The 144,179-nt window shown below is 49.0% G+C and overlaps 1 protein-coding gene across 1 annotated transcript; it reads right to left on the bottom strand.

The window, feature by feature from the left end:
* Window positions 1–50,552: 50,552 nt before the first annotated feature.
* LOC138492069 (uncharacterized) lies at window positions 50,553–129,778 on the bottom strand. Its single transcript, XM_069619031.1, has 11 exons — window positions 129,617–129,778; window positions 117,931–118,076; window positions 99,688–100,185; window positions 98,557–98,725; window positions 84,987–85,135; window positions 83,082–83,321; window positions 78,280–78,466; window positions 72,078–72,235; window positions 64,889–64,969; window positions 57,680–57,799; window positions 50,553–50,746 (listed from the first exon to the last, which is right to left on the bottom strand). The coding sequence occupies exons 1-11, from the start codon at window positions 129,660–129,662 to the stop codon at window positions 50,711–50,713; spliced, it is 1,830 nt and encodes a 609-aa protein (XP_069475132.1). The 5' UTR covers window positions 129,663–129,778; the 3' UTR covers window positions 50,553–50,710.
* Between the last annotated feature and the right edge of the window lie 14,401 nt (window positions 129,779–144,179).

The following is a 144,179-nucleotide window of genomic DNA, read 5'->3' as shown; positions in this document are numbered from 1 at the left end:
AGGACCCGGTAACCAATCAGTTGCATCCCGTGGCATTTTGGTCCCGCAAATTCTCGCCTCCTGAAATCAATTACACGATTACTGAGAAGGAACTTCTGGCTATCAAGTCTACCTTTAAGGCTTGGCGGCATTATCTGCTGGGGGCCCGACACACCGTTACTGTGATTACGGATCACCGAAACCTGCAATATTTGAAAACCGCAAAAGCCCAATCCTCTAGACAACTCCGTTGGGCATTATTCTTTGCCGAGTTTGACTTCATTATTACCTATCGACCTGGTACAAAGAACGGTAAAGCTGATGCCCTTTCTCGGATGGGAGTGGAAGAACACTTGATCAACCCTAAACCTGTACCAATCATTCCCGAACAAAGAATTCTGGGTGTAATCGCCACAGAATCCATAGAGGAAGTTAAGGATAAAGCCAGGCAACTTGTAACTCCAGCAGACATACAGAATTGGCATCTGCAGGGAAAGGACTTTGCAGTAAAGGACAACTTATTGTATTTCCAAGAACGATTATACCTACCCAGCACAGATTTACAGAAAAAAGTAATCTCTTGTTATCACGATTCTTTAATGGAAGGACTTCCCGGTATGGCCAAGACCTCAGAAAAGATCAAGCGCTACTTCTGGTGGCCGTCTTGGAAAAAAGATATCATTGACTTTATAATGTCCTGTGGAGTATGCGCCCAAAACAAGAGTCAAAAGGAAAGACCAGCAGGCCTCTTAAGCCCTATTGACATCCCACCTCGCCCTTGGCATACGCTTTCTATGGACTTCATCACCGATCTACCTCCATGCTCCGGATACAATACGATTCTAGTAATCGTGGACTTATTCTCCAAGATGGCGCATTTCATTCCGCTCAAAGGCTTGCCAACAGCAGCAACGCTGGCCCGAGAATTTCTCGAAAACATCGTCCGACTGCACGGTTTTCCTTCGGTTCTAATTTCGGATCGAGGTAGTCAATTTATTTCTCATTTTTGGCGAAGTTGCTGTCGGTCGGCTCAAATTGATGTGAGACTATCGACCAGTCACCACCCTCAGACCGACGGACAAACCGAGAGGACCAATCAAACTCTGGAACAGTATTTACGCTGCATGCTGCAACAAACTGAAAAAACTTGGAAAGACATCCTTTGGATAGCCGAATATGCCTACAATAACTCTGTCCATTTGGGAACTGGGAAAACCCCGTTTTTTCTTTTGTACGGCAGTCACCCTCGAACCTCGGAGTTGGATCCCCTCCAAGATCTTGAAACACCAGCAGTTGACTACCTACATTCTACAATCACCCAAGCCTTTAAGGAAGCTGTTTCTCACCTTCAAAGGGCTAAAGAACAATACAAGAAAGGAGCAGATCAACATCGGAAGGAAGCCCCTCAATATCAAGTAGGGGATCAAGTCTGGTTATCCACCAAATATATACCTCTAAAAGGGCCACACACATTCAACCCAAGATACCTTGGTCCCTATTCCATCACTACCATAGTAAACCCAGTAGCGGTCAAGTTGGACTTGCCCCCGCACATGAAGATACATCCGGTCTTCCACGTCTCTCTATTAAAACCCGTGCAACCTCAAACCCGACTAACTAAATCTCCAAAACCTATCCTAGTTGATGGAGAACTCGAGTTTGAAGTCAAAAGCATTCTGGACTCCAAGATCTCCAAATCTAAACTATTTTACCTAATTGACTGGAAAGGCTACGGCCCCCAAGAGAGATCCTGGGAACCTGCTGAATATGTCCACGCTCCTCGCCTAATCAAAAGATTTCACCGAACATTTCCTGACAAACCAAAACCCCCGGAGAAGCCCGGTTGGGGAGGGGCCTTGAGGGGGGGTACTGTCATGATCTCTGCTTCCAAAAGGTCAGGGTTTTCCCAGCTCCTTGGAAGCAGATCCATAACCCAGGTTCCGAGTGCCAACCAGTCCCAATTGGGACCTTTTGGACCCAGTCCTAGCGCCAGTGGCACCAGGCTCATAAATATGCCCAGTCCCAGCGCTGGAAGCGCCGGGCTCATAATGCTTGGGTGGACTTACCTGCAGCAGACCATGCTGCTTACTTGCCTGCCAGTTGAACCTCTGATCCTCTTCTGTTTGGAACTACTTTTCCTGTTGGGTGGGGCAGGAGCCACTCCCTAGATTCAGAACACTGGAACTCTTCTGGAAAGCAGGAACTCTTTTCTTACCTAGGCGTGGCTGTGGAAGGAGACACCTAAGCACTACAGGAGGCTATTTAAACCACACCCGATGGATGAATCTTGCTTTGCGTTATTCTGCATCCTCTGCAGCAGAACGCTCATCGTGTCTTCTGCATCTGATCCTGGGCCTAAGGAAAAAGGCTTACCATCCTGAATCCAGTCTTCAGCAACACCTATAAAGACAAGAAAGAACAGGTTAGCATTACGGTCTTCAGTGACAGCTCTTCACTTACCTGGTCCATCGGCTGTCACCAACGCCTCGCGCTGCATTCCGGCATCTGAAAGACAAAGGCTTACCTACTCTTCGTGCGCTCCGGAGGTCTTCACACTGCATTCCGGCATCTGAAAGACAAAAGCTTACCAACCCTTTGCACGCTCCGGAGGCCTTCGGCGCTGCATCCCGCATCTGAAAGACAAAACAAGGTGCGTTTAAAGACATTGGGGAACTTTAATACTCACGTGCCATTACTCCTTTCCACATCTAACCCAGTGGGTATTCCGGCACCCTGCAGCCGCTCCGAACTTATACCTGCAAAATAAAAAGACAGTTAGAGCGCATCATGAAGCAGGCAACAAGCGCTTACTTACGTGCTTCCAGGCGCTTCTATTCATCACACGGGCTCCATCTTCAACTCACTTCAGCCCGTCGTCCGCCATCGCCGGAACCCTGCAAAACAAGAAACATCATTACTAAAGACTTTAAAGACATTAGAATTACTTGAAACTTACCGTTCGTGCAGTGAACAACGGACCGCAGTCCTCTGAAGTCAAGAGGCCTGCTCCCCTTATCCAGTGAAGAAACTGGTTACAGCACCCTGCCCCGAGGCAGATGGAGAGCACGGCGTTCACTTACCTAAGGTGAGAGCGTTAACCTTGGGGTTCTACAGAAGAAGAGAAAGGGAAGAAGAGAGAGACATTCAATAGCCCAGTTCCTTAATCCCATATTTTCTATCTGCAGACATCTTACCCTTCGTGTCAGATATACCGTGCACAGAGGTCCAGCCCAAAGAGCCAGCCGTGTGTTACACATCACCTGTGAAGATACGGTATACGCCCAGTCAAGACCGGCGCCTCTACGGGAATCAGGTGAGCGTTACATCAACCTGAATAGATGGACATTGCTGTGTTTTACTGGAACAAAACTGTATGATGTTTAAAGATGAAAGTAGCACCAGTGCAAGGTCGTTTTAAACACAGGACATGTTCTTGTGCAGTTTTCAGTTTTTGAGATGACAGCACAGCAGCACTGAGCCATTCTGCCTTTGAATTCTTCTCTTTGGATTCACATGAAGAAAATAAATGCAGCCATTCTCGGGGTGTCTATGTTCCATCAGGCCCCATATTTGCTCAGCAGACTCAGCGCAACCATTATTTCTGTAACTGCTAAAATGCAGTTTTGTGATGCTGGGGATTTCTGTTGGGCTGGTAAATGTACCCCACAGAATCCCCCCCTGCTTTCCCAAGGTTTCTTGTTGAGTGAGAGTAGGGCAAAGTGGGGTTCATCTGGTGGAGTTATTCTTTCATCAGGGAGCGGTACGCCAAGATCTCCTTCCATCTTTTGGTTGGAGAGTATGGAGTGACACCCCCTTTCCTTCCTTCCCTTTCCAGGTCCCCAGGGATGTCCTCTTCAGTCTATGAGGGAATGGAGTTAATAATCTAATAGGAGATAGATAAAAACATGTCTTAGAATCTTTCACTGACAGTCTTCCCGGCATTTGAACAATATCATCAAACAAATTACTTAACAAGGCAGAGGCATGCTTGGACTTTTACACCATGGTTTCATTATACATTTTTGCAATATCATTAAAGTAAAGTACTCCATTTTAGATAGATATACCTATGGACCTACCTATTCCCTTCTGCTTTTTCTTTTTCTTTCCTGTCATTCTCCAGATGTCTCCTTTATTTGAAGTTCCTGTGGCTCATCAGTCAGCTGCAAAGTGTGTCTGGGGTGATAACTTTTTAACTGATTGATGTGGACCCATTTCTTTTCTGACAGCTGTCCTTCGGGGATGCGGAGTCTGTATGCAAAATTTTTGTCTACAATTTCAAAGGGACCGCGCCAGGAGCAGAGACATTTTCTCTCCTTAGTCTGGTTCCTTTGAAAATTGTACAAGTAGACCCTGTCTCCTACTTGGTATTCTTTTTTGGTTGTTTTTAAGTCATAGTGAGTTTTCATCCCCTCTGCCGATTTCTTCAGATTCCACTGAGTGTGCGAAAAAGCATGCTGAAGGTGTTTTCTTAGATTCTCAACATATTCATGTGTTGTGGAGGCATTTATCAGTGTCTGCTCTTGTGTACTATAGAACAGATTCTGAGGTAGCACCATTTTCTGTCCAGTCATTAGCTCAAATGGAGACATTTTGGTTGCAGAAGATGGTGTAGATCTGATGGCCATCAGGACAAGTGGTAATTGGATGTCTCAACTAGGCCCAGAATCTGCCACAAACCTTTTGAATGCTCGCAATAGTTTTATTGTACCTCTCAACTCCCTTACTAGAGGCTTGCCGGTATGCTATATGAAGTTTCCTTTTCACCCCAAGTATCTCCCACATCTTTGTCATCACTTTGCTGGTGAAGTGACTTCCTCGGTCTGACTCAATCCTTTGGGGAAGGCCAAAAGGTGAGAAGATGTGGTTGATCATCAGGGCAGCTGCTGTTTCTGCCTTGCAATTTGGAGCCAGGAGACATTCCACCAATTTGATAAACAAACATGTTACTGTTAACATGTACGTGTTCCCCCTAGAGGAGCGAATCACGGACCTGATGAAATCTACTTGTAAATCTGACCAATGCAGTGTCATCACCCTCTTCTGGAGGGGAGCTCAGTGTGTGAGTGAACTTGGCTGAAATTGTGCACACACAAATCACCCCTTCAAATATTGGTCGAGGTCCTGCCCCATGTGTGGCCAATATGCAACCTCCCACAAGATTTCTAGAGTAGTATAAAACCCCTGATGACCGGCTGTGGACAGGCTTTGGAATGAGGTAGGGACCACCCACTGGTCACATCCAGAGATGGATCTCCTTATCAACAAACTGTCTGGGATTCAGAACATTTTGGGGCACTTCATCAACACCCTGACGTCCTCTTTCCGAGGAAAGTTCACAGGGTCCCCAATGTGTTGGTAACATTTCCCATTAATCAGATCCCCTTTTTGTGCCTTGATTAAATCCGCATCTGGGGTCTCTTTACTCCATTGCACAGTTGAGAGTTCATTGTGAGCATTTGTCTGGGGCCTGGTGACAGCAGTGACCTGGATTTCCCCCAGCAGGGACTCGATCTCATGGAGATCCCCCTGGATGGCTCCAGTTTTAGACAACTGGTCAGCCAGGTCATTTCCAGTTTTGTCTGGCCCCTTTATTCTGGAATGACCCTTGATCTTTTTTTCAATAGATGATCATCCCATTAGAGGTGACAAGATCATCAATATTTTGTATGAGCTTGCCATGTTAAGTGATTTGTTATTTGCACACAGCATGACTCTGGTTCTCCAATTGATCAGGTGCTCCACGAACCCGTTCTCGACATAATCTGAATCAGTGATTATGACCAGTTCATGAAGTCGGTGTTGCACGGCAGTGACGGTGGCCTAGTGAACTGCTTCAACTCCTCCACCTGACACCTGCGGGGACCGATTTTGTACCCAGCGCAGGCTCCAGGGCTTCATTCACCCAGGCATTCCCAACAGGCTACCAGATCTTTTTCCCCCGTTGTTGTCAACATGGTAGGAGCACCCATCCACAAGAACAGTGGGCATCCCCTCAAACTTGTCTTCTTCATAGACTGTGTGTGGGGAATTCCAGTACGCCTCCATGTTGTCTTGGGTTTTGAGACTTTCGTCCTCGAGACAGTTTTCTCTGGCACAATCATGCAGTTCAGCCAGACCTTGCGCGAGGGGTCTCTTCTTGTTTTGGACATATCTAACCTCCACAGGAAAGCCTTGCATGAACAGAATGCAGGAGGTAATTCTGGAATTATTTACATTTCCTGCCGGATTCTGTCACTTTGCGGGTGTTGCAAAGGCTGGTGTGGAGTCTTCACTATGATGTGTTCCCACTGGATGAATGGGCAATAATTGTTTTATGTCCACACCATTTCCAGGAGTTCCTTCTCACAATCGTTGAATTTTTCCTCCACAGAGGATAAAGTCTTGCTTGCATAGGAGATGACTTTATTGACTTTGTCATGCTTTTGGTATAATACTGCTGTCGAGCATGTATTCGAGAACCCCGTCTCCAAGAAGAACTCCTTGTTTTTGACAGGGTAAGCTTGATAAGGCACTTATGAAAGACTTCTTTTGAGTTGTTGCACTGCCTCAGCTTGTTCTGGACCCCACTCCCACTTGACCCCCCCCAACAGATGGACCAGGCGTCTTGTGACCTCTGTGTAATCCTCAATGAACTTCCTACTGTAATTAGTCAGTCCAAGAAGGGTTCTTAGCTCACGCAGAGTGGTGGGGTCTTTCAGTTTTAGTAGTGCGTCCACTTTCTTCGCCTGGGGACAAAGACCCTCATGAGTTATTTCATGTCCCAAGAAGTTGACACGGGTCCTACACCACTGTGCCTTCTGGAATGACAGTTTTGCTCCGGCAGCCCTCAACTGGGTAAGAACATAGCAGATTTCCACTTTGTGTTCCTCCACAGTTGAGCTTTTAATCAAGACATTATCCACATAGGCCAGGTTACCCCTTTCACCCAAGTCGGGCATGGTCTTGTGTAGGACGATGTTGAATTTATTGCCAGAATTTATGTATCTGAAGGGAGTCCGGGTCCATGTGTACTGCTGCCCTCTGAAGGTAAAGACCAGCTTGTACTGGTCCTCCCTACTGACGGGCACAGTCCAGTGTCCATTGGTCAGGTCAATGGCGGTGTGCACCTTTGACCGCTGGATCTGGGCCAGCCCCTGGTCAATGTAGGGAAGAGGCCATCGGGACATGTGGACCCATTTGTTCAGCACCCTGAGGTCTGTGCAAAGTCTCCATTGGCCATTTGGTTTTATAATCCCCAGCACCGGATTATTAAAGGTACTTTGGACTGGATGAATTATCCCACGGGACGCTAGGTTTTTTATAATTTCAGTCAGGGACTCCATAGACACGAGAGGCAAACAATATTGCTTCACAAATACCGGAGTCATTCCAGGGTTTGTGGTAATTGAGGTAGTATGTATCTTGGTGCGACCACAGTCGTATGACTCCACAGCAAAGATATCTTGAAAATCTAAAAACACCTGTTTCAACTTTTGCTTTTGTTCCTCAGTCGCACAGGCATCAGCGAGGTTGACCCACTCTTCCACCATTTGTCTGAAGCCTGGAAAGACTTTGGGTTTTGTGATCTCAGCGGCATCCTCCAGCTGTGTGGCGAGGTCTCTGGTGAGGGTGTTGACCTGGACAGAGGGTTTCAGGTAGGAGAAGCAGTCATTGTGGACCTGGAAAATCACCTGATCCTTCCTGATGTCTCAGGTCACCTCTCCCCCCCCCGTAAGGGCAGGAAGAGTACACCAGGAAATGTCCCCCTTGCCGAAGATCCTTTCTGGCGGGATGCCATCGTCATTGTCATAGCAGTCATTGGTGATTGGTCCTATAAATTCATTTCTTAAGTCCATGGAAAAATGTTGGTCATCAACCACCATTCCAATCATGTTGCCTACGCCCAGAGTGATACTCCTAGGGTTGCTGTTATCCACCACTATTGGAATGGTGTTGTTTTCTACATTAACTAATGGTGTTGGGTTTAACCCCAACCCTTGCTGTTGAAGATGGGCATTGAGGTGTACATGTGCGTCTGGATTTTGAAATTTTTAAGTTAAGTGGGAATTGTCGGGTCCGCTGTGGGATGGTAACCTCCTTTCCAATTTGAAGTTGAACCGCATACAACAGAAATTGAGCTGACCGAAATGCCTTTTCACAATCATCAAAGCCCGTGGGATTGCCCCCCAATGGGACCAGGCCTTGTAATTTATAAGGTCCAAATTAATTGCAAACCGATTGAGAATGTCACTGCCTAAATAGAATACAGCAGGGACATCTCGCATGACCCAACAATTGTGCTCTATGCTTTTGTCACCTATGGACATTTTGAGCATACACCTGCTAGGCAGGAGGTGTTTGGAATTGGGAGGTTCCAGGCCCATTTCCCACTTATCAATCAATTTAAATATGGGAATGGTTGGACCTTTTGGGAGTTTCCTGAACACGGCTTCGCTGATGAAGCTCTTTCCATTATTCAGGCACATTCTGGCAAGAACAGGTTTCCTCCCCTCATTTAACTGAGTAGGGGGAAACAGCTGTTCTCTTATTTTCTGAATCTCAGCCAAACTTTGAGCTGGTTTTTCATCACTTTTGACTACAGAATTTTAATTGTCAGATTGGGGATTGGTATAAAATTTCAAGGCGTTTCCTTCCAGTGTGGAATGCCACTTGAAACTGGAAGGAAGGTTGATTTTCAAGAATGGAGAGGAGTTCCCATCACCAGTTTGTTGTCCTACAGCAATGACTGTAATGTCAAGTATTTGATTATTTTGGAAATGAAACTCAATTTGATCAGATTTTGTTCAACCATGTGGCATGTGCCATTTAAACTGACATCGTTGACACTTTGTTTTAATTTTATTGGCTGGTTAGTCTGGGTCGGGAGGACCTTATTTACACAGTCTATCAGGGGAGACAAACTCCGTAGGAGGTAATTACCCAATAGACATGGGGTCCTCTCTGGAGACATGACTATAACTGGGTGTTTCACCTTATGTCGCCCAATTTTAATTTCCAGATCCACAGTCCTGTGAATTTAGCTGCTCAAAGATCCTTTTAGAAAGAAGAGTGGCTTGGGATCCGGTGTCCACCAGTGCTAAAAATGCACATTGCCCTTGCACTCAGACAGGGGCGTAGAATCTACCTTCCTTCTCCTCCACTAGGCAAAGGTAATGGACATTTTTGACAAGCTGGGCGGTTAATTTCTTTATTTTGGACTCTGACACTGTGGGTGGGATTTTTGATAGTTTTCTGTGTCGGAGTTTGGGAATCCGAAAACAAAATTTGGCATTCTGATGTTTGGGGAGTTTCAGGCTCCCCTTTCTCTCTTGATTCTGTGCTGTCCCCGCCTTCTTGGAGACAGTCACCAGAATTGGTTTGTGAAGTTTGGGAATCCTCTTTTTCCTCTGATCCTGGGCTGTCCCACACTTCTTGGAGGCAGTCACCAGAATGGGTTTTTGAGGAGGATCCCTCATTTTCTTATTCTGGGCGCCCCCACCCCATTCTTGGAGGCAGTTTCGTGGGCAAGAGATTTTAGTTCTGGTTCCGGGGTGGCTAGGGGTAAGTCACAGGGGATGAAGGAAGCTTCCTCTAGGGCTTTGTACCCCCCTTCCTCCCGTGCCTCCTCCTCAGGAACCAGCGGGTTGTCGGGTTTCTCTCCCCCTCATTGTTCCAGGGTGCCAGAACCTTGGTATGAGGGGTTCTGAGCCGCCATGTTCATCTGAGGGTACTGCTGAGCCCTCAAAATGTGACTAAGATCCTGAGTTAGGTTCTGGACCTGGCGCTCCAGTTAGGACACCTGCTCCTGCAGGTACGGGGTTTTTGATCAAATCTAGGTTGTTCTTGGGAAGGGTAACTATCCCTTCTCCCGGAGTAACCTGGGTACTGGCGATTCCCTTGGTAACCCTCTGCCCTTGGCCTGCCCTCTCCCGGATTGGGTGGTCTGGACTCCTTAAAGCAGGGAGAGAAAGGAAAGTTGTTCTGTATGTTGGGATTTGGAAGATACCAGGGGAAGAAACTTATCCCAGGATTTGGAGGATTACTGCTCTCCTGAGGACAGTTAGGAAGGAGGTTTCCTGGGAAGTACTCACCTGATTGGATCCTCCCGTTGGGCCGGGGGAGTCCACATGTACCCCTAGATAGGTCTATTGCACTTATACCTGGGACTGATATAATTAGCAGAGTTAGAGTTAACATTGGTGGGGTTTCCTACCTAACTACCACCTGCTGCTGATTGATCAGTAGGTCTTCTTTGCCTCTTATTTGGCTGGTTATGGGAAGGTGTGTTTTTGGGCCTCCCCCATTTCTAGGTCCAAAATGGGAGCAACGTTTACCTCTGCCACCTTAGCAGCAGCGGGGGTGTTGGTTGGTTTGGGGTTTTTGGTTTGGTTTTTGCTTTCTACAGGTTTTTGGACCTCTTAGATCCGGGTAGCCTGCTCTATCACCCAGTCCAGGATTCTGTTGTCATGAAAATCTCTTACCAGCTATGTCATAATATATTTTGGGAGTGAATGAAAATAGGTGGTTATAAATGTCCTACTATTCGTGCACACCAGCCTAGGGGTTTGCGCAAATGCCAGTTTTAGCTCCTGCACAAATTCTCTTGGGGCCTGATCCTCTCCACACTGCAGATTGTAGGCCGCCATGCGGGCCTCCTGGGGGTTTCTGTGTGTGGAAAAGTACTTCAAGATGGCCACCTTATAGGTGGACCACCTTGAATGGTTCTGATCTTCCAGCCAGCAATGAAGCTGGAGTACTCTGCAGAGAACGTCCATTTGGCAAATTCTATGCAGTTCTGGCTATTTTTAATGTAAAAAGAGTTCATCATCTGTTCCTATAGCTCCAGAAGCTCCCAGTCAGAATATTTTTCATGTTTGTGATATAAGTTCATTCCATTTCTAATGGCTTGAATCTTTTTAATGGGGTCTTTCACCAGAGCTCTCTTTTGTTTATTAGCCTTCTTTTGCCGCTTCAAATTTGCCCTCAGACTCAGAGCTGCTGCTGTTTGAGGTCCCCTCATTATCTTCTAGGTGCTCCCTGATTCTTTGAGCTTGTGAGTTGCTCTCAGAATGGTGGGGCCTAGTTCCTTCTCTCCTGTTGTACTTTGGGCTCTCTGTGTCACTCCCCTTGGACTCCATCTTTCGCACAGGAGAGTGGTCTTCTGACTCCTCTCTGCTTCCAGGTTTGGTGGAGAACCCCCCCCCCCACTGCCCTGATTGGCTAGAGGTTTTCAGAATACTCTTTTGGGTCCTCAATTCCTGTTTTTTTTCCCCTGCAAAGCGAACCAAATGGTCCCTTTGTAGGTGATGTTTCTTCAAGTCTAGCTCTGAGTTTCTCCTCATAGGAGTCTTCCTGATCATCTATATCGGCCATAATATTTTAGAATCTGTACAGGGACGCCCGTCCATCAATCTCTGATAGGCGGTGGCCTGCCTGTTCAATCATGCTGGACCTATTGGAGTCTGGCTGACTCATGATTCCCGGTTCTTGTGAACCAGTGGACATGAAGTCAGCAGTGCCTTGCACACACAAAGTGGTAGATGGGTTTGAGGCCCTTGGTACAGAGGGCATCGCACTGTGATCAGGGGTGGCCCTGTCCCTCTCTACTTGTTCGGGGTCCCTCCACTTTTGAGTCAGTCTAGCATACTCTTTTTCTAACAGCTCAGGTTACTCCCTCTCAGCCCCTATCTCCTGATGGTAGGCAGAGGCCTGACCCTTTTGCTCTGCTACCAGGGGTTGACCAACCTCTATTACCTTTTCTTGAGCTTCCACCTACTCTGGAGTCCTCTGTTCTCATCACAGAGGGCATCACTTTTTTTTGTGGTACCTGTATTCCCTGGGAACCCTGAGACAATTTTTGTAGCAGGAGATACATCTCCTGACTCTGCACATTTATGGCTCGGGTGGCCTCTTCTAGAGCACCTTCTACTTGTCTTGTGTGCCCCAATAATTTTTCATATTCTACTTTTAGTTTGTTCAGTTCCTGGAGGTCTAACTCTCTTTTCTGTAGGTCTGTTTTTAATGTGCACACTTCTTGGTATAGGGCATCTTTTTCCTGATACAGGGTGCCAACCTGTTCAGTCTGGTCATCCCTCTGTTGCTTTATGGCACCTAATTTCTGTCGATCCTGATCAAATTCTGTTTGGAAATGAAGTTCCTTAATAATTTATTTATTACTCTCCTCTTCCAATTTCTCAATCTGTTTTTGTAATGTGGTTATTTGTTCTGAGCAAGCTCTGTTATATGTTATTTGTTGATTCAATTTCCATTGACTCTCATCCAGAGGGTCAACCTTTTCCTGACACACCTCTTTTAATGTATCTAATTGGGCCTCTTGCTCGGAATTATTTTGTTGTTGTACAGCCAACTCTTCTTTGAGCTGCTTGATGTGTTTTTCAGATTCTACCTCAGAATTTTGGCTCTTTTGCAATTTCTCTTCTACTAGTTTTAATTCACTCTGGATTTGTCTTTAGAGCTCAAACTGGTTTTGTGCAAAGATTGCACCTTCCAGGTACTTTTCTTCTATGACTATCAGGTGGAAATATATATATATATATATATATATATATATATATATATATATATATATATATATATACGCAGTAAGTTGGACTAATTTAAGCTGCTCCTCTTTGATACTCTGAGTCATATAAAACTCAGTCAGGCCCCTGTCCCGCCACACATCCATGTTTATGGAGGTGGCCTGTTGCATCATGTCTACTAGCCAGGCATCCTGATCTTGCTCTGCCGATTCCCCTCTAATGAATTGTTTGGACAGAAGGTACTGCCTTGCTATGTTTATCTCCACTGTGGTCATTATGCAGAGTGTTCTTCCTTTATTAAATTATTTATCTAAGGGCAAATCTGTATTCTGCTTTTGTCTAGTTCAGGGTTAATTTTACTTTATTTTTACACAGAGGCCTGATACTTAGGGTCTACGTTTTGGGATGGTACTTTTACTGTGTAACACAGTTTTCTAACCATGTATCACTACCTTTCCTGGGTTAGCCTGCTGTGTTAAGCTGTCACAGGTGGAAACACTTATCTCAATTCCGGCAACAAGCCCCAATTGTGTAACTGATTTAAAGACATGGCACACTCCAGACCAGGACTCTTTCCACTGGTAAGGGATGTGGCGCACAATAAAAAAGCTTTTAAATGTATTAATTTCGGATTCTGCTTTGAGAAGGCAGCCAACCCTTCTCACACCCCCCTTGACAAACACCCGGTGTCACAATGGACCATGAACCAGGCCGGTGTGTAATAATGAAATATTTATTTATTTTTAAAATTCAAGTGCAAAACCAAACAAATCAATTTTAGGGCAGCAATCACCAGTGTGGTGATAATTACACAGCAAAATGATATGATACACTTAATTTAACTTTCTGACATCAGATACATCAATGCAAATATGAATGGAAGCAAGATCACTTTTTGGTCATACTTTTAGATAACACAACTGTTATGCATTCCCCTTGCAAAACACCCCCAAACCATTGTTAACCAAGTTTTGTGTGGGTGGAAAGGAGTAGCAAGGAGTCAGATATAAGAGGGAGAAATCGGATTTTAAATTCGATCTACCACCCCAGAATGGGAGGCCAAAACGAAATTAAACGAGCAAAATGGTACTCGAAATTCACTGGATAGTTAGAGGTCAGTTTACATGTGTGGTAGAATGGATCAGGAATTTGTGTAGCTGGGCTAAAGAGGCAAGAAAGCTTACAAGCTACAAGGCAAGGTATTAAACAACATGAATACAGTTGAGAAAATCGACTTTGGGTAGGAAAGCAGAGCAACAAAAATCACACATGCAGAATTGCAATTTCTTATTTTTCACAGGTTTAAAACAAGCAAACAGCTTAGGAAATGAGCTAAACAGTAAACATCGGAAAGTGGTTTTTCTGATAAGGTACAAAGGCACATAACAGGTATGAGACTGAAGTGAAAGGATGACTTTTTATGTTGTGACAGTATGGGATTCTTTATAGTTAAGGAAAATCGGATTTTATAGGCAAAACAATCACACGGGCAAAAACGGTTTTGTTAGCAAAATGGGTTGTTCTACTGTAACTGTATTTTAGTGGCTAAATTATTAAAGAAAGACACTGCACGCAAGGAGGTTAATTGGCGATGTTAACCTATTCGCGCCACATTCATCCTTATCGGAAATTAATCAATTTATTTAAAAATGGTACTACAGGGAGACCACCAGGGGGCGCAGACGAAATGGTAGCCTAAACCATCGTCTCCCTCTCCGGGAAGGAAATGGGCCCGAAAATATGCTGAAAGATTGCCCCCCCCCGTCCAAATAAACCTGCATGGGTTTCGGGCGTCTACCGGCACATATGAAGAAGAAACTTTCAGTGTAAAACGCAGCCTGAAAGCAACGAAATCTCTGTCTCAACTCTGCTCCCCCCTGCCTAGCTGCGCCACGATGAGGAGGAAAATGGCAGCTGTGGGGGGAGCAAGGAAAGTTTGACACCAAGGCAAGTCGGAGCCCAGTTATGCTGAGGGTCACGGCGGAGCCCCTGCGGAGACAGCGACTGCAGCGGCCCCTCACTGCACACCGGTGATGATCAGCAGTGAATTTGGAACCTTGAAGCCTGTTGCCGGTCGCGGTTGAGTGCCCGCCCCCTCGCCAGCCTTGGCCTGCGGGTGTTGAGAGACGCGGGCTCCCGTACAGAAGGTAAGCGGGAGTAAACACAGCGACATCCCGCCCTGCGTGCTGGGGTGCTCCGCGGATGACACAAAGCGCACCATCCGAGTTCCTCTTCCCGAAGCAGCAGTGTAGGATGCCCCTCCGCAGCCCTAACGGACCCTGTAACGGATGATCTTGACCGGCGCGGGAGCCTGGCAGCACTGCCCATTGAGGCCCCTGGACGAGTAAGGGCTCCCTGAGAAGCCCAAACTTCATAGCAGGCTGCAGCGCCACTACAGTGAGGGACGCACGCGGTCTTACTAGGAATCAGCTCAGGAGGCGCTACGGAAGCGGCAGCTCGGGAGTCCCGCTCGCACCACTAAAAGTCAAAAACGCAGGCCAGGCTCTTTTCATAGACCCGCTGGCCCGCGGCTTTTGAATCATTCAAGTGGGTGGCACCCAAAGACCTGCAGAGTAGACACAGAGGGATCCAGACCATGCCAACCTCCCATAATTTGTGAAAACGCCCACAGAAGTTCCTCTACAGGGCAAAACAACCCGGAAAAGGACCCTCAATAAGTCATCTCAAAGCAAGCTCCATGTCCACTGCCTGGAAGCTCCCATAGCCCCCTCTACACCAGCAAAGGAGTCCTTGATGAGCCTGATCCATCCTGCGCATGGGGCACCCTCCATACAGAGCTGACAGACCTACACAGAGCCCGCTCAAAACGACCCCAGTGACAGCAAGACAAGTAGGAGGCCAAAAACGCAGTAGATCCCCTCTGCTGCAAAATTGTTTAGAGAGTTGAGCTTCAGCGTCGTTCAACTGAGAAACGTACAGTGCAGTGTGGTCGTGCCCCTTCTCACTGAGGAGCAGGCTGACCAAGAGCATATTTGGGGGAGAATTCTCTCGTACCGTGCACCCCTAGCCCCTATCACAGGAGCATCTCACCGTGAAATCAGCAAGACGAAAGCCTGGATCCGCGCATGCTCACCAAACTGCGCAAATTCTCACAGACAGAGAGTGCCATGGATTCAGACGAAGTACAGAGTTCTTCGGAGGTCCCAGGAAAGGACCTTGACAGCATGACGAATTCAGACATAAGACTCCTACTAGGCGAAATCAGATCTATCATATCCAGCCTCACCGAAACCGTCTCTGACTTGCAAACGAAGATGGCCAAAGTGGGAGATCGCCTGGAGGCAGTTGAAAGTAATCAACAGTCAAGTGACATCGCCACAATGCAATACAAAGCCAGGCTCACGGACCTGGAGCAAAAAGAGAGGGACATTGAAGCAAAGCTGGACGACCTAGAAAACTGGGAACGGCGCTCCAACATCCGTATTATTGGTCTGGAGGAGGAACAGGGAGAAACTGCGGGGAGCCTAGAAAGCAAGGTCAAAGATCTGATCCTGACACTCTACGACAAAGCTGCTCCCCCAAAACCTGAGTTCGACAGAGTGCATAGAGCGGGCGGTCCCTCGACGGGACCCCGATCAGTGCTAGTGAAATGTCACTATTATGCGCAGAGGCAAGAGGTCCTACAAAGGGCGAGAGAAAAGGATGTCATAGACTTCAGGGGCTCGAAAATTAAACTATACCAAGACATGTCCGTACTAAGCCTGGCTAAAAGGAGGGAATGCCGCCCCTTTACAGCATGGTTTCAGGAGAAGGGAGTCTGGTACCGCTGGGGCCATCCTTTTTCCCTGTCATTTGAGTACGACGGCGAGGAATACAGAATCACTACGAATGAAGAGGCAGATTGAGCTCTCCGACATCTCCAGGGTCCCGCCGTAGGCTTGGACTCAGACACTCGCAGACAATCCTCGGGACCAAGAGGTCATCAGGAACATAAACCTCCAAGAAGAGGCCGTGCGCAGCAGAAATGGAAGTACAAGCACCTAAACACTCCCTAATGCAAGATACTTCAAATCATCCTTCTTTGAAACGATCTGGCGGCACTCCTGCAAGCTTTCCGACTTCGCTCCAGGTGCACCAATGTAAACGGAAGCGAGTTGAGATAAGTCTGATGCCAAACCGAGATGTATGCCGATACCGAACACTATGTCTTACGCAGGTAACTCTTTCTTAGCATGAATATGGACTGATTTAACAACCGCCCGGAGAGGAGTCTCACTAGTGTGGCCCTTCTATGTTTAGGGCGTCTCACTTCACCTGGAGGAGAATGCGCCTAAATGCATCTCAGGGGATGGGGACGGTGGGGGGGGGTGTATGCTCAGCTTAGCAATATGAAGGAACCTAATGACTGCGCCTGGCATCAGAGATGCAAAGCCCCAGAGGGGCAGGTACTACGCTTACCGGACATTGGGACACAGAGTTTTCGGTGCACCGCAACGGGTGGAGGGGATTTAATAATGATTCACGTGTGCAAGTATGGTTGGGTCTGAAAGTATAGTTTTCAGATCCATGAATGTAAAGGGCCTTAACTCGCTGCAGAAAAGATCCATGTTAGCGCGTCAGTTTGCGCAGTCCAAATTGGACATACTGTTTGTGCAAGAGACCAAATACACCCAAGGAGGGAGCGAAAGACTATCGGGAGAGGGATTGGCGAGACAGTGTGGGCCTCTGGCCCCCAAAAGAGGGGAGGAGTGGGAATTTTGCTCAGCAAGTCCCTGGGGCTCAAGATTGTACAAATACACAGAGATGCCCAGGATAGATATGTAATGCTCAAGGGACGGTTAAGGACACGCACTGTCACACTCTGCTCTGCATATACACCCAACCAGGGCCAGTCTGACTTTTTGTAGCCACTCTTTGACCTTCTGGGGGGATGGAGGGAGGGTACGCTGGTGTGTGGGAGTGATTTCAATGTTATGGCAGAACGAGCTCGGGACTGGTATCCGGTAAGGCGAAACACTCATCCACCAAACACCCTGCAGGGGGACAGATTTCTAAGTCAGTTAAGGGAACATCACCTAATAGACACATGGCACACTACCCACCCGAGGGAAAAGCCTTTACTTTCTTCTCCCCTCCCCACCAAACGTTCTCGAGGATAGACTATCTCCTACTAGGAGCGGAGAGTGAGTTTGAAATATGCAGCTCCGGAATAGAGGTTGTGGCCTGGACCGATCATGATCTCTGCACATTGGATCTCGACTTGGGTTCCCTACCAAAGGCGGACCGTTGATGGGTTTGCAACGACTTTCTAAGCCGAGATCAGGTGTTCAAGGAGACTCTTTCTGAGGCCATTACCAGTTACTTTGAGCTGAACGATGTAGATGGTATGACCCTGAACACGGTGTGAGAAGCCGGCAAAGCCACAATAAGAGGTATCCTAATAGCAGAAGGAGTGGCAAAAAAAAGACTTAGACAACTTAGGGAGAGGGAACTGAGGCAGACATATCCGCCTAGAGCACAGCCTTACAAGTCACCCCAACCCTGTGGATGACACGTTAAGTCACATTAAGGGACTAAGGGTGGAATTAAAAGATATATGGAACGGTAAGGCATTGACACCACTTAAATATCTTCAACAGAAATTCTTTGAGAAAGGGGACAAAGCTCACACGATGCTTGCAAATTGGCTATGGAAGCAGAGGGCGGACAGGGCTGTCTACAAAATTAATGATGACATCCCCATTACTAACCAGCAAGAAATTGTAAACTGCTTCTCCAGATACTAATCAGAACTTTACTCTGCGGAAGGCGAAGGCTCTGCCTCCGAATTTGAAGGCTACTTAGCAGCCCTCCCATGCCCACCTATTAGCAGCGAGTACCTAGACATGCTAAATGCCCCTATCACTGCCTTAGAGGTGAAGAGTGCCATTTCCAACCTAAAGGCGGGTTCGGTGCCAGGGGAAGATGGCTTCACACCAGCCTTCTATAAGTCAAATTCAGACTCCCTCTCCCCTTTCTTTAACATCCTAGAATCGGGACAGGCCCCCAAATCATTCACAGAGTCCATCATCATTGTAATCCCCCAAGAGGGTAAAGGTCCCCTGAAATGTGCGTCATACCGCCCAATTTCCCTCATCAAAATTTTTTCCAGCATCCTAGCCTCTCCCTTGGCAATAGTTCTCCCACAACTGGTCCACTCTGATCAAGTAGGATACGTGAGAGGGAGGCAGGGGGCCGACAATATTAGAAAAACCTTAGATCTCATGGCGACTCTGCGAGAAGCCGCAGCCGGTCCTACCCTCTTATCGATAGATGCTGAAAAGGCGATCGACCGAGTAGAGTGGCCTTTTCTACGGGAGGTGTTGAAGTGGTCGGGCTGGGAATGGCATGGATCCAAGGGTCAAGAGCACTATACCACAGGGCCCGGGCCAAAGTCTCCATCAATGGTACCTCATCAGAGCCCTTTGCACTTACACAGGGAACACGACACAGCTGTTCGCTTTCCCCCCTAATATATGCACTAGTCATTGAACCCTTTGCACAGGCAGTTCGCTCTAACCCCCTAATGCATGGCATTCACAGGGGAGACAGAGAATACAAATTAGCCATGTTCGCTGATGACATTTTACTCTACCTCACCCAACCACTAGAATCAATTCCAGTTCTTTTTCAGGAAATGAGACGCTACGGCGCCCTCTCAGCCTTCCGGGCAAACCTCCAAAAAACCATTGCAGTCCCACTGAAACCTACCCTAACACCCCTAAAACAGTTACAGGCAGACTGGGGCTTTCAGATCCAGCCCAGCTCAGTCAGATATCTAGGGGTAAACATCACTGTCTCCCTCCCAGACCACTTTGAAGCAAACTATATCCCATTGTGGATCAAGATCCAAGAAGATATAAACAGATGGTCCAAGCTACCTCTGTCCTGGGTAGCTCGCTTCACATCTATAAAAATTAATATATTACCCCACTTTCTATTCCTGTTTCAAACTCTTTCAATAATCATCCCTAACTCGTTCCTGTCAGAAGTCAAACGCACCTTCTTAGGGTACTTGTGGGCCGGGATTCCAAACTCTACTCTCATTCAACTTAAGGAATAGGCGGGAATGGGATACCCCGACCTAGAGGAATACTACAAGGCCTCACAGCTCTCACAGCTCTGTGTGCTACCTGACCACCTGTGGGCAAGCCCTGTGAAACAATGGGCGGCGATAGAAAATTATATTTTTTCACCAGTAACACTGGGGGAGTGGTTGTGGGTTCCCCAACCCGTAATGACGAGGCGAATAAAAGAACACCCAGTCTTGAAGGTTCTATGGTCACTGTGGCGCCCTTCCGGAGTCATGCGAGGAGCAACGATGTGGCCATCCCCTCTCAGCTGCATCTGGTCCCCTCCCATTCGGGATCTCATAAATGAAGTCCCCACTTTCCAGTCTTGGTACGAGGCAGGGCTTGTTCGAGCGGGGCAGATGTGGCAAAAAGGTTCTTACATATGCCTAGGGGACTTTGAGGAAGCCCTGCAAGGAACCGCTGTATCCTCCATGCAATTCCTTAAGCTGAGGAGCACCCTGAATGACGCCCACTGGGGCAATTCACTTAAATGCGCCCTCACCCCATTCTAACAAATACTTAGCACCCCCCAGACAACAAAGGGTCTCATTGCACAGATGTACAAGTCCTTAATCACTAGGGGTCACCTTGAACGCCCACCGTCTGAAATCAGGTGGGAATTGGAACTAGGACTAGAAAATAGGCCTGAGGTCTGGAAGGCAATACATAGAGCAGTATGGACATCCTCAATCTCCATACAATACAAAATGCACAATGCGCGTCTACTGGTCAGATGGCACTACACCCCTTTGAGATTGTCGAAAATGTTTTCAGGGGCGTCCCCCAACTGCTGGGGAGGATGTGGCGAGAGGAGTGAATATTGGCACCAATGGGGGCAATGCGGCAAAGTCCAAGCGTACTGGAAGGAGGCCCTGGGGTGGATTCAGGCCATAGATGGAATACCCAAGGCACTAACACCTGTTTTCATTCTATTCAGGGTCAAGGCGGATGAAGAGGATTCATACACAACACTTACACACATGCCTCATAACCTATTATTAGCTGCAAGAGTGTGTCTCACTGTGAAGTCGGCCTCGCTACCCACAAAAAGAGAATGGCTGACTAAAGCACATGCTATTTATGAGATGGAGACCCTAACAGCGGCAATTCAGGAATCCCGCAAAAACATAGACATGATATGGCTGCCTTTTCTCGAATTCTATGGAACATACTGGGAATCCGTAAGACCAATTCACTAATTCCTGCAGAGCTAGCATCAGGCATGCTTCCCTGAGTGTCCCACTCCACCCGGAGTTCTTCAACCCAATGTCAAAAATATATGATGTACTTCATGCGCTGTGCGCCATAAGTAATGAGAAGAACAGCGCTAAATTCCGTCCAATGTTTGATTGTTGTAAATGTTTTTTCCGTTGAGTGTGGGGGGGATGGAGGGAGGGGTTCCAAAAAATAAATCTAGTTCACTTCTTTTTGAATCCTATTCAAATGTTGACATTTCAAGAACCTGTCGATCTATACTGTGAAATTAACATGTATATTGCTGAACTTGTGCATAAAACCCAATAAAAATAATTTGAAAAACAAAATGGTACTATGGACTTACACAAAGGACTGAAATGATTTGAAAAGAATTAGGCTAACACAGAGAGACTAACACAGATTCTTCTTAGGAGAGGATACACAGAGGATGCTGACAATTTGGAAGTTACTAGGGTACTTTTTTTTAGGGTTGGACAGAATGCAAGGTAACAGATCGGAGTATGCAGCTTTTTGGTACCGTGAAGGGTAATACTTACAAAATGCACTTGAGTTGGGTAGTTTGGACAGCTAACCGGGTCTCTGGACAGTGGGACAAGGATCTGGTCACCTGGGCAGCAGTTGGGCTCTCCTTTAAGGGAGCAGTGGGGCAACAGGGGTCTGGTCACTGTGGACAGCGGTATGCATCAGCTGGGCAAAGACAGGTCTGGTCACTGGATTCTCTCAATGGGATCAGCAGCCTTTCCTCCCTTTTCCCTGAATTATTGGGATTTTTGTAGGGTTTAGTTCTGGATAGGTGGTTCTGCCTGGATAGGAGGTTCTTGATAGGTGGTTCAGCTACCGCTGGGCCTGGCTCTGGAGTCTGCAGTCTTTCAGGGTGAATTTTGAATGTTGAATGTCTGAAGGTCTGGATTTTGAATGTCTTGAATCTCCCTCTGCCTCCCCCTTATATAAGCAGGATGACATCAGAGAATTTTTACTATGTGGGCAAAAGTAACCTGGACATACCTCTTGGATGGGATAGGTCAGGCTGTGGATGTCGCCACCACCCTGCTGGGGGATTGGTTCCAGGGGAGGGACATCAGTTTAAGTGTGTGTGTTTTATGATGTGCTTTGTTTCACCACAGTTACTTTTGCCAAAATAAGTTATGGAACAAAAACCCTTATATTTACAATTGTTATCATCATACAAATCGATAGGCAGATCCCATATTTTACAAGGAATATACAATTTCAAATGCCAAGTCTGGGCGATGCTGCTTTTCCCTTTGGGCAGCATTATGCAGTTTTTCACAGGAAACATTTTTTAAAAAAATCTACAAATAGCTACACATAAGCCTAACAGTGTCAGGCATATTTCCATCAAGTTTCACATCTGCGCCATTTACGATTTCCCCTTGAATGCCTTTTAACTGCCGTTAACGTCGACCACATGTCAGGACGACCCCCATGGTCTCATTTTACTTGTTCAAAAATTATATTAAAACTGTCATGATTTCACATTACTGCTTCTTTTGATTACTAAAATAAATGTCTTAATGTAAAAAGTCTTTTAAATCAAATTGATGGCATCTGTTACTGTAGGGTGGTCCTTCAAAACTTCACAGCCAGCCTGCCACCTCTGTGTCAGTTCTGAACAACAGGGTTACCATAGCGCCCTTTGACCCTGGGCAGTTGAAGCTGAGGAGTGGTGTCAAAGGAATTCACACTTCTTTGTGACAGGGCTAGTCCCCTTGGTCATTGTTCCTTGCAGCAGAATTATCAGTCAGTCTGACAAGGTCACGAATTTCCACACCTCTGTGCCTTTCATGTTTGTAAATAGGCTTTCTTTCCCATGTGGCTGGATGCCTTTGAAGTACCAGCCTTGCCAAACTGGTTCTGCTGTTTTCAACCTTTTTTTTCCTTTTCTCTCTTTCTTCCCAAGAAGTCTTTTTTCAAATAAATATAATATACATTTAAACCCCCCCCCCCCCCCAGTCGCACACATATATACTGTATCTCTGCGAGTATTTGGGTGATTTCACATTTAGCTATTTTTTGAAAAGTGTAATTTCACTGCTTTGCAAACGCGGGTTTACAAGTGTGCTTCTTAGCTCATGTACACTTTACAAAATGGGGTTTTCCTCGCATTTCCTTTCTGAAGGCTTTCATAGCTCTGGCCAATTTCTATACACAGGAATATGCTTGGGAAATGGGTTCTTTGAAACTGACACCAGACAAAGGAGAGAGAGAGAGCTTCTTTTGAAGTGCTTTGCATGTGTTAATTTGTTTCCAAAGTGAATGCTAGCTGTACGGGCTGAAATGAAATTCCCTGCTCGTCACAGACTTTATTTGACAAAACAATGCCGTCCAGGGAGGGATGACCCTTATTTGATCGTGGTCAACCTGAATAGATGGATATGGCTGTGTTTTACTAGAACAAAACTGTGTGATGTTTAAAGATGAAAGTAGCACCTATGCAAGGTCATTTTAAACACAGGACATTTTCTTGTGCGTTTTAAGTTTTTTGATGACAGCACAGGAGCACTGAGCCATTCTGCCTTTGAATTCTTCTTTTTGGATTCACATGAAGAAAATAAATGCAGCCATTCTCGGGATGTCTATTTTCCATCACGCCCCATATGGGCTCAGCAGACACAGCACAGCCATTATTTCTGTAACTGCTAAAATGCAGTTTTGTGATGCAGGGGATTTCTGTTGGGCTGGTAAATGTAAGTAAAAAAAAAGTCTTGAATCAATAAAGAAAGGGAAGAAAAAAATCATCTGCAAATGAAACAAATACAAGAACCAGTGCACAATTTTGATGTAGACGACACCCTGATAGAGGGAGCTGTCGAGGAATATATCAAGATATGAAAGCATAAAACAGTTTTAATAACACCAATTCTGGAGACAACAGTCTTGATGGGAAATGATCTGTTCAGATGACTGTTGTTGTTAATGCATGGAGTGAATGGGGTGCTGTTATCCCTGGCATGCAGACCACTGAAATTGGAAAAGGTGAACCACCACAAGGGAAGATCAAATAAGTGCCACACAGTGGCAAGGTGCAATAATGCAGTTGAGGTATATCTACAGAATGGACAAGTGGTAGACATCACCATTATGTTGGAATGCGAGTCAGAACCGGAGGACAGGAAACCTGATCAACCTTTTATGGTCCATCTGGATCCTAAACAGAAATGAACATCTCAAGTAAATGAAAACACTTTAGGAGTTCTTCTACCCGCAGAATGAGAGTTCAGAAATGGCTGAGTCAAGCACAACAGAACAGAAAGGATGCATATCTATTGTGGAGCAAATTGAAAAAAAAGATGGACTCCTTGCATCTCTGAATGACTTAAAGGGGAACTTTGCTCAGATATCTTACTGTCCCAATCGATTGGGCATGTATATTTAAACATACTGTAATTGATCTCTAAAAAACTTTCTATGCATCTTACCTTAGTTTTCTTGCGTCACCATCTTGTGCTAATCTTATCCGTTGATATATCGCCCTAGGTTCAAGTGCCCTTGCAGCAAGAATATAGATCGCCAACCCCTCTAACTGACATCACTAGATGTTTACTCCCCTTTTCACAACACCAATGCATGTCTCATGTCAACGTCCTCTGTGCGCAATCTGTTGACGTGTCTCCATGGAAATGCCAAGACGTCTCGTTCCTCGAAAAGTGTAAACAAACCCTTTCTGATCACACACCATTGGAGTTTATTTTTCCTTTATGTCAGTGTATTTCATATCGAGCCTCCGTGACTTGTTTCTGCTCTGTTCAGCTATCTTCCTAGTTCGACGCCCTGAAAACAGGTATTTCACTATCTGAACTGATTGAACTATTACATTCTGATAAAATGCTCTGTATTTGCTTTTTATTTAAACATTTATTATATTATGTGCAAATGTCTTTGTCAATCCATGTTTAAATTGTACTTTTACAAGGCTTATTTTTTACATGTGTGAATGCAAAATTTCATAGTTTGTGCCTATTGTTCATGTCTTTGCACTGTGGCTTTTTTTGAAACATGGCAGTGTGTTCTCTTCTACTTCTTTAAAAATCGTTTTTTGTATACCAACAAACAAATTCTTATTTTTCTTACTTTTCATTTTGTACTTATTCAATATGCAGAAGAGGAATTAATTGAAAGAGAAAGAAGCAGAAACGATGGGGAATCGGTTGAGAGTCATGATGATCAATCACTGGAGCCTGAACCCAGTCGCATGGACGACATTTCCATCTGGTGTACCTGCAATGGTTGCAAGGTTATGCCAATCGAGGTGGAGAACTGCTGCTGCTGAGAAAACTCTGGATGCTTGGCTTACATAGCCAAAGAAGACACAGCACCGCTATGTGTTACCGAGCTGCATGACTTCAGGGCAGCCTGCCTCACAAGATCTGTGTTGCGGATGATGATAGTCCTTCTGCATGAACTTTGAGCACCAGTTTGCCCTTGTAATCCAAGTAATGAGTATGTTTACTCTAGATCTGATGTATGTTTGACAACTGAGATGGCTAACATTTGATGTTGTTCTCCTACATCATTGTAAATTCCATTGGCAAATGTTTTTTTTTCTGTAATTTGAATACATTTCTCTTACTAATGAAAAACCAGAGTATTCATCACTAGATGTAACGTCCAAGCAATTATGTTTCCTTCACTTTGAACTTAAAACTGATATTTCCTTAGGTCCCAAACTGTTCTTGCTTCAATGGGCATTCACATTTGTAATTTTTCGATGCTTCAAATGGCGTTTTAAACTAAATAAGTACAGTTATCTGGTTCATTCTATTGAAATATTTTTGTTTCCCTTTCATAGGTGGTACAGGCTTGTGGCCTATCGTGCGTTTACATGGTGGATTCATGGAAGGCTTGATTCCGCGTTAGACGAGTAATACCTGCCTGTGTCGTTTGAGCCATTCGTGCAAAAATACCCAGTGACAGCACACAGAACACAACATTTTTACACACAGTACCTCAACCGCATCAATACAATTTGTAGTTTGTTTTGCCATCTACATTAATAAAGTATATAAAAAAAGAGAGTTAATATGAATAGTTGTTTGATTTTTTTCAGTAAGTCAACAACACGTTCCAACGTCAAGCAGGTTCTTGAAAGATGTTCGGTGGCGTTTTGTACCCATCCACCCCCCTCCAGTATCAATGGCAGTTTGCACCTATGACCGTGCGACCCCGGGGGCTGGGTGCATGGGGACGTTCAAGGTGTCAAACACCTTGCACACCTCAAAGGGGTCTCCCGCACTGCGACCATTGTCCACATGGCCTCCCCAGACCAGGTGTCTCCAGGCTCCCCTTTGAAGACCCCGCCCCTGCAAACAACATGATTATGTATCTCTTGAACATTGTTCTGGGAATATTGCGGTCGCTTCACGCCCATTATTTCCCCTCCAGTGTCAATGTCAGTTTGCACCTATGACTGTGCGCTCCTGAGGGGCTGGGTGCATGGGGACGCTCAAGGTGCCAAACACCCTGTACACCTCAAAGGGGTCTACTACACTGTGACCATTGTCCACATGGCCTCCCAGACCCGGTGTCTCCAGAGTCCCCTTTGAAGACCCTGTCCCTGTAATCAACATATGCAAGTATCCCTTGAACATTGTTCTGGGCCTATTGCACTCACCTCACGCCCATCCATCCCCCTCCAGTATCAATGGCACTTCGCACCTATGACCTTGTGCTCGCGAAGGGGCTGGGTGCATGGGTATGAGGATGTCAAACATTGGCATTGAGACTTGGTGGGTGTCAATGAACACGTCACACATTCACAAACGCACCCACTTTTCTAAGCCTTTATACACACCTTGATAGTTCACTAGGGAACATCTCTGCAATCCAGAAGGTATAGTGCCATCAATCTCCTTGTTACCAAGCTTGCTCAATCGGCTTATATGTGCGTCCAAGTAAGGGTTGGTCCATTATTTAGTTCTGTAGTTTCATCGATCGCTGCTCGGAAAGTTTGTATTGTTTTAAAACCCAATATATACCGTATTCTCATTTTAATTTATCTCAAAGAGTTCAACATTATCGAATGTTTTATGTATTTTTATCTCTGGAATTAGCGCATTTCATTGCAGAGCATTTTATCAGAATGTAATGTTTCGTAGTCCATGTTTTAAACGCATATTTTCTTTTTGTGGCTCAAAGTTTATTGAATGGACTAGTAATACGTCAAAATGTGCGGTATAACAATGAGTTCTGATTAATTTGATTGTTGTGATAATTTGACAAGGTTACGAAGTTTAAAAAAAAATGTAAAACTAAGTTTACAAAAAGAGCTATGTGATTGTTGCTTTGTTCACAATTTTAATAATTATTTATATTTCTTTAACAGATCTCATGGATATTTCAAGAATGCCTTCATGCACAGTTTTTGATTTCCACACTGCAAGCCATATCAAAACTCCTGGCACAGTCCTGCATGTATTCCCAAAGGATTTAGATTCAATAAGAAGATGGCTTTCAAATTGTGGATTTCCGTTGTCTGAGATTGAAAGCAGAGCCAAGGATGTCTTGGAAGACATGAGGGGCAATCGATTCCGTGCCTGCAGCATGCACTTCTCAGACGATATATACGAATCATCCCACTACAGTAAAACACGTCGGCACAGATGCCTTTGAAAATTACTTCCCAATGTAGTTCAAACTAAATTTCAGCACACGCTGGCTCCGGTGAGTAGTGGACAAAGAATTTGTTATGTATGTTGGTATATAAGAAGAGTGCTCTCTATACATATGTCTTCTAAATGATCTCGCAATCTAATGAATTAGTGTGGGGAAAAGGTAACATGATGCCAATTTTTGGGGGAATATTTACATGGATGTTATATTACACAAGTTGCTCTTGCGACTCAAAGCACTGTACTTTTAACAACATTCACTTTCGACTACTTTATCTATCCCCACTTTCACTTAATTTTTTTTAATGTGTTGGTTAACATGTCTTTCTTTACATAGAGCTCACTGATGGAAGTTCAGGCCTTCACCAATGAGGAAACCAGAGGCACTGTTGAGGTCCAAGCCACATGCACGTAGTAATGTATTTGAGCATTGGATGTGGTCAAATGCGTAATACTAATGTACCTTTTCAATTGGACTCTTCTCTGATTATATACATAAAATAAAGGATCAAGATTCATCATCGATCACTGTTCAGGAGTCAACAGCAACGTCACTACCCAATCAAGTCATTAATTTAAACTAATCCTTTATATGCAAGTGAACAATAATGCATGTGGCCTACTTTGAATTGAAGCATATTGAAGACTATTATGTATAATATTAGGTATTGACACAAAGTGTTGTGTAGGAGCGTCTCTCAATGTGGACTATTGTCTGCATCTGATGTTTTCCTTTTAATTTTGCTTTCACATCTGTATTAAAACAATTACTAGGCTATAGGGAGATGCTAGAACTGCAACGACAATCCTTTCCTCATTTGAAACCAGTGCAGAGTATGAGGTATGCATAGTTAAATTAGCCTTACACTGGTAGTTGTGGATCTACTTTATTTGGTTTGAAATTAACATGTGTTTTTACACATTTTTTTTATTACAATACTGTTCGAAAACTGCAAACAATTCAATTAACAACCTTGTTGTATTTATCGCCCATAGACATGCAACAATGAAAGTAAAACCTCCCTAAAAACATACTATGAAACTGAAATTTCTTTTTTTGTTAATAACATTTAACTTCCTACCCAAAGCAGAATTCATTAAAAAATAAAACATTACAGCGCAAACTAATTTGGGAGACATCTTTTTAATCACTATGTTTTGCAGGATGATATCACATCAACTCCATGTGACATCTCGGAATGTTATCAGGTGAAATGCAAAATATATATGTTGAAAACGTCATGCGTTCCAAGTGTTTGACGTTATCTTGCTAAGAATACATTATATTTTGCTGATATTAAGTTTTTAGTTGGTATATTGTATCTTCTGTATGTGTGCTATGAATTGAGCCTGTTTTTATTTCAGTCTGTTAGAGGCCCAGGAAGAAGAGGAGCATAAAGGCTCAGACAACAACAGAAACTAATGATGTCGCTTGACAATCGGATGTCACTATGAAGCAACTACTTTTTGAGGCACAGCATGGTCCAGTCAAGATTCAGAGTTGTGATGCAGATGTCCAGTGGCCGGAATATGAATGTAATGTCACCACGAGCTATGGAAAGTAACCACGGATCACCTAGATGAAGCTGAAGACACAGAAGAAATATTGGAATTTTTTGCAGACTCGTTGACACAATCTACACCCTTTAAAAAATGTCCACCAATGAAACATTCAATTATCCCTGTTTCTCCAATTCATGTGGAAATATCAAAGCCCAAAGTAATTGAAGCATCTTCACAATTCATTGATGAATCTGCTCATGATCTCGACTTCAGTATTCCTACTTTGGGGGAGTTGTCCACCACAATCGAATCGCAAACCACAGTATTGCAGGACGATTGGCTTTTAAAGGAGCAAAAATACATTGTATTCGACTGCTGCCTGCTAGAGATTATACAAATCATTAACTGTGATCCTAAATTACATTGCCATTAGTGAATTTTACTTGTGTATTCAAAGGCACCAACCTGAAAATCCAGGCCAGCTGAGTCCACCACCATAACATATTTTCATGGTCAGCACAACCTATGCTTGGAAAATTGCCTGCTGGAAATGTACTTTGCTCATCTGCTTTATTGTTCAGTGGATCAACGTTCAGTAACATTTTTAGTTTCTGTCAATTTGCGGGACTTGAGTTCCTTGCTAAAACACACTACTACAAATAACAGAAGGATTTCTTGCTCCCCGCTGTTAGCCAGGCCTGGAAACACAAACAGATATCAATTGACAGGATACCCGCTGGCAAAAGGGTCATGCTTGCTGGCGATGGACAGTGTGACAGTCAGGATTTTCTGCTAAATTCTGCACTTACCACTTTCAAGACATGGAAAGTAAAAAATGGTGAGATCGATCATCGTGCAGGTGTCTGAATGTACACCGTCTACTGCCATGGAGAAACATGGTTTCATTAAATCAATCAAACTTCTGGAATACAGGGGACTGCAAATAGAGCTGATAATAACTGACAGGTGCGTGCAAAGGACATGCAAAGGACAGTTCCCATACATACAGCATCAATTTGATGTATGACACGTTGCAAAATCAATTGCTAAAGAAATTACAGCTGCTGTTAAAAAAGGGTTCAGAAAACATTTTAAAGTGGTCTCAGTCTATCAGAAACCATCTGGTGGAGCTCAAAAATGTGTAATGCATCTGTAGAAATTCTACTTGAACAATACACTCTTGGAGAGAAAACAAACATTTCCACAAATGTGGACATGGACCTTTCACTAGGGATCAGGAGCATAAGGTTGGTGTCAGGTTCTCCTCCTCACGTAGCAGTGGAGAAAAGTGTATACCACAAAACGCTTTCAAGAGACCTGAAGGGACTCACCAAATTCTGCCACACTGGAGATTTAGAGGTGCTCCATAATATGTGCCTAAAGTACAGGCCAAAAAGGTTGCATTTCGGCATAGGCAGTAGGGAGGCCAGAACAAGACCAGCTGTACTTGCGCACAACAAGAACGCTGGGAGGGAACAAGCAAGAACCGCAGGAACCTTTGGGATGCTTGGCGTGTACAAAACAAAGCAAACACTGGGTGACCAAGCCAATTTTCCAGGAAATTGATTTTGAATTTGTGAAAGATCTAACATTGACTGTGCTAGCTATGGATAAGCAAGGAATGGCTCCAGATTGTGTTTCCAGGGCCTGGACTATGCCACACAATATTGCAAAAGAGGCTTGTCCTCCAGAACTTGAACTTGTTGAGAGGTTGACTTCCAGATTTAAATGATTTGTAGTTGTCTTCACATATTTTTCAAAAGCAAGTTTCAATATGTTACCCAATGTTTGTACACTGTATCGATTAAACAAATAATGCAATGGTATAACACTTGCAATGTTAATTTTCAATAATGTATTTTTATTTATTTATTTTTGTGATGTAATCGTGTTAAATATGCATAAATGTTTTCATTTTACCTTTGCTTTCTTTATATTACTTTTCCTCTGTCATTGTATGTATATTAAAACCTAAAATGTCAATGGGCCTCATTACGACCCAGGCGGTAAGTTACCGCCTGGGCCGTGACTTTACCACCATGGCGTAAACTACGTTTACGCCATGGTGGTTGGCGGACTTACCGCCCCATTCCGAGGTTGGCGGGGCGGTAAGTCCCCAATCCCCATTTACCCTTCCCCATTCCCATTTTTGCCCCATAGGGCATAATGGGAGTGGGGAAGGCGTTAATTACGCCACCGTAAATTACGGTGGCGTAATTAACTCCATGGTCCCTTAGTGCCATGGATTTTAACACCTGCTAAAAGCAGGTGTTAAAACCTCCATGGCGCTAAGGGACCTCGTACTCAGGCGGTAAGGGTCGGCGCTGTTTACGCCGGCGTAAACCCCTTACCGCCTGAGTCGTAATGAGGCCCAATGTGATTATTTGAAGTATGTGGCTTTATTTCAAAATCATGGAAATGTTTTGGGGATTGAAGTTCTTGAGACACATGTCTTTCGATTCTCTAAATCTTTTTGAAAAGTCTGTTTAAAATGTTCATTACAACAAATCAAAAATCATCTGTAAATAATGCTATCACATATTTGAATATTTACAATACAACAGAAGCAAGATGTAATATTGACATTGTTCGAATTTATCGTGAATACAGAATAATCGCTGCCCGGCCTTCCCATCACTGACACCAATGTCAATGCTGCTTCCAGGCAGACTGTCACAGACATACTCTTTGTCGCTGCCTCTCCAGACATATAGACTACTCACATGGTCTCTGTCCCTCCCGTTTCTCTTGGTCTCTTCGTCACCCATTAATAGTAGCACCTGATGCGAAGTACTCTTGTCTATCAAAATAGGCCCCTCTGGTTGACCCTCACCCCATGCAATCCCTGGCACATGCGATGTTGGACTCCTCTTAGCTGTTGCTTAGCCCCTGTTGCCATCTCCCCCCTGTTCCACCCTCCAACCCCCTTCACCTGCACGTTCTCCTCTTTACCCTGCACTTTGCTTCCCACACTAGCATTTTGCATTAAACCAACCGGCACTCACACCCACACCTGTTCCTCGCACTTCTTATTAATGCACTTGCACTATCCAAATTTCAAATGAACTAGTAGGTAGGACCACTATTGTTATATTTCCCCCTTGTTCCAAATCCCTCTCCCCTTGTCAGTCTTGTGGCGCCTTGAGAGACCATTAGTTGTATAGGCGTATTACAATCATCCCAAAAAATAAATTAAAATAAATAAAATTCAAACAAGGATAGATGGAACAGTAACCATTAGTTTTATGGTTGATATTAATCTAGCAATCCTACCAGGCAGATGTCGTAGGGGTGCTAATGTTTGTAGATATTAGCCCAAATGCATTAGCCCACATAGCTCATTGCCATTTGCGTGCAACTCACCACCCACCATTGCCTTGGTTTGGTTCACATATACATGGTAGATCACATTTATTTAGCATTCTTGTTATGCAATACATGAGAAGAAGTTGTGGTTGTGCACTTGATGGTAATTGTATCTCTGCGGACAACCCACGAACAACGGAGCTAAAGACACTCAGTGCAATGACAATTATTATACAGATATTTGGCCCAAAATATCTGTTTGTTCTAAACTTTGATGCATATTTCAAATCATGGAAGCATAGGTAATTGCGTGGAATGTCATCCGTGGATATGGAAATGCAGAGGGAATAAGTATGACCAATTCAAGTATTCTTTTATCTGTACAAAATGGAGGTGTGTTGTTCCTAGAGTAAACGTTTTCTAAAAGGGCCATGGAAAGTTGTGAAAAGGATGGCCTCCCAGATATGCACATTCCGTTTGTAATCAAACAAAGGCCTATATTCCTATTTGCTTCAACGGGACACCAGTGCCCTCTTTCCCTCCTACCCTCTGCCCCAACCATCTTGTGAGGCACAAAAACTCAGAGTCATCTTTGACTCTGCTCTCTCCCTCGCCCCACACTTCATGGACCCTACCAAGTCTCACTTCCAGCTTCACCTCTTCAGAGGCATTCTTCCTTTTTTCACCTTCCTCCAGAAGCTCAATATCTCCGGAGCTCTGATCCTCTTGAGGCTGGACAGCCTCTTTCTCAATCTCCCTCTTTCCTCCCTTCGCCCCCTCAAGCTAATCCAGAATAGGGCTGCAAGACTTATCCTTGCCCTCAAGCCCAGGTACTGCAACTGTCCAGCCCTAAAATCTCTGCAGTGATTCCCGGTGGCTGCAAGGATCGAATTCAAGACCCTCTTCATCATCCACAAGGCCCTCTTTTGCATTTGCATCATCCCTCTTTCGCTTCACCGCTAATCACCCCATTGCCGCTGTGATCGGTGGTCTGATCATCATGAATCTCACAGGATCCCAGGATTATCCTCCCAGTCAATGCCAGCACCCCTCCACCCCACTTCACTGTCCTGCGGTCACCTGCTTGACAGCTCACATACCACTCTTGCGAGCCGCCTGTACTAGCACTGAGCCCAAGGTGCTCCTCCTTGGCTCCCCTTAGCATTTCCCTGCTAGACCCTCCTCCAGCTCTTGTCCACCCCTCTGCTCCTCCTTCCATCCCCTTCATCAGCACTTCTCCACAATGCACTTGCACAGGCAAATGCCACAAGGCCTAGTAGGACAACAAAAGTATATTACCGTTTTGCCATTGTTATTATTTGCCATGTTTTGTTCCCATCTAGCATTGTGGCACTTTGAAACACCATTCTGTTGTGTAAAGCGCCTTACAAATGCCCAATTAAATAAAATATAAATTAGATAAATCCAACACATTGAATTCCCGGCTGGCATAAATGGTCACTTCAAGTGCGACAAAAGGCTAGAGACACAATAGGTATGAGTACACAGTGTTCTAAAGCCTCACCTCGTGGTGCGTGTGGCTACTTGACATGAGAATAAACACACGGGAGACATCTGTAGTGTGAGCATGCAATCTCACCCAGTATCGTCTGATGGTACACGGGGCTGCTTCAGGTGTACAAGGGAGCATGACCGGACATGCAGGAATTATAGTTAAGAGGCCTACAATATATGCCAGAAATGTAGGTAGCTAACAAACGAATCAAGGGTGGAAAAGGGAATTAGTAATGAAGGTCGGTAGGTTTGTAGGAGACAAAGCATAGGGGTATGTGTTGGCCATGAAAGAGTGTGGGACAAGCAAAAAGGAGGTATGAATCTCTTATTCTTACAGTGCAGAGATAGCCCCAGAGGTAACAGCAACCCATAATCTTCTGTGTGTTATCGCTCTCCTGTTGAGGCACATATTGTAAATCGCTGTTTTATACTCCTTACTTTTCTAAAGCACGCGTCAGGAGCAGGGTCTTATATTGTCTGTGTTTTCCCGAAATGCATATGACTGGATAACCATATCTATATTTGACATTACCTAAAGATTGTAAGATTGAGCCAGTTTCTGTCCATCAGTATCGAATTTCCACTGGCGTCATTTGAATCTTTCTCTGAAATTGTAAATGTACTTAAATCCAGAGGAATATTATAACATGTACATAGTAATTTCAATACTCCTATTCTAGGAATACTCACCTTCACATTTAAATTGAGACAACTGTGCTGGATGTGGTCCCTCTTTGGGTTTATCAATAGTGGGAAGGAGTTGAATATCTTTCTGCATATAGCAATGCCAGACGCTGAAAAGAGAACTAATCTAGTAGATGACATCTTCTTCTAAGCCGTTAAATGAATATTTTCAGAAAACCAAATATGTATCGCGCCAACAACAAAATGATGGAGCCAAGGTTTCTTTGCAGAAGGCACAGTGAAGCAGAAAGAAAGTTACTTCCTAGGTCATCAGGTTAACGCAGAAGGTCTCAATCAGGAATTCTACCAGGGAACTATTTTTCTAGGACATGCACGGCGGCAGTCTTTTACCAGGAACAAAGGAAATAGAAAATGGTGATAGCCTATGCTCCCAGATTAAGAAATATTTCAATGAATGCAAACCTATGCTGTTGATGACCATGTGGGTGTAACAACATTTTCGTCCAATCATCCAAGTTGACAGTGTGATAACTGAGACTGCCACCAACCTTTACAATATTTTCAAAGTAAGAAAATGAGATCTGGTAATCTTTCCAATTCCAGAATTACCTCTTGGATTTCATTGATGCAGGGTTTCCCAATAGAATTCAATTATGGACAGGAAAGAAATAGTCCAATTGCTTAAGGATTGTCAGAGTTGCATGACTGTGCACAAATGGAGGATTTTGAAGAATTATAATGAGTTGATAACCTTGAAAATTACCTTGGACAGGAAAGAAATAGTCCAATTGCTTAAGGATTGTCAGAGTTGCATGACTGTGCACAAATGGAGGATTTTGAAGAATTATAATGAGTTGATAACCTTGAAAATTACCTTGAATAACCTTTCAAATCATTTGATAAGGAAATTAGCAAAAGAAATGCCAATCATTGATGCTAATGGCTATGTATTACATGTAAATGAGGACTCAGAAAAAGAATTAGTCATGGGAAGAGTAAAATTCTGGGTCAATAATGACCAAATGATTCAATCTGCTGGATATAAAATTAATCTTAGAGCTAATGAAATTGATTAACTGATTGCTATATATAAGGCCATTAGAATAAGCAGCAAAGAGTCACATAAAAGTATGAGTAATAATTCAGGCGATTTTAGAAATAGGTTTGTAGGATATCTGCCAATCTGGAAGTCCAGGGGACTCTTCAAATACAACAGGAAACCTCCAAAACATGGGAAATTGATTCAAACAACTGAGCAATTGGTCACTGATAAGTGAAAGATGGAATGCTGGAGGAAAATGAACGGACATTCCAAAGTCTCAGGTATAGATAAACAAGGAAATGATCTAGTTGACCAATTGGCAAAAGAAGTAGTCAAGAAATAAAAATATATGGAAACTGTTAATCTATTTGGAGTGGCACAGATATCAGTTGTTACACAGTGACAAACTAAAAAATAAAGGGCAAATAATGGAAAAATTATTATTTTTTGCATTTTGAAGAACTTTGTGGTCGATGTAGGACCCCTTTGGTATTTGCGACTTCCCTTTGTCCTCATGTAAATTAGAGAAACGCCTTCCAAAGCTACTAAATGAAGTCCACACAAGTTGGATATCGGCAAGTGAATTTTGTTACCACAACATTTACTGTTTAAAGCCAATGAATAAACCTTTATCGATGTATCCACTATTCACGTATTTATGGATAATCTAAGAAAACATCTACTAAATGCTTTTGCGTTTGCACAAATTAATATGGATAAAGCAGCTGACAGTGCCAAAATCGTTTATGATAAAAAGGTATCACTCAAAGAGTACAACATTGGTGACTACATCTCTCAATTTGAAAAAGGAAACTATTTGCAAAGGTCTGAATTTCAGAATTAAGAAGTATATGGCTTTGTATTTTGCCTGACATTCTTCTACGTTAGGATAGGATTTTAAACAAAGGGGGCAATATACCAGGACAAAAGGCAAAAGATGGAAAGAGTTAACTGATTTTGGTGATTATTGCACATGCAATATTTAGTAATATTGACATTCTGATATGCAAAAAATTCCATTTCCATAGGAAATGCATTGAGGCTATTAACATACGTTAACACAATAATAATTGCTTTGCTGTGCTGAAAAGGCTAATTGCTTTAAAAGATGCGTTTTATTAATGTGTCACATTACTAAAGCCCTTAACCTAGGAAACAGTTTCACCAGAATGGGTTAAACTGTAATAACCTATCTTTCTATCCCTCCCCTGTCCCTCTCCTTTTATCCTTATTTTCTATTGAACAATGGCTAAAAGAAGGTGAGGTTATCACACATGTATAGCAAAGACATATTGTGATGGCCCATGTCAAGTAGATGCTCAGCAAGTCCTGATTTTAGTTTTGGCTATTAGGTGGCACTGAAATCGCTACCTATAAAGACAAAACTATTGTCATTAAATTAAGAGCTTTAACAAGAGAGCTTGAAACAGGGGCTTTGGATGCAGGTTTGTTGGAATGCTTTTCAATGCAGATTGGCATATGAGGATGGATACATGGCAGTTTGACTATGTCTCCCAGCCATTTAATGTCCATCACTAGATGAAATTAATGGGCTTTTCCTCCCATTCCCACCTATCCCCGCCCACGACACGCCTCTTTTTGCACTCTTTGGCTGAATTTCTACTGTGTGGTCGGTTTGTAGGCCATGTTTCCTTCCAAAATGGCGGTCGCCATGTTTTAATGTTATGAAAAAGTTATTTGACTTGATTGATGATTTAAAAAATGTTTACTCCATCCTTTCAGTTATGTTACATATTTTAATGTATTTGGTTTTCAAAATAAAGAATTTACTGTTAAAGATACGTGTTTGGTAAAATGGCTTTCAAATTGTCCATGGGCCTGCTTGTGGGGGTGGGTGTCTAATGTTTTGTGCTGTAGTACCGGATTGGATCTCCAGTTAGTGATGTCAGTATGATGTGATCTACAATCAGCGCTTGTTTTCCCCAGGCAGCCATTTTATTTCAGCATTATTAGTGCGTGCGTAGGTGTTCAAGTAACTGCTAATTAATGACAAAATGTGCACTGTTGCTAGTACTTTGTTTATGGTGTTGTCCTTTGTTGTTGGAGAAAAGCCGTGAGGGGCGCAATTAGTTTCACTAGTAAAGTGAGGGGCGCAATTAGTTTCACTAGTAAAACAACGTGTGCAGTCACCAGATGAAGCATGCACCATTGTTTTTGGTACTGGCACCTTGTGTGCCGGCTCATGGAGCGTGTATTTAGTGACAGACGCTAGTTTGGAGACAGTAATGACAGCGGCTTCGGAGAGACAGCCACCAGCACTGAATCTGTTTATGTAGCTGGATCCGTGCAGGCGTCTTTTTTTTTTTTTTTTTTTTACTTGTGCTCCGGTACTTGTGCTGCAGCGATCGCTGTAAAGTCTCTTTAAACCTCATCCCCACTAAGAGCATCCTACACAAAGACAACAACGAAGACAGGATTTCTACTTGCACTTTTTTACATGTGTGGTTTTTATAATGCGCTTATGCGGTTTATAATCGCGAACCGAGTATTCGAACCTGTGTTCTGCGAGCACGTTGCCCCCGAGCTTTCCTCCCGTCCCAGTGAGTGGATGGCAGCGGTGCCCGCTACTGAATTGCACACTGCAGTGGTATTCTGAGAAAGTTCCCTTTGCAACAATCCGCAGAGAATATACGTGACTTCAGAGGTCGAGTAGTACGGGGTTATATAAAGCGCTTTGATTTTATTCTGCATCACACAGGATGCGGGTTACGACTAAGCACACCCTTTAGAGTTGCACGGATCCTTTGGGTGCTGTATCTCAAGGCTATGCTCGCGCTCATTTTTAGCAAAGAATGATTAGCTAGGTGGCCTACAGTCCGTAGACTCGTAGAAATTAATGCAAGGAAATGTCGTTTAGGGGCAGTGATTAAAAGAAACACTATTGTTTGCAGCGTTATTTACAGTGCTTATTAGACTTAAAACTGTGCTATATCAAAAATGAACAAGGCACCGTGCATACTTTGTCTTTGCAGGCTATGCGTAACATTATTACCTTTCATTGGGGAGCTCGAAGCTTTTGTGGCTCTAACTGTGCATAACACCGAGTCGAAGTGCCTATCAATCCCCGACACCTAACATAAAGCACTGCTATAAATCGATAGTTGCACGTTGAAACTTGCACGTTGGTTTTATTGTATTGACAACAGCCATGTAGGTTAAACTAACACGTATTTTAACCCACCTCTTTTGCAATAACAAGTAATAAACAATAATGTAAGAGCTACGCTTTACAGAGTCTATCAATATACATCAAGAAAAGCGGGCACACATCCAGGGGACGCTGGCCCAGTATTGATTTGTGGTTGTCATGTCAGTGTACACACCGCACTGCAGTGGATTAATGCATTAATGGTCTGTCAAGACTCCGGGTTGTCAGTAAAGCACAATCATCAAGGCACATTGCGAGGAATTCAACCATCCGCACGTGCGCTCGCCTGGGCTTGCTTGCTTTATTTATTTATTTATTTATTTATTTATTTATTTATTTATTTATTTATTTTTTCTTTATTAAACATTTCTGAGGTTAACAAGACACATAAGTAAAGTATCATCCACAGCATTACCCACATCCCCTCCGCACATGAGTGATCTTGGACAATTACTGAAACGATTAACCTTAATTCTGCATGTGTTCGTTTAAGCAGTTTAACCCCTTACCCTTCCTACCCCCTAGCCCCCCGGAGACGTGATGGGTCGAGAATAACAGTTGGTGTCTGTGGAGTTCAGCTGGGTCATAAAGTGATTTATTTGTATACATTGAGGAAGAGTAGCCATTCCATTTCTCTTCCCGGAGTGAGGTCGTGGAGCGCCTCTGCAATGTTCTCCATCTCATGAATCTCTTTGGCCTTCTGGGCCCACATTCTTTCTGATGGGAGGGTCTGTGTTTTCCATCTTATCGTGAGGCAATCTATTGCTGCCAGTAGTAGGAAGTGTGGCATGTGCTGGAGATGCGACCATCGGCCCTCCGATTCCTACAGCTCAAATAGGACTAGCCAGGGGTTGCAGCTGCGCTCCACCCTGTCTATGCTTTTACTCCATGCCAAAACCTCCTTCCAGGATGCTTGCGCTTTCGGACACGACCACCTGACGTGCCAGTAGTCAGCTTGCTCGTCACATCCTATTCAGCACAGCAGGCTCGACACTCGGAACATCTTGGATAGGCGCTTGGGGTAGTATTGCCACGTATTGAGAGGTTTTAGTCTGTGCAATTTGCATTGGCACGAGATGGAGGTTTTATGGGCATTCTTGCAGAGGCATTTCCAAAGGTCTTTGTGGATTGGGTCACCCAAATCCTTTTCCCACCTTTTCCTGAGGGCTTAATTTGTGTTTGTCTCTTTGTTCAAAAGGGTTTTGTATATTTGGGAGACGAGGCCCCTTGACGACGTGGCCTCACTCAATATCTTTTCCAGCGGAGACAGGTCTCTTTGTAGTTTGTCCTTCCATTTCGGGGATGTCAGGACCCCTTTCAGTTGCAGGAAGTGGAAGGCTGCTATGGGTTTGATTTTTAGCCCTTCTTCTAGTTCTTGGAGGGAGATGCATGATTTGTCTTTTATCATCTGACCAACTCTTTCCAGGCCTTCTTCATACCATTTTTGGAAGCTAATATCTAATTGGAGGAGCCCAGATGTGGCTCATGGGTGAAGGCCATGTTGTGTGTCCCTTCATTTCGCCTTTGTTCCACACAATTTAAGGAGCAGGCCTTGCATCCTGTGGTTTAGAGCCTTATTTGGAAATGCTGATTTCAGCGTCCAGAGCCATTCCGTCAGCGTCACTGGTCTCAGTAGGTAGTTTTCTATTTCCACCCACTGCTTGTCTTTGTCTCCTCTGACATGTGGCACCAGAGCCCTGAACTGAGCTGCAAGGTAGTATGTGTAACAGTCTGGAAGACCTACTCCCCCCTCCTCCTTGCCCCGAATCAGGGTATTGTATGCTATCCTTTGTTTCTTCCCTTGCCATAGGAACTTGCTGATTTTGCCTTTCAGTTCAGTGAAGTGGTCCCCTGGGATCTCTATTGGCAGTATCTGGTAGTGATAAAGGACCGGGGAGTATTGCCATTTTGATTGCGTTGAGGCTACTCAGCCAAGAGATCGTCATTTTCAGCCACCTTTCCAGCTCGACACGTAGCTCTGACATGAGCGTGGGGAGGTCCCTTGTGTCTTTGGTGATGTTAATTCCCAGGTATTTAAGCATTTTCGGGGCAACTGGGATTCCTAGGCTGGGTAGGTCCTCCTCTGTAGTGTCCCTCGGGTTGTTGTATGGGAAAATCATGGATTTCTCTATTTTGACCTTCAAACCGGCCCATATGCCGTATGCCTTTATGGTCTGGAGGCCTCTCGGTATGGAGTCAGTCGGGTTGGCCATGTAAAGGAGCATGTCATCAGCGAACATTCCCAACTTATATTCACAGTCCTCCACCTTGATTCCCTAAATGGCGGCATACTTCCTGACCATGTTCCCTAGTGGTTTCATGGAGAGGGTGTACAGGAGGGGATAGAGCATGCAGCCCTGTTTGGTTCCGCTTGTGAGATTGAATTCCCTAGAAGTTTTCCCGTTTACTATCACCCTTGCTGTGGGGCATTATATATCGCTGGAATCCCTGTCATGAACCGGTCCTCCAATCCAAAGCTCTCCAATGTGGCCCAGAGGAACTCCCATTCTACCCGATCAAAAGCTTTCTCTGAGTCTAGACTGAGCAAGGCATGGTTTTCCCCCTCCCTACTTCAGTGTTCCATGATATCAAGGGTTTTGCACATGGCGTCCGCTCCCTGTCTACCTTTTATAAAGCCCACTTGATCCGGGTGAATCAGGCGGGGCAGGATTCCCTCCATGCGGGTGGCCAGGGCTCTAGTGTAGACCTTTGCGTCTGTATTCAAGAGGGATATCAGGCGATATGATTTGCAGTTGGTGGGCTCTTTGCCACTTTTGGGGATGACTACTATGGGTGCCTTTGTGAATGGGGGGTGGGGCTTGACCTGAATCCCGTATGCGATTAAATAATCTGGTCATGTGGGGGGGCCAGGGTACCTGCAAACCTCTTATAAAATCTCATTGTGTAGCCGTCTTCCACTGGTGCCCCTCCCATCGGTAGCCTGTTTATCGCCACTTTTTTTCTTCGGGGGTGAATGGGGACTCCAGGAAGTCTTTCTCAGCTGAGGTTAGTCGTGTTACCCCTGCCCCCGTAATATATTTGTGCATCTCCATTCTATCCCCGGAGCCTTCACTTTTATAAAGCTCCTCGTAGTATTTGGCAAAATGGTTCACTACCTCTACCTGGGAGGTGGCCCAGTGTCCTTCTTCCCCCGAACACGTTCCACCCATCTATGGGCCCTCTGAGCCCTGAACCTGGTGGCCAACATCTTATCCACCTTGTCTCCCTTTTCATCAAATGTTTGCTTTAGGAATTTTAATTTCCGTACTGTGTCCCCTACTCCCAACGTATTCAGCTCAGCCCTTTTTTGTTTGAGTATTCTCAGGTCTTTATCCTCTGGGAATGTAATCTGTCCTGTAGTTTCTTAATTTCCCTGACCAGTTTCTCCTCTTGCAACCTTCACTCTCCTTTCTTCTTGGCTCCTTCCCTTGTTAGGGCTCCCTTCCAAGTGGCTTTTCCTACCTCCCAGAGTGTTGTCTCCCCTACTTCCCCGTTATCATTGATCTGGAAGTATTCCTCTATGACGGTGGCCAGATCCTGGGTGAAGAGCTTATCTCGCCACAGGTACTCATTGCTGCGCCACTTGTAGTTGTCTCTGCTTATGTCCTCCATCTCGAGGTCCATGGTGACCATATCATGGTCCGACCAGTCCACTGAGCGGATTTTGCTATCTCTTATTCTCGACGTATGCTCTCTGCTTATTAGTAAATAATCAATTCTAGTGAAGGTCGCGTGCACACTCAATAGAAATGTGCATCCCTTCTGGTCCGGGTTGTCAGGTCCTCCAGACCTCTAGTAGACCCCTGCCTTCCAGGCTGTTTTAAAATGTGTCTCCCCCTCCCAGTAGTAGACCCCTATGCTCCGCTCTTGTCACTTGTCTGTCCATTTGTGGGTCAGCCCAAGTGTTAAAGCCCATTCCTATTAGGACTACCCCTCTAATCCTGGCCAGTGTGGTAGAGAGGGCCTCATCATTAAAAACGCTCTGTCCCTGGTTAGGGGTGTATACTCCGGCTAGGCTTACCCATGTTACCTCCCAGCTCCCCTGGACCAATAAGAGCCTGCCCCCCCATCAATAAATGGACACCGGGATTAAGCAGCCGGACTCGCCGGTGTGATATCAGCCCTACCTCTCCTTTCTGCATGGCTGAGGGCTAGTAAGTCTGCCCCACCCTCTTTCCCCTCAATGGTCTCTCCTCCCCTGCTTTCAATCTGGTCTCCTGAGTGAAGAGAGCATCAAGAAATGCCCTCTCAAATTCTCACACCACCAGAGACCTTTTGGTGGGGGACTTCATTCCCTTGACATTTAGTGATCCCACCCTCAGGAGGCTGTTTACTTTCGTTTCCATTAACTTTTCCTCCATTCTTGTGCTAACTCCTCTCATTTATATCCCTGTACCGTGGACCCTCCATTTCCCCCTCTGTATCTCCCCGATCCCTCTCTTTCTCCTAGTTTTGACCTCATCTGTCTCCCCTCTCCCCCCCTGCTAACTAATAACCAAACAAAGGAAACTTACCAACAATCGCATACCCAACCCGTGGTACCTTGTATTGTGGCGCCCTCTTTCAACTGAGGGCCACTAGGTTAGGAACTCTCCACCGCTTGGGGTTATGTTATTCCTTCCCTTCGCTTTCATCATTTACCTTGTGAGACCTTTCTGGATCACGGCGTCTGCGACGGGGAGCTCAATTTCACATTCTTCCTTCCCGCTTTGCTTCTTTTGTGCTTCTGGGGCCTTACTTCAGCATGCATTGTCCCGGGAGAGTGGGCCTGATAAGGCTCTTGTTTCCGTATTCTCTGTTAGGTGTTGAAGGACGTTCTTTGATTCTTCCACTGTGGTGACTCTGTATTCTTCGCCTTTGACCTCGAACAGCAGTCGGAAGGGGTACCCCCACCTGTGCCGTATTCCTTTGTCTGTAAGCCATGTGGTGAGCGGTCTGCATTCCCTCCTATGTCCCAAGGTGAAGCCAGACAGGTCCTTAAACACTTTGACCTTACATCCCTGATGGACAATTTCTTGTGCCTGCTTCGCCCTTAGGAGGACTTCTGCTTTTTCTTTATATTGCAGGAATTTCACTACTATGGAGCGTGGACCACTGCTGAACACTCTCCCTCCTATGTGGGCTCTTTCAATCTGTACTTTTTCCCCTCCTTCCGCTTGATAGAGGAGGTTCACAATGACCTGCACTTTCTTCTCGACCTGGGCCGGCGTTTCTCGTCTGTATCTTCCAGGCCGACTATGTGTATGTTAGTTCTACGTTCTCTATTCTCTAGGTAGTCTAGCTTTCGGGTGAACTCTTCCTCCCTCATTTTAATGTCTGTCATTCTGGCATTCAATTTCATCTCCACCAGGTCGACATTGATTTGGCTGTGCTCGAGGTTTTCCACCTTCCCCTCCATTTTCTCCACCTTTCCTTGCAGTTCCGCAATGGACGTTTTAATGGCGTAGGGCTCTTATTTCCGCCATTACCCCCGCTATATCCTCCTTTATAGATGTGTCACTCATTTCTGGGACCAAATTGAGGGTGACCCTCGTTTGATGGGCCTCTTCCCTTCCGTATTGTTGCAGCGCTTCCAATACTCTTGAGGGGAGGCCTTGCGTCGGCCGCCTCTTTCCTTCTTGTGAGCCTATGTTGGTGCTTTGTTTGTCCTACCCCAAGAACTTTGCTGCATACAGGTGCCTGTCCCTTGGGGCCTTGCTTCTATGGGTGCTGTTCTTTGCCCTTTGGATGGCTGGGGGTCTGGTACTCTCTCCTTGATACTTCCAGTGAAGGGTGCTTCTGTTTGCTCCTCCTCTTCTGTGGCACTTACTCCAGAGGTCTGTGTGTTATCCCGCCAACCTTGGCGGCCCTGTTGCAACTATGGGTGGGTCTGGCATGGGGGGCTGCCCCTACCTCTTTATTGCTGGTTGCTATACAGGGGGGTCTGCTCAGTGTTGCGGCTCTTCAGCCCTCTTTGGTTGCTCCTCTCTATCCTCCCCTTCACCGCCCTCACATTTCGTTTCTGCACATGAGATCCATGGGAGGGCCTTGTCTCTGGTTCTCCGACCTCCTGATGTGGGGGCTTGCCCACTCCCGGCATCCCCACTGGTCCTCTTGCTGTGTGTGTCCTGTGGTGTTGCCCTTTGAGGTGGGCTCTGCTGCTTCAGTCGGGCCTAGCGGAGGTAGGTCCCCTTTCAGCTGCTGCACTAGAGGGACGGGCATGCGGGGTGGTGTGGGCGCCACTGATTCTCGCTATATGGTGGGGGAGTCTGGTGCTCTTTCCTTGCCTCCTATGGCACCGGAGGGGTTTGGAGCTGCTTTTTACTGAGGGGGATTAATCCGGGTCTCACAGCTCTTTCCCCTATCCACGCTGTCCCCTTGGTGCTGTTCCAATGGGGGGCCCCTTTGTGAAGAATGCTGCATCCCCCTGTATCTGCTGCACTCTATGTGGCTTGGGGCGCCGGGGCTCCTCTCACCTTCCTGTTCTGGCCGGCTCCCATTGCTCACTGGTCCTCCGGGATCCCTCGGCGGCTGCCTCTTCTTGTTCTCTCTTCTCTGATGAGGGTTGGCAGCTCAGGATTCTGTTGGGAGGAGCCTCGTTTCTACCACCTCTCCTTCACCACTGCTGGTGCCGCATGATCTGGTTCCCCAGCCTCGTCCTCAGGGCTGCCCCACCTCTTTTTTGTACCCCTCAGGTGAAGGCCCGTTGGTTACGGCTCATTCGTGGCATCATATCTTTTCTGCTGGGCTCTTGCTAACCCTCCTCGGTTTCTCCCTTTGCTCCGGAGCGCAATGTGTCTTCCTGATACCGCTCAGCACCTCAGCCCTCATTTCAGGCTCTGGAGTTTGTGCCTCCTTCTGTTTTGGTGACCTCTGCACCAAAGTCTGGGTCGCTGCACTTCCCCACCTCCTCCGTGCTTACTGCCCACGGTGGCCCGTTGGTCTCAGCCAGGCTGTGTTGCCAGCTCCGCTCTGCAGCGTTTTTGATTCTCCACTTGGTTTGGTGGGCGCCGTGTCCTTGGGCGTCTCTGACACCGGTTCTGCCACTTTCAGGCTCTGGGAATCGCTCTTTCATCTCATTCAGTCCCTGGGCTTGCGGAGCTTCGCTTCTGGCAGCCAATGCTGTCCGCTCCCCCTAGTGGTCTCCTTTTTTGATTTTTTAAGAATGAAAATGAATGATGGGAGATCAGCCTCTGAGAAATGTGCAAGGCCAAAATGTGCAAGGCCATTCCATGCACATTTCATCTGCTTCCCGCACAAAACGCATAGTCACGTGTACTCCGGGAAGACACAGCCTAGAGGCCCTGTCTTCCCTTGTCATATTCAGCTGGAATATGACAGTCCTGGGTACATCAAAGCATCTCAAGAAGGGGGAAAGGCACACCTTCCTCCAGCAATGGGAAGCCTAATTTAAATATCAAAGGCTCCATGGATCTGCATTCCTTTTGTATAATCTGGCTGGTGGCAGTGCATACTAATGAGATAATTGAGGCAAGCCTAAGAGGCTTTGTTGCCAGAAGAGACAACAGGAAGGCAGGACTAAAAACACTTTGGTATGCAATGTGTCAACTTGAAGCTAGTTCCTATCACTCTGTATGAAAGGCAGTGAATGGTGTGAGACCCTGAGGTTATTCTCCCAGTAAGACTTCGAGACTACCTTATTCAGGTGGCCAGGCCACGGCCATCGTTGTTAGATCCAGTTCCTGGGGGTGGACCAGTAGGGGAGGATCACCTGGGTAGGGGAACCCAGGGTTATGCTAGGGGGCATACCCAAGGTGAGACGCGGAATTCTACCGAGGAGGAAGAAGAGGGGGACCAACTACCTGCGGTTTTATTTGGTTATTCCATTTCTACCTCCCTTCCACTCATTGAAGATGCCTTAGTAAAGTCCTATCAACCCTACACATCTGATAAACCAACTAGAAGTCCAGACCCTGTGGCATCTCAAAGCCCCCTCTCCCAGATCCCCTGTTTCCTTGTTCCCTACCTACATACTCCCGGCCATTCTTTTCCACGCCCCTCTAGTCAGTATTTCCAGCGCTTGCCATTTGCGCAGAAGAAACACTACTGTTCCCACAACCCCCCTTGTTTATTTTGTGAACCCTATCAATCCCATCCCTTTGATTGTCATCTTCTGAACACCCAATATGCTCAGATAAAATACTACAATTCCCACACTCCCTTACGTTCTGTACTCCATCCCAGTCATTCTCGCCCATCTCACAAACCCTATCCATTCTGTTCTTCTCAGTCTACCACTCAACCACCTTTTTACAATTGCACCATTTGCCAATCCTATCCCGTAGGACATTCCGACATGCATACTATTTTACGCAGTGTGCCCTCGACAAGTCAACTCAGCCGTATTTCCTTCTCCATTGTGGAGATCACTTTTCCTCTCATAGCAGCCTTGGAGGCGTTGCATGTGGTGACCTCACTCCTTGTTGGTTGGGGCAGGGGCTGTGCTGGAAATAGGATTCCATATGGTCTTGCAATTGTTTAGCATGCATATGATTCTGAAGTAACCCACCCACCCTCGCCCCACTCTCTCTACCCTCACCCAATGCTACCCCCACTGTGTACCCACATTCTCTCTTTCCCCACCCACCCTACCCCCACACCTTCTACCACCACTCTCTCTACTCCCACTCACCCTCCCCACTCTCTCTACCCTGACCAACCTTACCCTCTTTACCCCCACCTACCCTACCCCCTCTCTCTCTACATCCACCAACCCACCCTACCCTGACTGTCTCTATGCCCATCCGCCCACCCTACCCGAACTGTCTCTACGCTCGCCCACCCACCCTACCCTGACTCCCTCTATGCCCACTCATCCACCCTACCCTGAATCCCTCTATGCCCACCCACCCTACCTCCACTCTCGCTACACTCACCCACCCTACCCTCACTCCCTCTACACCCACCCTACCCCCACTCTCTCTACCCACACTGACCTTAGCTCCACTCCCTCTACCCCTAAACCTCTCTATACATCCAACCACACACTCTAACTCCACTCTCTCTACATCCACCCTACCTTCACTTGCTCTACCCCCACCCACATTACCCCCACCATCTCTACCTACACCTACCACCCTACCCTCACTCTCTCTACCCCCACCCACCCCACACACCAAACATCTATCACCCGCCCATGCTACCCTCACCAACCCTACCACCACTCTCTTTACCCACCCAACCCCCGAACGCTCTATCCCCAACCCACCCAGCCTACTGCCATTGCCTCTACCCCACCAACCCCACTCTCTGCCCCAACCCTACACCCACTCTCTCTACCCCCACCCTGCCCCACTGTTTAAACAACCCACCCTACCCCACTCTCTGTACCCGACCCATGCTACCCCACTATCTTTACCCCACCCATGCTAACCCCACTCTCTCTACCCTACCCCCACTCTCTCTACCCCACCCACATAACCCCATCCACCTGTACTACTCTCACTCTAACCCCCACCCACAATACCCTACCCCCACTTACCCCACTTTCTCTGCCCCAACCCACCATCCCTTAGCCCCACTCAATCCACAACTCCTGCCCTCTGTACACCCATTCTCTTTACCCCACCAACCCTACCCCCACTCTTTCAACCTCCAGCCACCAACCCTACCCCAACTCTCTCTACCCCCACCGATCCTACTCTCTCTACATAACACCCCACCCCAGCCCCACTCTCTACCCCCTCTCATCCTTCCTTTCACCCTCTCGCTTTATTTCTTACCCTCGCACTGTCAGCCTTTCGCGCTCATATTTCCTCTTGCTCATCATCGAAGGGACCTTCTCCAAACGCTTCCTCCCTTGCTCTATCCTCCTACTCTTGCACCCCTTATCGCATCCTCCTTTGAAACTTTGCACCCTCCTCCTTGCACTCTTGTGCCTATAATTGCAAAATGCAAAGAGCAACAGTAAACGCCAAAACTATTGACTTTGCCAATACTTGCTTTTACGCGGCCCTCGTTTCGGAGTCCAGTACTAGAAGTCCTGCATTTATGATGAGAAAATAAAACTTCTATTGCTGCACATGAATAGAAATGGCCTGATCTTGAAGTTAACCCTTGCACTGTGCCTCGCCCGTGACATCATGATTCTCATACCTCCTACCCTCTTAGGCTAGAAAAAGCTCAAACCCACAGGTTGAGCTGTCCTTTTGGAGAACATAGGCCACATGTTTAGTGTGAAATGCTTTGTACTGTTATAAAAAAAAACACTATTTTATCTGTATTTTCATTACAAACAGGCTCCCAGAGGGAGCTGCGTATAGGTTTATCGCACCTGGCTTGGCTAGTTCCCAGACGCATCTTCATCCATTGCAGCTGTGGCCGCCATGTCATAATGGAAACAGATCTGTTTTGTAATAGGAGACCTCGTAGCTTTTTGGTTACAACCTGGCTTTGCAAATAGCAACATTGCTGTTTCAAGACCACCGTTGCCAGGCAATACTCAAGCTGGTAGGTTCTGCCTTGCATTGGGAAGGAAGAGGACAATTTGTTTGTTTTTACTGTTATAGTAGCATCGTTATTTTTCTTTATTTTCTGTGCAAATGACTGGGAGATCAGCAATATTTATCCCGAATGACTTTGCTAATTCTCAGATGCCTCTTCATCCATTACACCGTTGACAAACAAGTGAAATCTGTTTCCCAGTAGCTCTTTGGTTAGAGCATGGGTTCATATATGATGTGATATGGCATTTATAATGCGCCTATACACAAGTGTTTCAAGGCGCGACGAGGCAAGGGAGGGGGAACAGAGGGAGGACATAGACAACGATCCTACTAGGCCAGGTGACATTCAGACTGCACAAGTGCCTGGGAATGGGTAAGTGGACGGTGCAGGGGGGAAGGCTGAGGGGACAGTGCAGAACATGGGATAATAGAATAAATAACAATAAATAAAAGTACGGCCTGCTGGTGGCAAGTGCAAGGAGTAAGTGCAGACAAGAGGTGTCAAGTGCTGGTAGTGAAGTGCTGGTATATATAGGAGATTTGCAGGCACTTCATTGGCAACTTAAATATTCCAACTGCAAATTGAGCTCACCAGTGAGGGTAAATAGGTCAAATGTTTCTGTTAAAGAAAATATTGTTTTAAGTCTATTTTTATTACAAATGACACGTCAAGGGCAGCGGAGCCTTCAGTACCTTGACACAGCGTAAGAGCCTCCTGGGACGTGCCTCCATTCTCTATCCCAGGAAGGCCTTTGCTGCTCCCCCCCCTCGGCGTGTTAAACCTAGACACCCTGACTTCAGTAGTGCAGATTGTCTCCTTAACTGAACTCCCTAAGGCGAATCATAGTACCCCCCCTCAAAAGCCCCCTACATACACCACCACTCGCCCCTATACATTTCATCAAGCCATAGGCAATTTCTAGTGCTTTTCCTGGGGGATGTGGGAACTCGGTATACATTTCTGGGAGATGTGCACCGATGTCTGCAGGTAGATCTGATGTAAAATAGATTTCTGGGAGAATTATGTAATTTCAATGAAATAAAATGGAACAGCTTGGAGAAAATGCAAATATATGTCAGACATATATTGGATAATGTCTTTATATGGCTGGATTTTGTTTGGGAATGTCTATACAATTCAACAGGGTTTGAGTTAGCTGTATATACAGGGTAATTTCTATACATTGTGGATCGCTAGTCTACAGTATACCTATACATTTTACATGCACAGATAGAGGCCATGTAAAGCTATATTATGGGGTGATATGAGATCACATCAGTATGGGAAGGCTGTTGCATGAAGGCTTGAGCTTGTGGGTCTACCTATGGTCCGTTGTGGACCTGTGCACTAGAGAAAGGCAGGTGCTGTTCCATTGTGCACATTTGCATAGCAATCTCCTTCCCCGGCACTTTTTAGGAGAATGCTGGGCTTTATTTCGGTCTCACATCCGGCACCCGCCTTTAGTGCCCTCCGGCTGCGGTGAAAAACAACACAAGAGCACTATAAGGTTCAGAAACAAGCTTTATTCATGTCCTCAGCCACAGCTCCCTCGATGCAGCAGGCGAAGATCTCCAAGCAAGCAGCAAGGCTTCGGTGGGAGTGTGGAGGCAGGACGGGGGGCCCCCTTGGCCTTGGGAATCATGTTCCCCGGATTGCAGAGCTCAGAGGCGCCACACCTTGACGCAGTAGGATACAGCCTATGTGAGGACGAAAGGAGGAGGGCGGTCAGTATGGGAAGAACATTCTCCAGTGTCAATTAAAGAAGGAAGTCGAGCCAGAATAGAGCAAGAATGTTGGCAACCTTATCAGGATTCAAGTTCTGCTACCCCCTCCCTAGATGCTATTTCGGTAACAGGTGCTCAGGCAGTACAGAGCCCTCTGCCCCCCTCGATCCGGCTGCCCTGATCATATCCACCCTAATTCAATATGCCTAGGGCCCCCTCCGATTCTGCAGTGCTGTGACACCCCTAACACAACTAAGATGGTAGTCGTGTCATTCGGTGGTAATTAGGGTGACTATATTGCTCAGTTTCACTGGGACTGCAGGTGAAGGGATTGACAGCAGTGACATGTTTCTTTAATGGCTCCTAGTGACTCGGGGCCTCACCATGAGTTGGGCAGTATCCCGGCGCATTTACCGCCGGCATTCGGCCGAATGCATGCTGAGGCCCCCAGTCATTAAATCAGTGCTAGGGTTAATGGGGAAGTTCACTCAGGAATGTTATTGTCCCAATGGATATGGTATGTATTTTTTTTAGAAATATATCGATCAATCCTAAAAAAATTCCAATGCATCTTACATTTTACATATGCGAAACTGCCATCTTGTGCTAATCTTATCAGTTGATCCCCACGGCAGTAAATCATAAGACCCGCCCCTCAAGCTGACATCATGACAAGCTTAAGCCCCTTGTCACAAGGCTAGTGCATGTCAACGTCTCCCATCTACAAACCAACGGAGGGTCGGTCCCAAACTCCAGGAAATGGGAGGCAAGAAGTCAGATTTCCATAGATTGCACAGGGTTTAAAACATGACTTCCTTTTCGGAAAACCGCAAAAGTACTTCTATGAATGCCGATGGGACTTTTTAGTTGCATGGCTTGTCCCCTGGCGTCTCTTCCGCGGCTTCTTTTTACCACATTGAATGTTTGCAAATCCAATTGCTCCTTTCTCTATCTACTGTTTTGTTCTTAGTGTTGAAAAACAGAAGTAAGGAGAATACAATCTTCTGTACACTTAAAGGAGTGCATCATTTTTCTTTCAATACTTTCAGTTAATCACCAGTGGCGCCTTGGCGAGTGGCAATAGACTAGGCCAACACAGTGAAAAAGACCAGATGGCAATATGTAAAATAGCCTGCAAACAAGCACTCCAATAACACCTGTGACAGCAATTTTAGAATTAATCTTTGCCACTCTTTGGCAACTTTTAGAAAGTAACACATGTGGACTGATCACAGGACGTTTACCATTCTTCTGCTTAGACCACATCATGTCTGAACATACGAACGGGGCCCTGTTGTATCACTGCACTTTACAGTAGACAATATACCTGAAAATGAACTGGTGAAGTCTCTAGTTGTATCTCTCCCTCTCTCCCTCTCTCTTTCTCTCTCTATTTATCTGTCTCTCTCCTCTCTCTCTCTCTCTCTCTCTCTCTCTCTCTCTCCCTCCCCCTCTCTCTCCCTTTATCTCCCTATGTCTCCCCCCTCTCTCTCTCTGTCTCTCCTCCCTCTCTCTATCTCCCCCCTCTCTCTGTCTCCCCCACCTCTCTCTGTCTCTCTCTCTGTCTCTCTCTCTCTCTCTCTCTCTCTTTCTCTCTCTGTCTCTCCTCCCTCTCTCTATCTCCCCCTCTCTCTGTCCCCCCCTCTCTCTCTGTCTCTCTGTCTCTCTCTCCCCCTCTCCCCCTCTCCCTCTCTAGGAGTGTGTGTGTGGTCAGTGCAGTACAATATGGCCATGTGAGTACTTTCAGATAGGATCTAGCCCCAGCAGAACAGTGTCAGGCTTCCATTAATCCATGTTTTCTGGTTACTTTGTAACATTGGCTGCAGAGTGCTAGAGATTCATATATTTGGTGGAAAATGTTATTATTTACATGTAGTCTGATACCTTTCACCAACCTGCCACTGATGATTACTTCAATTATTTTTTAAACTGATACAACTCCAGTACCACCTGCCCTCCATTTATGTGTTTTATCATGAAGTTATTTGTGTATTCCCAAATGTTTACGCGTGGAAATATTTTGACCTTCAAAACAATTATTGACTTGCACATGTTTAGGATTGAAATGTGATGGCTTCCACTGGCAAACGTTTAATGAAATCACTGCATGACATGCTACTGAATGTAGACTGTCTGCCCCTGGGGAAAGAGAGCCAAGTACTTCTCTTTCATGGACACCTGTTTATCTGTGATGTGGGCGGGGGTCTTCACAAGCAACAGCCCCCCGCTGGGAGACACAAGTTCTGTTTTACAGCAGCACCTGTTTGCAATGGCTCGCACGATTCCACAAGTAAGTGCGTGAGCGAGTGAGTGAGTCAGTCAGTGGGAGGGATAGTGAGTGATTGAGTGAGTGAAGTAATTTGTAAAGCACAAAACACACTCTAAGTAATCTCTTAGCTTGGCGTTTGTTGTTCATTCAATTGAAAGTTTTGCCCGGGTAACCAAAAAGGTGACATGTGTGATCTTGGCACAACTGACTAAGCAATACTCTACAATCTTCCTGCTGCCTTTTGTGGGGGAGTTTTGCACCCACCAACCAAGCATCTGTGGGTCTGCTATGTTGTAGGACGGGAGACGCTCCCTTTCTCCCTCTTCCTGGAAAGTGATTACAAACAGTGAGAGCAACTCCTCACACCTGAGGAGCCACTTCATATGCAGCAGTTAATGGAGACTCCGAGGGTTTCTGCATCCACCGAGATGAGGCCAACCTTGCTTTATTAAGGACAAGGTGCAGGGACCAGGTCATCTCTCTTCCAAACCCTTGTCCTTTGGGGGATGCATCTCAACGACCTCCTCTCTACACCTGACAAGCAGTCAGGGGGACCTTCTGATCAACGACCTCCCTCTCTACTCACAGTCAAGGGGACCTTGTGATTAACAACCTCCCTCTCTACACCTGACAAGCAGTCAGGGGGACCTTCTGTTCAACGACCTCCCTCTCTACTCACAGTCAAGGGGACCTTGTGATCAACAACCTCCCTCCCTACTCCTGACAAGCAGTTAGGGGGACCTTCTGATCAACGACCTCCCTCTCTACTCACAGTCAAGGGGACCTTGTGATCAACAACCTCCCTCCCTACTCCTGACAAGCAGTCAGGGGGACCTTCTGACCAACGACCTCCCTCCCTACTCCTGACAAGCAGTCAGGGGGACCTTCTGACCAACGACCTCCCTCCCTACTCCTACCAACGACCTCCCTCCCTACTCCTGATAATTAGTCAGGGGGGGGAGGGCTTCTGATCAAACCATGATGTGATCAGTTCGGCAAGCCATTTGTTTATTTTTTGACTTGTGCATGAACTGGCTCATGTTTTGGTAGCCCAGCTCCCTGCCTAAAACATATATAATAAGAGCTCCTGGGTGACCAAATAGAAGTTCACATGGACCGAAATCTACTTCTTTCAAGGCACTTCCTTGTAGGCAAACAACAAACATAGCAGCATGGCATCCCCTCCCCCAGCCATTCCAAAGCTCTTCTAATACTATTCAGCCTCTTTCTGAAGCACGCCACTAGACTAGATGCGCTGTGGGTGGTAGGAAGTGGATGGCATGAATGTGGAAACCCAGTCTGAAACCTCCTCTTTGGGGAATCCAGAATTTGCTAATGAGAACTAATGAGAACTATGTAGAGGTGGACTGGGAACCAAAAGAGGCCCTGGAAATAATGTTCAATGTGGCCCCATATTACATAATTTCAGCAAGCCTAATCCTTTTCCTACGGAACATTTGGAAATACCACACAAAAGAGGTCCAGGGTGCAGAGGCCTAACGGGAAATCTCCAGAGTTCACACCAGTCCAGCCCTGGAACTATGGTCACCACATGATCCATGGCACTTCTTAAGGACACCCCTTTCAAAGTGTAGCCCCAACACGGACAACAGCCAGGCCTTTCCTCTGAGCTCAGGAATTACCAGACAGGGGCCTATTTGGGCAGATCTTGCAGTAATGCTCGCATTGGATTCCAGCCTGTAGCAGTAGAAGCAAGACTCCCCATTCTGGTTTCCCCCCTAAAGGAACCAGAGAAAGACCCCTCATGGGCTAACTGCAGCTTCAAGGTTCTTTGGTTCAGGGACACCATCAGCATCGGATGTGCAGGTGTCTGAGGGTCAACCATGCTCGCTTTTCAAGAGCCGCCTTCCCAGTAAACGCCTGTCTTTTAAGTTGAACACAGCGTGCCTGCAGAGACACTCCAGGTGGGACGCCGCCTTTCTGAACCCTGCAGCACTCTTCCCGAGTGGGTTCTGCCTCTGAAAGGGGCTGTTGCAGCTTGGCAGGTCTCTAAGATCAGACGCTGCATTCGGTTCAGCAGTCTCAGGTTTGGGACTCCTCACCTGAGCAGGACTGGGGTTTGGGAGTCTCTTCAGTTGCAAGCACACTGCGCTTTTTGTTCTGGCCTGTGACTGCCTCTTCACTGGAGAAGCAAACTCCTGGTGGAACTCCATCCTCGTCTCTGACGCTGAAAGATCAACGTGTCCACTCCTCCCCCCCACAACCTGTGCGTATTGCTCAGGCACTCAAGCAAGGCCGCGCAAGCGGCTAAGATGTCTACTACCACCACACATGGACGGAGTGACATTTTTGGCAGACGGAGACAGGGAGAGAATGTTTTTCATTTCCTGTCCCTGGTGCCTGGCCTGCGTTGCCTGCACTGACAGCTTCCAGTTGGAGTCTCTTGAGATTGTCGGGGCTTCGTCTTTAGCCTTCCCTGCAAGCTCAGTCCCCAGGCTTTTCTGCACTATCTGCATTGGGTCCCTCTTACGGTCCCGCTGTTCCCACTTAAGTGGGCGTATGGCAAGCTAAGTGCTGCTTGCTTCAGATGTAGGCGTTCCTACCATGGAGCTGCCACCAGGATGCACACTCTTGCAGGTGTCGCGGTCGGCAGGACGAAGTTGAAACGCGGTGCGCCGGGGGAGAGGAATGTAAACATAGGCCCTTGCCTTGAAATCATTCTGGCCCCTTTTCTGAAGCTGTGATCTTGAGGCTGGGCATCTTCATCAAAGTTCTGCTCACAGCTGGTCAGTGTGCCTGTGAGGCGAGTGTGGGGAGTTCAATGGCGGCCATTACTGATGTTCTGAATCCTTGGCAACAGATCGTGAGCAGGTTTGGGGTGTTCCTCAATGAGACAGGTCACTGAGGAGCCAGTGACAATGCAGTGTTGCAGAAGAGCTGCTGGAGCTGGGGTGCAGCACAGCTCTCCAGTTCATTAAAGGCGGAGACACTTCTCAGCAATGACAGTTCAGGTGAACGGCACATGCCTCAGACTACCGGCCATTCAATGTTGAGTTCCTTTGGGTTTATAGTTCTTTTGTTCTGTTTCTTCTCTTTCATCGTCCTTTGTTTTTGTTCTTGGCTGGTCAGCCGCAGCTTGTTGGTGATGTTGGTTTGCTGTCGCGCTCAGTGGCTCGTGCCCTCTCCACTTCATGCCTGGTCCACACAGAGATGGAGCAGCAGGACTAGGGATATTCGCGGGTTAGAAATTCAACTGGTCCCCGCGGGCCAGGAGAAGAAAGCACCACGCTTGTTCTCGCAGCGGCAGTGGGTGGGTCCATGTGGCCTGGGACAGGGCTATGCCACCTGCAGGGCCACCTGCAGGGCTCCTGGGTGGTTGCAGGTTCAGACCCTACCCCCTCAGTGTCCGTCATCAAGTTTACATCTTACTCCGTGCTTCCCGACTGATTTCCGGGAGCAGACACTTTATGGGCAGTTAAGGTGTGAACGGAACCATACCCCAATGTCATGTCTGCATTCATTCATAGATACTGGCAGCCGCCTAATCATTGAGGGGTTGCCACATTCACATTTTCCGGGTTTTGCCCCCGGGGTGGACTCAGGATGGAATGTAGACCCATTCACAAACGTTTAGAGCCCTAGACCTTCGAGGCAGGCATTAGCCAGCGCCATGTATCATCACACGTGCGCGCCCTTCCCTCTCGCTGGGAACAATGTCCAGCTTCCAGAGGCTGTGCTGGAGTTTACATGGGAGCTGCCAGTAGGGGGCAGGGCGTACCTTAGAATGACCACAACGAAAGGCTTCTATCAACTTGCGGGGCCAACACAGCCAGTTTTATTTGCGTTATTTAACGTTTCTCCACGTTCAAGTGCTTTGGCTTTGCTTTTCAGACATTTTACCTCAGGGTGTGACCCAAACGAGAGAGTATACGCCTGGTTCTTATTTGCACTTGACTAGCATAAGAGGCACAAGTGGTCTTACAGTGCCATCTGCTGTTCGGGGCTGGGATTGATGCTGATTTGCTACACCTATTTCAGAGGAAAGCCAATTGCTGCGCTTAAAGTGCCACCAGCTCGCCGAATCTGAGTTGGCAAATGCTGCGTACGTAACAGCCCCTCCAAAGGGACAACACATCGCTGCCGTGGCCGTGATGGGCGCAGCTGTTGTCGAAAATAACAAAGAAAAAAGCCACGTTCCGATGGTGACACCAACGCTTCTTTTGCGGTGATGCCTTGTAAATATATCACGTACTGCCGTTAATGTAACAAAGCCGTGGGCATGAGCCAATTACTATTCTTACAGCGTCACCTGCTGGCCAGAACTGTCAGAGCAACTTGAAGTGAACGATAGCAATGGCTGAAATGATACACTAGAGAATCTGTTCTTTATTTGACACTCTGCACCTTGCAGTTTGGGGGCGCTTCGGCTTGATCTCCCTGTGCTAAACGTCAATGAATGAATGTGAGTGGACAATGCTGCTCTTCCCCAGTAGATGGCAACTTAATGTTAAGAATCAAGTTATCCGTTTCAGGCATTTGTAGTTAGATTATTTTTCTTGCAATTCTTTGAAGGGACATATATAACATAGAGAAAATATAGTTTGATTTAACAATGATGGATTCTCTTCACGGATTTGACGCTGTGGGTGTCAGCCTGGGTTACCCCCTTCACTCACCTTGCAATGCAGAGCGGTTCCCATACTGTGGCACCAGGACGATGGCCCGTCCAGACACCGCGTCAGGTCCACCTGACGTGCAGCCTCCGCCAGGACCACAGCGTCACACGCAGAAACCTCCTGCAAAGAAGAAGCATCGATTACGGAAACGGGAATAATAGCGCCTTCAGAGCAGTCAATGAGAGATCTGGCGCGGCAGCGGGGAGTAGGGTGGCGGGGGCCGGTGGAAGGGGGGCAGAAGGGAACCTAGCCCAAGAGGAGTGGCCACAGTTGTAGAAAGGATTTTCTAAAAACACTCCCATTTTAAAATAGTAAAATTATCGCTAACAAACTCTAGGGAAAACAATTCCAATCAATAAAAACCGTCCAATCAATGCAACAATCCTTTACCCCATTTCATAGCTCCATATGAAATACCCTTCCACATATATATATATTTTCTGCTCTTATACGAGGAACTGTTTAACCTGTCGTACGTTGTTTCATATATATAGCTCTTGCTGTCATAGATTTGCGGCTTTGTGGCACTGTAAATTTTATGTTTTCTCAGATACGTCACGGCGCTCAGTGAGCCCTGTTAGAGTGGCAGGAGGGAAACATGAAATGAGCACGAGGCCTGGGCAGAGCTTCAGTGAAGGAGAGAGGTCACTGCAAAAGAAAAAGTACACGAGAAAACAGGAGGAACTATCAAAGCTTGGCAAAATGTTGCATTTCCAGTTACTCCTATAAAGCCGACTAAAAGAGTTGCTTTTAGTTCCTTCTGCAATCTCAGGTGGCCCGATGTTGTTTCAATACTGGGCAGCAGGGGTGTTGCTAGGGCTGGAAAAGATCCAGGGCTATGCCAATGTTGGCACTGTCGGAACTCGGCACTAGCTGGCCTTTTGGTTGTAACCCTTGAGCTTCTATCCGGAGATGCAGTCAAAAGACCTGGGGCTATAGCCCCACAGCCTCCCCCTAGCAACGCCTCTGTTGGGCAGCATTTGCTCCTTTTAGCTGGACCGCCTACACCCATGGCCTGGATTCTCAAAGGCAATTGTTCCAATGAAGCCGGATGATTTGTTCCTTCTAGGAAAGATCACAGATTTCAAGGGGGTAGTATTGTGGATTACTTAGTTTGAATAAGTACTTGGAGCCTTGAGCATTGTCCGCCCTGTAGCCATGGCATGATCCTTTGCTGCTTCGGGAGCGACTAACTGGTGGCAGAACAGGCTCAATGGGGTCAGATGCTTTCAGACAAGGGGTAGGACTGGCTCCACCATTCTGGGCTACTTCCATCGGTGTAAAGGGTTCGTGAGAGGACCCATGCACACATGGCGGCTCATTTTGAATAAAATGCAAATTGCATGCAGGGGACCACCAACGTTTACACTTACGTGCTGTGGGCTTCCGTGTGTGGATTTTTCAACTTTAGCAACGCAGAGGGCAAAAGCAAAGAGTAAAACAAGTTGGAATCGGCTGTACTTTTTTGCAGCATAAAAGTAAAGAATAAACACTGCCTGAAAATTACGCTTCGCAGGAGGCGTTTACTAATGGATTCCTATGGAATCCACCTGCTCATTGACAAGTGCGAATCTTGTTTTACACCTGCATCATAATCTCCGCTCAGTGTCCCTCCTCTGCCTTGTGTCAGCGGGAACATTTTGGGAGTATAAAATGAAGCTGTAAAAGCATTAGGCCTTGCTTTTGCGCTTTTATTGTATGCTCAAAACCATTCTAAAATGGCCCCCACTGTTGCAAAGTAGCAGCAAGGTGGGGAATAAGTACAATTGGTGGCTGTGGGTGAACATATCTGGGATTTCCACAGGTCTAAGCAGTTGGGGACGCCCAAACTCTATGTCACTGCATGCACTTGCGATAGAAAGAAAGCAATATATCGAGAGGTGCAAAATTATGGCTTTGGGTGATTGACCAATGAGGTCAGACTTTGTAAAGGTAGTTGGCCTGGTCTGACCTAGCCAAATAGTATTACATTCATTTTAGATCCCTTGAGACAGAGGCTACTTTTGCACGCACTGTGTTTCAGGTGACGCTACCTTACTGCTGCACGGTCTATGACTCAAGGCGGGCAGATGCCTGGTAATCACGAAGTGGTCTCACCAGACTTGTGCAGTGATCTCGAAATTCCAGGCGTCCAGTGCTCAAGTTGAACCTCAGATCATGTGTGTGACTCACTTTGTGAGTGTATGGCTGCAGGCGTTGGCTGAAGCCTAGGTTGTTCATTGTGGTGATGGAGTTGGGGGCTGGTTTGTTGGAAGGAAGGTCTACTCAGAGGTTCAGATTTCCAAATACTGGGACGTTACTTGACTCTCCTTGCAGGTACAGAGACTAAATGAAGAAGCTGTCCAGGAATTCTGCATTGTATCTTGGGGTTGCTAATTGTTTATAGTCGACGTGGCATTTGATGGTTAGATATTCAAATGAGAGTAACTGTGCAGTGAAGGTGACTTGGGCTCACCAGTGCCACTCACCCTCTCTGCCCTTGAAGCAGGTTTTGGCACCCTTGGTGGCAGTGAATATAGGTTGTACCAAGATTCAGTAATGTTCATCAGTTTGATGTTCACGTCTATGATCAAGTGCTGAATTTTGGATGTCTTGTTATTTGTTGAGTGGTAGTTATTTATATGCATTCTAAGGCTCTTGGGGAGTTTTGGTTACAAAGAATGTACCGGTTTGTGGGGGCTTAGAGCACTCTGATGTCCTACTGTCTGGGTCACGTGTGTATGCCTCCTAAATATAATGTGCTCTTGGTCATCATTCCTCATAGTGATCAGTGGGGTGAGTGAGATCAGGCAAACTTTGGAATGGTATGGTGGTCTCTGGCCCTTGAGACGGTCAACCGTAGAGTTTTCCAGTTGGACCTACCCATCCGTCACAGGGCCTCTGTTTAGGTGAACGTGGTTGTGGCCTTTAATGGGTGCGATGCATGTTGTGGGAATCTGCGTTGACGAAAGTTGTTGCCCTCAGATTGATTAGCTGTGTAACTTTGACTCAGCCTCGAACTGGCCTGTAGGGAAATAGGGCAATGCCCAAAGTGGTAGCCAACGATTCTAGAGGGGCCAGTTTTTTCGACAGAATGGGCCACTTATTTTGGCCACAGTGGGCCAGTTTCAGAAGGTACAAAACTTGTTTTAATCAATGTTACTAAGCAAATATGTTTTCAAATGCATTATTTGCAACACATTTTATTAACAACACCCTCTTGGATAGTACTCCAGCACTCTGTTCTAGATAGTAATAAGTTGCGATGTGTGAATGTGGGCCATGCTTTCATTGGTGCCTGGATGGATTTTATGCCCCAGTCCGACCCTGCTTTGAGGGAGTGGATGAGGAGGTCCACTGAAGTGCTTAAAAACAGATTTTCTGTACCACTTGCTCCTGTTTGTGCTGAGGTGTTCTTCACATTGGCAAATTAATCTCAATCATGTTATGAGTTTTATAGAGCGCTATAACACCTGTTCTACAAAAAGCGGTCAGATACACACAGAGGCAGAGAGATGCGAAAGAAACCGTATAATACACACAAGAGTGCACGCTCTCGCGCGCGCGCGCACACACACACACACACACACTCTTTCTCTCTCTCTCTCTCTCTCTACTGCACTGCACGTGGGTCCATTCTAAATTTTACATATTCCTTATTCTAGGGTAAACTGCAGGGATCATGGTTGACCCTGGATCAGAAGCCGGTCTTAAGAGTACCGAGCCGTTGGAAACATTTTATTTTTCACAAGTTGATTACTTTTGGACATCCTTGCCCCATTCCATATCCCCTTACAGGTTTGTATGCACCTCCCAAGAGGTGCTCCAAGTCATAACTCCTCGTCTGCTTCCTGTGTGTCTGAAACAGCAGCGCTGTTTGTGGTCTAGGTTTCGGGTGATTACATCGAATCGATTTGGTTGAAGGAGAATTGGTTGCATTTTTTTACAGGTTGATTTTGCAGCATATATATGCGGTGGGGCTCGGAAGCCCCCTTTAGCCCACCCAACAATCATTATTTCCCTAAACCTACCCCGCACATGTGGCAAAATCCATCAAAACATCTGCCACCAATTCTCCTGCGACCAAATAGGCTGCGCAGTAATCTGCCAACCCTGTATCCTGTGCTTTGTTGCATTGTGTATTTATTGTTTCCAGTTCCTGACCAATTTTTGGTAGGGTCTCGGAGTGCAAGGGGGGTAAGGAGTTGTGGAGGCAGCAGCTGGGAAGAGGCGGGCCGTTTCCTTGCTCTGTCGGGCAGGTTACAACCGGCTGTAGGTACTGAGGACTGGAGCATGGTTTTATAGCCTGTCCTGGTGTTTCCAGGTACAACACGAATAAGCGGCAAGCGCATGATGTGGTATCAGGGGTCATGCATGGACTGACGTTTAGGGCAATGATCGAAGGGGCCAGCCAGACAGGTTAGTGTGGGTCAGATCTGTGTGCCAAGGTAAGCCGGTTTAGTGGCATCTGATGGTTTTGACCAACGTGATTGGCCTAACAGGCTTTAAAATACACTGTTTAGCCCCCTTGCTCTCAATGTTTTGCCCCAGGAACTACCCAAGCAGTTATTTTGCCCTTCCTGCCCCTCCCCCTCAATCCCAGCTATCCATGAGCAACCACACAACCTCCATCCAATGGCAATAGCTTCCTACCTGCCGTTTAGACATTCTACAAATCACTGTATGCACATTCGTCAGGTGTGCCTGCCTTTATATATTGTTTTCACAGCGGGCTTGTTCACTTGGCTCTCCTCCTGTGGTCGTCAGAGTATTATTATCTTACTTCATACTAGTAGATCTTGGTACTTTCTAGTAATAGCGTTGGCTCTTCACTCCTGGAGTGGCCATTTTGGGCTGTTTATGGTACTGTATATGTTTCACTCACTCCCCGGGTTTATACACCTGACTGGGAATCTGGCATTCTTTAAGAAGCAGATTAATATGTATCTGTTCAAACTCAACCCAGGTTAAATCCCGTACTCCCCGTCTTCCTGTGTGATTCCCCTGCCTGACAAATGACTTGTGTTGTCTCGTTTCTGTCTCTTCTTCATGTGCGCTCTGAGGCCTATGGGCATGTGGCGCGTAATAAATATTTAAATAAATAAATCCAGTGGAAAGAGGGCGAATCACAAGGGAAGAAGCCCATCTGAAGCACCAGGGAGCCAGCAGTGAATAAAGGCCTCCCTCTAAGGGGTCAACTTACACTGGCAAAATATGACCCGACTACCGCCTTCCCGGACAAGCAATCAAAAACTATTGTGCCTGAAACAGAAGCCCAGCTTAGGCGTTTGGCAAAACACAAACGGGTGTGGTGATACCAGATATCTGAGACTCTTGTTTGGAGGGATACCCAGTAACACACGGTTAGTGGGTGCCCATGCCATACCACCAGGCCTCTGGCCAACACATTGGGAGAAGCTTGCACCCTGTCTTTCCTGGCACGCCCCCCAAATGCAAATGCTCAAGGAACACGACTTTCTAGATGGCAGTCAGACATCTGCTCACGGTGAGAGGGAGATGACTTAACTGAGCAGCGAGAAGTGTGAAGTGGTGAGAGGGCCTGAAATCCCCTCCAGGTGGAAGAGCGCAGGAATTGCTTGCATTGATGTTTAGCCTGACTGGCTCTCTGCTCGTCTCTGTGCTACCTGCACCATTCTACACTTCTACTTCTCCTCGCTTGCATATGGTATGCCTTCCACCTCTATACCGCACCCTCAAGTCATATGGAAGAAATTACCCAAAATATGCCTTCACTGTATGTATAACTTGCCCCGGTTTTTATGTAATGCTTTTAATTACTATGTAGTGCCTTTCATTTTAATATAATGCATTCCGCTGCTCTACAATACCCGTATAATTCCTTATGTTGTGGCATTGCTCCAAGATCTCCCACATGGCACCCTGGATCCATGCATGACACGTTCTGGTAGCTACAGCTGATCATCCGTACACAGACATCAGTCTATTTATAATGTTAGTGGCCTCCTCTCTTACCACGTCATCTTGCTTGGTGCACACGCTATCTTTGACTATGCCTGTTAGGGGGCCTGGTGCCAGAGCCATGTGTTGGTTTTGGCTCCTTTGTGTGGGCAAAGCCATTGCTAGGCATAACATATAGGCAATGGCATGCATGGGAGAGTGCACACAATGTGTGCGCTTACCCATCCTGCCTATGGCACATCCACATCTCTCGGCAGCACAAACACTAGACTGGCAATGAGTCTTCAGGTTACATAACAACGGAGCAGGCTTCTCGTCCCTCTCCTCTTTCCAGGATTTCATGGAAAGAGAAGACAACCTCAAGCCACTCACATTCTAAGGCTGTGCTGTCGGTGGAGCGTTTGCTCTTAATGCCCATAGCCTAATAGGATGTGGGAAGCCCTGGAGAGGAGAGCCAGACTTGCCTCATTTGCTCCCGCGTGCCCACCTCCAATGGGCAGTTGGATCAGGGAGATGATGGAGCAAGGGCAGCACCAGACACGTGATGATGCACTTCCCCAGACCAGCTTTGGCAGTGGAAACAGGGAGCTGGGTTCCGCTCTCCTCCCACGGTTGGTTCCTCTTTAATGCTAGCTGTGGGAGAAGGACACAGTGACGCTGGACTCTTTGAGCATTCCCTGGGGCTTGATGAGAGCAGGAGCTGGGTGCAATGGAAAAGGGCACGTGCATGGGCATTTGCGGCCAATACACAGTAATACAGGAAGTATCTGCTCAGTTATTGGCAATCCTTGGCAATGGGGCAGACATCTGGGCCTTCAATGGCAATCCTTGGCTATGGACGAAATTGCCTTACCATATTATTGGAATTCTTGGCAGTGACATAGGAACTTGGGCACTTGATGCCAACCATTGGCAATGAGGCATGTTCCCAGCCTTTGGCAGCAATCCTTCTCTGTGGGACAGGCCCCATGGCAGATGATGCCAGCCATTGGCAGCAGTGCAAGTACCTGGGCAGGGCATGGTAATATTTAGGCATGGGGCAAGTTTCCCGGCTTCTGGTGATAATATTCCATGAGGCGGCCAACCTCCTTCAACCATGTTGGATGTCTCCTAAGTGCGGCAAACAGAGTTGGCTAAAGAAAAGTCAAAACTCTTGGCTTTGCCAAAGTGTGTCTGTGGTGTGTGGGACATAGGTTCATTTTTCGCACAGCTTTTATTGGCAGGTCCTTTTCAAACATTGCGTATAGGCCCTGAGTGCATTCTGGGTCTTCTAATGACAATTGCTCTTACCAGGCAGGTTGTAATGTGGTCCCACGGCTTCGTCAGGACGCGCTTCATCTCTGAGCCGTAGGTCGAAAGGAAGTCCTTGCACTGTCGATAAAATGTACAGCGGGGTCCAATGAAAACCAGACAGAGAGAGAAAGAGAAAGAGAGAGAATGAGAATTTAGTAAATAAGCCATCCACTACCAGACCAGCATGGGCCGCCTACCGGAAACTGCCTGACCCTGCCTGACTGTTCCCAGGTTCAAGAGATCCGAGGCCGGAGGCTTCAGCTTTCCGGACTCTGTTGCCGTGCTCTGGAATTCGCTCCCGCCCACCCTGCAAGCAGTACCCTGCCCCCGCGAAGTTCCGGAAAACAATGAAAGACTTACCTGCTCAACTAATGTCCCTATCGGCCGCTACCTGTTCGCCTAGCGCCTAAACTTTATCTGCTTGTAACTGGCGCCTGGACGCCCCAGGGCTTAGTGCACTCCTACAAACGTAATAAAAAATAAATAAATAAAAAGCTGAGTGCATTGCTCAAGCCTCAATACCCCAGTCTCAAGGCACTCTGGACTGACTACGCTCCCCCAGTGTCCGGGTCCCTTCCTCTGATCACTTTCAGTTACACGCTAGACAGCTCCTCAGCCTGACCACTCTTGCCAGTGACAGAGGCCATCTTTCTGGGCACATTTTTCCAGTTTCAGAGACAGTCAATCCAAGCCCAGAGAGAGAGAGAGAGAGAGAGAGAGTGGATGAGGGATCATAGAGGGCGAGGGGTAATATGCACATAACAACACAGGAGCAAAGGCACTTGCCAAGGAAATCATGGAAGGCATTAATGACATAGGCTGAGTGCACTCTTTCAGTTTCAGAGCCCCTCGCCTTAACCACATTCCCCAAGTCTCAGAACCGCTCAGTGTGACCACGTTCCCCAAATCGTAACAGCGCTCATACTGACCACAATACTTCTGTCGCAGTGTCCGTAAGCATGACCGTATTTACAAAGTCTCAGAGACCCACACTCTTAAATAGTCCCTCATTCTCAGACCCACTTGACCACATTACTTCTCTCTGAAAGGCCCACCCTGAACACAGCCCCCAATTCATGAATCCTCGGAATTGGTTGTACTCACACTCTTAGAGCTCCATAGCCTCAACACAGACCCCATTTCCAGAGGTCTTTACTATGACCACATGCCCCAGCGTATAGCTCCGAAGCCTTACCACATTCCCCCAACTTTGAGTGATGCTGCTTGAGCACATTACTCTAGTATCAAAGCCCTGGAGCCTGGCCACCGACCACCATTCTCAGAATTCTCCAGGTGTACCACATTCACACAGCGTCAGAAGCGGGTTGACTGAACATACTGGCCAACTCCCAGAGCCACCCAGTCTAGAACCCTCCCTTTAATAGAGTCCCTTCACCTGCGCACAGTGCCACAGACTCAGGGCTCTTCATCCTGAATACACTTCCCAATGCCAGAGGCCCTCACTAAGCCGGACCACAATCCCCAATCTCGCATCCCTTCAGTCTGACCATGCATCCCTTTCAGAGCCTCTCAGGCTGATCTCAACCACAAGCCTCAGAGTCCCTGAGCCTGGAACACGCTCCAGTTTCAGAGACCCTCCCCCTAACCACATTCCCCAACTGAGACCCTCACTGAGCAGGACCACAATCCCCAATCTCGCATCCCTTCAGTCTGACCATGCATCCCTTTCAGAGCATCTGAGGCTGACCTCATCCACAAGCCTCAGAGTCCCGGAGCCTGGAACACGCTCCAGCTTCAGAAACCCTCTGCGCGAGCACATGTCCTAGTCACATAGCCCGCCCACACTCAGTAGAGCCTTTGCTAGGACTCCTTCTTCCCCAGGCATTCAGTGGTTTTGCCTACCCTACAAAGTGGTCAGATGGCATGCTTTGAGGGCCAATATGGTACCCTCTAGCGTCCCTATGCTGGTTACACCCTAGGCAGCTTCCTAGAATTGCCTAATTGTAGATCCGAGCTCATGCCTAACCTAGCCTCAGCGCACCCAACTAGTCCCAGAGTTTCTGAGCCTGCACACCGTTTCCCAGTCTCAGAGGCCCTTCGTAGGACCGCACTCCCACAGTCTCAATTGCCCTCACACTGACCCTACTCCCACACTATAAGAGTCCCATCTTAATGAAATCCCCAAGCCTTGCTGCTCCTTATTTCTGCATTTTGACTGCTGCGCCTGTCCTGGTTCTTTCCAAATTCAATTTTTTTTAAAAGTACAATTCGGCTTTCAGCCTTTGATGAGCCATGAACCCATGCGGTGCAATGTGTTCAAAGTTACTCTGGAGAAGAGAACATAACATCACACACCTACAGGATGTCCTATAAAGCTCACCAAGCAAGTCTTCCCACATTTACCAATCATGGGCTAGACAGGCGTGCCTGCCGCAAGGGGCAGGCCAAACTTTAGACCATGTCCTTGGACACAGTTGCACACAGGAAGAAGTCATCACTACTAGGACAGGGGTGACAATGCCAAAGTAAACAAAGAGGCACATTTGTAATGTCTATACACTGTACAAAGGGGGGTCCTGATAATATCGAGAAGCAGAACGTACAGGGCAGGATGATAACAGAAGAGGCCCCCTGAACCCTATTTGGACAGCCTGCAGAGCAGGGATATGGCTTGCAATCGGCTATGACTGGAGGTAACGGTGGGTGCCTCTGGCTAAGGCTTTGGAGCGGAGGTACCGTCCAAATATCAGAGGCTGTGCCCATGCTGTAGACAGGCATTATTCCAGGGCAGGGCTATCCGAGAAGGATCTGCGGGTTGGATCCTGCAACCGCGTAGAATTCAGTCTTGCCCAACAATCCGTCCCACGTGAGCCCCTTCAGATCCCATGGCCTCACGCCACCACTTTCTACCGTTTAGCCAAGGCGGGACTTTGTCGGCATTCGTCATTATTACGCTTCTCTCGTTATTAAACAGGTTTACTGTTTTTTAACTGCATCCATTGGCATTTGGGCCTTGCTGCCCACAATCCCCCCACTGGTCTAGCAACCTTGGCTTTCTCCTGCCCCATATCTTCCTTGGTTCCGTTTGCGGCTCTGCAGCCCTTTCTCTGGTTAGTCACGCAAGGCCGCAGCCAGCCTTTGTCTTCCAGTTGATGGTATCTCAGCTCTTCCTCCAAACGCTGCCAACGTTCCTGCCTTCAAACCCCAGTTCGTATAGTCTGAGTCTGGCTTTCCTAACCCATCCCATTCTTGCCCAGATCCTCTTCCATGAGCAAGGCCAGGAACACCTGCGTTCATTCCCACTCAATGTCTGAGACGTTGTCCCCTTTATGAGCTGTCAGTCTTCTTTTCGGGTGCGCTCATGGCCCGCGTGGCCCTTCCCTCTCTCTGCCCCATACGAGGGTTTGCGGGCTGTGTGGGGAGAACCTCAGAGATGGATCAAGGGCTCATAAGCACTCCTCTTACGAGCCCCCCGCTCTTCCTCTTTACTTTAGTACCGTCTTTATTCTCAGCCCCCTGGTATGCATGATCTATCTCCTTCCCCCGCCCCCCGCTCTGATTGACTCGTTTTTATTGTTCTGCTCAAATTGTGTCCATGTTTGCTCCCCGATGCCCACGGCTGCTACCGCATTACATTTAAATAAATAAATAAATAAATAAATAAATAAAAATGCATCCTCTAAGGATTGTCCACCCCCATGATGGCATTGCCATGCGAGAGCAAGGGTCATTCTTGCTTGATGCCGAAATACCTGACAGTGGTCCAGCTTTTGCCCGTGTGGCTATGGCCATAGTTTATCGGCTTCCTTTTTTGTCCTTCCCAGGCATACGCATGTTTTGTTTTCGAAAGCCCAGGCACATGGCACTAGCAGCCACATGGCAGCTGGTTAGGGTGACCAGACGTCCCGGTTTTTGGCCGGAAATCATGATTTTTGCCAAAAACCGGGATTGGTATCCACCCGATCCCCAAATCCTGAACGGGTTTTAACTTAAAATGGCCTTGGGGCCCCGGGGCCTACGACATGACACGGGACAGGCGACCCACATAAAAGTAGGACTACAGTTTCACCGCTGTAGCTGTAGTCCTACGTCTATGTCAGTGGCCTGTCCCGGTTTTTTTATTTTCGAAATCTGGTCACCCTACAGCTGGTGCATTTTATGATCACAGATATTTCACCCGCTCTCCCTTCTGCTAGACTTCGAAATCCTTTCTGGTACGAATGCGGAGAGTTTCTAAAGGCAGAACCTCTGGGGAGATGCAGTGTCTGGTGTGTTGAGCTGGTGCCCTGTGAGTCAGTATTTACTCACATGCTGGAAGTAGGAGGTACTCTTCTCACGTGCAAGATTTGCCGGGCTCTAGTGATTGGCAGTCAGGGCCTTTGAATTTTACAGTCACTAATTACACCAATGTGGTTACATTGTATTAAACCCCAGTTCAAAAAAGGAGGGTAGAGTGGGGGCATCGTGGGTAAAACCGAACTTTATTTAGAGCAAATATTGTTATTATGAGGGTAACCCAGTCAGTATGCAGGAAAGTAAGGCTCCACAGCATCATGCCGGCCTAAAGGTGCATGCCCTGCATGACATGCCACCTGCCTGAGGTGGCCGATACTCCATCGCTTCCCTCTCAACTCCTTACTTCCTTGGCCCTGCTCTTCTATCCTTCCTTGCTCTCTCGCATGCTCTGCGCACCATAATCCTCAGGTTGTCCCCACCATGCCCGTTGCCGTGGCCAAGAAACCACACCTAGGCTGCACTGGTGACCTGGAAATTTCCCTTCACCCATTTGTTTTCACACTGGTGCCCAATACTAGGGCGTATCTAATCTCCACACACCCAGTTCTGCGAATGGGACACCTACACCTTTTTGTCAGGGGTTCTGCGTCTCTTTCTTTTGCACCTACATAGGAACCAGTTCACACCGTATTTCCTGTGGGGTCTTTTCACACCTCATCACTGTATTCAACTCCTCCGTCCCTCAGTCCATATAAAAACACTAATCTTCCTGGAAGCAAATGGTAAGGTAATAGCCAAAGTGAGCTAAACCAGAAGGCAGTGCCACACAGATAGAGAAATCAGAAGCTTGGCGCAGCAATGTGAGGGATAGAGGCAGAGGGCGACCGGCACAGCACGGGCAAGTTGGTAATTCCAGAGGGTTTCACAGCCTATTATATTCACAGTACAAACCTTTGCTGGGAATGGCAAAGCGGCACCTGAAATGATATCTAACACTAATCTCAGACATCACGTGGCTCCCAAGCTCAGATCAATGAGTTTGCCCTCATGCAGGGGCCATTCAAGAAGGGTTTTGGGAGGGTGGTTCCCATAGTCCCCTTCCCTTCTGTGGCTCTCCACATTCACTTTCACACACACCGGCAACCCATTGGCTCTGCCACCTTGGACAGTTGGCTTTGCACACCAGCTCACACCTCTGTGTTTGTAGGGAGGAACCATAAAAAAGCGCTTCCTGACATTTCTGTTATGTTATGTTCTGTTAAAGGATCTTATACCGCGCACTGTTGCAACCTGTGTGGTTTCTTGGTGCTCTGGTAGATTTGTAAAGCAAGGGGTGTGGAGGTAGGTTAGTAGGAATGAGCGGGCGAAAAGAGCAAGAGAGCTGCAATGTGCTGTTGGCAGCTTCAGTTCGGTTCACACCTTTGCTGAGCGCAGGTGTGTCTTTCGGTGGGTAGCTGCCATGTGCTGTTGGGCGAGGCTATGTGTGGTTTCTTTCGTTGTTGTGGTGTAGTGAAGGGCCTGTGGTTTGTTGTGCAGTAGGGTTATGGTTGTGCTTAGTTCAGAGTTTGAGAGGTGTATGCAGAAGGGTGAGTTTTAATTATGGAGCGGCAGATCGACCTGGTAGATCCCTAGCTAGAGCCATCAGAATGGAAAGTAAAGCACACACGATAATGGAAATGACAGGGAGTGACATTAACGCAGAATTTAAGACCTATTACTCGAAGCTATGTGCAATCGCTCTGAGGAGAATGTGTTGAAATATTTAGTTAGTATTGATCTTCCAGCAGAAGCATGCCTTGCTCGACTCACCAATAACTGTTGAGGAGGCCTCCACACTTCAAGGTTTGTCTGAGCACATCTCAGAGCTATCACACAACCAGGCTTCCACTATTTCTTGTACTTTTTTTGAAGAAATAATAGCAACGGCCATCACCGAAAAATACTCATTACCACAAAAACGATTCATTTTCCCTATTCCTGAGCAGAACCCTCTTGGATGCAATGGAATTCATCATACATGCGTCACTCTCACACATCAGCAGTCCCTTCACCCCCAATCCCTTGTGTTTGTACCAAATCTCTCTAGCATTGTGCATTTTCCCACTCCTGCTTGTCCTCCTCCGATTTTACTCAGGACACGGGCACAGCACGCTATTATTTCATTCAAGAAACCGGCTCCTTAAGACCTCTATGGTGGTGATTGGCACAGTATAGAAGTCCCATAACATAACATAACATAACATGACATGACATGACATGACATAACATAACATGACACAACATAAAATTACAGGACAAAATAGCCGGGGTGCGGTTGAAGACCCCGGAGTAGCATGGCCCACAAGAGAGACAGCTGAATAAGATGAAAAGAGCAGGTAGCATGCAGAGGACTGGGGTCCTGGTCCCCCAGCAGGAGCCCAAATACTGAAGGAGCCTGCTGAGATGCACAGCAAGCCACAACCTAATCAGTGGCAAGCACATGCATATCCATTTGCGCGTTCTTCAATGTCACTGGGCCTAGTAAGATTGCTGCTCCCCATCCTTGCCTTGTCGCGCTCTGAAACACTTGTGTATGAGCGCGGTAGAAATAAAATATCATATCATATATCATATCACGCGAGCAGCGTGCCCACCATTTTTATTTTATTTTGTATTAACAATTGTTGGTCTTAGCAGAAACAAGTACATCAACATTCCACTTAAGTGCTGCTCACAATTAACCACTTCCCCTTGGCCACTTTCTGCCTTAGGCACCCCTCTGCTGTACTTGTTCATTTGACCACTATCTAAGCAGTAAAAGGACAGAGGCCCTGGCTTTCTTCTCTCCACCCTCGAAAGGTGGGAGCACCAGAGAGAAGCCCAAGAATACATGGGCACAGAGGGTGAATTGCTGACGTCATATGGTGACCATTCTTAAGGCCCTTCTTTCTTCCAGCAAAAACATTCACATTGAGAGATTGTAATATAACAATTTCACTTGGGCACTTACCCCAGTGGAGTTGCCAAAGTGTTCTGCGCAGGTCTCTGAAAGTACCCCGATAATGTCCTTCTGTGCTGCGGCATCAGGGAGGCGAGGTTTCACCAAGGAAGTGATAGCCTGACAAATGGTACAGGCCCTACTAATGCTGCGAGCTGGGACCAGGGCTCCTGGGAGAGGAGACAGTAGAAATGTTACAGTGCACATTCCTATGCGAGACTCCCATCAATGTGGAGACCCCAGTACCAATATTGGGGTGTCACTTATTAAGGTTCTGTAAATAGTCAGTAGCAGATATGGAGGAAGTAGCCCAGGTCAAGCCGCGTGTGTGTTAGTATGCAACTCAATGAAGGCAGGAATGATTAGGCAGGGAAGTAGTTTCCCATAGGAATTCTGGTTAAAAAAGAGAATACATCCCGATCCCAAGACACGATGACCCCCGCAGTCTGTGAACGCTCCGCTATCACCAAAATCCTCCTTCAAATCAATGAATTGCAGAGGTTATTCGGAAGTTTGTCAATGAGAGAGAGTGTGAGAGAGACAGAGAGAGAGCGAGAAAGAGAGAGAGACAGAGAGAGAGAAAGAGAGAGAGAGTGAGAGAGCAAGAGCGACTGAGAGAGATTAAGAGAGAGAGAGAGAGAGAGAGAGAGAGAGAGACAGAAAGAGAGATAAAAAGAGAGAAAGTGTGTGAGAGAGAGAGAGAAAGAGAGAAAGAGAGAGCGAGCGAAAGAGAGAGAGAGAGAGAGAAACAGAGAGCAGCAGAGGGATATATATACGTGCAAGGGAAATGAGCGAGAGAGCATGCATGCTACATTGGTGTATTATACCCTTTGTATGGATACTGTATTCATCATTTTCTGCAATTTTAACACTTGTAAAATTCCTTAGTAACTTGTAAAACTGTTTAAAGGGGCTTGTTTGTTACCAACCTACACTTCTTAAAATGTTTTTTTTTAAAAAAGGACCCACTTTATCTACTCCCAATTGTCTTTAATAGCAAACAATCTCAAATGTATTAAAACCTCAACAACATGTATGCATTAAGAACAGTAGGCGTGTGTGTTACAAAACATAAGCAGGTTTCTATATGTTCGACAAAAAGTTGAACTAGTTTTCATGAAACCGGGACAACTTTCATATAATTATTTAGATAACAAAATCACACATTTCAAAAACTAAACATAAATGTATTATTGCTTTCAAACTAGACGAGCTTGTTTGTTACAAACTGCAAAATTACTTTGATAACTTTTCAGCAAGTCAAGTAAAAACCAAAGGAAAAACAATCACTTTAATAAAAAAAGAAACTTCGTTTAGGCTACTGTATGGAAGTTATTTAGAACATTTCAATAATAATGCCAACTTTGTGAAAACACCCAAATAAATGGTATAGCTTTTAAACATACTTTTCAAAAGATATTATAGCTGAATAAAATGTCAGAATGTTATTCCTGATTTGATCACTTACAATATTATGAGCATTTTGAGTCAATGAAGGCCAGCTCCCAGGGGCGGGTGGGGTCTCGGCTTTTAACCGGAGAATTCCTTCTTTGGAAGCAAACCACATTAGTATTGAAATCTCATTTTCTAGGTATGCAGTCTTTATATCGAATCTTTTATGAAGACATGCTTTTATACCAAAACTTTTATAACGAAATCACCACATGAGAATATATATATGTGTGGGTGGGGTAAAGGGTTACATCTTTTCAGAAAACGGTTGTGGTGGGTTTTTTGGTATGGGGAAAAAGGAGGCCACCACCCCCCATAAAAAAAAATCGTTATTTTTTTTTCGTTATAAAAGTGTCAGTATATGTGCATTCTACATAACAGGGGTCGGTGTAAAGACATGTAACCATTTTCTATCATCAAAAATGTAAGACGTTTGATGCCCACGATTTTTTTTTTCAAATATATATTTTATTTATTATTAATCAAAATACAGTAACAATAAACAGTAGACATCGGTATCGGCACAAGCTTAACGGCACAATTCATTATAAGGAGAAAATAATCGTGTGATGGTCGCATAATTCATTCGTAGTGTTGTTTGACCAGGAACTGCCGGTGGCAGAGATGGTTCCATATCGGGGAGGATATATCAGTTCGTGGTTCAATCCAGCCAGTGGGCGGTAGGGGGTTTTTGTGTGAGGGCTGGGTAACGTTCTGCAAAATCCATAAATGGGGCCCAAATGTTTCAGAAGGGATTGAGGCTGCCCATGCAGAGCGCAGTGATCCTCTCCGCTATGACGATGTCCCAACACTTGGCCCACCATAATGGAATCGCGGGACCTTCGGGATGCTTCCAAAGATGGGCGAGGGCAACCTTGGCTGCTGTTAGCAAGTGCGTGCACAGGCGGGCTGCATTTCCTGACAATGGTAGATCCCCATCCCCTGTGTTCCCAGCAGGATGATTCCGGGGTCCCATGGGATAGTGAGGCCCGTGATTGCACGCACATGGTTCAGCACCCCTTTCCAGTAGTGTGCTGCCTTGGGGCATTCCCACAGGAGATGGAATAGCGACCCCTTCCGCGAGCATCCTCTCCAGCAGTTCGGTGATGGGCTTGCACCCACTTTCTATAACTGGGCTGGAGTAATATAGTATCTGAACCATACCTTGTATCCCCCTTCCCTGTTAGTAACGCATTGAGTGCTTTTATGAAGCCTTGACCAAATTTTACTCCATGTTTCCGGGTCCAGGGGCCGCCCCAGGTCCTTTTCCCAGTGTAACATATATTTTTCTTTCGTCTCTGGGCTCGCTTTTTCCAAGAGTTTATAGAGAGCGGATATCTTGCCCCTTGGGGGGGACGATGTTAGTGTGAGTTCCAGAGGTGTTAAGGCTCTGGACCCACGTTCTTTAACATTGCGCTGTGAGATCCAGTGGCGAATCTGTGCATAGTGGAACCTCTCCTCCTCGGGGATGTTGAATTTCGCTTTGCAGCTTTCGAATGAGAGCGGTCGGCCCTCCTCCAGAAAGTCTGAAATTCTATGTAGGCCACCCTCCTTCCACCTGATGAAATTGCGGTTGCAAAGTCCGGGGGAGAAACCAGGGTCATCCCAAATTGGGGTCAGTGGGCCCAGTGAGCTTTTGGTTCCATATTTCCCGGCTGCAGCTCTCCAGCTATCTACTGTGTTGCGTGTTGCTGATGTTGGATTTAGGGCGGTTGATGATCCCCAGGACTGGATATGCGGTAGGTCGGGAAAGGGTGTCTTGCACCATGCTTCTTCCAGTTGCAACCAGCGAGGGCGATTTGCAGTGCGTGTCCAAGAGAAGGCGTGTGCGAGCTGCGCTGCGCGTCGGTATCTGGAGATGTCTGGGACACCCAGTCCTCCTAGTTGTCGACTCCGGGTAATTATTTTCTTTGCAATGCGAGGTCTTCCCCCCCCAAATGAATTTCATGACTGCTCTCTGTAAAGAGATGAGGTCTTTTTCCGGGACATGGGTTGGTAATGCGTGGCAGTGGTATAACACTCTGGGGAGCAGGTTCATTTTCACCGCCGCCACCCGGCCCAGCCAAGAGATCTCTTGTTTGATCCACCGTTTCAGGTCTGTTCGGAGTGCTTTGAATAGTTGCGGGAAATTGTGTTTGTAGATCAGAGTGCTGTCTTTGGGAATATTGACCCCTAGGTATTCAAGTGTGGTGTTTGCCCATGGGATCGGTAGGTTGGGGGACAAAATGTCTCTCCGCTGCTTTGGAAGATTTATCGGCAGAGCTGAGGACTTTTCATAGTTCACTCTGAACCCGGAGATATCCCCAAAGGCCTCAAGTTCTGCGAGCAGAGGTTTCAGTGATGTATCTGGGTTGGTGATGGTTAGAAGAACGTCATCCGCATAGAGTGCCACCTTGTGCTCCAGATGTCCACGATTTTAAGTTGTATAGTTTATCCAATTTTCTGAATATTTGTTGAAATGAGAGGCTACCGTGAAAAGCATTAAAGTGCAATTCTGCTCAGTATTAAAGTGCAATTCTGCTCAGTATTAAAGTGCAATTCTGCTCTGTATGTGGAAAATGACCCCCTTGATATGTCTACCTGACCTCTCCAAGCTATTGATGTGATCTCTCAAGGGTTCAACACAAATATATGAAGATCCCAGCCCTGGTGTATTAAGTTAGCGTGGTTGATAAATTCAGGGTGCACCTGACCCTAGGTCCATAACATCACCCAGACCCTCAAGAATATGCGATACTCTGGATGCTGAAAATGCAACCACATGTCCCCACTCGCCTCATATTTGTTCCCACCCTGGTACATTCTTTTGCTGCAGTGAGCTCATTTTGTGACCCATCTCACGCAACACTTGTGTCCACCCTATGATGTAGATTTACACCTCACCCCTTCACCAAGACTGGCATATACTGGATCCAAGACCATCCCGTTCATGGACTCCCAGACAATCCCAATGTGCAGTGAGGCCATAGCAACGCAGGATGGGCGCTATACAATTTATAATATAACATAACATTTTAAGGTGCTGTGCTTTGTTAAAAGTTAATCTTTTTCAACCAGTCTGATCATAAAATAATGATGATATTCATGTGCAATCCTTTCATGTTCTTGTTGAACGGAAGACGAGGGGCCATCAGTCCGAAGGGTGGTTTCTGCCCATCTGTGAATGATTTGTGCAGATGGGATGCATCCAATCAAATGGGTCCTTGGAGACAATGTTCTTTGTTAGTGACCGCCGAGAAAGTGTTACATGGAAAATATTTCAGTACATGTACTAGGGGTATCCGGTAATATTATCCCCACCAATAATATCTCCATATATATGGTCCTGCGGTAAGGCCATAAGTGATATTATTGGGGGGGGGTGATTTATGGGGTAAATGGGACCGGGAGCTGCAGGGGTGTCCCCCGCTCCCTTTTAAAAATATGGAGGCTGCAGGGGTGTCCCCCGCAGGTTCCATGGCTTAATATCGTCACAAAAATATGGCGATACTTTTGCGGGGATATTAAAACATGGAACCATACTAGGATTGGAGTTTGATCGTGCTTTTTTCTATATTTGGTGAAGGATAGCTCTGACCAGTAAACATGAACTGGATCTTTCTAAAGTCCGGTTAGGATTCAGAGATCAGGACGGGAGCATTGCCAAAGGAAGACCTTCTCCTACCGGGGCAGGGGTCCGCTACAGGATGCAGATTCCCGAGGATTGTTTGGGGCCCATAATCTCAAACTGGTAGATCAGAGTTCTGTTGGAGGACCCTCTTTCCTGGGAAGGGAGCTGTGTCTGGGAATCAATGCTGTCAGATCAGAGGTCTGCTAGAGGGCCCTCCTGCCAGACAATCATCGATAGACACTCTTTCCAGAATCAGGCTAGAATCAAACAATACATGTCCAGGCCTTTACCACTGAATCCCTAAAAATGTCTTCCTCCCAGAGGAGCCAACCAACACCTGGCAGCTGTGTGAGTCTGCCCTATGGTACATGAGATCACTGTGTCCCAGGAGCACGTGCCAGAGTCTAATTAGACACCCAGATCCACAAGAACAGCCCAGGAGAGGGATCAGTGGATTGCCTGACAATACTGGATCCAGATGACCACCATCATCTAATGCAGGGATCAGAGGCCAGGCTGGAAGACACAATGTACGTGGGAGCAACCTTCCCTGCCTTCCTGGCAGCCCAAGCTCCGGCAGAATACCCTCACTAATCAGAGCTCTCAAGTTTCCCATGGCCATGCGCGAGAAGGCCAGCCAGGCCTATTTGTCCCTGGAATTCTGAGACTTGGAAATTTCCTGAATTTCAAATTGGAAAGAAAAAAACTGCATGTCCCAGAATCCAAAGGGAAATAAACAGGGCTGGATGGCTTACTCATCCAAGTGCATGGGGAACTTGAGACTTGAGAGTTCTGCCTCAATGGCAGAAGGCAGAGGACATTAGAAGACCTTGGCCTTGGAAGGAAGATCACACCATCTCAGAATTCCAGGTTTCCAGCCCTGAGGTCAATGGTTATGACTTCACTCTGATTTTAGAGCATGAATCAGAGGCCTTGAAAGGACCCTGCCTTAGGAGGAGCAGTCAGATCTCAGAATCCCAGGGTTCCAGACCTGAAATCCACAGTGATGAAAGTAGTCTACTCTTAGAGTGGGGATTGGAGGTCAAGAGTGCTGAATTCCTATCTTGAGCTCTAGCTGTGACACACTACCTTTGACCCACAGAGGGGTGTGTAATGAGTGTGCTGCTTGACGCCCCTCATCTGTGATCTTACCGTGGCTGGCTTGTATGCCTTTTCCTGCACACATCTGAATCTGAGTGCACACCTCTGTGGGATCAGCAGCATTCTGCACGGCTTGCAGGAGGGCATCCCTATTGTTCTCCTGCATTGCTGTGCAGGTTTCAGCGATGCTCTCGCCCACATCATTGCACATTGAATCGAGCGCTGCATTGATGGCATCCTGTCAAAATATAGAATGGGATGTAAAGAAATAGTTGACAAGACATCATCAAAGAAGGATAACAGACCATTTAGACCACAACTGGCTCCATTTCCTTGCTGCCAACTGGTCATCCTTTCATAATCAGGTGTAAATTGTAGGGCAAGAATAAAAAGGAGGAGAATTGGAGCCGCGTCTCTGGAGAATCCTGAAGAGCAGCTTGGCCATAGAAGTCAAGCGCTGAGTTGCATGATCCTGCTGCCTTCTGTGCTCACATTGCCAAGCTATATGATATGCACCCACTGAGAGAACTATAGGTCATTAGCCAACAGTACCCCCCCCCATTTGTAAATGAGGGATAACACACCTATCTCGGGTCTCGGGAGGATAGCTCGACATGTAGCACCACAGGTTCGATCCCCGTGTCTGCACTTAGAAACCTCTGGGTATCATATCATATCATATCATATCATATCATAGTTTTACTCCCAATCTGTCGAAATAATCTAATAGTAGGAGTCACTGATAGCAAACAAGAAAATTCACATCTCCTTTCAAAAAGGTAGTGCAGGAGTGACTGAGAGAGTGAATGAGAAAGTGAGTATCCGATTGACTGAGTGAGGAAGCGAGTGAACTCCTCTGTCACACCACTGGAACCAAATCCCTCTGGTCTTCATCCAGGCAAATTTCAAAAGCCACTTGGACTGAGGGTGTATCACCTGCAAGTCTGACATGTGACTGGGCTAGCGAGCATCTTGACCCGTGGACTATCAAGGGCCCAGGAATGCTGGGAGAGGTGCAGCCCTTGTCTCTCTAGATTAATAGTGGACATTGAGTGGAGCATAGACTTCCTCTACGAACTCTGATGCTCATCTAAGAATGCGGTTTCTATACTTTTTACTGAACACATGCAGCTGCCTATGTTGTTAAATACGTTTCTATGTGCTATTTTCACTGCCAATATCAGGTTCTCCGTCTTCAGCCTCACCTTTTCAGGGAGCATCATGATGAAGGATTTGCAGCTGTCATTTATTTTTCTTTAAGGCAAAGGTCATATTTATTTATTTTTTCATTTGTATAGCGCGCACAAGCCCTCAAGCATCATGGCACTAGGGTGAACCGGTTGAAGAAGGCCCTTAGACACAATAGGTAGTATACATAGTTACAGTGTTACATACAGTCATACAAGTACATGCGTTACAGTCATATGAGTACATGCATGAGGCTACAGAGTCAGGGTGCAATCGGATGCATGAATCAGGGATGTTTTTACTGAAGAGCTATGTTTTGAGGGCTTTGCGGAAAGCCTAGTAGGTGCCCTCCGATCTGAGTTTGAGTGGGAGTGAGTACCATTGCTTTGCTGCTATAACTGGGAAGCTTGAGCCACCTGCTTTAGCTCGTTTGAATTTCGGCTGAACTGGTCTTTGTGTGTAGGGTGTTCTAATTGATCTGGTTGAGTGTGATTTGGAGAATCTTTGGGAGAGGTAGGGCAGTGCTGACCTGGAAATAAATCTATGGGTGATGTTAGGGTCTTTAAAAGTATTCTTTCCCCGATGGGGAGCCAGTGTACCACCTTGTGGGCAGCTGATATGTGTTCAGAGCTCGGAAGGTTGAGAGCAGCTCGTAGGGCATTATTTTGGATGGTTTGCAGTTTTTTTAAATTATGGGCTGAGGTGACAGCAAATAAAGCATTGCAGTAGTATAACCCTGCTCCCACCACAGCGCGAGTGATCGTCAGGCAGCTGTCTGGCGATAGGAAGGGTCTTGAGGCATCTAAGAGTTTGGTGGAGTCTTGTTACTTATTTGAAGAGATTATGGCTTAAATAGACATGGGAATTATTGCCTTTCTTCAAGGAAGCCTGCCTTAAATTTCATTAAACAACTGTTGTTGATTCAAAGAGAAAAGAAAAAGCACGGAGGTGCGGGTAAAAATTGTGGCAATGCAGTGGTAATTCAGTTAATGCTGCATTACTGCACCACCGTACTACACATTCAGTGTTAAGGTGGAGAATCCTCCACCTTCCCACAAAAATAAGCAAATTTGGAGGAATTACCTACAGACTCCGAAAATGGGATTAACACTGGCCTTCCACTACTTGTAATCCCGCGGTAAATCCGTGAGACCAAGTGCCGGTAACCGTTATTGAGTTTGGCAGTAATTCGGCAGATTTACCAGTGAATTACCACCAACCTCGTAATGAGGTTGCTTCCATGTAGTGTAATTACTGTTTCCACAAACGGAAAATGAGGACATTTCACAGGATTAAGCACTGTCCCACAGGTGTGGCATTAAAAGGCACGAATGGTGTGGAATTTTCGAATACATAGAAAGCCTTGGTTTTACAAGATGGTTGGACAACTGTGATGGTTACATCACAAGCCCTGAATCCATGGGCAAGCGAGTTCTTTTTAAATTGATTGAAGCGTCACACACCTGCCCATTGTCCTACGGCATCCACTGATGTCCGGGGCCTGCGTGGGAGCACCTGTGAACTTTTTAAGGACTGTAAGGTTATTTAACTAACTTCTGATTTTGGGTGGTGGGAATATTTGGTGAAAGTCCCTTTTTTTGCATGTTCATTGAGGACCCCCTAATCTGACTCATTTGCAGTATTTGATATTTCGGGCTGTATTGCCACATGTGGTAATGGACATTAATAACTACCACTTCTTGTCTTGCATCTACACATTGAAAACATTTGGGAACCATTACACCAGTTTATGCCACTTTCCTCAAAGTTGTAAATGGGGGCCTTCTTAAAATGTCAAAAATAATGTTACTTTAATGTTACTCAAACTATTGATTTGTGATTTGTGATTGCTCTAGTTGGAACTGACCGTCCGCAGATTTTACCGTTGGCCGTAGACTGGTTGACTGCGGTATAGAGACCATGGCTACACTTCTCAAGCAGTTCACCCTCATCCCGCCGGAAGCTGACCTAGGGTTTTTAAGAATGAATCTTGCAGACTGTACAGAGTGAAATGAACTGTCATCGGGCCCCTGAATAAAAGGGTGGGAGAGGGCAGATAAGGGGTTGGAGGTGTCTGGAATAGTTAAAAATAGTAAGGGGAGAGGGAGGAACACCCAACTATAAAATAAAATAAACATTGATGAGTTATTTCAGCAAAATGTATTCTTAAAAATACCAGTTTTAAAAATGACTGGCGATGAAATGACATAGAACCGAATAAAAGGTGCTATTTCTGCTCAACTCAATGGTGCTCATTTCATCAATGATGAAAGCATGAACAGTTGAGTTGGCCCTGCTGGGACGAACCTGTTACCAGATGGTCTCGAGGTATGTACTCTGGCCAATGGTAACCGAACATACGATGGCTGGAAGGCTTTGAATACATCTCAGCCATTGGCAGAGCTCTGGGCAACATTAGACACTACACATTTTTGGCTGGCCCCTCTGTCCCATTGCAGAACAGGACCAGCCATATGCAAATCATTGTGGTTCTATCACCAATGGGAGCAGTCCAACCTGCACTGGCAGGTCAAGTCCCCTCTACATGGAAACACCATCAAACGCAAACTTGTTTCAGCCTTGTTAAGTCTTTTCAGTGAGCTTGTGTTTCCCTGTGGTGTGGCGGATAAGGGGCCCACGTCTGGGCATACCCTCCCTCATACACGCAGACAAATCATAACCACAAAATGTGATCGGTGGAAGGTTTTGAATAAATCACAACCACTGACAATGCTCTGGGCAGGCCTCCACAGAACCCGTTACATTTCCGACTCCTGATGAGCCTTCTTACCAGCTATCAGTAGGGCTGTGGCATACCCGCCACTACTATCTGAGTAGTAGAAGTGGCGGTGTGCACCTTCAGAACCTCAATGCTCAGAGGAGACAGTGATAAACATGGAGGGCACGTCTCTCCTCACTAAGGCGAGAGAGAGGTAGGAGTGGACGTGTACCCCTGAGGAGTCCCCCTGTTCTGAGGATGAAGTGGAGAGAGAGGAAGAAGTGGAATAAGGAACCAGTAGCCCAGACCTTAATGTTGGTTGGCTCTAACAGCTGCCAAGTGGCCCTATCCGGTTACATGTCTGTATATTGGAATATTTAATATTGAATGAACATAGCTTGAATATTTTATATTGAAAACTTGTATAGTGAATGCATTTTCTTTGAAGGGGGTTCCCCCTGCCAAACCCCCACTTGCAACCCCTAAAAACCCACCAAGACCATTTCCCCAAAATATTTAACCCTTTACCACACCCCTAAATGCATTCACTATAACAGTTTTCAATATAAATGATTCGATATATGTTCATTCAATATAAAATATTTCGATATAAACACTGTATGATATGACTGGTTATTTGTAACGCGCTTAATATCTAGAGGTTTCTAAGCGTGGACCCGGGGATCGAACCTGTGTTGCTGTGTGCCGTCTTGCTTCCAAGGCGAGCACGTTGCCCCTAAGCTATCCTCCCGAGACGCCCTATCCCACGTCGGACACTTTCAGTGCAGAGATGACTTTTAGCCAGAAGTGCATAGACTGGTGTATACATGTGACAGGAAATGTAACATTACAAGTCCTGGAATGGTATGTGCTTTTCACTAGAAAGCAGGACTGGGGGTGTCAGCCATGACACGAAGCCATAGGGCACTCATGGGTTTTGACTCACCTCGTCGGGTTCTTCCCCGGCTGAATTCTGTAGGTTTTGCACGATCTGGGTGCAATCTCTGCATTGCTGGTCTCGTGCATCTTTTCTCTTCTTCCCTTTCTTACTCTTCTTGCCCTTGCCCCTTTTCTTGCTTTTCTTCTTCCTCTTGTCCTTCTTCCTCCTCTTCTTGTTCTTCTTCTTTCTTCTCCTCTTTTCCTCCTCGGTGGAGTCTCCCAGCTCCTCCTGCCCGGAGGCCTCGAGCTGTGGGGAAAGGATAGGGAGGCAGATGACCACTAGTGAGCCACATGGCACTCTGGGCAAGGGGTGACCTGCTCTATATGGAGACCACAATGTTTCCTTATGGGGCAACAGGCTTTTAGGGATTAAAATGAAGAGGTAGGGAGAGAGAGGTTCCCTTAAAAAATAAAGAGTTTGGCTGGATTATGAAATTATGCATTTTTACATTTTTATTCTCTTTTAGCAGGAGAACCGAAAGACCTCATGTTGGTATGGTCTAGACTTGTGGGGTGGTGGGAGAGCATCTGGGGACCCCATGAGTCACATTTATTGGCATTTTGCCAACTAGGTGTCCATTTCTTCTTTGTGTCGGTCCTGGGAATTTAAGTCGGAATCTGAGTTTTGTTCCTTTACTAGAACACGAAAGAAACAAAACGAAGTAAATCTAGTCTCAGAAGAATGGTGCAGGTCGGTGCCACACACAGACACTCATGTGCACACCGGCATGCGCACACCTGTTGCTGTTCACTTTTAGCCATTAGGAGGCCCAAGCAGATAGACACATGTCTGGCCATCACATACAGCCCCTGTGGCACCATGAAAAGGAGAGGCCCCTGTCGCGACCTGCCCTTTGAGTCCAATAGAGAGCTTCCGATCGAATCAACCCCTTGATCATCAACCAATGAAGTGCACAAAGACCTCCAAGAAGTGCGGTTGCCTCGCAGTCCTACACAGAGATGCGTAGCTCTGTGGTTCAGCTGCTAGACGGGAGCGCTGGGCTATATGTTCTCCACTACTCAAGCCAGGAGGATCAGTCTGCTGTGTCCTGGAGTCTTTGCAGACAATAATAAACCTTGCCACAAGTCATCCAGCTGCCCATCAAACAATGCATTCTTTGCTGCGACCCTCTGCTGGAAAGATGGAATAGAATGTATATACGTATGTAGATATGGGGCAATGGAGACTAGAACCGGGAGGTAAAGCTCTCTCCTTCGTCCCGAACAGTGTCTACAGATATACCCTCCCTAGTCCCTGATGGATACAGTTACCTGTAGAATCTAGCACCCTGTATTACCCCTGGTTGTATTAGTGCGTGGTATTAGCCACATCAATGCCCCATTGGACCCAATGGGGAATCGGGATTTACCATTAACGCCCAACCTGTGATCTGGCGGTAATACCGCCGGACCGGTGGGTGCTAGCGCTATTACAGCTGGGCAGTATTACAGCTGGGATACCGCCCAGCTCGTCATGAGGCCCTGTGTCTTTAATGCACCTGCTCTGTTAGGCCCTGTGAACAGGGGGCACTGCCTAGGGCACACACTTTAATTTCCTTAAGGGGATGGGGCGTTTGGGGGGACACAGACACATCAGGGTTCAGAGAAGAATACTCTTCCTAGACTGCTAAGAGACAGACTGTGACACTCTTCTACTCCTAAGAGTGTGCTTCAGACAAGGAGCAGTCAGAAGTAGGATGGAGTCAATGTGCTAATACTTCGTGGGGTCTTTACTCATGGTAGCGACTCTGAGGAAGGGCCTAGCGACCCAGTCATTAGTCTAACAAGCATCCATTGCTTCTATGCTCCGAGTCACTCATCCGTCCAATCATTTTCCCACTTTATTACAATTTCTAATGATCTCATTAGCAAGGCGACTGCCCTGTGAGACGGCATATAGGCTTCAACTCACCTCCAGGGTTAAGTTACTCTGCAGCTCAGTGCAGTAATCTTCTTTCTTGCACAGGACGGCCGTCTCCTCACTCTGACACCAGAAACCGGGCCCCTGCTGGCAGTCCTCAGAGACTGTTAAAGAGTCCAACTTCTCAAGAGTCGTGACTTCTAAAAAAACAAGCAGAGCACCGGCAACACAGGCGTTGAACACAGGCATTGACATGGTAGCCAGTCATAATGTCGAATGCAAAAAGTCAAATCCAAAAATTTCGAAAAAAAGAAAATATTGAAAAAATAATTCGAATGTGTTTTTTTTTATTTTTATGTTTTTTTGGCTTCAGCTAGTAAAAATAAACGGGGGGCTAAGGGGGAAACCCCCATTAAAAAAAAAACATTCGAAAAAAATGTTTTTCGACATTTTTGCATTCGACTTTTTTGATTTGGAGTTTTTCACTATAAACCCATTGACATCACAGGGGCATGGGCGAGAGCATCCCGTGTCTGCAGCCCAGGCATGAACTTTCTAGAGGTCTAGCAGAAGAAGAACAGCCAGCGAGCTCATGGGTAACGTACTTGCCTTGGACGCAAGACGACGCGGAGCAACACAGGTTCGATCCCCGGGTCTGTGCTTAGAAACCTCTGGGTATTAAGCATGTTATAAATAACCAATTATTATAATTTTAATGAGCTAGCACAAGAACAGGCATCTCGAGGAACCGCACAGGAAGCTAAGGCTGCCAGAAGCCTCAGGTAGACATGACAGGCAAGAGCGCAGAAGGAGTGTTAGGCAGTCAGGAGGAGAATCCAAGCAGCTTAACACAGGCAGAAGCTTCTTGGGGCCTAATGTGGGCAAGTGCATCAAAGAAACAGAACCACAAGCAAGAGCTTTGCATGGTACAAAAACAGGTAGCAGCATCTCATGGACTCAACAAAGGAGCACACATCTGAGCACATGCATGAAACAATACAACTATACCTGGCTCTCCCACACGAAGCCAGCCATGGCCACATATGGACTTTGTCTGCCTGTAAAACCTCATGGCTACTTGGCTTCACACACCTGCCAAGAAGAGACTGCAGCACTCATTATCAAATATTTGCTCTGAAGCAAATCCTGGAGACCCATGAGCCTTTCTCATTTGCACCTGCGGCCTTCCATCTACTTCACAAAGGCTAAAACCGGAGGAAACCTGAAGATTCCTGTATGGTCTCCGAGATGCTCAGATGCAAATGCAATGCACACTGATTTGCTCAAGGGCACCCTAGAGATGAAACAGGCATAAGGTGGCATGAGCAAATCAGAGATGCTTACTGGCCCCACTGCAAACCTGTCTGAATCAGACAATGAGTGAATGAGGATGTACCAATCTGCAGTGGTCAAAGCCTTGGGGTGTGAAAGGATGCACTGCTGTGATTGGAGTTGCAGCCTACCTCCCAGCTCTCCACTCCATCCAATTACTGGATGCTCTGACTATAAATGAGATTCCTGGATAAGAAATTCCCAGCTGCGTATCTCCTTCCCAGCTTGCGCAGTCTGTACCATGGACTTGAACCACTGATGCCCAGGTCTGCCTGCTTCTTGGGCAAATAAGGGATCACACAGCTTGCTCGACTGATCTGTGCCTGGCTACAACCATCGCCAAAGAGCTGGAGCCCCCAAAGGAAGGAGTCCAACAGCCTCATGGCATGCTGTGCAGCATCAGCTAAGATGACCCCAGGCACAGGGGAGTCAAATACATCTCCCCTACTTGATGGGACTGACCACCTCCTCCCCTCAACAAAGTAATCTTGGCATCCAAGCATGGTGGCTCTGCCTGGTGGTGAGAGCCCCCCTGCTTCTAACTGGAGACCTGTCCATCTGTGGGGCGCACCTGCTGCCCACACTTCCCACTATCACTGCAACCCCTTTGTCACTCAGAATGGATTAGTTTGGATTTTGTAATTATTTCTCAGGGTGGGGGCGGGGAGGGAGGGGGGGTTAGCAGAAAGAGTTATTGCAACAGTTAAAATAAAATCTAGAACTTTTTGTATAAACCTAAAATAAAGGCAAGTTGTTCTTGTTACCCCCATAAAAAGTAAAATAGATTACTAAAGGTGCTATTTCGGAGTATTCTCATATATAGAAAGAAATGGCCACGCAGACGCCTGTCGAATCGATTGACTTTGAGAGGTGAAAATGGCTGAAACGAATTAAGCCAAAAATGATTTTTCAGAAAGTGGCTTGTATACTTTGAGACAATTGGTGCTATTTTGTGGATGCTTGAAGAATTTGTTCACACAATTACATTGAATGCTGGGCAGAATTATGACACATTCTCAAAAATGCTGCTGTCTTTTTGAACCTTCACAAGGAGGAGTGTGACCCATTACATTTTAATTGCTTTATTACAACGTCATTTTTGTTTGAATGATCCCAGGAAGGAGCATCCGAGAGACCAATCACTAACAGGAGCATCCCAAGGAATGGCCACCGGCATGAGCATCCCCAGGGATTGGCCACCGGCAGGAGCATCTCGAGGAATGACCACTGGCAGGAGCATCTCAAGGAATGACCACTGGCAGAAAAATCCCAAGGAATGACCATCAGCAGGAACATTCCAAGGAATGACTACGGCAGGAGCATTCCAAGGAATGACCACAGGCAGAAGCATCTCAAGCAATGGCCACCAGAAGGAGCATCCCAAGGAATGGCCACCGGTAGGAGCATCAAAAGGAATGGCTACGCGCAGGAGCATCACAAGGAATGGCCACTGGCAGAAGCGTCCCAAGGAATGACCACCAGCAGAAACATCCCAATGAATGGCCATCAGCAGGAACATTCCACGGAATGACAACCAGCAGGAGCACCACAAGCAATGGCTACCAGCAGGAGCATCCCAAGGAATGTCCACCAGCAGAAACATCCCAAGGAATGACCACTGACTGGGACATCCCAAGGAATGACCACCGGCCGGAACATCCCAAGGAATGACCACTGGCAGAAAGATCCCAAGGAATGGCCATGGGCAGGAGCATCTCAATGAATGATCACTTGCAGAAACATCCCAATGAATGACCATCGGCAGGAACATTCCAAGGAATGACTACCGGCAGGGGCATCACAAGGAATGGCCATCGGCAGGACCATCACTAGAAATGGCCACCAGCAGGAGCATCACAAGGAATGGCCATCAGCAGAAACATCCCAAGGAATGACCACTGACAGGAACACCCCAATGAATGACCACTGGTAGGAGCATCTCAAGGAATGACCACTGGCAGAAATCCCAAGGGATGGGTATCAGCAGGAACATTCCAAGGAATGACTACCAGCAGGAGCATCCCAAGGAATGACCGCAGGCAGGAGCATCTCAAGGAATGAGTGCTGGCAGAAACATCCCAAGGAATGACCATCAGCAGGAACATTCCAAGGAATGGTTACCGGCAGGAACATCCCAAGGAATGACCACCAGCAGGAGCATCAAAAGAAATGGCCACCGGCAGGGGCATCTCAAGGAATGGCCACCGGATAGAGCAACCTGAGGAATGACAACCAGCAGAAACATCCCAAGGAATGACCATCAGCAGGAACATTACAAGGAATGGCTACTGGCAGAAACATCCCAAGGAATGACTACAAGAAGGAACATCACAAGGAATAACCACTGGCCGGAGCATTACAAGGAATGACCACAGGCAGGAGCATCCCAAGAAATGACCACTGACAGGAACATTCCAAGGACTGACCACTGACAGGAACATCCCAAGGTATGACCACTGGCAGAAACACCAAGGAATGACCATCAGCAGGAACATCCCAAGGAAATACCACAATCAGGCGCATCCCAAGGAATAACTACTGGCAGGAGTAACCCTAGGATTGACCACTGCCAGAAACATCCCAAGGAATGACCACAAACAGGAGCATAACACAGAATGACCAGGCTGGAGCATTTCAAGGAATGGCCACAGGCAGAAACATCACAAGGAATGACCACTGACAGGAACATCCCAAGGAATGGCCACCAGCAGGAGCATCTCAAGGAATGGCCATTGGCAGGAGCATCCCAAGGATTGACCACCGGCAGGGGCATCCCAAGGAATGGCCACCGGCAAGCGCATTACAAGGAATAGCCACAGGCTAGAACAACCCTGGGAATGCCAACCAGCAGAAACATCCCAAGGAATGACCATCAGCAGGAACATTCCAATGATGGCTACTGGCAGGAGCTACCCCAGGAATGACCACTGGCAGAAACATCCCAAGGAATGACTACGAGAAGGAACATCACAAGGAATAACCACTGGCTGGAGCATTACAAGGAATGACCAAAGGCAGGAGCATCCCAAGAAATGACCACTGTCAGAAACATCGCAGGGAATGACCACTGACAGGAACATTCCAAGGACTGACTGTTAGTCTGGAAATATAAAGCCCTATCATCGTCTTCCCCCCCCCCTGGGCAAGCATGCGCCGGTCTCAGACAATCTTTGACAATCCCCTAGGAGAGGTGTTTGTGGCGCCCAAACCCCACCCCCCCCAATCAACCTCCATATCTCAGGCCCCTTATGCACTGTGTTACTCCTAGATTACTTCTAGGAACATACCCATGTTGTACAGAACAAATAATACCAACACAATACCAACATACTCCTATCTTACTACTGTGTAGACAAATAACAAGACACAAAGAAAAACACATGAATTGATTCAATTATAACAGTGGAATACATTTATTTATGCTAATACCAAAGCATAATTCAAACAATGCTAAAACTCTATAAGCCTATATCGAATTTGCACCTTTTATGCTTCTGGTGCAAATCTACCATGCAATAACTATAAGCCTTTCAGGTTCCTAATACAAGCCTATAATGCAAGCCTTTCATTCTAATACAGTCTAATGCAAGCGTGTGTTTCTAATGCAGTCTAAAATACAAGCCTATCGTGCAAGCGTCAAACATCCAACAATCCTTTCCTTCCAATCCACACCATGCATCACACTCACTCTCTTTAAGACAATCCCTGTCTGATATCACCTTTCCCAAACTCAAAACTGTTTGTGTGAGTGTCTGACCAACAACTAGATGGTGTCACATTCTAATCATGGGCATAATTCTGTGGGGGGGCACAGGGATGCACGCCCCCCCAATCTCCATGGCACACCATTCTGTCCCCACTCATTTGGTGCGGATGTCATGTCCTCTCCAAACCCATCAGCAAAGTTACCCCACTAAATATAATCAATCAGTTTGTCTAGCCATGAACCATACTTCCCATTTGCTTGTGTATCTCTCTGTCTCCAGCTCTGTATTTGTGAAGCCAGGTCTCTCCTCTTCCCGCTACTCTCTTCAATCAGTCATTCAGCAGTGGCAGGCCCCAAGATCTGGTCACACAAACTGCTTCTGCCAAGCTCTGCCAAGCCCTCTGCCCCAAAGCCATCGGATTCTGCTGCACCAAACATCTCTCCCTCATTCTCAGGATTGCATTCTCCAGCCAAACTCCATCAGCAGCTAGCTCGAATGAACTCCATCAGTTTCTAGCTGCATCCTCCATCAGACTCTCAGCAACTACCAAGAACTACAGCAACTACCTCGAACTCGCAACTCTCCTCTCTCTCCAGCTCTGGTTATAGTTATCCATAATTTTGATTTCTTTTGTTCTATATTTGTATCCCAGCCTAGATACCAAGGCTGAGCCATTCTCCCCTGCACCTTAAATATTACTAACCCATCTTTTAGAATAACAATTACCCATGTTTTCATGGAATCCTGTTTGAAAATTGGTGTGCAAGTGTTACCTTGTGTTTTGTTCGTTATAGTCTCCCACTGAGGTGGTTTGGTATTTATATACAACACTAGCACCCAGCCGATAAAACATGTCATTTTCAAGTATCAGCACACTAACAGATAAATCAGCCACAACTTTAGCCTTCACAGAAGAAGAAGCTATAAGAATCTTAGGATTGATCAAGGACACAAGTAAAGTTACATCATTGGATAATTATCCAGTACGCCTAATTCAAAAATTAGAACGCCTAATTAGAAGAGAGATCTCACAGAAGCTCCACGCAACCACACTTGCCCAGTACTATAGAGCCAAACGAATTCCACGAGGTTTGAGAATCTACCTTAAACCAACCCTCTGTAAAGAAAATAAAGAATTTGTCAACATATGGGAACATATCCTCAATAAATGCTCATTGGATCTGATTCTACTTACCATAGAAGAACTGTCTAAATCTGTACTAACACTACAACAGGAAATTGAAGAAGTCACAGTACAACTGTCAAAAATCAAGACTGATACTGAACTTAAACAAATCTTGGAAGATACTAACAATAAATTGGACGCATATAAACAAGACATAGAACAACGCAAGATCCGGAAATTTCGTTGCGATACCTTGGATGACGCCAGAGATATTGTTTATTCGTGGCAGGAGTTCTACGCAAACAATAGACCTACACCTAGGAGACCGCAGAGACCTCAGAATACACCAGACAGCAATACCGACAGTAGTGAAGTACTAAGCGGTGAAGTTGAGGACAGAAGCCATCCTCCAGCAGCAACAACCTCAACGGATAATTTAACTCCAGAAAATCTTGAAGACACGAGACCAGGATCCATAACTGATATACAACCACGTCCTTTTTTAGGAAACGCAAAACAAGACGAGGACAGAAGAAAACTACGGCAGAAAAAGAAATAGAAAAAAACCTGGTCATTAACATCTCATCTAAACAACTCACCACAGCACAAATTGAGACATTAATCTTAGGAATTTCCTTCATTCCAACCAACTCCACTACCTTCTTTGAAGAGGAAGTTAATTTGTTTAAATTAATTAGAAAGATGGAGTTAAAAATATTATTTAACAACATAGAGGAAAATCTACAACCTAGGGAAACCCCTAGATATCTGGAAATGGAAAACAAGAGTGCATTTCACCCTCAGGTGACCCATCCTCTTATAAATCTGTTCAAACAGAAAACTATGAAGGATCTAAAACGCATCAAATACGTTCCCCCCAAAAGATGTAACATCAGGAAACATCAACTAAAAATCATTAAACAATTAGCAGAGGACAACACTCTTACTCTCAAACAGACGGATAAAGGGGGTACCCTGGTACTCATGGACACCACACTTTAAGACAAGGGATGCATGCAACTTCTAGAATATGAACGTACCTACAAACTACTTGATAATGATCCAGGACTAGGAATAATTGCCATCATTCAAACAACAGTCGAAAAAGCCAAAACCATGAATTGGATTTCTGAAAAAACAGCAGACTACTTAATCCAGAAACACCCTGTTACTCCGGTTTTTTACAGACTTCCAAAAATACACAAGAATACCAGTGATCCACCATTCCATCCTATTGGTGCAGGAACGGACAGCATTTTCCAACCTTTGGCTGTTTACCTTGATACTGCTCTTCAACCACTTGTACAATTAATAAGCACATACCTTAAGGATACTACACATTTTTTGAGAATTCTACAGTCATTACAGTTACCAGAAGAAAACTTACTACTCTTCACAATGGTTGTGAATAGCCTATATACTTCCATTCCACACCTGGAAGGTATTGAGGCTATGGAATGGTTCCTGCTGTCCCACAGAGAGGTTAACATCCATAAGATTTTTGCTTTGGAATTACTTCACATTATCCTTTACAACAATTATTTTAGGTACAATGGACGATACTATCTTCAGACCTCGGGTACCTCAATGGGGTCCTCAGTGGCCCCATCTTACGCCAACATCTTCATGTACCACTATGAGAAAATACATGTACTGGACAACCCCAATTGGAAAAACAAAATACTAATCTGGTTGAGCTACATCGACAATATTTTTGGAATTTTGAAAGGAACTGATACAGAACTTCTTGAATTTTGGAACTATTTGAACATGTGTAACCCCAGAATAGGGTTCACGATTGAAATTGGTAAACCTGCGGTCAACTTCCTTGATGTCACATTGGAATACACGGGCACAAACATCAAAACCAAGATTTTTCGAAAGCCTACGGATGTGAATAGTTGCCTACATCACATGAGTCACCATCCGAAACACTTGAAAGACAATTTACCTTACAGCCAGTTATTGCGAGTAAAAAGGATCACATCAGAAACCAACACACTACAGGACGATACAACACCATGAGAAGAAGATTCATGGACAGAGGATTCCCTCCAGATACTATCAATAAAGCTATTGAACGGACTGAAACTCATGCTAGAAATGCTCTCATACAAGGGACACAGAAGAAGAAAGAAGAGAAAAACTTAATACACACGCTCAAATTCTCAAGTCAGAGTTTTCAGGTTAAAAGAATCATCCATAAAAATTGGGAACTTATTAAATCAGATGAAACTCTATCTCAACTCTTCCCTGATCCACCCATGATGGCCTACAAACAAGGAAGGAACTTTAGAGACCAATTGATACGAGCGGAAAGGGCGAACCAACAACACAGAGGACGTTAAGCAAACCAAAAGTTGGCACTTTTGCCTGTCTACACTGTCAGCACTGTAATAATCTGATCAAAGGAGATCACATACGTCACCCACAAACAGGCAAAAAGATTGTTTTAAAGAATTTTGTGACATGTGACACAAAAAATGTCATTTACGAGATACGATGTCCCTGTGGTAAATACTATGTTGGGAAAACGAACAGAAGGGCCAAGGACAGGTGGACGGAGCAGAAATCATGCATAAGGACTAAAAACATAAGTTCACCCGTCTACAGACATTTTCGAGATATGAGACACAATGTCTCTCAAATGAGACTGGCAATATTGGAAGTTATAAGTCCATTCAGCAGAGGGGGTAATTTACCCAAATTACTGGCACAAATGGAACTGTTTTGGATCAATAAACTTGATGCTATGAATCCCCTGGGACTGAATGAAGAATACTATTTAGGTCCATTCCTGTAAGCATACAAGCATATAACACGTACAAAGTCTATCTTTTATTTCCCTGAATTCGACCACTTGGTGTCGATGACCTTTACATGAACGTTGTAAGTAGAGCACATTTAGTTTGGAATGTTACAGATGCCAATTATGATTAACACAAGATTGTACACCCATGTGCCTAGGGGTAAGATAATATCGGAAACTGACTTTGTTTTGTATGTTCTAATTAGAGCAGCTTAAGTTTGGAATGCTTCAGATGCCGATTGTGATGAACACAAGATTGTACACCCATAAGTCTTGGGGCTAGACAACGCTGGAAAATGACTTATTCCATTTCCACTCTACTTCTTTTTATGCAAAACAATTCTTTGTCTTACTACAAGCATGTGACTTTTTTAAACTAATTTCTCTGTTTCTTTTCACACACAGTCTCCAAAGGCTTTTTCACCATTCTCATATGGGATGTACTATATCCAGTACTACCTATTTTTTCCAAACTAATCCCAGCTCTCATTTTTCGAGCCCTCTTTCATCCGTAGTTCCTACACACATCTTTTTTTACGTCATCCAAATAGACTTTTCATACCCTACCAGATGGGTATCAGTTCCATGAGTGGCGCCACTATCTCTTTGGCCACTGGTACATGCAGGTTATCCTTACAATCTTTGTTATCTGCTGTTATCTTCCTTTTTTTCAACTAATGAGTCAGCTGATACCTTCTCCAACGCCACCCGCACGTGCGGGTGTGACGTCATCACTTTCGACGCCGCTCGCGCATTCGCAGATGACGTCATGGGACCCATACAGCTCACATCATCTCTGACGCCGCCCGCGCATGCGTGGGTGACGTCATCTCTTCTGACGCCGCTCGCACATGCGCGGGTGACGTCATAGGCCCCACATATCATATATAAACAGAGGCGCAATGGAGGCAGTCGGAAAGCTCCGCTTCCTGACTGCTTCTCTGTTACTGCCGCCTACAGAAATAAGGTCATTTGGATCCCCACTTTCTCTATTAAACGCTCCTATTTACTATTTTCACTTTTGTCACCATGCACTTTCTTAACTTCCTTAGGAGTCGGATTTCGACCTTTCATCAATTGAGACTTGGTTGTCTACACTGTACTGATTATACCTGGGAGATTACCAGCTCCCAGCCCTGGCACCTACTTTCTCTTTCCCAGACTTTGGAAGAAGGGTGAGTCCTTCTCTTTTACTCCTTTTGAAAGACCCTTTAGGGTCACACAGCCCAAGTAGGATCGTCCATTTTTTAATCTTGGTTGTCTCCACTGTACTGATTATACCTGGGAGATTACCAGCTCTGAGCCCTGGCACCTACTTTCTGTTGCCCAGACTTTGGAAGAAGGGTGAGTCCTTCTCTTTTACTCCTTTTGAAAGACCCTTTAGGCTCACACAGCCCAAGTAGGATCGTCCATTTTTTAATCTGCTATCCTTTCGGTTTTTAAGATGGGCTCTGGTTAAATATATCTTCTTCCCAAAAAAGACGTGTTGGATTATCAGACGGTTTAGAACAAGGTATCTTTAGACAACCTACAACAGAAAGGACATGTTATCCATCCAAGAGTATCCTATGATTTAGAAAAATGAAACATTGATTTGTTTAAATTAAGCTCTACCTGGACAAGTGAGGTAGCTTGAGGCAATATGAGTTCTTTTACTGTTAAGGTATGAAATCTTTTGAATAAGACTGAATTATTTTCAATATATGTTTTTGTAGATGGTTGTGATGTTGAAACTTAAGCCCCTGATCAAGAGAGAATGTTATCTCGAAACGCGTTGGGCAACTAGAAAAAATCAATAAATCAGAGAAGACCATCTTTTTCTAAAGAAAATGACTCCTGGAAGTTTTCCTTTTTAAGAATTTCTACTTATTTGAAATCTGAATCGTAAAGTGACATTTAATTGTATTTTTGACCGATTCTTGAAAAAAGTCTTTTCATTTAATCCATTTAGGACATTGGCCTGATTGAAAGTGTGCAGGGGACGCAGTTATCCATAATTTGGATTTCTTTCGTTCTATATAGTTTCCAATGACGCACCCATTTCTATGGTTACTTACATTCTAAGAATGTCTCTTTCTGTCTCAGCATTCTATATTCAGGCAGTGCCTGCCAGTCTGTGTTTTGCGTGTACTTTCACTGCGTGTCCTGTGTCAAAGTGTCAAAGTGACATTGGACGTCATATCTCTCTGCCTTGGCCTTCTGTGTCTGGTGCGAAAAACACCATCTAATTCCCTATTTCTTCGTTTGCGTCCACTATTGGCTCTGTCTGCATTACGAAATGCTCCCTTAGTGCCCGTTTTCAAAGCTACTCCTTGTGTGAAAAGGCTTCCCTCCTCTCTCTCCATGTCGCTCCCTTCATGGCCCCAACCCTCGTGTTGTCTCCGCAAAGCTCAGAGCTCAAGCTGATTAGGCTCCCTTCTCGGACAAGGGGTTATGTTATCTGTGTCTGCCAAGCAAATGTTTACACATTCCTGGTACACTGTTAATTCATAACATCTTCGCGCTGAGCCCAGTGGCACAGGCAACTTCTGTGTGTCTCCATCAGAAATGGATTCAAATTCCAGCCTAATGCTTTCTAACGTTTACGATTTCTCTCACAATGCAAGCGCTAGCTACATAATACAAACTCATTCTAAATACACACTCAACATACATGCATATGTGTCAAACATATCTCTAAATGTGTCTCTTCAAAGCATAACAATGCCATCATACTAAATGGCTCTTCATGTCATTTCAAATATGCACTGTGTGAGTCATTTCTAGGCCTCATTCATTCTCAATTCTGCAAACAATATGTTTCTCTCAGCCTAAGTGCTACAATGCATAATACAAAACATCATCTCTACATGTCATGCTGCAAATATACTGTGTCTCTAAAATACGTACAAGTGTCATTCTATTGCAAACTCTAGTGTCTAGCATGTTTCTCTCCTAATGGCAAGCGCTATATTCTAATGCAAACATATCATTCTAAAAGCAAACCCTTCATACAACAGGGCCTATTTCTCTCTTCAAATGCATAACATGTCAATGGCTAATGCATAAAGTGACAACCTAATAATATGGATAGTGTCTACTTCAACAATATACTAATCAGAACTAAACTGAATGCATAATGGATAGCTAACCATGATGCCCATGCCTAAAGGGATAATACTGGGTAACAATAAATAATGACTCTCTATCAATGGGTAATAATGGGTATTGGCTCTGCAACAAAGAGTACTTATTCTCTCCAATGGGTCTTATGATTCTTCTAATGATAACAATCCCAGGCTCCTCATTTTATCAGATTCCACATGACCACTGACAGGAACATCCCAAGGAATGACCAGAGGCAGGAGCATCCCAAGGAAATACTACAATCAGGAGCATCCCAAGGAATAACTACCGGCAGGAGCAACCCTAGGATTGACCACTGCCAGAAACATCCCAAGGAATGACCACAAACAGGAGCATGACACGGAATGACCACTGGCTGGAGCATTTCAAGGAATGGCCACAGGCAGAAACATCCCAAGGAATGACCACAGGCAGGAACATTTAGGTGGTCTGAAAAAACGCAGGAGACCTGCACGGATAAATACAGGGTGGGACTTCTGAGGGACCAGTCAAGGGATCCAACACAGTAAGGAATGAACTGAGCACAGCACGAGCCCTGAAGGGACCAGATCTAGGCAAGATCCTCACAGGAACCAAGCAACCAATGGACCAATCAGGGGCGGGGCTTCCATGGCAGCAGACACATACACATCATTCCATGCTTGTGCTACATCAAGCACTCGTTGTGTGTGTGACTAAGCAGCTATGTTTTTGTTTGTGCATGTGTGTGTGTTATATTTGTTTTATATTGAGAATAAAGCCCAGAGCAAACCAGGGACCAAACAAAGACAGCAGTATTTAAGGCACCTGACCCAGGAAGAGGAAGCCAGTATGCAGAAGAGATGCAGGAAGGGATATACCAGTGCACAAACACAGGGAGGAGAAACACAGGGAAGGGATACAGGCAGAGGCTTCCCAGGGACCAAACACACATAGCAGTATTTAAGGGACACAATGCAAGGCAGAGCATCCCCGGGGACAGATACAGGCATAAGCACCCGAGGAACCAATCACACAAAGAAACATCCCACAGATCAAACATGGGCACGGGCATCCCTGGGACCAAGCACACACAGCAGCATTCAAGAAATCCAAAAAAAGAAGGGGCATGTCAGGGGGACTGGACACAGGCAGGAGAATCCCTTGACCAGACACAGGCCACCTCACCTCAGAAGGGCCACCCCAAGGACCTAAACGGGGGCCAAATACAGGCTGGAGCACCCCAACGGCATAAGCAGGTGACGTAACGCAGAAAGGAGCATCCTTGCAAGATCACACAGGCAAATGCATACCACTACCAGTGGCAACCTAGCAGGAATCTCACACAGGCAGAAGCATCCCAGAGAGATGGCACAGGCAAGGCCATTCTAAGCATTTGACAGAGGTACTATCATCCCAGATGCCCGGCAAACCAAGGATCTTCTGGCAGACATAGAGCAGACATGATCATTGCAGGGCCCAAATACAGGCGCAAGAATCCCAGGCGCTGAACACAGACTGAAGCCCCCCAGGGACCTACGGTGCAACCTATATACGTCTCACCTGGTTGGCTGCACAGGTCCACCTCGGTACAGAAGGTGTTCGGCTCTTTTCCCTCCTTGGCGGCTTCTATAATCTGATCCCGGAATTTTTCAACCACAGTAGAACATGCCTTCTGGATGAATTCTGGTACATCACTGCAGACTTTGTCCACTGCATTGTCGATGGTCTCCTGCAGGAGGAAAAAGAAGGATGCGGAGAATGCAGGGAGAGAACACACAGGTGATTTCAATCAGTAATTGACACACTTGCGTGCGACCACATTGAAAATCGGAAATGATGTTCATTGAGTTGGCTATATTTATTCATATATTTCATGGGGTAATACAGGGATGTCCTTTTTCTTTAAAACAAGACAACATCAGATGCTTGGAAATAGATCCTATGATTATGCAAAGAATAGCCCTTGACAAAGCTCAGAATTTGGTGAAATGTTGGGGATGTGGTGTGCATGCCACAAATAGATGGTGGAATTTGAATATCAACAAACCGCGGATATTTGAGATCTTTCTGCACCAAAGGAGGTGACAGAACATTTCTGATGTTGGCATAGGGATGCAGAGTCTGCCACATGCAAGACTGGGTGGGCACAAGGCGTTGTTATAGGTAAGCGCTAGGGCTAGATGGTTTTAGGGGGTAGTCATGGGTATGCAGTGCCTCTCACGTCTATGGCGAGATAGGCTCAGGGGGTTGGCACAGGAATAAAGGGCATTTCATGCCTTTCACTGAATGGGCTCATGAGATCGGTACAACAATAGGGGCCTGCCATATGTAAGGCTGGGTGGGCACTAGGGGTTGTCATGGGTATGCACTGGGACTATATGGTTTTAGGGAGTAGCCCTGGGTGTAAAGAGTCTCCCATATAGGGCTGGATTGGTGCAGGGGGCTGGCACATGATAAACAGGACCTTTCTTTCATGTGTCTGCCTGGATGGGCTCTGGGCACTGTCACCAGGACAGAGGCCAATCACTTCTAGAGTCTAATGCCTCTGGGCACTAGCACAGGTACACATAGATTGCCAGTTCTTGGATGTGAAGGCTTTGTGGAATGGCACAAGTACACAAAGCCTGTGTCCTCAAGGGATTGCTCGATAAGAGAACCTTTACTCGCAGCCTCACACCAGCTGATACTCACATCATTGTCTTTGTCTTCGTCCTCGTCCTTGTTATCTTGCAAATCTTTCAATTTTTGAAGGATTGCTTTACAGGCAGTGCACGTGCGTGCTGGACAACTTTTCCTGCCCCCACCTCCTCCGCCTTTTCCACCTCCTCGTTTCCGATCTTTCCCTTTTCCTCGTCCTCCTTTGCCACGCCCACCTTTGCCACGTCCTCCCTTGCCACGTCCTCCTTTTCCACGTCCTCCTTTGCCACGCCCACCTTTACCACGTTTTCCTTTTCCACGTCCTCCTTTGCCACGCCCACCTTTGCCACGTCCTCCCTTGCCACGTGCTCCTTTGCCACCTCTCTTGCCGCCTCTTCCTATGTCACGTCCTCCTTTGCCTCTTCCCCTTTTTCCAACTGTGCCTCTTCCCCTTTTGGGGCTCACACCCTTGTTTCTTCTCTTGATCTCCATGCCCTCCTCCTCGGGCGTCTCCTGGTTCTCATTATTTTTGCCAAAACTAGTTTCAAATAGCTGAAAAGGAAAGAAAATAGAAAAACAAAAGTAAGTAATTACTCGCTTGAGCCACCCAGCTAAGGATACTGCGTTTCACCACAGACCCCTCAGCAGGGCCTTGGCATCAAGGGTGGACTGGTTCACGGGCTAATTAATCAGATTGAAAAATAGGCAGGTAGCTCTAAAAGGCTAGCGTGCCAAGGGCATAACAAGCCATGTGCAAGGGTGGAACCTCTGAAAACCAGACAGAGCTCTGCCAGAATCAGCCACAGGCCTGGCTCTGTGTATACACATACCCTTACTGAACATCCAGAATGTCTCTGCCATCCAAACATGCACCCAAGTAAATGTACTCCTTATGCTGGTAATCCAAGATCCCTATGCCCACGCATATGTGCCCGGTCACAGATAATCCAAGCTGCCTGTGCCAAAGCATATGTGCCCGGTCACAGATAATCCAACCTGCCTGTGCCCAAGCATATGTGCCTAGTCACAGATAATCCAAGCTGCCTGTGCCCAAGCATATGTGCCCGGTCACAGATAATCCAAGGTGCCTGTGCCACACATATGTGCCCGGTCACAGCTAATCCAAGCTGCCCATGCCCACGCATATGTGCCTAGTCACAGATAATCCAAGCTGCCTGTTCCCAAGCATATGTGCCTAGTCATAGATAATCCAAGCTGTGTGTGCCCACGCATATGTGCCCGGTCACAGCTAATCCAAACTGTGTGTGTCCACGCATATGTGCCTAGTCACAGACAATCCAAACTGCCTGTGCCCGAGCATATGTGCCTAGTCACAGATAATCCAAGCTGCCTGTGCCCAAGTACATGTGCCTAGTCACAGATAATCTAAACTGCCTGTGCCCAAGCGTATGTGCCGGTCACAGATAATCCAAGATCCCTGTGCCCGAGCGTATGTGCCCGGTCACAGATAATCCAAGATCCCTGTGCCCAAGCATATGTGCCCGGTCACAGATAATACAAACTGCCTGTGCCCACGCAATGTACCCGGTCACAGATAATCCAAACTGCCTGTGCCCACGCATATGTGCCCGGACACAGCTAATCCAAGCTCCCTGTGCCCAGGCATATGTGCCCTGTCACAGATAATCCAAGCTGCCTGTGCCCACACATATGTGCCCGGTCACAGATAATCCAAGATGCCTGTGCCCAAGCATATGTGCCCTGTCACAGATAATCCAAGCTGCCTGTGCCAAAGCATATGTGCCCGGTCACAGATAATCCAACCTGCCTGTGCCCAAGCATATGTGCCATTTCACAGATAATCCAAGCTGTCTGTGCCCAAGCATATGTGCCCGGACACAGATAATCCAAGGTGCCTGCGCACACGTATATGTGCCCGGTCACAGATAATCCAAGCTGCCTGTGCCCACGCATATGTGCCCGGACACAGATAATCCAAGCTGCCTGTGCCCAAGCATATGTGCCCGGACACAGATAATCCAAGCTGCCTGTGCCCACGCATATGTTCCCGGTCACAGATAATCCAAGCTGCCTGTGCCCATGAATATGTACCTGGTCACAGATAATCCAAGCTGCCTGTGCCCAAGCATATGTGCCCGGTCACAGATAATCCAAGCTACCTGTGCCCATGAATATGTACCCGGTCACAGATAACCCAAGCTGCATGTGCCCAAGCATATGTGCCCCTTTGCGGCTAATTGAAGATCTCCTCTTTGAGTAATATGCACCTCTGATGAACTATTCACCCTGAGGCCCCATCCCTTATGCTTCCCTTACTGATTATCCAAGCAATTTGTTTACACATGCATCCAATTGCTGTTCATGTTTGTGCCGAGTGCATGCATTGAAATCTACTAACACACAACACACAATCCGAAGTCAAAAACAATGAACCAAGCACACACCCAAGCGGCATACATGCCACATTACAACCACTCAAGAACTGCAGCATGGAAAAGGTACCCGCCAGAAATCATCTGCACTCATATGCACCAAAAATTTCCCTCCATCAAACACACTGCCATAGGCACCAATTCCACCCATGCCATCCCTCGCCATGCAGCCCGCACTTACACTCCCTACTCCTCCCCAAGTGTCTAGAAAAAGCATGTGTGCACTCCCCCAAAGGGCCTGGCACATTTTAACGGGATACAAAGCAAAAAGGTTCCTGCATATTTTACCAGGAAACCTTTGGTGTTGCAGAGCAGCCCCATCACATATCCTCAAAGCCCCCCATAAACTTCCCTCAGCCCTCCAGTGCTTTCCATGCCCCCTGCCCCCATATCACCTAAAAGAAACATTTTCCCTTTTTTTATTTCCAACACGATAGCACTGGAAAACGAAAGAAAAAAAGGTTTAACATGCCCTAATGCTATGTGGGCTCACGGCAAGCACCTGTGGGGTAGTGAGGCTTGGCACCTGTGGGGTAGTGGGGATTAGCACCTGTAGGGTAATGAGGCTTGCAACTGTGGGGTAATGGGCTTGCATCTGTAGGGTAATGAGGCTTGCACCTGTAGGGTAATGAGGCTTGCACCTGTGGGGTAATGAGGCTTACACCTGTGGGGTAGTGAGGCTTGGCACCTGTGGGGTAGTGGGGCTTGGCACCTGTAGGGTAATGAGGCTTGCAATGTGGGGTAGTGGGGCTTGCACCTGTAGGGTAATGAGGCTTGCACCTGTAGGGTAATGAGGCTTGCACCTGTGGGGTAATGAGGCTTGCACCTGTGGGGTAGTGGGGCTTGCACCTGTGGTGTAGTGGGGCTTGCACCTGTGGGGTAGAGGGGCTTGGCACCTGTGGGGTAATGAGGCTTGCACCTGTGGGGTAGTGGGTCTTGGCACCTTTAGGGTAGTGGGGCTCGGCACCTGTGGGGTAGCGGGGATTGGCACCTGTGGGGTAGTGGGGCTTGGCACCTCTAGGGTAATGAGGCTTGCAACTGTGGGGTAGTGGGGCTTGCACCTGTGGGGTCGTGGGGCTTGGCACCCGTAGGGTAGTGGGGCTTGGAACCTCTGGGGTAGTGGGGCTTGCACCTGTGGGGTAGTGGGGCTTGGAACCTGTGGGGTAGTGGGGCTTGCATCTGTGGGGTAGTGGGGCTTGGCACCTTTAGGGTAATGAGGCTTGCACCTGTGGGGTAGTGGGGCTTGGCACCTGTGGGGTAGTGGCGCTTGGAACCTGTGGGTAGCGGGGCTTGGCACCTGTTGGGTAGTGGGGCTTGGCACCTGCATGGTAGTGGGGCTTGGCACCCGAAGGGTAGTGGGGCTGGCACCTGTGGGGTAGTGGGGCTTGGCACCTGTAAGGTAGTGGGGCTTGGTACCTGTGGGGTAGCGGGGCTTGCCACCTGTGGGGTAGTCTGGCTTGGCACCTGTGGGGTAGCGTGCTTGGTACCTGTAGGGTAGTGGGGCTTGGCACCTGTGGGGTAGTGGGGCTTGGCACCTGTGGGGTAGTGGGTCTTGGAACCTGTGGGTTAGTGGGGCTTGGAACCTGTGGGGTAGTGGGGCTTGGCACCTGTGGGGTAGTGGGGCTTGGCACCTGCATGGTAGTGGGGCTTGGCACCTGTGGGGTAGTGGGGCTTGGCACCTGTGGGGTAGTGGGGCTTGGCACCCGTAGGGTAGTGGGGCTTGCCACCGGTGGGGTAGTCTGGCTTGGCACCTGTGGGTTAGTGGGGCTTGGCACCTGCGTGGTAGTGGGGCTTGGCACTTGCGTGGTAGTGGGGCTTGGCACCCATAGGGTAGTGGGGCTGGCACCTGTGGGGTAGTGGGGCTTGGCACCTGTAGGGTAGTGGGGCTTGGAACCTGTAGGGTAATGAGGCTTGCACCTGTGGGGTAGTGGTGCTTGCACCTGTGGGGTAGTGGGGCTTGGCACCTGTAGGGTAGTGGGGCTTGGAACCTCTGGGCTAGTGGAGCTTGCACCTGTGGGGTAGTGGGGCTTGGAACCTGTGGGGTAGTGGGGATTGCACCTGTGGGGTAGTGGGGCTTGGCACCTGTAGGGTAATGAGGCTTGCACCTGTGGGGTAGTGGGGCTTGGCACCTTTAGGGTAGTGGCGCTTGATACCTGTGGGGTAGCAGGGCTTGGCACCTGTGGGGTAGTGGGGCTTGGCACCTGCATGGTAGTGGGGCTTGGCACCCGTAGGGGAGTGGGGCTGGCACCTGTGGGGTAGTGAGGCTTGGCACCTTTAGGGTAGTGCGGCTTGGAACCTGTGGGGTAGCGGGGCTTGCCACCTGTGGGTTAGTGGGGCTTGGAACCAGTGGGGTAGTGGGGCTTGGAACCTGTGGGGTAACGGGGCTTGGCACCTGTGGGGTAGTGGGGCTTGGTACCTGTAGGGTAATGGGGCTTGGCACCTGTGGGGTAGCGGGGCTTGGCACCTGTGCGGTAGTGAGGCTTGGCACATGTGGGGTAGTGAGGGTAGTGGGGCTTGGCACCTGCATGGTAGTGGGGCTTGGCACCTGTGGGGTAGTGGGGCTTGCATCTGTGGGGTAGTGGGGCTTGCATCTGTGGGGTAGTGGGGCTTGGCACCCATAGGGTAGTGGGGCTTGGCACATGTGGGGTAGTGAGGGTAGTGGGGCTTGGCACCTGCATGGTAGTCGGGCTTGGCACCTGTGGGTTAGTGGGGCTTGGAACCTGTGGGGTAGTAGGGCGTGGCACCTGTGTGGTAGTGGGGCTTGGTACCTGTAGGGTAATGGGGCTTGGCACCTGTGGGGTAGCGGGGCTTGGCACCTGTCGGGTAGCGGTGCTTGGCACCTGTGGGGTTGTGGGGGTAGTGGGGCTTTGCACCTGCATGGTAGTGGGACTTGGCACCTGTGGGTAGTGGGGCTTGCACCTGAAGAGTAGTGGGGCTTGGCACCAGTAGGGTAGTGGGGTTTGCCACCTGTGGGGTAGTCTGGCTTGGCACCTGTGGGTTAGTGGGGCAAGCCTGCTTGGCACCTGCGTGGTAGTGGGGCTTGGCACTTGCGTGTTAGTGGGGCTTGGCACCTGTGGGGTAGTGGGGCTTGGCACCTGTGGGGTAGTGGGTCTTGCATCTGTGGGGTAGTGTGGATTGGCACCCATAGGGTAGTGGGGCTTGCCACCTGTGGGGTAGTCTGTCTTGGCACCTGTGGGTTAGTGGGGCTTGGCACCTGTGTGGTAGTGGGGCTTGGCACTTGCGTGGTATTGGGGCTTGGCACCCGTAGGATAGTGGGGCTTGCACCTTTGGGATAGTGGGGCTTGGCACGTGCGTGGTACTGGGGCTTGGAACCTGTGGGGTAGTAGGGCGTGGCACCTGTGGGGTAGTGGGGCTTGGTACCTGTAGGGTAATGGGGCTTGGCACCTGTGCGGTAGTGAGGCTTGGCACATGTGGGGTAGTGAGGGTAGTGGAGCTTGGCACCTGTGGGTTAGTGGGGCTTGGCACCTGCGTGGTAGTGGGGCTTGGCACTTGCGTGGTAGTGGGGCTTGGCACCCGTAGGGTAGTGGGGCTTGCACCTTTGGGGTAGTGGGGCTTGGCACCTGCGTGGTACTGGGGCTTGGAACCTGTGGGGTAGTAGGGCGTGGCACCTGTGTGGTAGTGGGTCTTGGTACCTGTAGGGTAATGGGGCTTGGTACCTGTCGGGTAGCAGGACTTGGCACCTGTGGGGTAGTGGGGGTAGTGGGGCTTTGCACCTGCATGGTAGTGGGGCTTGACACCTGTGGGTAGTGGGGCTTGCACCTGAGGGATAGTGGGGCTTGGCACCCGGAGGGTAGTGGGGTTTGCCACCTGTGGGGTAGTCTGGCTTGGCACCTGTGGGTTAGTGGGGCTTGGCACCTGCGTGGTAGTGGGGCTTGGTACTTGCGTGTTAGTGGGGCTTGGCACCCATAGGGTAGTGGGGCTTGCACCTTTGGCGTAGTGGGGCTTGGCACCTGCGTGGTACTGGGGCTTGGAACCTGTGGGGTAGTGGGGCTTGGCACCTGTGGGGTAGTGGGGCTTGGTACCTGTAGGGTAATGGGGCTTGGCACCTGTGGGGTAGCGGGGCTTGGCACCTGTGGGGTAGTGAGCCTTTGCACCTGTGGGGTAGTGCGGCTTGGTGCCTGTGGGGTAGTGGGGCTTGGCGCCTGTGGGGTAGTGGGGCTTGGTACCTGTGGGGTAGTGGGTCTTGGTACCTGTAGGGTAATGGGGCTTGGCACCTGTGGGGTTTCGGGGCTTGGAACCTGTGGGGTAGTGAGCCTTTGCACCTGTTGGGTAGTGAGGCTTGGCGCCTGTGGGGTAGTGGGGCTTGGCGCCTGTGGGGTAGTGGGGCTTGGTACCTGTAGGGTAGTGGGGCTTGGCACCTGCATGGTAGTGGGGCTTGGCACCTGTGGGGTATTGGGGCTTGGCACCTGCGTGGTAGTGGGGCTTGGCACCCGTAGGGTAGTGGAGCTTGCACCTGTGGGGTAGTGGAGCTTGGCACCTGCGTGGTACTGGGGCTTGGAACCTGTGGGGTAGTGGGGCTTGGCACCTGTGGGGTAGTGGGGCTTGGTACCTGTAGGGTAATGGGCTTGGCACCTGTGGGGTAGCGGGGCTTGGCACCTGTGGGGTACTGAGGCTTGGCACCTGTGGGGTAGTGGGGCTTGGTACCTGCAGGGTAGTGGGGCTTGGCACCTGCATGGTACTGGGGCTTGGCAACTGTGGGGTAGAGGGGCTTGCACCTGTGGGGTAGTGGGGCTTGCCACCTGTGGGGTAGTCTGGCTTGGCACCTGTGGGTTAGTGGGGCTTGGCACCGGCGTGGTAGTGGGGCTTGGCACCTGTAGGGTAGTGGGGCTTGCACCTGTGGGGTATTGGGACTTGGCACCTGTGGGGTGGTGGGTCTTGGAACCTGTGGGTAAGTGGTGCTTGGAACCTGTGGGGTAGTGAGGCTTGGCACCTGTGAGGTAGTGGGGCTTGGCACCTGTGAGGTAGTGGGTCTTGGAACTTGTGGGTTAGTGGGGCTTGGAACCTGTGGGGTAGTGGGGCTTTCACCTGTGGGGTAGTGGGGCTTGCCACCTGTGGGGTAGTCTGGCTTGGCACCTGTGGGGTAGTGGGGCTTGGCACCTGCGTGGTAGTGGGGCTTGGCACCCGTAGGGTAGTGGGGCTTGCACCTGTGGGGTAGTGGGACTTGGCACCTGTGGGGTAGTGGGTCTTGGAACCTGTGGGTAAGTGGTGCTTGGAACCTGTGGGGTAGTGGGGTAGTGAGGCTTGGCACCTGTGGGGTAGTGGGGCTTGGCACCTGTGGGGTAGTGGGTCTTGGAACCTGTGGGTTAGTGGGGCTTGGAACCTGTAGGGTAGCGGGGCTTGGCACCTGTGGCGTAGTGGGGCTTGGCACCTGCATGGTAGTGGGGCTTGGCACCTGTGGGGTAGTGGGGCTTGCATCTGTGGGGTAGTGGGGCTTGGCACCCATAGGGTAATGGGGCTTGCCACCTGTGGGGTAGTCTGGGTTGGCACCTGTGGGTTAGTGGGGCTTGGCACCTGCGTGGTAGTGGGGCTTGGCACCTGCGTGGTAGTGGGGCTTGGCACCCGTAGGGCAGTTGGGCCTGCACCTCCGGGGTAGTGGGGCTTGGTACCTGTAGGGTAACGGGGCTTGGCACCTGTGGGGTAGCGGGGCTTGGCACCTGTGGGATAGTGAGGCTTGGCACCTGTGGGGTAGTCTGGCTTGGCACCTGTGGGTTAGTGGGGCTTGGCACCTGCGTGGTAGTGGGGCTTGGCACTTGCGTGGTAGTGGGGCTTGGCACCCGTAGGGTAGTGGGGCTGGCACCTTTGGGGTAGTGGGGCTTGGCACCTGTAGGGTAGTGGGGCTTGGAACCTGTAGGGTAATGAGGCTTGCACCTGTGGGGTAGTGGGGCTTGCACCTGTGGGGTAGTGGGGCTTGGCACCTGTAGGGTAGTGGGGCTTGGAACCTCTGGGCTAGTGGAGCTTGCACCTGTGGGGTAGTGGGGCTTGGAACCTGTGGGGTAGTGGGGATTGCACCTGTGGGGTAGTGGGGCTTGGCACCTGTAGGGTAATGAGGCTTGCACCTGTGGGGTAGTGGGGCTTGGCACCTATAAGGTAGTGGCGCTTGATACCTGTGGGGTAGCAGGGCTTGGCACCTGTGGGGTAGTGGGGCTTGGCACCTGCATGGTAGTGGGGCTTGGCACCCGTAGGGGAGTGGGGCTGGCACCTGTGGGGTAGTGGGGCTTGGCACCTTTAGGGTAGTGCGGCTTGGAACCTGTGGGGTAGCGGGGCTTGCCACCTGTGGGTTAGTCTGGCTTGGTACCTGTAGGGTAGTGGGGCTTGGCACCTGTGGGGTAGTGGGTCTTGGAACCTGTGGGTTAGTGGGGCTTGGAACCAGTGGGGTAGTGGGGCTTGGAACCTGTGGGGTAACGGGGCTTGGCACCTGTGGGGTAGTGGGGCTTGGTACCTGTAGGGTAATGGGGCTTGGCACCTGTGGGGTAGCGGGGCTTGGCACCTGTGCGGTAGTGAGGCTTGGCACATGTGGGGTAGTGAGGGTAGTGGGGCTTGGAACCTGCATGGTAGTGGGGCTTGGCACCTGTGGGGTAGTGGGGCTTGCATCTGTGGGGTAGTGGGGCTTGCATCTGTGGGGTAGTGGGGCTTGGCACCCATAGGGTAGTGGGGCTTGCCACCTGTGGGGTAGTCTGGCTTGGCACCTGTGGGTTAGTGGGGCTTGGAACCTGTGGGGTAGTAGGGCGTGGCACCTGTGTGGTAGTGGGGCTTGGTACCTGTAGGGTAATGGGGCTTGGCACCTGTGGGGTAGCGGGGCTTGGCACCTGTCGGGTAGCGGTGCTTGGCACCTGTGGGGTTGTGGGGGTAGTGGGGCTTTGCACCTGCATGGTAGTGGGACTTGGCACCTGTGGGTAGTGGGGCTTGCACCTGAGGAGTAGTGGGTCTTGGCACCCGTAGGGTAGTGGGGTTTGCCACCTGTGGAGTAGTCTGGCTTGGCACCTGTGGGTTAGTGGGGCTTGGCACCTGCGTGGTAGTGGGGCTTGGCACTTGCGTGTTAGTGGGGCTTGGCACCTGTGGGGTAGTGGGGCTTGGCACCTGTGGGGTAGTGGGTCTTGCATCTGTGGGGTAGTGTGGATTGGCACCCATAGGGTAGTGGGGCTTGCCACCTGTGGGGTAGTCTGGCTTGGCACCTGTGGGTTAGTGGGGCTTGGCACCTGTGTGGTAGTGGGGCTTGGCACTTGCGTGGTAGTGGGGCTTGGCACCCGTAGGGTAGTGGGGCTTGCACCATTGGGATAGTGGGGCTTGGCACGTGCGTGGTACTGGGGCTTGGAACCTGTGGGGTAGTAGGGCGTGGCACCTGTGGGGTAGTGGGGCTTGGTACCTGTAGGGTAATGGGGCTTGGCACCTGTGGGGTAGCAGGGCTTGGCACCTGTGCGGTAGTGAGGCTTGGCACATGTGGGGTAGTGAGGGTAGTGGAGCTTGGCACCTGTGGGTTAGTGGGGCTTGGCACCTGCGTGGTAGTGGGGCTTGGCACTTGCGTGGTAGTGGGGCTTGGCACCCGTAGGGTAGTGGGGCTTGCACCTTTGGGGTAGTGGGGCTTGGCACCTGCGTGGTACTGGGGCTTGGAACCTGTGGGGTAGTAGGGCGTGGCACCTGTGTGGTAGTGGGGCTTGGTACCTGTAGGGTAATGGGGCTTGGTACCTGTCGGGTAGCAGGACTTGGCACCTGTGGGGTAGTGGGGGTAGTGGGGCTTTGCACCTGCATGGTAGTGGGGCTTGGCACCTGTGGGTAGTGGGGCTTGCACCTGAGGGATAGTGGGGCTTGGCACCCGGAGGGTAGTGGGGTTTGCCACCTGTGGGGTAGTCTGGCTTGGCACCTGTGGGTTAGTGGGGCTTGGCACCTGCGTGGTAGTGGGGCTTGGTACTTGCGTGTTAGTGGGGCTTGGCACCCATAGGGTAGTGGGGCTTGCACCTTTGGCGTAGTGGGGCTTGGCACCTGCGTGGTACTGGGGCTTGGAACCTGTGGGGTAGTGGGGCTTGGCACCTGTGGGGTAGTGGGGCTTGGTACCTGTAGGGTAATGGGGCTTGGCACCTGTGGGGTAGCGGGGCTTGGCACCTGTGGGGTAGTGAGCCTTTGCACCTGTGGGGTAGTGCGGCTTGGTGCCTGTGGGGTAGTGGGGCTTGGCGCCTGTGGGGTAGTGGGGCTTGGTACCTGTGGGGTAGTGGGGCTTGGTACCTGTAGGGTAATGGGGCTTGGCACCTGTGAGGTTTCGGGGCTTGACACCTGTGGGGTAGTGAGCCTTTGCACCTGTTGGGTAGTGAGGCTTGGCGCCTGTGGGGTAGTGGGGCTTGGCGCCTGTGGGGTAGTGGGGCTTGGTACCTGTAGGGTAGTGGGGCTTGGCACCTGCATGGTAGTGGGGCTTGGCACCTGTGGGGTATTGGGGCTTGGCACCTGCGTGGTAGTGGGGCTTGGCACCCGTAGGGTAGTGGAGCTTGCACCTGTGGGGTAGTGGGGCTTGGCACCTGCGTGGTACTGGGGCTTGGCACCTGTGGGGTAGTGGGGCTTGGTACCTGTAGGGTAATGGGCTTGGCACCTGTGGGGTAGCGGGGCTTGGCACCTGTGGGGTAGCGGGGCTTGGTACCTGTAGGGTAGTGGGGCTTGGCACCTGCATGGTACTGGGGCTTGGCAACTGTGGGGTAGAGGGGCTTGCACCTGTGGGGTAGTGGGGCTTGCCACCTGTGGGGTAGTCTGGCTTGGCACCTGTGGGTTAGTGGGGCTTGGCACCGGCGTGGTAGTGGGGCTTGGCACCCGTAGGGTAGTGGGGCTTGCACCTGTGGGGTAGTGGACCTGGCACCTGTGGGGTAGTGGGACTTGGCACCTGTGGGGTAGTGGGTCTTGGAACCTGTGGGTAAGTGGTGCTTGGAACCTGTGGGGTAGTGAGGCTTGGCACCTGTGAGGTAGTGGGGCTTGGCACCTGTGGGGTAGTGGGTCTTGGAACGTGTGGGTTAGTGGGGCTTGGAACCTGTGGGGTAGTGGGGCTTTCACCTGTGGGGTAGTGGGGCTTGCCACCTGTGGGGTAGTCTGGCTTGGCACCTGTGGGGTAGTGGGGCTTGGCACCTGCGTGGTAGTGGGGCTTGGCACCCGTAGGGTAGTGGGGCTTGCACCTGTGGGGTAGTGGGACTTGGCACCTGTGGGGTAGTGGGTCTTGGAACCTGTGGGTAAGTGGTGCTTGGAACCTGTGGGGTAGTGGGGTAGTGAGGCTTGGCACCTGTGGGGTAGTGGGGCTTGGCACCTGTGGGGTAGTGGGTCTTGGAACCTGTGGGTTAGTGGGGCTTGGAACCTGTGGGGTAGCGGGGCTTGGCACCTGTGGCGTAGTGGGGCTTGGCACCTGCATGGTAGTGGGGCTTGGCACCTGTGGGGTAGTGGGGCTTACATCTGTGGGGTAGTGGGGCTTGGCACCCATAGGGTAATGGGGCTTGCCACCTGTGGGGTAGTCTGGGTTGGCACCTGTGGGTTAGTGGGGCTTGGCACTTGCGTGGTAGTGGGGCTTGGCACTTGCGTGGTAGTGGGGCTTGGCACCCGTAGGGCAGTTGGGCCTGCACCTCCGGGGTAGTGGGGCTTGCATCTGTGGGGTAGTGGGGCTTGGCACCCATAGGGTAATGGGGCTTGCCACCTGTGGGGTAGTCTGTGTTGGCACCTGTGGGTTAGTGTGGCTTGGCACCTGCGTGGTAGTGGGGCTTGGCACCTGCGTGGTACTGGGGCTTGGAACCTGTGGGGTAGTAGGGCGTGGCACCTGTGGGGTAGTCGGGCTTGGTTCCTGTAGGGTAACGGGGCTTGGCACCTGTGGGGTAGCGGGGCTTGGCACCTGTGGGATAGTGAGGCTTGGCACTTTTGGGGTAGTGAGGCTTGGCACCTGTGGGGTGGTGGGGCTTGGCACCTGTGGGGGAGTGGGTCTTGGAACCTGTGGGTTAGTGGGGCTTGGAACCTGTCGGGTAGCGGGGCTTGGCACCTGTGGGGCAGTGGGGGTAGTGAGGCTTGGCACCTGCATGGTAGTGGGGCTTGGCACCTGTGGGTAGTGGGGCTTGCACCTGTGGGGTAGTGGGGCTTGGCACCTGTAGGGTAGTGGGATTTTCCACCTGTGGGGTAGTCTGGCTTGGCACCTGTGGGTTAGTGGGGCTTGGCACCCATAGGGTAATGGGGCTTGCCACCTGTGGGGTAGTCTGTGTTGGCACCTGTGGGTTAGTGTGGCTTGGCACCTGCGTGGTAGTGGGGCTTGGCACCTGCGTGGTACTGGGGCTTGGAACCTGTGGGGTAGTAGGGCGTGGCACCTGTGGGGTAGTCGGGCTTGGTACCTGTAGGGTAACGGGGCTTGGCACCTGTGGGGTAGCGGGGCTTGGCACCTGTGGGATAGTGAGGCTTGGCACTTTTGGGGTAGTGAGGCTTGGCACCTGTGGGGTGGTGGGGCTTGGCACCTGTGGGGGAGTGGGTCTTGGAACCTGTGGGTTAGTGGGGCTTGGAACCTGTCGGGTAGCGGGGCTTGGCACCTGTGGGGCAGTGGGGGTAGTGAGGCTTGGCACCTGCATGGTAGTGGGGCTTGGCACCTGTGGGTAGTGGGGCTTGCACCTGTGGGGTAGTGGGGCTTGGCACCTGTAGGGTAGTGGGATTTTCCACCTGTGGGGTAGTCTGGCTTGGCACCTGTGGGTTAGTGGGGCTTGGCACCTGCGTGGTAGTGGGGCTTGGCACTTGCGTGTTAGTGGGGCTTGGCACCCGTAGGGTAGTGGGGCTTGCACCTTTGGGGTAGTGGGGCTTGGCACCTTTGTGGTACTGGGCTTTGGAACCTGTAGGGTAATGGGGCTTGGCACCTGTGGGGTAGCGGGGCTTGGCACCTGTGGGGTAGTGAGCCTTTGCACCTGTAGGGTAGTGAGGCTTGGCGCCTGTGGGGTAGTGCGGCTTGGCACCTGTGGGGTAGTGGGGCTTCGTACATGTAGGGTAGTGGGACTTGGCACCCGCATGGTAGTGGGGCTTGGCACCTGTGGGGTAGTGGGGCTTGCACCTGTGGTGTAGTGGGGCTTGGCACCCGTAGGGTAGTGGGCCTTGCCACCTGTGGGGTAGTCTGGCTTGGCACCTGTGGGTTAGTGGGGCTTGGCACCTGCGTGGTAGTGGGGCTTGGCACCCGTAGGGTAGTGGAGCTTGCACCTGGGGGGTAGTGGGGCTTGGCACCTGCGTGATACTGGGGCTTGGAACCTGCGGGGTAGTGGGGCTTGGCACCTGTGGGGTAGTGGGGCTTGATACCTGTAGGGTAATGGGTTTGGCACCTGTGGGGTAGCGGGGCTTGGCACCTGTGGGGTAGTGAGGCTTGGCACCTGTGGGGTACTGAGGCTTGGCACCTGTGGGGTAGTAGGGCTTGGTACCTGTAGGGTAGTGGGGCTTGGCACCTGCATGGTTGTGGGGCTTGGCAATTGTGGGGTAGTGGGGCTTGCACCTGTGGGGTAGTGGGGCTTGGCACCCGTAGGGTAGTGGGGCTTGCCACCTGTGGGGTAGTCTGGCTTGGCACCTGTGGGTTAGTGGGGCTTGGCACCTGCGTGGTAGTGGGGCTTGGCACCCGTAGGGTAGTGGGGCTTGCACCTGTGGGTTAGTGAGGCTTGGCACCTGTGGGGTAGTGAGGCTTGGCACCTGTGGGGTAGTGGGGCTTGCACCTGTGTGGTAATGGGGCTTGGCACCTGTAGAGTAGAGGGGCTGTGCACCTGCGTGGTAGTGGGGCATGGCATCCGTAGGGTAGTGGGGCTTGGCACCTGTAGGGAAGTGGGTCTTGGCACCTGCGTGGCAGTGGGGCTTGGCACCTGTAGGGTAGTGGGGCTTGCACCTGTGGGGTAGTGGGGCTTGGCACCTTTGGGTAGTGGGGCTTGCACCTGCATGGTAGTGGGGCTTGGGACCCGTAGGGTAGTGGGGCTTGCATCTGTGGGGTAGTGGGGCTTGGCACCTGTGGGGTAGTGGGGCTTGCACCTGTGGTGTAGTGGGGCTTGGCACCCGTAGGGTAGTGGGCCTTGCCACCTGTGGGGTAGTCTGGCTTGGCACCTGCGGGTTAGTGGGGCTTGGCACCTGCATGGTAGTGGGGCTTGGCACCTGTAGGGTAGTGGAGCTTGCACCTGGGGGGTAGTGGGGCTTGGCACCTGCGTGATACTGGGGCTTGGAACCTGCGGGGTAGTGGGGCTTGGCACCTGTGGGGTAGTGGGGCTTGGTACCTGTAGGGTAATGGGTTTGGCACCTGTGGGGTAGCGGGGCTTGGCACCTGTGGGGTAGTGAGGCTTGGCACCTGTGGGGTACTGAGGCTTGGCACCTGTGGGGTAGTAGGGCTTGGTACCTGTAGGGTAGTGGGGCTTGGCACCTGCATGGTTGTGGGGCTTGGCAACTGTGGGGTAGTGGGGCTTGCACCTGTGGGGTAGTGGGACTTGGCACCCGTAGGGTAGTGGGGCTTGCCACCTGTGGGGTAGTCTGGCTTGGCACCTGTGGGTTAGTGGGGCTTGGCACCTGCGTGGTAGTGGGGCTTGGCACCCGTAGGGTAGTGGGGCTTGCACCTGTGGGATAGTGAGGCTTGGCACCTGTGGGGTAGTGAGGCTCGGCACCTGTGGGGTAGTGGGGCTTGCACCTGTGTGGTAATGGGGCTTGGCACCTGTAGAGTAGAGGGGCTTTGCACCTGCGTGGTAGTGGGGCATGGCATCCGTAGGGTAGTGGGGCTTGGCACCTGTAGGGAAGTGGGTCTTGGCACCTGCGTGGCAGTGGGGCTTGGCACCCGTAGGGTAGTGGGGCTTGCACCTGTGGGGTAGTGGGGCTTGGCACCTGTGGGTAGTGGGGCTTGCACCTGCATGGTAGTGGGGCTTGGGACCCGTAGGGTAGTGGGGCTTGCATCTGTGGGGTAGTGGGGCTTGGCACCTGTGGGATAGTGGGGCTTGGCACTTGTGGGTTAGTGGCGCTTGGAACCTGCGTGGTAGTGGGGCTTGGTACCTGTGTGGTAGTGGGGCTTGGCACCTGTAGGGTAGTGCGGCTTGCACATGTGGGGTAGTGGGGCTTGGCACTTGTAGGGTAGTGGGGCTTTGAACCTGTGGGGTAGTGGGGCTTGGCGCCTGTTGGGTAGTCTGACTTGGCATCTGTGGGGTACCGTGGCTTGGTACCTGTAGAGTAGTGGGGCTTGGCACCTGTGGGGTAGTGAGGATTGGCACCTGTAGGGTAGTGGGGCTTGGAACATGTGGGGTAGTGGGGCTTGGCACCTGTGGGGTGGTCTGGCTTGGCACCTGTGGGGTAGTCTGGCTTGGCACCTGTGGGGTAGCATGGCTTGGTACCTGTAGGGTACTGGGGCTTGACACCTGTGGGGTAGTGGGGCTTGGCACCTGTGGGATAGTGAGTCTTGGCACCTGTGGGATAGAGGGGCTTGGCACCTGTGGGATAGTGGGACTTGGCACCTGTGGGGTAGTGGGGCTTGGCAGCTGTAGGGTAGTGGAGCTTAGCAACTGTGGGGTAGTGGGGCTTGGCACCTGTAGGGTAGTGGGGCTTGGCACCTGTGGGGTAGTGGGGCTTGGCACCTGTGGGGTAGTCTGGCTTGGCACCTGTGGGTTAGTGGGGCTTGGCACCTGCGTGGTAGTGGGGCTTGGCACCCGTAGGGTAGTGGGGCTTGCACCTGTGGGGTAGTGGGGTTTGGCAGCTGTAGGGTATTGGAGCATAGCAACTGTGCGGTAGTGGGGCTTTACCCCTGTAGGGTAGTGGGGCTTGGCACCTGTAGGGCAGTGGGGCTTGGCACCTGTAGGGTGGTGGGGCTTGGCACCTATAGGGTAGAGGGGCTTGGCACCTGTAGGGTCGTGGGGCTTGGCACCTGTAGGGTAGTGAGGCTTGGCACCTGTAGGGTAGAGGGGCTTGGTGCCTGTAGGGTAGTGGGGCTGGTTAATTGTCTCTCTGGAGGATACAGTGGTGTGCTTCCCCTCAAAGGGCTCTCATTTTTTATTCCAGGGTGACCTCAAAAGTTTCTGGACGAACTTCTCGAAAAGTTCAAAAAGTTCACGCGGTTCGAACCCAGCCAAAAATCGGGGGTGGGGGGGGTTGGATTTTTGCCAGAACTAGTTCGGCCACCCCTAGTCTAGAGATTATGGTAGGCATTCCGTCTTGTTGCCAGCAGGCTTGGCCTGCAGCGCCCAGGGCGTGGGCAGGCTCTTAGATAAATGACACCATGACAGGATGTTCATCAGATCCTCCACCAGGTGGCTGATATCAGGGCAAGGTGACAGGCTGAAGACTCAAGGCACTTGCATTCAACTGTGAAAAGAATGGCAAACCCACTAAGCGTGGAAGGGTGTGAATTCGGAACCAGGGCGAGGGGAAGCCAGACCAAGGATCCTCAGCTGCGCTCCCATTGTAAGCTATGGGCGAGTTTCCAACAATGACCTTCTTAACTGCACCCGTACACCCAAGGGTTACCAGTTCCTTCCCCTCCTTCATTTCCTCTTCTAAGGAAATGTGAGCCCCCTAAGACCTGTTAAAGGGCCCCCCTTCCAGCATCTGACCTTCTGAGCTCCAGTGCCGTTGGTCTCTCTTTCTTTACTACCCGTTGCCAATAAAGGCCATCGGGGTCCCATTCGTACCTTCGGGCCCCTGATGTAGACTGATCCAGGTTAATGGTATATGCAGGCACTGAAGGCCATACTGTATAGAATGCAGTCATTCTCGGAGCTCACACTGGTCTCTGCCCTTCCTCACGCCCGTCCAAAGTGCCCCACACTCTGGTGCCCACCCTGCTCTCTCTCCCCCGGTCCGTTTTCTGGGTCTCATCCATGGGGCCAGCCTGCACTTCACAGCTCCACTCGGCCATTCATTCTTCATAGGTCCTTCACCTGAGTACCATTGCTTTGGGTAACACTTACAGCTGCTACTGCAGTGCTTAGGAGTAGGGCGGATCTGGATGTTAGCACTATATAAAATGACTTTCGGGTGTTTAGAGCCAGTATGAGAGATGCCTGACCTGCAAAGCCCCCTAGTCTGTGGCAAAGAGGCGTCAAGCCCCCAGCCGCCTGCTCTGGCGCGCTGACACCTCAGAACGTTTAGGCTCGCACGCAAGGTTGGACCTGCCCACCAGCAGCTGTAGGTCTTAAGGCGCTCTCCCAGACATTCATTGCCTTCTACTAGGTCGGGCAGTCCATCTCTGGGTCCAAATCCCACAAGCAGGGCTATTCAGCCCAATACTCAACAGGATTTGGTGCAATTGAGGGGATCCCAATTTCTTGTGCCAAACAGGTGTTGTGCCCTCATCACAAAGGGTTTCTAAATGTGCACACCATACATTGACACATTCATATGCCATGATTCCCCCCCCCCCAAATCCTCCCCCCATGCAATTTTACAAAGCAGTGGGAAAGGGGGGAATTCCTGCTCCTTTTAAAGCATTTCCAAAAATCACAAATGTGATGCGCGTTTAAATGAATTGAAAACAAAAGCATTCTACAGGTGCGGGGGACGCACAATGCACAGGAGGATGTTTCCTAACCCTTTCATGCATTTTCTTTTAAGTGAAAGAGGAGAAATATGGACTGCTGCTATCCAGCGACTGGGGATGAAATGCTTCCTTAACATTTCACAATGACAGGGACCTTAAAGGCCCCTCACTCTGCTCAGAGCACCCCAATCCTACGGTGTAATGATGCTGCCAAAACTAATATATTCAAGAGGGCTGGTCAGTGCGTCATTTCCGTTGGCAATGTGCTGGTAATTTTGAGAATAAGGTGACATGCACATTTCCAAAAACTAGGCATCTAAAAAATGCTAATGCTCCCCTCTGCCCTATTTTCAGAGGCCTGTTCTTTTGTGAGTTGCGTCTGCGGTATTTTGCATGAGCACTTACCTCTGCCGGTGAGTTCTGCCAGAGATCCAGGCAGTAGTCTTCCTTCATGCACTCCAAGGCATTCTCTTCACTCTCACACCAGTACTCCGGCCCCTGCAGGCACAGCCCCGAGGCATCCAGAGGTGACAGGTCCGCATTAGCCTGCGCTGTGCCAACATAGAGACAAGAAGGCTGCGTCAGAAGGCGCATTATGCATGCAACCGCATCAGAAATAGCCTTTGCATAGGGTCTTAAAAAGCTGACTGCCTGCTCGGTATATGACATGACAACACAGCCACCGAATTAACGCCAAATGCCCTGATTCACAAAGCGTTTTCCAATGGGGTGTTGCCATTATAAAACGCTTCCGTGAATTAGGCCCACAATTGGATGCTGTTCCCACGGGATTCTGAATGGTGGTATGGCAGCGTTAGTCCCCATAGGACATGGGTTGTAATTCTGCCACAGTAAATCTGACAATTTTTACCATTAAAGTGCAGGATGTGCCTACGGGGCACCATGCTGGAAGTAAGTCCCACACTTCATAGCCAAACTTGCAGTGTGGCCGTACAGTAAAAACAGGGGCAATTCTGTTACCGCCCAAATAACTGGTGGTAACGGAATTACCACCACTTTTTGACCACACCACCAAACTTGTAATCAGGCTCAAAAAGTGCTTTGAGACACTTGGCTATCAGTGCATCGGAGGAGCTGTGTATGTGTGTTTGGGAGGTGCAGTATTGTATAGGATTCATACGCAAATCACAACGTGTACTACGCCACTATCCGTGAGGGTGCATGTGGTGTTATTTTCAGCAGAAGGCATGGGATGTACAAATTAAGTTACAATTTATGTTAGCCGCTGTTCATTATGCATCCCAATTTTCACGCGTGCGCACACGGTAATACTCAGAGAGCCCCATTCACACAGCGAGCAGTTAAGTCATGCTGCACGTTGTGCCCACTTCCCAGGCTTAATTCCCTGGCAGAGAAGATGCTGGCAGGGAAGTGGAATGCGAATAGGCTATCACACATGATGCGCTGCCTCCTATCCCCCTGGCAAGCCTCACCATCCCCATCCAAATGCTTGCTACCTTTGCCTTCCTGCTGCTTAGAGAACCGCCTCCAGACCCTGCAGAATTATGCTGCAAACGGTTATGTGTGATTTTACCGACCACAATTACAGAGTGGTACATTTCATCGCGGGCAAAACACCGACAAGTACAGATTTTTGTAAAAAAATCTGCCCCCCAATCCACCTGATTTTCTACCCTTATAACGCCACCTCAACCCTATCCCGAACCATTTTAACCCCTTAGCCCACTCCCCTTTATATATTTATTTACTCTTTTCTGTGTTTTTCGGTGTTATTGCCCACTCGTTATATTCCACTCTGTAATGTTTGCAATAAAATGACTGGATACCCTGAAAAACTTTAGTTTGGTCTTCACAATGTGTCTCATTCTTCTCGTTCCCTCATCACATTGAACTGGATGGCAACTAAGCAGCAAACTCGTTTATAATCAGTGTTCACTGTTTCCTGTTCTCTCGATGGCTCTGCCCTTTTATTTTTCTCAAGGAAAATGATTCCTTATCGCCCAAATAGAAAGCTCCTCTCCTCTGATGTAAAGCTTCTTCTGGTACCTAGATGTCAGACCTCCCATTACGGTGGCCATGCTCTCTGTGTTACGGCCTCTTTTTTCTGGCACCCAATCAGGCTGGGTCTTCTCAGTTCCTCTATCCCTCTGTTTTGGCATACCCTTAAATCATGGCTCTTTTCTCGAGCAATCATCATCTCACTACTTTTTTCTTCCTCCTGAATGCTCTTGATCCCTATTGATAATGCTCTCCTGTTGATTATTTTTTCATTTGGGCTTAGCTCCAGGAGACCGCATTGAGGTTACCAAGCACTTTATAAATTGCTTAAAATAGATACAAAATAAAAAAATGTTGCAAACGTGGTGTCAAACATTGGGGGGAAAAGAAACACATTCAGGAATTATTGATGCACTCATACATAAAGGTCAATGCTCATGGAAGATAGCCGAATGCACAGCTATTGTACACTACTTTAAGACACAGCGCACAACGCTTTTACCATAAGAATGCAGCTATCCCCCCACAACAAGCATTCGCTGTAGGTGGGCACATAACGAGACTCCCGCACTCGCATACCCTCCAGACTACCTCAAAGGACCCATCCACATGCCAGCTTGACATGGGTCGCTAGCAAGGACTTGGTCACCCCTACCTAACTGATGAATTTCCCATACCGTGGACTTCGGTTCCCCCGAAGGCGTTCACCTACAGCGCTTTGAGGCCATGCCGATTGGAAAAGGCACTATACAAAAGACAACTTACATTACATTACATTACATTAGCACTTGAACCAAACCTGGATTGCAACACATTTGTGCATGGCCCAATTGAGGCCAGTGGAAAAGGATCAAGGGATTGGCACCTTCCTGAATCACCAGGCTCTGCGAGGGCACGGCTAAAGATGTAGTTTGGCCCCTCAGGGGCACTGCCTATCTTTAGCCGCTCTCTAAGCAGAGAGGGTTGGTCCGATTTCCATCTACCTACCGAACGGCATATAGTTGTGTTCACACATTGTGCCCGCGTGGCACATTCTGCACACACGCTGCCCAAGCGTCGCCCATAGCAGAAGAAAGACAAGGAGGGAATTGCTGATGAGACCCAGCAGTGCAGGTAGGCAGGGCAGAAAATGTGAAACTCGCAGGGACATAGCGCCAGCAGGAGTGCAGCGGGGGCTCCACCAACAAATTAATCCACATTTCTCTCCCTACCCATCACCACCTGCCTGTAACTCTTTGTATCGCCTCTCTCCATGACCTTCGGAGTGTACCCTTGACAGTCTATCCTTTTCATTGTATCCATATTATTGTGCCCCATCACTGTATCCTCTTGTGCAGCACTCAAGCTGCTTTCTTTGCAACTAGGTTTGCGTTATATAGGTTAGATACCAAACACATACCTATGTACCTATTTGCACGGGAATCATGAGCATTTTGCATGAACACAAAACAACCTGTACGTTTGCACAATGCAAATGCATTTACAAAATAGTTTTGTGGCTCATGCTAATTATTTATGTACTAGTGTGCAGGCCCATGTACACGGGCCAAAGTGCAGGTTTTCATTAACACAGTAGGGCCACTGTAAATAAGGCAACAACTCCCTCTAGTGATTACAACAGGCGAAGCTATGTAAATTGGCATTGGGCCTCATTATAATGTGGGCGGATATGGAATGAACGGTGCCGGTAAGGCACCGGCACTGTTCATACCGTGCCGCTGCATTACGAGTTCTGCTCGCGGGTGCCTGACAGCCCGCCAGGTCTGACCTGGCGGGCTGTGCGGTAGCCGCGAGCATAACTCGTAATTGCACCGGCACCGGTATCAACAGTGCTGGTGCAACCATGCTCCCCACCCCCATTCTGCCCTATAGGGCAGAATGGAGATCAGGAGCCAGGCAATACCGCCACCCGTGAATGGGCCATTCAACTCGTAATGGGCCGGTTATTGCCCAATCGCGGGTAGAGGTGCCGGTAGTGGGTTTGGCAGAGCTGCGGGGTCTGCACTGACAGCCGCCCCTTTTCAGACACGAGTTTGGGCCTGGCTTGCAGAACTGCCCTGGCTGAGGACCAGGTCCTGGAGGCACAGGTGGATGTGGAGAACCTTTGAGGTGACTCAAGGTGTGATTAGTCAGAATGATTGTTTGGAGGAATGACGTATGTCTGCATAACAGTACTTGTGACTTGCAGCTGTGGAGGGTGGAAACAGAAGCATGGGAGATGGCTGGGGCCCCTGAGGGGTCCCAGAGGAGGGATCCATTCTGGGGGACTCATCTGTAGGGCAGCTAAAGAGGGTGCGGATGAGGCGAACCAAGTTACACCTACTCCTAGGAGGTAGTGCAAGAGCAACCAGGTGGAATGGGTGCGACCCCCGGCACCATTAGCCCCTGCCTCTAGTAGGAATGGTGAGTGGGCCCATGAGAGCACTTGCGAGTGTGAAGGGGCTCCACGGGGAAGCATTTCGGCACTTCTTGGGAGCTTGGGTCACCAGAGTAGTTTCACACAGGATTGAGGTCCACTGCAAACTTAAAGCATTGCATTATCTCTCTCTGAGTGCAGCTTCTATCTGAGGCTATGCAGCAATGTTGCAGCAGGTAAGCACAACCTATAACTCTGACGTGCGGTGCAATTCAGAGTTGTATTCATTTGCAGTGTATGCATTATGTGTGTGTTTGTGTGTGTGTGTGTGTGTGTGTGTGTGTGTGTCTATACGTGCTTACTTTCTATCTCGAAGACCAGTATAGAGCTGATGGATATACATGGTCATCTGCTTTATACTAGTCTTCAAGATGAAAAGTGAGCAAAAACACACACACACACAATAGAGGTGCAAGCCATTATTTCACGGCCTCTTATTATGACCCTTCTGATCTGCACTAAACTATCCAAAACATGGTTTGGGCATCTGGGAATGTTCATGCAAAGTCGTGTAAAGATTTAACAAGAGGGGACTTTTTGTAGGTTGGCACCTTATGAATAGCTTCTTATTGAGTTCTATTTTGGAGTGTGTGCGGATATGCATAATGGGTAAACGATGCATGCGATTTCACTCAAAGTAGCTGCCTCTGTGTGATTTGCAATTGGTTGCCACGATAAGAGCACAAAAAGGGTCAAATAGTGAAATTGAAACCTACTCAGAAGTATTCACAATGGTTAAGTTTAAGCATTTCCACCCATTACTTTTTGACTTTTTGGGTTTCTCCATGAGTTTCCCCAACTGGGAGGGGAATACTGAAACGTGGGCCATTTGTTCCATGTCCTGCTGGAATTAAACTGCGGTGGCATTGCATTTTTTACTGGCATCAAGGGTAAAGTCAGCATGATGAGTGTTCTTACATGGCAAGACTCTCCTACATTGGTGCAGCCATTCTTCACATTTTTTGTATTGTGGCATAGCATTATTATTGGCAAAGCCAGAAGGTGAATATCCTTACATGGTGAATCTGAAATATATTAGTAGAGCCAGCATGGACATGTTTTCTTATAACATCAATACTGGCATCATGAGTAAAGAAAACAAGAGTATGTTCTTATATCAGAACACTGGCATACATTGGTACAGCCAGCATGGAAATGCATGGTCACAGCCAGCATTAAAGTGTTTTTTATACTGATATATTGTGGGGAAAGGCATCACGAAAATGCATTAGAACATGCTCCTGTGCACTGTTTCTGAATTGAATTGACTGGATTTTTATTCATGAGTTACCCTACAAAACTGATTGCAAACCTTTGGCTTTTTTCCTCATTATGATTCATTGCTCTCACATATTTGTGGGAAACATTTACGCCCCTCCAGTGACAAATTTCACCAGCCACCACTGTACCTGTGGATGTTTGCATTCCAGTATTCCATGCAGAGAGCGCATGGCCAAGTAGTCCGATCTGGAGTACTCTCCTTTGAGCAGTGTCAAGCCTGGGATGCATAGGGTTGGTCCCGTTCCCTAGTGGTGGCCATGAACTTGAAAAAAATACAATATAATAGTCCCTAAAGTTATTCCCAATGGTTAGGTAGCAGTGGCTCAAGCATTTCTACCAACCAATGTCTGCTGTTTCTAGAATCTAGCCCTACCCACTCAGAAGGCAGCATGGCAGTACAGCCACACTTACTGCTCACACATTTTCATGTGTATCCAGGTACTGCAGCGGAATCCTTCCTGGACAACCACCTCCAGCCTCACCCGAGCACAACTCCTAACAAGCAAACAGGCATATGTGTACACAAAAACAGCACGGGTGAAAACAAGGGCCAAATATATATCCAAAGCTTGGCGATGTGGGGACACCGTTGGTTTGAGCAGCACTCACGTGATGGATCCTCAAAATAAAAGCCAAAAGTCTGCAAGTTTAAAAAGTGATTTCAACTTTATTGAAAAAATAATGATTCCATTTTAAAAAATCATCCTCCCAATGAGGTATGTGCCAGCAGATGTGGGGCAGTTAACGCGTTTTGCCACTAGCCCGTGGCTTGATCACATATTTTATATATATAATGCTTATATAACATTGAAAACAAATTGATAAAATGGACGTATTAAGATATACATGAGAGGGCAGAGGTAAATCCAAGAATTCGCATATATAACCGATAACCTCCAGATATGATGTAAAATACACGGATCAAGCTAACGACTCCTGGATCGAACTGTTGATGCCCAGATATAAACAATGAGGCTCAGATATACTTTACAAATCCTGCATATAAATGACGACAAGGACAATCCCAAGATATAATTCCTGAGACCCGACATAAATATGCTTTTTGACCCCCAGATATAACTGATGAAGTCCAGATATAACTGGCAAAGCCCAAATACAAATAACGATACGAGATATATCCATATGAAACTGACACTGCCCAGATAACATTGAAGAGGCCCAGATATAACTGTCAAGGCCTATATATAAATGACGACACTCATAAACTACTGATAATGTCCAAACAAAACTGACCTGGTCCCTGCCCAGAATATCTAACAACACTTGGGTCTCGCCGATGTTCGTCTAGTCTGAAAAATCTCAAGGGATTCCCCCATCTCCCCTGCTAGGCGCAGGGATTCCCCCATCTCCCCTGCTAGGCGCAACCTCCACTGGCTCCCCGTACATTCCCGTATCACATTCAAAGATCCTATGCCCTGTGTTCAAATGTTTGCACGGACTGGCTCCTCCCTACTTTGCTCAACGCATTCAACTCTATCAATCTTCACGTTCTCTTCGATCTTCTAGTCCCTTCCTATTCACAGTTCCCCACAGAAGTCGCTATCTCACTAGAGGTGACTGGTGTTTCTCTGTGCTTGGACCCAAGCACTGGAGCAGCCTTCCTCGCTCTTTGTGCTCCCGGTTCTCCCTTGAGTCTTTTTGGAAATATCTAAAAGCTCTTCTTTAGGCCCGATCTTGATTATCAGAAGTTCCTCAGCACTCGATAGCAGTCGCTACTCATATGAGAATCCAGCTGTTGCTCCATCTGCACCCAGATGCAGTTAATTCTGCCCGGTACATGCCTCCTTGTTCTGCGCATCACACATTCATAAGCATAAACACTTGAATATAACAGACAAGGCCTGGATGGCAATGGCAATTGTAGCTATGAATGATGTCTCCTGCATATACCTGGAAATGCACGTATCAAGGCACAGAAATAACAGTTTCGGGAGGATAGCTCAAGTGCTTGCCTTGGAAGCAAGACGACACACAGGTTCGATCCCCGGATCCGCGCTTAGAAACCTCTGGGTATTAAGCGCGTTATAAATAGCCTATCATATCATATCATATATATATCTGACGATGCCCAGCTATGATGCAGAACTGCCAGATATATCTGTTAATACCCTTATATAAGTGATGGCTCCCAGCAAGAAGTTACAAGGCCCAGCTATAACTGGTCGCTCCCAGATATAAGTGCAGCATCCACATGTCACTGGCAAGGCCCATATCGAATGAACTACACCCAGACAAGGGTCCTGAGCTCGCTATACCTGAGCTCTTTAACTTCACTTCACTGATGCCCCCCAGTGAGGATGAAACATGCCGGTTGTTGCTTTTAGTACTTATGTAATGGATGTTTTCTAGCAGCTCGGGATGGAAATCCCCTTTTGCGCAGCAATCAAATACTGATTTGCATAAGATTTCCCACCTTCTGTGAGGGGATTGTTTTCTAAAAATGGTGGAAGGAGAGACTTGCTAGAGTGGTTATGCTTCATTCATAGCTTTTGTTTGTTTTCATTGGAGGAATCGATGGAGGTCTTGAATCCGTTGGGGGTTCACCCTAAGTGAGTAGGGTAATCCAGACCCGGACCCTGTTTTATTGAGGCCGCTGCCCCTCCCTGATGATGTTCAATGAGGCCGAAATAAGTGTCTTGGGTTGCTGTTGGTACTCTTGTAGAGAGGACATTTGCCTGGCATTTTGAGTTGGATCAGACTGATATGCAAATTAATATTCTCCTCTGGTATGACACTGGGAGCTAAACTGTGATTGAGGGACTCCTGGGTGGGTTACAGTCCCAAACATAAGTTATTTTATTGCTTTTTCACTCCAAGTTGGAGACTTCACACGTCGTTGGATACTACATTCATAGATCTTTAGTGTTGCTAAATCACCCTGTCTAGTATGTGGCATGGTTATTCCAGCACATGTGTTTGCTGTGCCTAGCATCCCAACCTATAGGCCAATGATAACATCCAGTGAAGCTGAGCAGTGGTTGTGGTCCAGTGCAGGAGGGACATGATCTGGCTTTTCGGGTTGGACTGACCCTCTAAGGATAGGACCAATACCGATTTCTGTACATTTTTCCACTTCGGTAATACCACAGTGGGCTAAGAGAAGGTAAAGTGGAAAGAAGCCTGGAACATCTGTCAGTGGTTATGATGGATGCATAATGTCCACCTATTCATATTTACTAATGCCATGTCACCCTATCTGGCACGGGTGTGCTCAGACGAGGTTGAAACTTGCCTGGGGTTGTTTGCGGTGCCATGCAGAAGAGATGGGACCTAGCAGGTCGGGATGGACTACCCATTTTAACTGATACGCATATATTTTTCTCCTTCTGTAAAGGAACAGCTGGCAAAAAATGATGGATTTGAAGACGACGAGGCCCAATTATGCCTGGCAAGGCGCAGATATAACTCAGAATACCTTGAAATAGCGTATAACACCATGATATCACGGATGCAGTCCAAATATAACTAACGCATCCTGCATATAAGTGACAAGGCCCTTGCATAGCTGATAATACCTGGATACAGCTGTCAGTTCCTCGGCAATGTACTGATATAACTAACGAGTCCCAATGATACCTGACTCTTAAAACACCGAGAAATAGCTGAACCCTCCCGAAAATAAGTCACAGGCGCCGCATATAATTGACGAGGGCCCATGAATAACTGGCTATACCCGGATATAGCAGACAACGTCTGGATATAGCCCATGATGCCCAGTTATACCTGACAAGTCCCAGATATAACTGACAATACTGTGCTCTAGCTGAAAACCTATGGAGACAACTGTCTATGCCTAGGTCTGACTGACAGTGGCTGGATTTAGCCGACATAACCCGATATGCCATTCTGCAAGAGCACAAGGGAACACATTGCTCTGTGGAACATTTCACTGTGAAAGAATGCTGCGATGGTGGGTGTTCACACTGACCATATTACCAACGTTTCAAAGAATCCATGCAGAATTTTCCCTAGTAATGACTTTCCTGATAAAAATGGCCAGTGACACCAAGGGCCTCATTTCAAGTTTGGTGGTATTTCTAATCTCGAATAACATTAACCTATGTGGTAAGCGTGTGGTAACCTGTAAGGTCTGTATGACTGTCCAACTCTGAGCCACGAGGGCAGGAATCCTTATGGGTTTTCAGGATATCCCTCATTAATATTCATGAGGAAAATGTGCGTACATTTAGAACCATTGTATGCAGATTCATCTCATGAATATTAATGAGATGTATCCTGAAACTCCGGCATGGATCAGGCACTCAAGGCCTGGCGTTGGAAAAGAGTCACGTGGTCCGTCAGTTATTCCCCATTTTGGAGTCTCATTGAACTGCATGTTTAGTGCACATTACTGCGGTGTTACAAGGGCCTGGTTCGCAGAGTGTTTTTCAATGGGATTTCACCATTGGAAAATGCTTCTGTGAATCAGGCCCTACATGTGGTAGTGCTGTGAGAGTGGTGGTAATCATGTTACTGACAATCTTTTTACCACGCCTCCAAACTCTAGGTGAAGCCCCAAGGTTTTTTAAAACATTGATGTGAAAGTCACGTGAGCAAAATGTTGTCATATTACTCTGATTAAATTGACTTTTAGTTTTTCAGTTATTTAAATGAATTTACCCCTTACACTTTTGTACACGTTACCCTCAAAGGAGAGGGGGTTGCCTTATGAGGTGGACGTCTTTTTAATAACACAAATTCTGTAATGAGGGCATGTGAATATATCGGACGGGCGTGTCAAAGGGCACCTTGATTGGAGATCAAGGTTACAGGCTGATTTTCAAAATAAAGCATCGTTCACTCCCACTTTAGATGTCTAATTTATACACGAGTAAAATGCACCCCATTCAGAGAGGGAACGAATGCAAAAGACGGAAATCTCTCTGAGCTTGCCTTACAGAGATTATCAAACATTTGCACAAGTTTTAAAAAGTGAGCAAATGCTTTGATATTATAAAATCGAGCAAATCGGTGTTGTCACAACCCGTATTATCTACAAATATTTGCACTGGAGAACAAATAAATCATTGTGTTGCATTGCATTGTACAGATACTTGATAGAGCGCGTACAAGACCAGTGAAGGCATCAAGGCGCTAGGGAGAAGAAAGAGGAAGGAAGCTCGGAGTACTCAAAACAAAAAAGTTTTTAGACGCTTACGAAACGGATACTATGTACTATGTTTGCTGCTTGACATACAAAGACATCTGGTAATTTCTTTTCATGTTACTCATCAAACATAGTAAATAAAACAGTCTCTTTCCTTTTTGCCCATGTGAATTTCTTGTTAGATATTGCAAACTGGAGCTAAATCTGCTCCATTCCCAATTAGCAAAGCAGTAAAATTGGTGCTAAATTCATCATCTCTACTTTTTTCGACCACTGCAAAACTTTGATAATCTGGCCCCAGCTGCTATGGGGCCCAGCCGCTAAGCTCACCCTCTGGCCCTGCTGCTATGGTGCCCAGCCGCTAAGCTCACGCTCTGCCCCGGCTGCTATGGGGCCCAGCCGCTAAGCTCACCCTCCGCCCTGCTGCTGTGGGGCCTAGCCGCTAAGCTCGCCCTCCGCCCCTGCTGCTGTGGGGCCCAGCCGCTAAGCTCACCCTCTGGCCCTGCTGCTGTGGGGCACAGCCGCTAAGCTCACCCTCCGCCCCTGCTGCTGTGGGGCACAGCTGCTAAGCTCACCCCTCCGCCCCTGCTGCTGTGGGGCCCAGCCGCTAAACTCATCCTCAGCCCCTGCTGCTGTGGGGCCCAGACGCTAAGCTCGCCCTCTGCCCCTGCTGCTGTGGGGCCCAGCCGCTAAACTCGCCCTCCGCCCCTGCTGCAGTGGGGCCCAGCCGCTAAGCTCGCCATCTGCCCCTGCTGCTATGGTGCCCAGCCGCTAAGCTTGCCCTCTGCCCCTATGGCGCCCAGCCGCTAAGATCGCCCTCCGCCCCTGCTGCTATGGGGCCCAGCCGCTAAGCTTGCCCTCTGCCCATGTTGCCATGGGGCCCAGACGCTAAACTCACCCTCTGCCCCTGCTCCTATGGGGCACAGCCGCTAATATGGGGCCCAGCCGCTAAGCTTGCTGTCGAGCCCCAAAAGGAGGTGCTACTGTACATGACCCCCAGCGCAACTATCAACTCACATCCTCACAGACCTAGCTAGCGTGCCACTTTCTACAGGCGTAATTAATGGTATATGAAATTACTCCTCATACCCTCTAGGGCACACCATCTTCCCCAACCATTCCGGGCACTGGCAGAGCCCTTGATGCAGTGCTCCCTGCCCCTCTGTGCTACTGGCTCCCCTTTCTTAAGACATTTTCCACCCTTTTTGGAGAGCTGCTAATTAAGACCTCTCCCTCTTTCCCACTCCCTGCGGGTTCTTAAGAGGCGATATTTCCCCCCCTTTTACCTGTGGCCACGTGGACGATCAGCGCTAAGATGAGAAGAACCGCCATTGGCCCAGACGCTCCTCACGCTCCTCATCCACAGGTTCCTTCCTTGTTCTTTTCAGGCTGTGAGGTGTAATCAGGCAGTGGCGAATTTACACAAAGAGGCTGTCAGCCTCATTGCCAGACAAGCACCTGCTGCAAAGCTCTTTATAGCTCATTTCACAAAGTGGGCGGGCCTCCCTCCTACCAATCAGATTCTCTGCTGACAGACTCATGCCCTTGGTACTAGAGGCCACGCCCCACTGCCTCTTCCACTAGCCCTTCCACATCCTGGTGGAGCAATAATCACTTGAAAATGACATTATCATTAGGGTGTAAGATATCATCAGTAAGATAGTTCAATGGTTTAATGCAACTATTGCATTTATCTGAGCAACACGTTCATGAGTCCGAGCCTGCCCCACGCTGAACCCAGATACAATCAGTTAATACATGCAATGTCACACCTCAAACTTGTGGCAACACCCTTGGGCTTCGGTTGTCTCCTAGTGTGAAAAAAAGTTGTCAAAACTGAAGTTGCACATGTTAAATGAATATTGCTCAAGAGGGACAAACAATCGTTCCTGTCCAATATTGTCCTGCACCAAAGTGAGCTTGCCTTAGTGTGAAACAGCATGCAAAGTAAATGACCTGTTTGGGCTAAAATACTATGTGCATGTTTACCTGTAGATGATATGTTCCAGGCGGAGATCAGCACTCTGCCTGTAAATGACATTCTGCGCCATTTCAATGTGATGTTCTGTACTGAACTGTGGAACCGATATTTCTGTACTAATGTGGCAGCCCTTAACTGCTGGACCCATATGCATGCAAGAACCATGAAACCGCTCCTACCCTCCCTGGATAGTAAGGCGGACCACACAGGTTACAAGTGTTGGCAATAAAAGGCTGTAGGATTTTATTTTTACAGATATGGTTATGGAAACAATAACAATAATCGCATATCCTTATGATATCATACTTTTGGGCACTGGGTCCTGAGGTAGCCCCCTCTGGCCCGTGCTGCCTTCTTGTCCCACGACTTGTTGTGGTCACCGTACAGTGTCCTGTTTTTCTCTTCCTTTGTTCTTCTCCCTTCTTATTAGAGTAGGAGGGTTTTGGGAAAAGAAGAAAGAGGTGGAAGACACAGAGTTGACAGTGAACTTCCCGACTGTTTGGGTCCCCGTTCAGTGTCCATAAACAGTTTGTGTTTAGTGAGAGCTGTGCAGCTCTTTTTCCCTGGGGTCGTTGAAGCGTGGCTCTGGGGGCTGAACCCAACCCCCAGGCCGGCAGTATCCGACTGTCTGGCCCCCCTGGAGGAGGGGGGCGGGCATTGTGTTCTCCCTGCCTGACTGCTGGTTTTCTCTGGGTGCTGCTTTGTGGAAGGGTGAGGTGATTGTTCACACCTCACCCTTCCCTTGTTTTGTAGTGGGAGAGACTGACAGGGTAATTCATAGAATTTCGCAGAAAAGTGTCGCAAGCGGCTGGCGCAGAGTGTCCGCGTGCGATTGACTGCGCCAGGCACGTGCGCTAAAACCGATTTCCGCGCACAGCGTATTCATGGATTTCATGCTCCCAAACCAGCCGTGGCGCAGAGTATCGCAGCGACCCTGCAGCAGCGCCAGTAACGCCCCCAAGAACGCCCTCGCGCAAGGAAAAGCCAGCAAAATCGCTAAATCATCGCAAAGGGCTGCGCTAACCCTGGACCAGTTTACAGGGCAGCCAAACAAGGAACGCAAAGCGGGTAACGTGCATATCAGGGGTACACGTGAAGTCATACACGCGATTAGCCAGGGTAAGTGTATTACAGGGGTACACGTGAAGTCATACACGCGATTAGCCAGGGTACGTGTATTACAGGGGTACGCGGGAAGTTTAACACGCGATTGGCCAGGGTATGTGTATTACAGGGGTACGCGGGAAGTTTAACACGCGATTGGCCAGGGTACGTGTATTACAGGGGTACGCGGGAAGTTTAACACGCGATTAGCCAGGGTAAGTGTATTACAGGGGTACACGTGAAGTCATACACGCGATTAGCCAGGGTACGTGTATTACAGGGGTACGCGGGAAGTTTAACACGCGATTGGCCAGGGTATGTGTATTACAGGGGTACGCGGGAAGTTTAACACGCGATTGGCCAGGGTACGTGTATTACAGGGGTACGCGGGAAGTTTAACACGCGATTAGCCAGGGTAAGTGTATTACAGGGGTACACGTGAAGTCATACACGCGATTAGCCAGGGTACGTGTATTACAGGGGTACGCGGGAAGTTTAACACGCGATTGGCCAGGGTACGTGTATTACAGGGGTACGCGGGAAGTTTAACACGCGATTAGCCAGGGTAAGTGTATTACAGGGGTACGCGGGAAGTTTAACACGCGATTAGCCAGGGTACGTGTATTACAGGGGTACGCGGGAAGTTTAACACGCGATTGGCCAGGGTACATGTATTACAGGGGTACGCGGGAAGTTTAACACGCGATTGGCCAGGGTACGTGTATTACAGGGGTACGCGTGAAGTTATACATGCGATTAGCCAGGGTACGTGTATTACAGGGGTACGCGGGAAGTTTAACACGCGATTGGCCAGGGTACGTGTATTACAGGGGTACGCGGGAAGTTCAACACGCGATTGGCCAGGGTACGTGTATTACAGGGGTACGCGGGAAGTTTCACATGCGATTTGGCCAGGTACGTGTATTACAGGGGTGCGTGGGAATTATCACACGCGATTTGGCTTGGTACGTGTATTACAGGGGTGTGCGGGAATTATCACACGCAATTAGGCTGGGTGGGTCCTCACAGGTGTTCCCTGTACACCCTCCACAGCCCCTGCAGGCAGCCCACAAAACAGGGGACTACCCTGCACACCTGCTCATGTCCCCCTGCACCCCCACCCCCCAGCAGTGCAGGGGCACCCTCCACCAGGCCCCCACTCATGTCTCCCACCACCCCCACCCCCCAGCCACCAGGGTCACCCTCCACCAGGCCCCCACTCATGTCTCCCACCACCCCCACCCCCCAGCAGTGCAGGGGCAGCCTCCACCAGGCCCCCACTCATGTCCCCTATCACCCCCACCCCCCCGCCACCAGGGTCACCCTCCAACAGGCCCCCACTCATGTCTCCCACCACCCCCACCCCCCAGCAGTGCAGGGGCAGCCTCCACCAGACCCCCACTCATGTCTCCCACCACCCCCACCCCCCAGCAGTGCAGGGGCAGCCTCCACCAGGCCCCCACTCATGTCTCCCACCACCCCCACCCCCCAGCAGTGCAGGGGCAGCCTCCACCAGGCCCCCACTCATGTCCCCTATCACCCCCACCCCCCCGCCACCAGGGGCACCCTCCACCAGGCCCCCACTCATGTCTCCCACCACCCCCACCCCCCAGCAGTGCAGGGGCACCCTCCACCAGGCCCCCACTCATGTCTCCCACCACCCCCACCCCCCAGCAGTGCAGGGGCAGCCTCCACCAGGCCCCCACTCATGTCCCCTATCACCCCCACCCCCCCGCCACCAGGGGCACCCTCCACCAGGCCCCCACTCATGTCTCCCACCACCCCCACCCCCCAGCAGTGCAGGGGCAGCCTCCACCAGGCCCCCACTCATGTCTCCCACCACCCCCACCCCCCAGCCACCAGGGTCACCCTCCACCAGGCCCCCACTCATGTCTCCCACCACCCCCACCCCCCTGCCACCATGTGCAGCCCCCACCAGGTCCTCACAATGTGCGTAATGGTCAGCCTCCACAGCCAAAAAGCCCTACCAAGTAACCCATTCACCCACATGGAAATGGAAATCACATGTTACACCCCCAATGTTCATGAAGCAAATGAACCCATGTCCGTCACACACATATTTTCCAATTGAATGGGAAAACACACAACATGACATGCATGAAACCAATGAGATGAAACCACACAGTGAACAATGTAAAAAAAAATGTATTAGAAAAAAATATGAATGCTAAAGAAAGAAAACTAACTACAATGTAAATGTGAAAAAAGAAGCTGCATGTCCGCATAAAAACACAAAACTAGAAAATCTAATCCAAAAAATTTTGTCCAAAGTGAAATGTCAAAACTCTCCGTGCAACAAAGAACTATGTACAAAAATAACAAGGGTCCATCATCACAACAGAACTAAGGAAACCTCCTAAAAAACCTACCTAAATATCAACTATATACAAAAAGTGGAGCAGTGTCCGTCGACTCCAAATCATAAGAAAAAACAAAGGAAACCTAAAACTAAAGAACTATATACAAAGGCGGCGGGCAAGTCCAGCGGCTCACTCTGTGGTGTTCCGGGCCAGGGCATCATCGAACTCCTGTTCGATGTCCCGGAGGCGGTCCAGTTCCATGGCCCCGAGGGTCCGCAGGGACGACGCCGTGTCCTCCTCCAACCCCCTGCGGATTGCCTCGAGGCACTCGGCCCGCCTCAGGGCCCTCCGCATGGAGTTCTCCGCCCTGACCATTGTGAGCCGCGCCTCTTCCGCCCGCCGCCGCTCCGCCCCTATGGCGTGGCCCAACCGCTGCCACACGGAAGACACTCTCTGTCCTGGGTCCTCCTGCCCTCCGGCCGATGCCTGCCCCTCCGATGTCGAAGGCCCCGAGCCTTCATGGCTCCCACCATCTTGCTGCTGCTGCTGCTCTGCCTCTGCCCGTGCACTGCCTCCTGCTGCCTGCACATCCTCCGCCGGCTGGGGTGCAGTTGTTGATGTGGCCACCCCTGCTGGACGTCCGACTCCCGACTGTGGCAGGGATGCCTCCTCCACCAGCCTGGCCGCACTGTCAGAGGCAGCTCCACAGGGCACCCAGGTGACTGATGGGTGGGAAGATGGCACAGAGGACGACTGGCGCGTAGGGGGTCCAGTTGAGGAGGGGGTCGGAACAAGCCCCATCAGACGGAGGAATCCGGTCTGGGTGACCTGTCCCAGCAGGCTGACGTGGTCAACGAGCCATTCGAGATGACGTGCAGTCTCTCCATGAAAAGACTGCAGGTCACCTCGCATGGCCCGTTGACGCAACGCCACACCAGCCAGGACAGGCTCAACCCGGACCTGGATAGCCACGTCCGCAGGCAGAGGAAGGCCAGTTGACGTCAGCTCATCCCCTGCCTGAAAACGGGTCTGGACGTAGGCATCCCTGCTGGTGCAAGATGATGCAGGGACAGGATCGGGGACAGGATTGCACACAGGCACCTCCGCGGCCGCCTGTGCTGCCTCCTGTCCCTGGTCCTGGACTGCACCACTAGCACCAGTGGGATCCCCACCTCCAGACCCCGTCTCTGGTGCTTGCGCGGCCCCCTCCTCCACCAAACCCCCCACCAACCTGGATGACTCTGTGCCATCTTCCCCTGTTGGGCCCTGTGGGGTCCCAGCTGCCCCTTCTGCTGCCGAGGAGTCCAACTGCAACCTCCGCCTCTTGGACCTCCCCCCGGCAGCTGCGGCCTGGGACGCGGCACCGGACTCCTCACTCCCCGACGAGATGACAACACGGGAGGGGAGCCGGGCCTTGCGTCTCCGGCTGGCGGTCGGATCCCCGCCGCTGTGCTCCACAGCACCTTCTCCGCCCTCTTCATCAGTTGACGCTGCAGACAGGGAGAAACAAAACACAGGCATCAGGGCACTGTACAATGGACACATACACGCATGACAGTTGCACATGAGTGGCATTGGCAAACCTCAGACATGTCATCACAATCCCCAACACACATGTCATTGCAACTGGCACACATGAGCCATACCACAGCCATATCGCAACTGCCACCACCATCCCTACACATACAACAGCATCAGCAGCCAAAGGGGAGCCATACATCACATGCAACACAGGAAGTGCACCACACATGTACACACACCACCACACTTGCATGCATGTCTACACCTCTGCCAAGTGTCGCACTGTTCAGACGGGCATCCATGTCACATCTGCCAATCAGGCTTCCACATACCGCTGTCACATGCATCCATGTAGCATCACTGTTGCACCTTTGACAAATACACACACATGCACATGTACACAGTGCTCATACATGCAGCCGAAAACAACATACATGCCTGACATCACGGACATGTCTACTTACATACACATTCATCCAAACATGTGTGCACGCACAACTGCATTTGCCATGCAAGCCCACACACACAAGCACCATCCATGTCTCACACATTACAGCCCTCGCATGTGTCAGCCCCACGGCCCTGTACACCCCCACCCATACTCCACCCCATACAAACAGATGTGCAACCGGCACAATGGGGAATGATCACCACACGCCCTGCTCACAACCAGGATGCATGTACACTCACCGCTCGACTCCAGACGGCTCTGCTTCTCTAGGACCTGGACGTGGAGCGCTGGGGATATGCGTTCCAGGACCCCCATCTGTTCTTCCGACAAGTGGCCCCGGCGCCCCTTGGCATCCGCTGCCTTCAAGAGGCGCCGGGCCTTGTTCAGGGTCCTGGACCTGAAGTCCTCCCAGCGCTTCCTGACATGTTGTAAGTCCCGGACTGCCACCCCCTCCGCGTTGATGGCAGTCACGATGTCTGTCCAGATCCGAGTCCGTCCTTCCTTGTCGGCGCGGGAACTTCCAAAGAGGGCATCATACTGCCCCAGGACTTGCTCCACCAGGACACCAACTTCGGTGGCACTGAAGCTGGTGCCCCTCTGCCTCTCTGGCCGGGGGTTGTCAGTGGTCACAGATGGTGTTAGCCCCGACATGACAACCCCAGAGGCAGGAGTGGGTGGGCAACTGGGTCCTGGGGCTGGGCTGTGGAGCGATGGAATTCCAGTCGGGAGTCTTCTGTTCCAGCAGGGGTGGTCACAGCAACAGCACCCCTGGCTGATGTGCAGGCAGCAAATGGCAGTGCACGTGGGCAGCAGGCAGTCAGGCAGCAGCAGATAGCAGGTGGGAGCGTGCTCGGGGCTCTGGGGGGCAGTAATTCGGCCTTCTGGGCAGGAGCGTGGTCTCCCGTGTGCTCACGCGTGGCCAGCTTGGTACGGAGTGAATTGGCACGTGAAAATCCTGCACGTCAGCGTGAAAACCGAGGAAAGGCCCTTAGCGCGTAAGCGCGTCAGCACGCATACGCGATTCCATTGGACCAAAGGCCCTCAGCGCGTAAGCGCGTCTGTGACGTGACCCGCACGGGTGTTTCCCACACAGCACGTGATGACAGAGCACACGTGGAAAGACTGCACGTCAGAGTCTCATCGCGTGTGATTGGTGGAAATGGCCGTACACCGGGATACAGGTGCGCTGACGTACTTGCGTGTGTAAGTGTCCGCGCACACCTCATATACACGTACATAGGCCAATCGCGTGTACACGCACTTTTGTCCAATTACACGCGATGAGACTCTGACGTGCAGTCTTTCCACGTGTGCTCTGTCATCACGTGCTGTGTGGGAAACACCCGTGCGGGTCACGTCACAGACGCGCTTACGCGCTGAGGGCCTTTGGTCCAATGGAATCGCGTATGCGTGCTGACGCGCTTACGCGCTAAGGGCCTTTCCTCGGTTTTCACGCTGACGTGCAGGATTTTCACGTGCCAATTCACTCCGTACCAAGCTGGCCACGCGTGAGCACACGGGAGACCACGCTCCTGCCCAGAAGGCCGAATTACTGCCCCCCAGAGCCCCGAGCACGCTCCCACCTGCTATCTGCTGCTGCCTGACTGCCTGCTGCCCACGTGCACTGCCATTTGCTGCCTGCACATCAGCCAGGGGTGCTGTTGCTGTGACCACCCCTGCTGGAACAGAAGACTCCCGACTGGAATTCCATCGCTCCACAGCCCAGCCCCAGGACCCAGTTGCCCACCCACTCCTGCCTCTGGGGTTGTCATGTCGGGGCTAACACCATCTGTGACCACTGACAACCCCCGGCCAGAGAGGCAGAGGGGCACCAGCTTCAGTGCCACCGAAGTTGGTGTCCTGGTGGAGCAAGTCCTGGGGCAGTATGATGCCCTCTTTGGAAGTTCCCGCGCCGACAAGGAAGGACGGACTCGGATCTGGACAGACATCGTGACTGCCATCAACGCGGAGGGGGTGGCAGTCCGGGACTTACAACATGTCAGGAAGCGCTGGGAGGACTTCAGGTCCAGGACCCTGAACAAGGCCCGGCGCCTCTTGAAGGCAGCGGATGCCAAGGGGCGCCGGGGCCACTTGTCGGAAGAACAGATGGGGGTCCTGGAACGCATATCCCCAGCGCTCCACGTCCAGGTCCTAGAGAAGCAGAGCCGTCTGGAGTCGAGCGGTGAGTGTACATGCATCCTGGTTGTGAGCAGGGCGTGTGGTGATCATTCCCCATTGTGCCGGTTGCACATCTGTTTGTATGGGGTGGAGTATGGGTGGGGGTGTACAGGGCCGTGGGGCTGACACATGCGAGGGCTGTAATGTGTGAGACATGGATGGTGCTTGTGTGTGTGGGCTTGCATGGCAAATGCAGTTGTGCGTGCACACATGTTTGGATGAATGTGTATGTAAGTAGACATGTCCGTGATGTCAGGCATGTATGTTGTTTTCGGCTGCATGTATGAGCACTGTGTACATGTGCATGTGTGTGTATTTGTCAAAGGTGCAACAGTGATGCTACATGGATGCATGTGACAGCGGTATGTGGAAGCCTGATTGGCAGATGTGACATGGATGCCCGTCTGAACAGTGCGACACTTGGCAGAGGTGTAGACATGCATGCAAGTGTGGTGGTGTGTGTACATGTGTGGTGCACTTCCTGTGTTGCATGTGATGTATGGCTCCCCTTTGGCTGCTGATGCTGTTGTATGTGTAGGGATGGTGGTGGCAGTTGCGATATGGCTGTGGTATGGCTCATGTGTGCCAGTTGCAATGACATGTGTGTTGGGGATTGTGATGACATGTCTGAGGTTTGCCAATGCCACTCATGTGCAACTGTCATGCGTGTATGTGTCCATTGTACAGTGCCCTGATGCCTGTGTTTTGTTTCTCCCTGTCTGCAGCGTCAACTGATGAAGAGGGCGGAGAAGGTGCTGTGGAGCACAGCGGCGGGGATCCGACCGCCAGCCGGAGACGCAAGGCCCGGCTCCCCTCCCGTGTTGTCATCTCGTCGGGGAGTGAGGAGTCCGGTGCCGCGTCCCAGGCCGCAGCTGCCGGGGGGAGGTCCAAGAGGCGGAGGTTGCAGTTGGACTCCTCGGCAGCAGAAGGGGCAGCTGGGACCCCACAGGGCCCAACAGGGGAAGATGGCACAGAGTCATCCAGGTTGGTGGGGGGTTTGGTGGAGGAGGGGGCCGCGCAAGCACCAGAGACAGGGTCTGGAGGTGGGGATCCCACTGGTGCTAGTGGTGCAGTCCAGGACCAGGGACAGGAGGCAGCACAGGCGGCCGCGGAGGTGCCTGTGTGCAATCCTGTCCCCGATCCTGTCCCTGCATCATCTTGCACCAGCAGGGATGCCTACGTCCAGACCCGTTTTCAGGCAGGGGATGAGCTGACGTCAACTGGCCTTCCTCTGCCTGCGGACGTGGCCATCCAGGACCGGGTTGAGCCTGTCCTGGCTGGCGTGGCGTTGCGTCAACAGGCCATGCGAGGTGACCTGCAGTCTTTTCATGGAGAGACTGCACGTCATCTCGAATGGCTCGTTGACCACGTCAGCCTGCTGGGACAGGTCACCCAGGCCGGATTCCGCTGTCTGATGGGGCTTGCTCCGACCCCCTCCTCAACTGGACCCCCTACGCGCCAGTCGTCCTCTGTGCCATCTTCCCACCCATCAGTCACCTGGGTGCCCTGTGGAGCTGCCTCTGACAGTGCGGCCAGGCTGGTGGAGGAGGCATCCCTGCCACAGTCGGGAGTCGGACGTCCAGCAGGGGTGGCCACATCAACAGGTGCACCCCAGCCGGCGGAGGATGTGCAGGCAGCAGGAGGCAGTGCACGGGCAGAGGCAGAGCAGCAGCAGCAGCAAGATGGTGGGAGCCATGAAGGCTCGGGGCCTTCGACATCGGAGGGGCAGGCATCGGCCGGAGGGCAGGAGGACCCAGGACAGAGAGTGTCTTCCGTGTGGCAGCGGTTGGGCCACGCCATAGGTGCGGAGCGGCGGCGGGCGGAAGAGGCGCGGCTCACAATGGTCAGGGCGGAGAACTCCATGCGGAGGGCCCTGAGGCGGGCCGAGTGCCTCGAGGCAATCCGCAGGGGGTTGGAGGAGGACACGGCGTCGTCCCTGCGGACCCTCGGGGCCATGGAACTGGACCGCCTCCGGGACATCGAACAGGAGTTCGATGATGCCCTGGCCCGGAACACCACAGAGTGAGCCGCTGGACTTGCCCGCCGCCTTTGTATATAGTTCTTTAGTTTTAGGTTTCCTTTCGTTCTTATTATTATTTGGAGTCGACGGACACTGCTCCACTTTTTGTATATAGTTGATATTTAGGTAGGTTTTTTAGGAGGTTTCCTTAGTTCAGTTGTGATGATGGACCCTTGTTATTTTTGTACATAGTTCTTTGTTGCATGGAGAGTTTTTACATTTCACTTTGGACATAATTTTTTTGATTTGATTTTCTAGTTTTGTGTTTTTATGCGGACATGCAGCTTATTTTTTCACATTTACATTGTAGTTAGTTTTCTTTCTTTGGCATTTGTATTTTTTTCAATACATTTTTTTTTCCATTGTTCACTGTGTGGTTTCATCTCATTGGTTTCATGCATGTCATGTTGTGTGTTTTCCCATTCAATTTGAAAATATGTGTGTGACGGACATGGGTTCATTTGCTTCATGTACATTGGGGGTGTAACATGTGATTTCCATTTCCATGTGGGTGAATGGGTTACTTGGTAGGTCTTTTTGGCTGTGGAGGATGACCATTACGCACATGATTGGGGATTGTGAGGACCTGGTGGGGGCTGCACATGGTGGCAGGGGGGTGGGGGTGCAGGGGGACATGAGTGGGGGCCTGGTGGAGGTTGAGCCTGCACTGCTGGGGGGTGGGGGTGGTGGGAGACATGAGTGGGGGCCTGGTGGAGGGTGACCCTGCACTGCTGGGGTGTGGGGGTGATGGGAGACATGAGTGGGGGCCTGGTGGAGGGTGACCCTGGTGGCTGGGGGGTGGGGGTGATAGGGGACATGAGTGGGGGCCTGGTGGAGGGTGACCCTGGTGGCTGGGGGGTGGGGGTGGTGGTAGACATGAGTGGGGCCCTGGTGGAGGGTGACCCTGGTGGCTGGGGGGTGGGGGTGGTGGGAGACATGAGTTGGACATGAGTGGGGGCCTGCTGGCAGGTGCCCCACAGTGCTGGGGGGTGGGGGTGGTGGGAGACATGAGTTGGACATGGGTGGGGGCCTACTGGCAGGTGCCCCACAGTGCTGGGGGGTGGGGGTGGTGGGAGACATGAGTTGGACATGGGTGGGGGCCTGCTGGCAGGTGCCCCACAGTGCTGGGAGGTGGGGGTGGTGGGAGACATGAGTGGGGCCCTGGTGGAGGGTGACCCTGGTGGCTGGGGGGTGGGGGTGGTGGGAGACATGAGTTGGACATGGGTGTGGGCCTACTGGCAGGTGCCCCACAGTGCTGGGGGGTGGGGGTGGTGGGGGACATGAGTTGGACATGGGTGGGGGACTGCTGGCAGGTGCCCCACAGTGCTGGGGGGTGGGGGTGGTGGGAGACATGAGTTGGACATGGGTGGGGGCCTGCTGGCAGGTGCCCCACAGTGCTGGGGGGTGGGGGTGGTGGTAGACATGAGTGGGGCCCTGGTGGAGGGTGACCCTGGTGGCTGGGGGGTGGGGGTGGTGGGAGACATGAGTTGGACATGGGTGGGGGCCTGCTGGCAGGTGCCCCACAGTGCTGGGGGGTGGGGGTGGTGGGAGACATGAGTTGGACATGGGTGGGGGCCTACTGGCAGGTGCCCCACAGTGCTGGGGGGTGGGGGTGGTGGGAGACATGAGTTGGACATGGGTGGGGGCCTGCTGGCAGGTGCCCCACAGTGCTGGGGGGTGGGGGTGGTGGGAGACATGAGTGGGGCCCTGGTGGAGGGTGACCCTGGTGGCTGGGGGGTGGGGGTGGTGGGAGACATGAGTTGGACATGGGTGGGGGCCTGCTGGCAGGTGCCCCACAGTGCTGCGGGGTGGCGGTGGTGGGAGACATGAGTGGGGCCCTGGTGGAGGGTGACCCTGCACTGCTGGGGGGTGGGGGTGGTGGGAGACATGAGTGGGGCCCTGGTGGAGGGTGACCCTGGTGGCTGGGGGGTGGGGGTGGTGGGAGACATGAGTTGGACATGGGTGGGGGCCTGCTGGCAGGTGCCCCACAGTGCTGGGGGGTGGGGGTGGTGGGAGACATGAGTTGGACATGGGTGGGGGCCTGCTGGCAGGTGCCCCACAGTGCTGGGGGGTGGGGGTGGTGGGAGACATGAGTTGGACATGGGTGGGGGCCTACTGGCAGGTGCCCCACAGTGCTGGGGGGTGGGGGTGGTGGGAGACATGAGTTGGACATGGGTGGGGGCCTGCTGGCAGGTGCCCCACAGTGCTGGGGGGTGGGGGTGGTGGGAGACATGAGTGGGGCCCTGGTGGAGGGTGACCCTGGTGGCTGGGGGGTGGGGGTGGTGGGAGACATGAGTTGGACATGGGTGGGGGCCTACTGGCAGGTGCCCCACAGTGCTGGGGGGTGGGGGTGGTGGGGGACATGAGTTGGACATGGGTGGGGGACTGCTGGCATGTGCCCCACAGTGCTGGGGGGTGGGGGTGCAAGGGGACATGTGTTGGTGTTCAAGGAGACATGTGCCTTTGCTGGGGGGCATGCCCATGTTGGGTGGGCTGCCTGCGGGACATGACCAGGGATGCAGGGTAGTCCCCTGTGGTGTGGGCTGCCTGCAGGGGCCGTGGAGGGTGTACAGGGTACACCTGGGAGGACCCACACTGTCAAATCACATGTGGGACTCCCCGGCACCCCTGAAATACACGTACCGTGCAGAAATCGCGTGTAAAACTTCCCGCGCACCCCTGAAATACACGCGCCCAGGCTATTCGCGTGTAAAACTTCCCGCGCACCCCTGAAATACACGCGCCCAGGCTATTCGCGTGTAAAACTTCCCGCGCACCCCTGAAATACACGCGCCCAGGCTATTCGCGTGTAAAACTTCCCGCGCACCCCTGAAATACACGCGCCCAGGCTATTCGCGTGTGGAACTTCCCGCGAACCCCTGTAATACACGTAGCCCGCTCCCCCAGGCCCGATCGCGTGAGGAACTTCCCGCGCACCCCTCAAATTCACGCGCCCAGGCTATTCGCGTGTGAAACTTCACGCGAACCCCTGAAATACACGTAGCCCGCTCCCCCAGGCCCGATCGCGTGAGGAACTTCCCGCGCACCCCTCAAATTCACGCGCCCAGGCTATTCGCGTGTGGAACTTCCCGCGAACCCCTGAAATACACGCGCCCAGGCTATTCGCGTGTGGAACTTCCCGCGAACCCCTGTAATACACGTAGCCCGCTCCCCCAGGCCCGATCGCGTGAGGAACTTCCCGCGCACCCCTCAAATTCACGCGCCCAGGCTATTCGCGTGTGAAACTTCACGCGAACCCCTGAAATACACGTAGCCCGCTCCCCCAGGCCCGATCGCGTGAGGAACTTCACGCGAACCCCTGTAATACACGTAGCCCGCTCCCCCAGGCCCGATCGTGTGAATAACTTCACGCGAACCCCTGTGATGCACGTACCCTGCAAATCGCGTGTGACACTTCCCGCGCACCCCGGTATACATGCACACGTATTTTTTGTCAGCGGGTGTCCGTGTTTGTGGGTACCCCTTTGCACGTCATTTTTCCTGGAGGGCCACAGTATGGGACATTCATCATGGCAGTATATAGGTGCTATTTGTTGGCGCACCTTTTGGCGCACATTTCTTACAGCCGCAGAGACGCTACCGCCTCCTTTCTTGTGGCGGTCGTGTTTGTGCCTGTGCGCTGGTTTGAGCGTGCGCTTTTTTCCCCTATTCTATTCCATGAATACGTGTTGTAGGCGAGCGTGTGGGCGTTCCGCGCACTTGTGCCCTGTACTTCCCCCGTGACGCCCACGTTTTGGCAAGTTGTTCCCCATTCCGAGTGTTACGCCCGTGTTCCGCCTACTTTTATTGCGTGCGCCGCGCTATGTGCGAATTTCGCTGTGGCCTGTGCGATTTTCGCTGTGACCTGGCGCACGCTGTTAGATGGCCTGTGCGCCAACGTGCGCCAACGTGCGCCGCGCACTTTTTTTTCGCACATCCGCTGGTTTTCTCGCGCACGGCCTTCCATGAATCGACGTGCGCTGCTTTTCGTGCGATTTTCGCACGTTCACTGCGATTTTCGCTATTCCACTGCGATTCGCACGTTTTTGCCCACTTGCGCCGCGCTAATTATTCCATGAATCGGCCTCTGAGTGTCTCTGTGTGTGATGAGAAGAGGGGTCAGGCATGGGGGAAGGAGCTGCCCCTCTCCTGGGCCTGCCGGATGGTACCAGCAGTTACCCTGCCTCGCTTTGGGTGGCCCTGCAGCATTGCCCAGAATACTGCTTGCTGTTTGTTAGGAGCGTAAAAAGGCACAAGAACCCAAGTCAAGTGT

This window comes from Ambystoma mexicanum, chromosome 10, assembly GCF_040938575.1.
Source record: "Ambystoma mexicanum isolate Mex_15411 chromosome 10, UKY_AmexF1_1, whole genome shotgun sequence".
NCBI lineage: Eukaryota > Metazoa > Chordata > Amphibia > Caudata > Ambystomatidae > Ambystoma > Ambystoma mexicanum.
This window is presented reverse-complemented; position numbering and strand designations above follow the sequence as displayed.

Coding starts and splice junctions, on each gene's coding strand:
- LOC138492069 (XM_069619031.1), bottom strand. CDS start 129,662: ATGGCGGTTCTTCTCATCTTAGCGCTGATCGTCCACGTGGCCACAG. Junction 85,136..98,556: donor GGACCTGTGCAGCCAACCAG/GTGAGACGTATA, acceptor TTGTTTTTTTAG/AAGTCACGACTCTTGAGAAG. Junction 83,322..84,986: donor AGAGTAACTTAACCCTGGAG/GTGAGTTGAAGC, acceptor CTTTCCCCACAG/CTCGAGGCCTCCGGGCAGGA.